Here is a 102,361-nt window from a genome sequence, read left to right as displayed (position 1 = left end):
TTTATATCTCATATTTCTGAGGGGAAAAAAGAATTGCAAGTTGTAAACTCACAATTGCGAAAAAAAAACTTTTTTAAAAATTTTTTATTCATTTGCGGAAACCGCTTTCATACAAAAAACGTGTTTACAGTAATATACAATACAGTAATACGTGTTACTACAATTATATATCTTATTTAAAATGTTATTTATTCCTGTGATGGCAACGCTTATTTTTCAGCATCATTACTCCAGTCTTCAGTGTCGCATGAGCCTTTAGTAATCAGTCTAAAATACTGATTTCTGCTCAAGTAACATCTTATGTCGAAAAACAGTTGCGCAGCTTAAACAATGGAAACTGTAATACGTTTATTCAGGATTCTAAAATGGATAAACAGGTCATAAGAATATTATTTATTTGAGATAAAAATCTTAAAAACATTAAAAATGTCTTTATTGACAATATTTATGAAATTAATGAATAAAAGTATTAATTTCTTTAAAAAAAAAAAAAAAAAAAAACTTACAGACCTGTGTCTTTTGTAAGGTAGTGTATTAAAGTACCGCCGTATCTCACAATAAAGCTACTAGACGTCTTTATATAGACTCAAGTCGCTGACGCATGCGCGGTTGCGGTATTGTTCATACCGGTAGTCTGTGTGGAACACATTGGAAAATAGTAAGTGCGTGCATCTCGCGCCCAACGTGGTTACAATAAAAGAGGCTTTAATAGATGCACGACGCGCCTTTATAGTAAAACAGACGGATATCACAGCAGGTAACTGGTGTTTATAGCATTTTACAATACTGTTTTCGCAGTGGCAAGACTTTGTTCGAGTACGGAATGTTTAAAGATGCTGTATTAGAAAAATTGACTATGTAGTTACAGATTTTAGGTAATGAAATCAAATAAACGTCGTAGCATGTGTATTGGTAGATGCATGTTGTGATTTACAGCTTGCATTTGTGGGAGTGGCGATGTACTCGCCCAATACTGTCCATGTCGTTATTTTCTTGGAGGGTGTGGATCAGTCAGGAAGTTAACGTGGGCTTGTGTGTTCACTAAGATGAATATTGATCCCGTAAGCTTTCAAATAGTCCTAAATGATGTTCTCTGTCTGCTTTTGGCTATAGACAGGGAGAAATCAGTGATCTGGGAATACTAAACAGTAGTGGAATATTGGAATATCTGGCATCTCTATTGTTTCCATTGTCATTGGCAGGCATTTGGTGGACCCTGATAAAATCAGTTAATTACTTTTACTTGTATGACTACTCATGCAAGAGTAAACAAGTCAATTATAGATGTTTCTAGTGTTTTGTCATGTATTATATTATGATTTATATAATTTATTTGGAATTCATTTTGATAGATCCATTCCTAACATTTTTTGAACGTTTTATTAATACAAAAGGAATGTTGAATTTAAACTTAAACATTAAAGTTACCTAGAAATAAGAGGCTTAGCTAAGTAGGCTATTAATAATTAAGTTAAGTCTGTTGTTCCGAGTGTGTTCAGTGGCATGATGCCATGACCTGGATTCTTTGCATCTACACCGTATAGTTAAATGCTGTAGATCAGTGATGTTTACTGGGAAAGATTTTGCTATTGCTTTGGTAGACCAAAACAATTACAATATTTAAATTATAGAGGGTTTGCGCTTACATCACGATTTGGGTAGTTACCCGGATGCACGACCTCATTGGAGATACTCGGATGTAAACAACAGCATGGATTGCACGGTTAATGTACTACTGAATACATTGTTCTGCTCATTTATGCTGTCTAAACCATGGAAAAAACGTGTGGAAGCTGCTAAATCATATAGAGAAGGACTTCGTAAGCAGGAAAGGGTGCAATATTTTAATAAACTAAAGTTATTAGGTTGTAAAGATACGTATGAGCAGTATTAAGAGATAAGCCTAATATTTCATCTACCTGACTGGAAATGATAAGAACAAACACAAATGTTGTCAAGATCCTTGCCCTGGAAATCCTGGTTAAGTTTGGCAAATGCCACAAATGCCTTTTGTTCCACAGACAGTTTTTGCACTCACCTCCTTGATTTGTTATCACTCCAAATCCAAATGTACTCCAAATGTTTTTCCCGATTAGTACAGCCCAAAACATGATGATAATTGAGCAATAATCAGCAAAATATGCGAGTTTTCGTTTGGTTCAGTGGCAATGTTTTCGTTTAGTGCCACCAATATGGCCGACTGATGACGTGCCGTGAAAACGTTCTATTATTGATGTCAAAAGTCAAAAGAAATGTTGCGATTTTTGCTGTAATAACTGTTTATAGTTTTTCACCGGAATTATTAAAATTATTATTATTTAATTAATTAATAAATTTAAACTATTTTAATAACAATAGTTGTAATATAGACTTGCAACATGTAAAATAAAATTTTTGGGGTTTACTGTGAATCTCAAGCTGAATCTGACATGAATTTTTTCAAGACAAAGCTCCATTTAAAAGATAATTAATTAACCCTCATCAGTAACTTGGATGTTATATATTCCTTTTTTACTCTTACAAAGTTTTTTTTTTAATCCACTGTTTATAAAATGATTTGAAATTATCTATGATTTACTGAATGGTATCTATTGTGTGAATAATATAGTAAAATGTTGACCATTAAAGGAATACTTCTGAAAATTTGGCCATCCAAAATGTAGTTCAGAGTTTGTTTCCTCAGGGGTACACATTTGGAGAAATAACCATTACATTACTTGCTCACCAATGGATCCTCTGTAGTGAATGGGTGCCGTCAGAATAAGAGTTCAATCAGCTGATAAAAACATCACAATAATCCACACAAAATTCAGTCCATTAGTTAAAGTCAGTGTGTTTGTGAGAAACAACTCCATCCATAAAGGTGATTTTATCTTTAAACCATTTCTTCCAACTGAAATACGTGTTCTCGATCAATAATATTGCTTTTTCCAGTGAGAAGGTTTGATGGAGAAATAAAATCTACATCTTGGAGGGCCAACAGAAAGATTTTTAGGTGACACTTTATAGTAAGGTTCATTAGTTAACGTTAGTTAACTACATTAGTTAACATGAAATAAGAACTTGTTGTGTTTGTTAACATTAGTTAATGCACAGTACTTTTATTAACTAACATTAACAAAGACTAATAAATAGTGTAATAAATGTATTATTAATTGTTTGTTCATGTTAGTTAACACATTAACTAATGTTAACAAATGGCACCTTATTGTAAAGTGTAACCTATTTTTATTACTGGTTATGTACTTGGTAAATTAGTACATTTGTGTCAGTAACCAGTGACCTTGATGTGTCATTTTAACAAGATGTGACAATGATTGTTTTCCTTCCAAAACTGTTGCTGTGATACAGTTCAGTGTCAGGTACTGTTATTAGCAGTTAGCTACTTTCTTTCATGTTATCTTTTAAATGATCTACTTGTAAAAACAGCAGTGAGACTGATCTAATGTAATGATTACTGGGAACTAAAATGTGTGTTTTTCATAATAGGTAGTTGCTGACATTATGAGCAAAACGCCTCCTAACAGACGAGGAATTAAGTTTGAGGTGGGCGCTGCTGTTGAAGCACGGGACACTCTGAAGAACTGGTTAGTGGCATTCTTTTAAAAGCTCTTTTTTTTTCGCGTAGTATTTCCTTCACTTTTTTATAGCAAGCTCTCCGCTTGTGATTTCACTGCCAGGTATACTGCCAACATTGAGAAGATTGACTATGAGAATGAGAAGGTCTTAATCCACTATCGCCAGTGGAGCCATCGCTACGATGAGTGGTTTGACTGGACCAGTCCGTATCTGAGACCAATGGAGAGGGTTCAGCTGAGGAGAGAGGCACGGCAGGAAGACAGCATTATCCCTGTGAGTCACAGATTGTGCTCCTTAAAAATCCCAGTATATGAAAGCTAATCTAGGATCAGCTTCATGTATAAATCTGTTTACTGAGATGTGAAAGTGATGCTGCATCAGTCCTGTTGTCATTTTAAATGATTGTGACTGTGTGGATCACACAAGCAAATATCTATCTATCTACAGTTGAAGTCAAGTGTTAATTATTTTATCAAAATAAGACGGATCATACACAATGCATGTTATTTTTGTATGTAGTACTGACCTGAAAAAGATATTTCATGTAAAAGATGCATACATATAGTCCTCAAGAAAAAAATAATAGTTGAACTTATAAAAATGACCCGTTCAAAAGTTTACATACACTTGATTCTTAATACTGTTTTTACTTGAATGATCCACAGCTGTGTGTTTTTTTTGTTTTTTTTTTGTTTAGTGATAGTTTTTCATGTTGCCTTGTTTGTCTTTAACAGTTAAACCGCCTGCTGTTCTTCAGAAAAATCATTCAGGTCCCACAAATTCTTTGGTTTTTCAGCATTTTTGTGTATTTGAACCCTTTACAACATTGACTGTATGATTTTGGGATTTATCTTTTCACACTCAGGTCAACTGAGAGACTCATATGCAGCTATTACAGAAGGTGCAAATGCTCACTGATGCTTCAGAAGGAAACCCAAAGCATTAAGAGTGGGGGGGTGAAAACTTTTGGAATTTAAGTTTAGGTTCAGGGTTGCCAGGTTTTTCACAACTAAACCCACACAACTGCTGGTTAAAGCTTAATACCCAAAAGTAGTTTGGGCAACTTAATACCCAAAAGTAGCCTGAACACGTTTTGAGGGGGGGTCCCCTGGTAAAAATTTCCAGGGGATAAATATTACGTTATTGGGGTCACTTCAGCCCGCAGACATAAAAACAACCTGCGGCAACACAACGCAGGAAAACCGCAGACTTGGCAACACTGAAAAGGGTAAATATAACTTCTTTTGTCTTTTGGGAAACATGTAAGTATCCTAGCTTCTGAAGGGCAGTACTAAATGAAAAAATATGATATTTAGGCAAAATAAGAAAAATGTCTTATTTCTTTTCAAAAGTTTTCACCCCCCGGCTCATGAGTGCAATTACTTCACATCATCGGAATAATGCTGCCACCCATAGTCCAAAATATGCATAAAACGATGTGGATTTTTTAAAAATAAAGTAAATCTGTCATGGGTTTTCTATGACATTTCATTAAAAGACATAATTTATGTTATATTAAGTCCCGGGGTTTCCTTCAAAGCCACTGAAAAAGCAAATCAGTTATTTCTGTTTTCATTCATACTTTTTTGCAGGGATTTCATGTGAATGACAAAGTTCTTGCCAGCTGGTCCGATTGTCGATTTTATCCTGCAAAAGTCTTGGCTGTCAATAAAGACGGTAAGTTGTTGATGTATTCATTTCATGAAACAGGTGTGTCACGTGAACATATTCATATTCAAATTGTTACATTTCATATTTGATTCTAATTATCCTGCAGGATCCTACACTGTTAAGTTCTATGATGGTGTCGTCCAAACAGTCAAAGGAATCCATGTGAAGCCCTTCACCAAAGAGGTTAATTTTGCATTTGTACCCCATTCATATTGCACCTGATTTTCACTACTCATTTTGGCCTTCCCTCCCTTTACTCATTCTCTCATTCTGACAAATAGAAAAGAAAGAAACTACCTGCCAGAAATGGAGAGAAGCCTATGTTAAAAAAGACAGAAAAGGACAAGAAAATGCATGAGGAGAATGATAAAGAAGTTCTTGTGGAAGAGGAGGATGAAATCTCAGACTTGGATGGAGAAGAAGGTGAACACAATAAAAGCAATGGGAATGGGACATGCCTTGAAGTGGAAGATATAAGTGTAAAGGAGGAAAATGAGGAGGGAGTCTTGGAGCAAGTAGGGCAGCACAACTACAGCAAGTCATTTCTGAAGAAGGTCTCAGGACCTGAGGAAAGAGAAGAGGAGGCTGCAATGAAGACTGAGGACTCTGTGGTGTTTGACTCGGGTATGAGCTTTAATGAGGGGATGGTAAAGAGAAATGAGACAGAAAAAGCAGAAGTCCAGCTGGAACAAAAACAAGAGGAAACCGAAGGACAAGCTCTTCCTCATGACAGAAAATCACGGAGGCAGCGCATAAGAAGTATGTAAAATGAAACGATTTAAAAGAGATTTTTTTGACTGTATGCATGTGATTTGTAAATTGATTTCCCTGACAAATATAAACACTGCAGTTCTGTGGAGCTTTGAAAATGTTCTGTTTGTTTGGTAAGCCCTACCTGGCAACAGTGGCTCAACCAATAATGTGAGTTTGTGGGTGGTGCTACAGGTTTGTCTGACCAATGGCAGGGAGAGTGTTTGGAAAACCTGTCTGAAAACCATCATTAGGCGCATTTCCATTACAGATTTGCACAAAACTGGCAATATTTTATACATGTCGATAAAAAAGTATTGCGAAATGACAACGTTTCCATTAACCGATGTTATGCGACTAAAACCTAATTTGTTCCTCTCACGATAAGTCATGGCAATGGATTTTGGGGGAAATGGACGGATTTTGGCTTTATTTAATCGAAAGAGGTGTATGTGTATCTTTAAAAAAGCAGTGCGGAGAGCCGCTTCAGAAGTGTGTGCAACGCTGCTGGTATATACATAACATCAGCTCCGGTGACCGTGTCGGAGCCGTTACGCGCCGCAGATGTGCGCAGCGTACATAGTCTAAGCATTAATATTAGGGAAAGCCCCTTATACTTGAGAGCGGCTATGAATGAAGTGTTTCTTGGAGTTTATAGTACATTGAAGAATGATCATATGACTTTTTACATATGGCATGTGACCTGTAAATGTGGAAAAGCCGTTTCCATTGCAGTTTTGCGAAATATTCCTTTTTCGAATTGCCTGAAAAACCACCTCATGCGAGCGTAAACATTTTTTTTGCGATATATGAGAGTTTTTGTGAAATTGACACATTTCCATTAGGCGTATTTTAAATTCGCAATTTAAATCTGCGCATCTTGAAGGGTAATGGAAACGCAGCTACTGTTAACTCCATTTGTTGGACTGCACAAATAATCAAAATCCAAAAAATCTAAATAATCAAAATCCAATTTTTTAAAAAAATTTTATTAGAAAAATTGAACATGCAAATTAATTACAAATTAAGTTAATAGTTTTTTTTAACTTGACATTTTGTTTGATTAAAGCTGTAAAATTGCATTTTAATTGTATTTTTTCTAGGGAAGAGGAGACTTTCAGTGGCACGAAGGAGCTCCAAAAAAAGCAAGGCTGATTCAGGTTTGACTATTTGACTGTTACGTCAAATGTAAAAATGTGTTATGTGAAAAATGAGTTTACGTTCCTCATCACTCATCTCTTTACTCCAGAAAAAAGTTTTCATAATGATTGCAAGTCCACATGTGCATCCACCAATCAAGGAAAAGGACCGGACCCCCTACATCTAACCCAATCATCCAGTGGAACAGCAGTACCTAAGGCTCAAAGCCAATCAGAATCCTTTAAGCCTACAGGTGAGATCCCACCCTCCACATCTGTATAACATGCTCAGATAACATCTGGTTCATTATGATCAGTGTTTTTTTTTCCCGTAGCAGTTAGAAAACAAGCTTTTCACAACCCCAACCGTTTCAGCAGAGAGCCATGTGAGTAGTGATCTATACTAATCAAATTCACAGAATCATGATTCATCACAAAGATGAATTATTGACAATAAATGTACTATCTAATTATTTCAGTATACAGAGTCATCAGAAACCAGCCTCCACCGGTGCTCTCCATCAACTTGGACCATAATTTATATAAATGTGGCGCTCCTGGCTGCGCAAAGTCTTTTCGCAAAGCGAAACTCCTGCACTATCATATGAAGTACTACCATGGAGATGATCGTCTGATGGAACCAGACCAAACCAGAGCAATGGACAAACACACCACACTTAATAATCAGGATAGCTCTAAGAAGAGGTGCATTACATCACATGAGTGTGCGCAGGCGACCGTGAAGAGACGCTCTCTGTTGCACAGTGCACAGAATTACCAACGGTGGCCTTCACTGAAGGACAAGACCAGGGAGAATCAGCTAGACAGCAACATGCATTCCTTAAACAAGGACAGAGAAAGGAGGTTTATGGAAATGGGTATGGCTGATGGAACTTGTATAGTAATTCACATAAGCATTTCATACATGGTATGATCGCACTGAGCTTAGGTTTCTTTCCTTTGTAGAAGGTGCGAAGGAACGTGACAGGATAAAAGAGAAACAGACTAGAGACTTCCTGCGAATTAAGTTCAAGGAAAAGAAAAAAATGAGAAAAACCACATCAGGTGAAAAAAATCAGCATGTTTTCTGACTGACTGATGATGTTTTATTTTATTTTTATTTTAATAAAAATAATAGAGTTTATATACTTTTTAATGCCAAATGTTCGTCTTGTCTTACTCTGCCTGGACTGTTTTTGTTCCTGTTCATGACAGTTAGGGTATGTCGAAAAACTTGAAATGATTTTTGAAGTTGAGGGAGAAAATACGTTTTTTCGACATACCCTAACTGTCTTGAGCCAGAGTACACAGAGTACACAGAGTTCAAGGACTGCAAGGCAAGACGAGCGTTTGAGAATAAGAAGTATTTATAAAGCAAGTCCCCCTTATAACACAAGTCACGTTTTGTCATATGTTTCCAGATGAGGATAGCGTTTCTGATTGGTCCTCTGACAGCTGTGGATGGAGTGAAGATGAAATGGGCGTGGATTTGGACGTCATTGCCTCACCTCTCAGCTGTAGCTCTGTTGCCTCAACTACAGGAAGTCAGGAAACTGTCCGTTGTGTATGTGAAGTGGAAGAGGAAAATGACTTCATGCTACAGGTGACTTTTAAAAGTTTATTTATCAAAGTATTATGAAGAAAATGTATCATGGTTTCAACAAAACATTATAAGCAGCACAATTATATGTAAAACAAAATAAAATGGAAAACATTTAAATTGTAATAAGATTTAATAATATTACTGTTTGTACTGTTTTTTCATCATTGGCGAGCTAAAGAGACAAATCTTACCCACCCAAAACTTTGGAACAGTAGTTTATATATCAGCAGAAGATTTACAGTACCAGTCAAAAGTATTTGCACAGTTTTTTTTTTTTTTTAAGAAGTCTCTTTTGCTCACGAAGCCCGCATTTATTTGATCCAAAGTACAGCAAAACCAGTAAAATATTATTATTATTATTATTTTTTTTAAGAAGTCTCTTTTGCTCACGAAGCCTGCATTTATTTGATCCAAAGTACAGCAAAACCAGTAACATTTTGAAATATTTGTACTATTTAAAATAACTGCTTTCTATTTGAATATATATTAAAATGTAATTTATTCTTGTGATTTCAAAGCTGAATTTTTTGCATCACTACTACGGTCTCATGATCGTTCCGAAATCATTCTAATATTTTGATTTACTGCTCAAAAACATTTATTATTAATATGCTTATTATTATTATTATGTTGGAAACAGATAAATCGATTTTTTTCAGGTTTATTTAATGAATAGAAAGTTCATTTATCTGAAATAGAAATCAATTTAAAGCATCCTTGTTAAATAAAAAATCCTCAAATTATACTGCCTCCAAGTTTTTGAGTGGTATAGTGTATAATGTTACAAAAACTTTTTATTTCAGAAGAATTCTGATCTTTGGATCCTGAAAAAATTTATAAATAAATTAATAAATATCAAAAAAAAAAAAATATATATATATATATATATATATTACAGCTTTACTGTATTTTGGACCAAATAAATGCAGGCTTGGTGAGCAGAAGATAAACATAAAACATAAAAGAACATACTGTCTCAAATACGTTTGACTGGTAGTGTAGCTGTAAAACTTTCACTATTAATTAACAACCATCATGTCTTTTTCTTCCATACCTCAGTGTGAAGAGTGTCTGTACTGGCAACATGGAACCTGTATGGGTCTCCTGGAAGAGAATGTTCCAGAACGATACGCTTGTTTCATTTGCCGGGATTCTCCAGGTTTGGAAGTGTTGCACATTTTAGTGTTGATTTCTAGAGGAAACCTTAAAGGAATAGTTTATCCAAAAATGAAAATTCTATCACTGATTACTTACCCTCATGTCGTTCCAAACCCATAAGACTTTCGTTCCTGTTCGGAACACAAATTAAGATGTTTTTGATGAAATCCTAGAGCTTTCTCACCCTGCATAAACAGCAACACAACTGACACCTTCAAGGCACAAAAAGGTAGTAAGGACATTGTGTAATGTTCTGTAGCTATGAGAATACTTTTTGTGTGCAAAGAGGAAAAAATAACAACTTTATTCAACAATTTTTTCCCTTCTGTTATTTTTGTTTTTATTTGCACACAAAAAGTATTCATAACATTACGGCTGAACTACTGATGTCACATGGACTATTTTATAAATGTCCTTACTACCTTTCTGGGCCTAGAACGCGTCAGATGTGAGTCAGAAAGCTCTCGGATTTGGAATGACAGGAGGGTAATTAATAACAGAATTTAAATTTTTACCAATGTATTTGTGCATATACAGGGCAGATCCGAGGTCAGAGACAGAGTCTGCGGTACTGGTATGACAGGGACTGGCTAAGCACCGGTCATATGTACGGTCTGTCTTTCCTGGAGAACTACTCCCATCAGAACGGCAAGAAGATCGCAGCCACTCATCAACTGTTAGGGGACGTTCAGCATGTGGTGGAAGTCCTCAATGGCCTGCAGCTCAAAATCAGCGTGCTACAGTGAGTGATCCAGCTTTATCTCTGTTTGAAGCCAAAAGACAAATGTTATTTGAAAAGCCTCATGAACAGGGTGTTGTACCAATTTACTGCAGGAGCCAAAGTCATCCAGACCTCAAGTTGTGGCGGCAGCCGTGGAAGCTGACGGAGAAATCCAGGATGAAAAGCGTGGCTCTTCCAGAGACAAAAACAGTTTCTGCATCAGCATCCTTAGAAGCCATTCAGCACAAAGAGCCCTTTTCTTCATCCTTCCAGGACTACATTAGCAGTGAGCACTGCTACCAAAAGCCACAAACACTGTACCAGGTATTGGAGCCAAGACTGGTGCTGAAGACAAGGGTTGAGTCGGTGCTGGAAGACAGATTGCATAATGACACAATGCTGAAGAATGAACAACACTATAATGGAGAGATCCAACCAGCACTGAAGACATCTAGTACTCAGCTGTTCAACCACAGCATGGTGAGGGTCAAATGAGGTTACAAGCATAGTCAAGCAAAAATCGTACCTTTTTGAACAGTGAATGTGACGTTATTGCATTGTAGGATGTAGGAGAGAAGTGTGAGGCGGGTGCTGATGGAGGCGGGGTTAAGGGCGGAGCTCAGCAGCAGCAGTGGAGGATCAACCTGCTGGAGCATATCGAGACTGTGCAAGAGGACGTTATTCACAGGATGGACTTCATCGAAAGAGAGCTTGATGGTGTGCCAGAGAGTTTTTTTAGAGAGCTAGATTTTTTTTATGATTTGGTTTGTATTATGAGAATGCTTCATGTATACTATCTAAACACTGTGTGTTTTTCAGTGCTTGAAAACTGGCTGGACTGCACGGGTGAGTTGGAGCCTCCAGAGCCACTGGACCGTCTGCCTGAACTCAAGCACAACATCAAACAGCTGCTGAATGAAATGGGAAAGGTGCAGCAGATCGCTCTGACTTGTGCCACATGAGGGCGCCAGGGTAAATTTCACCATCATCACAGGACTACCTCAGATTGATACATTCCTAAACTGGGCTACACCAAAGAGCCTAAAGAAAAGACTGAGAACATGTGAAACTGAACAAGCCGTTTGTTACAGAGTCTGTGATTCTGATTGTAAATGTGGAATTAAGACTGAATGTTAAAAAACTTTATCCACCTCACTTATCTTTTCATCTTTTCTGTTTCACCAAAAGGAAACATACAAGAAAATATGTATAAGTATGTTTGCTAAAAGGTTTACAAGACATTTCGGTCATTTAACAATGCACAGCATGCACCAGTTTCTAATATTTTTAAACTAAATCATTAGGCAATTTAATTCAACGCACGTACATACCAGAAATCTTTTTTTTTTTTGCAAAGAAATTTAGTTACAGTTAAAGTCAAAAGTTTACATACACCTAGCAGAATCTGCAAAATGCTTATTATTTTACCAAAATAAGAGGGATCATACAAAATGCATGTTATTTTTTTATTTAGCACTGACCTGAATAAGATATTTCACATAATACAATCCACAAAAGAAAGTAATAGTTGAATTTATAAAAATAAAAATGATAAAATTCTTAATACTGTGTTTTTATAGGAATGATCCACAGCTGTTTTTTTTTTTTTTGTTTAGTGATGGTTTAGTCTCTTGTTTGTCCTGAAACAGTTAAACTGCCTGCTGCTTTTCAGAAAAATCCTTCAGGTCCTACAAATTCTTTGTTTTTTCAGCATTTTTGTGTATTTGAACCCTTTCCAACAATGACTGTATGATTTTGACATCCATCTTTTCACACTGAGGATAACTGAGGGACTCATATGCAACTATTACAGAAGGTTCAAATGCTCACTGATGCTTCAGGAGGAAACACGATGCGAGCCGGGGGCTGAAAACTTTTTGAATTTGAAGATCAGAGTAAATAAAACTTTTTTTATCTTCTGGAACACATCTAAGTATCTTCTGCAGCTTCAGAAAGGCAGTACTAAATTTAAAAAAATATTATATTTAGGCAAAATAAGAAAAATGTACACATCTTCATTCTTCATTTTTCATTCTTAAATCATCAGTCAGTGAGCTTTTGAACTTTCTGTAATAGATGCATATGAGTCCCTCAGTTGTCCTCAGTGAGAAAAGATGGATCTCAGAATCATACAATCATTGTTGGAAAGAGTTCAAATTCACAAAAATGCAGAAAAACCAAAGAATTTGTGAGACTTTTCTGAAGACTGAACTGTTCAGGACAAATAAGGGACTTATGAACAGCTATTGCTAAACAAAAAAACAGCTGTTGATCATTCAGATAACAACACGGTATTAAGAATCAAGTGTATGCAAACTTTTAAACAGAGTAATTTGTTATAAATTTAACTATTCTTTTTTTCTTATATTTAACATTTTGCAGATTCTGCAAGGTGTATGTAAACTTTCGACTTCAACTGTATGTTAAGGCTAAAAGCCTATGTGAATAGTAGAGAAAGAATCCTCTTTAAAAAGCTAGTAACCTTTAACCTCAATTTAACAGGTTGGGTGTGAAGTAAAATGTACACAATGAAACAACTGTTTCTGTTCTACATTGTATTAAAGGATCTCATGTTTAGAATGCTCAAATGTTTTTTGCATACTACATATTTATTTCTAAAACAACTGTGAATATAATTACTGTAATCCCCTGTAGTTTACTATTCCTTTAACCTTGCAAATGTGATCAATGTCAACACGTCCTTATGGATTAGCTGTAAATCTTTAGTATATTAACAAAGACTTAACCACATGACTGTTCGACTAAAACTTTATTCCAAAATCTTGGAAATACAGAATGCATTTCAGTATTGCAATTCTGATTATAAATATTAAATATTATCTTGATGCGCATTTAATTAATATATATTAAAATTCTGTCCTGTGTTCACACCTTAATGTCTTTCTAAACTGTATGACTGGAAAACAGTATCCCCCCTGCATACTGCAATATGATGAAGACTGGCTTTTTGTCCGACTATTCAAAATAGAATAAAAGCACGTTGTATATATACAGTATGTGTATACCTGGTCTGCTGTGTGTTTTATCTATAACAAGAGCTTTATTGCCAAGTACGTTTACACACACAAAGGATTTGTTTTGCTGACAGGAGCTTCAACTGGAGAGAAAAAAATATATATTTAGAGGAAAAAACATTGCGTAACCAAAGAAAAAGACGTAACTGTCAGTAAAGACGTGACTTGATATCATAGATAACCTCATGAGGGCGATAAATCGCGTATGAGGGGGTCTTCCAAACGCATTGAGTGTAATGTGGGTAGCCCAGAAGACCCCGCCCACCGAGTGACATCAAAACACGGCTGGCAGAGGCTGCGAGAGGAGAAACGTGCGGACGACGAGCCCTTCCACAGCCTCTGTTCACTTCAACATCTTTGTGGAGGATTTTCCTCGCTCATATCCAAATATTATACCTCAAAACCGCTTGGTGAGTTGAATATCTCATTTTAGAACTAAACTAGTACGATTTGTTCTGGGAATATGAATGAAAGCGACGGGAATTATGTGACATAATTTAGAGTGATAGTGTTGGCTATTTTCTCTACAGCGGCCAACGGTAATTCCTTTTAAAATGGCTCCATGTTTCACAATAACGTCGATTTCCAGCTGCTGAATAAGACAAGAAAGGCAAAAACACGCACATTTTGATTTATTATAGATCGATTTTTCCCCCCCTTGTCTAACACCTATATATCCGACACTGAAGATGTTGGATCTTGTCTCCAAAAATAGAAACTTTGTACCTCATTGGATGAGATGTGTTTTTAGGTTTTTAATTCAGTGCATTCATAATCCATTCGTCGCTGCAGATGTTTCATAGTTTTCACAGATGCTTCTTCTCACAGATAAAGAGGGCCAGCTGCATCCTAACGTAACGTTACATTCAGTCTTTTGAATATGATTTATCTTTGTCTACAATATATGTATAACATTAGCAGTATTTAAAAAATATGTTGATGTTGCTTTTGTAGTGTATCTGGATTTATGTGTATTGCTAAATTATTTATGTCGGTCTAACTTTGATTTGTGATAGCATTAAGTCCTGTTGCTTAATTTTAACCCTTGTATATATATGTATAAAATTCCCACAAGATTAACGCTTCTCATATGACGCCTGTATATCAAAGACGTAGTGTAAATTGATGGATTTTGGGGTAGTTTCGACAACTTCCGGCATGACACAAATGACATTGTCCTCGGTCACCTGCTCATGGGAAGGTCGCAGTGCTGAGGATGTGAACTCCATGTGCTCGCAGGTGTGCGGTTTAGTACACTCAGACAGTGTGCAAGTGCACTACACACTGTTGACACAACAAACAAACAACACTAACCTGTTGTTATCATCAACACAGGGCTAAAAAGAGACCCATCATGGTCTTTTCGTTAAAATCTGTTTGTCCTACATACATTGGAAGAGTGTTTGTTATTGTAATACACAGCATGTTTTAACCGGTTGTTATTAAGTCAAAGCGTTAACAGATCTGTATACCACTATATGAGATCAACATGTCATTTTCAATTGAAATCCAATGAAACTTTCTTCCTCATATCACCCTGGTACACAAACAGGCATTTCTCATGGGAAATTGTATATTTTGGTTACTATAATTAATGATGGGACACTGCTCATAAACATCTATAACTGCATATGGAAAGCTAGTTAACCCTGTTTGCTTGTCTGTTGTTGCCTATGGAAAGTTAATGACTGAGTTAACACATTTTCAGTTCATTATCACCAGTGAATCACACAGGAAACGTGGCTTATGTGAATCAAAATACTTCTTATTTTGATTTCTGACTGTGTTAGCTCATTTTACTTTCTTTTAATTACAACTTTAAATTCTCTGTTTTTAATTTCCTTATATATGAAAATATTTAATCTGTGTGTTTCCTATTGCTAAAACATTACGTTAACATTCATTTATATATTTATATAGAGCTAGAGAGAGAGAGATGGTCTGTTCCTGCAGATTGGCATGTGGAGATAGATAGATGTCAGGGAATCCTGGGTCTCTTGGGAGCAGCAGGCTTTAATTAAGCAATGCTTCAGTTCAATTGAGTGCGCTCACAATCTCAATAACCCTGCTTATCAGAACTGTGGACTGGCATGAGGGCAAATGAGTGTCGCCCATAGTGCTATACAGAGATATGGGAAGACACTTCATCTCAAACTCGCCATTGTAAATGTGTCATAGATCTTGCTTAAAGAATTTTGAAGAAACTTTGCCATACAAGGCTCATCCAGCTTTAGTATACTTGCCATATAATGCATGAGACTACTATTTTGCTCCATTAATAGTCTGTTATGTCCTTTTTGGGCTACGCTAAAAACTAAAGCTAAGGTTTTTAAAAAATATATATTTTTGTGTGTGACTCCACAGAAAAAAACAAACATTTCGAGTAAATTATCCCTTAAAATAAGCAGTACATTTCGAATGTCCCTCTGCAGTCCTCACAGCACCTTCTGCTGCAGGTGGAGCAATATCACAGGTGTCAGGCTGTTGGTTGTGTGATGTGGACAGATTCCAATCTGTTCCTCCAGACTGTCCCTCAGTGCATGTGCAAGACCAAAAGGACAGTCTGTAGTCCTTAATGAGCTATTTGAATTCAGATTATGATACCAGACATCATAAAAATGGCTTTAAAGGAGAAGTCCCTTCCAAAACAAAGATTCACATATAATGTACTCACCCCATTGTCATCCAAGATGTTCATGTTTTTCTTTCATCAGTTGTAAAGAAATTGTTTTTTAAGGAAAATATTTCAGCATTTTTCTTCATATAATGGACTGATATGGTGCTCCGATTTTGAACATCCAAATTGCAGTTTAAATGCAGCTTTAATCGATCCCAGCGTGGTTGTAAACGATCCCAGCCGAGGACGAAGGGTCTTATCTAGTTAAATCGGTTATTTTCATAAGCAAAATACAATTTAAATACTTTTCGGAACAAAAACAGTTTAGGCAGAGTGAGATGAGATGAGCGTTTGACAATTAAAAATATATAAATTGTATTATTGTTATGAAAATAATCGATCATTATGCTAGATAAGACCCTTCTTTCTCGGCTGGGAACAGCATTTGGGATTGTTTGAAGCTGCATTTAAACTGCATTTTGGAAGTTCAAAATCTGGGGACCATAGCAGTCCATTGTATGAAGAAAAATGCTAAAATTTTTCCTCAAGAAACATAATTTCTTTACGACTGAAGAAAGAAAGACATAAACATCTTGGATGACAAGGGGGTGAGTACATTATATGTCAGTCTTTGTTTTGGAAGTGGACTTCTCCTTTAATATATATCTTTGTGTAATATGAGTTTATCTGATATCTAAGATATTTAGTGAAGTATATTCAGTGTTGGGGAAAACTGTGTTGAGAACAGTGTTGCATCTAGTTACATGCAATGGCATTTCGTAATTTCATTACAAAATAAACGTATCTAATCCGTTACAGTTACTGAGAAAACAATAGGTAATTAAATTACAGGTACTTATGAAAATGTTAATGATTACAAAGGGGGGGTTACATCTGAATTACCTCCTGCAATTTAAAGGCTGTTTAGTAAAAGTTTAATAGTAAGTTTAGTATTCTTTTAATTGGTTCTCTTTGAAATTGCAGCACACCAATTCACAATGATGCAGTCGATCAGTGTCGAGTACCACTGCAAGGTTAACCCTGCCTAGTTTAAATGTTTGAAAATGATTAACAGTTGAAGTCAGAAGTCAGGAAGAGCTTTATTACCAAGTTTGTTTACACATACACAAGGAATTTGACTTGGCGACAGGAGCTTCCAGTGCGGAAGAAAGTACGGACATAGTGCAAACATACATGATAGTGCAGACATACATATGAATAACCCAGTAGAGATGGAATATAACACTAATATAAGAAAAACAGAAAACTAAATAATGTACTATATACAGAAGAGAAATGTAGGTATGTGTAATTTTGTAATTTTTGGCTGCTAGAGGGCACATATTCAAAACAAACAAAGAACCAAAGGCGTAGTTTGATGATGCTGTGATTGAGTGTGGAATCATGGGAGTTGTTGTCTTCATCCCCACAGCTGATGCAGTACATTGGGACCTGGGCAGAAATCATGTTCATAGATGAGCTAATGTACTTGTTAAGACTTATTAGAGTCACTTTAGTGTGAAGCAGGGTAGGCCTAAAAGTTTCGGAGGCGAAACGAGGACGTTGGAGCGATTGCTAACTGGGGATGTGTGTGATACACAGCTCGAAAGCAGCGGAGATTTTATTATGCCGCATTCGACCGCTTTTGCTCCTTCCGGTCGTGCGTATTAGGGCTACACAATTAATCGAATTTCTAATCGTGATTGCAATTACAGATGCCACAATGTTATCGTTCAAAGGCACAATTATAAAAAAAAATCCACTTACATTATTCTGCTTGCTTAAGATGTGTGTGTATGTGTTTTCTCACAGGTTATCTTACGGCTTTTTTACTTTTTTTGTATTTAAAGAAGAAACTATAAAAATGTGGCATGCAGTAAGTTGTGATAATCGTAATTAATAATCGCAATTTCAAGGTAATAATCGACAATTATGATTTTTGTCATAATCGTGCAACCCTGCTGCAGGAAAAAGCAGTGCTGTTTTATCATACTAGATACATTTGAGTGTGTTGAAAGTTCTGTTCTAACGCTAACACTGTGTGTTCGTCACCTGTCTAATAAAATGCATAACATATTAAAGTGTCTTTGGGGTTTCCATGTTTTCTACAAAAAAAAGCCGGAAAATCGAGGGTGTATAATGTCATTGGCAGGTGACGTAATGATACCGCGTGCATTACACTAGGTAAAATTGCTTATTTCTCTAGGTTTAAACATTCTTGGAAACATTTGGGATAATATAAGTAAATTTTGGGATATTTTTATCAAAAAATCTTACATATTGTGCCTTTAAATGAATGTACAGAACTGTTTCAGCAGCTCCTGTGGCAGGTTGAATTTCCTTGAAAACGATAGAAATTTAGAAAAGTAATCAAAATGTAATCAAATGTAATTGTTACATTACTTTAATAAAGTAATTAAAATAGTTACACTACTTATTACATTTTAAATAGGGTAACTTGTAATTTGTAACCTATTACATTTCCAAAGAAACCTTCCCAACATGGAAGTGACCTTTTTAGCCAAAAAAAAGGTCAAAGTTTGGGATATATAATGATGCAGAATGATGACTATTTCTGTACCATATACCATGGTATACTGTTAAAAAGTTTTAAGATAAGTGTAAGGTTGTTTGTAAGGAAATTAATACTTTTATTTAGCAAAGATGTATTAAATTGATCAAACGTGACAGAAAAGACATCTGTAATGTTACAAAAAAGATTCTATTTCAAATAAATGCTGTTCTTTTTAACCTTATATTCATCAGTGAATCCTGGAGAAAAAAAAAAGGAAACCCGCAATTTTGAGCTTTTTTTCTAAGAACTGTAAGATAAACTCGCAATTGTGAATTACAAAGTCAGAAACAATTCTGACTTTTTTCCTCAGATTTGTGTGATATAAACTCACAATTGTGAGAATTAAACTCAGAATTGCAAGATATAAACTCAAAATTCTGACTTTTTTCTCAGAATATAAACTCAGTGATTTAAAAACTCACAGGTGCGAGTTACTTAATAAAGTAAGAATTGTGAGATTAAAAGTTTATACCTCACAATTCTGACTTTTTTTCTTGCAAGTCTGACTTTTTTTCTCATATTGTGAGATATGAACTCGCAACTGCGAATTATGAAGTCCAATTTTGAGGGGAAAAAAAGACTTAACTTGCATTTGTGTTATAAAGTCAGAATTGTGAGATATAAACTCGCAATTTTGAGAAAACAGTCTGAATTGTAAGTTTATATCTCACAATTCTGACTGTGAGTTTATGCCACAGTGTATAGCTTGTAATTCTGACTTTTATATCACATTTGCGAGATTCACAATTGTGTGAAAAAAGTCAGAATTGTACAATTGAAAAGTCGCAGTTACCTTTTTTATTTTTTAAAATTGTAATAATAATTTATACTTCTAATTAGTGTGAAATATCTGTAGTTACTATGTTTTTAGTGTATTTTCAAAAGTCTTTTTCTTTCAAAAACATTAAAAAAATCATACCGACCCCAAACATTCGAATGGTGGTGTGCATAGTATTCCAAGGTCTTCCAAACAAAAACATAGTAAACTTTGGTACTGTTTGCATTAAATTACACTGTTTTTATTTTGTATGATTGAAGGTAGTCATTTAACCTTACAGACTGGAGTGTTTACTGAAAAACATAGTGTTTGCATAGTGTAATTGCTGCATAGTGAATGTCAAATCGGATGCTCTGGAGCCTTTGTTCCCATGAGTGTCCTTTCTTAAGTGCAGTCTAGAGAGAAAGAGCGGTTGATTGCAAACATCAGACGTCTGATTTGTTTAATGATTCAGTAATCAGTTGCTGGATTTTAAGGACCTTCAGTAGATCTACTCTATTGCACTGCTCTCTCCCTGCTTTAACCTTTAAGTTTAGTCCAAAATGCTATGAAACTGATTTTGGCATAGTGTGGCTGTTGTTAGCATGACTGTCTGAAGATTTGTGAGTTTCTTGTGACCTTAATTTGTAGATTCTGCTTGGTGCACTTGCGATTTCATTTTCATACGTGCACCTTGTTAATCAGCTCACACCCGTCTAATATCTGACCTACCAAAGCGAATCAACCCTGTGCTGGATCTCTGAGCTCTTCTAATCAATTTCACCAGTTCGATCTTTGTCTTATTAGCATTAAAGGTCATTCGTTGCGGCTTGTCGCACGAGGCGTGTGGCTTTCATGTGGTTGTCCTGGACTGTGGCCAGCCCACTAAAACTTGTGTCTTTGGTTATCTGCCATGTTTTTTCTATCGCCTACTGTTTTCTCCTCCCATTTTCACCTTGACAGCTGTGCTTCTGCCTGATGGCTCAATATCAGGCTGGCCTGCTGAGATGTCTCAGTCAATTTCATCAAAATGATCATCAGATTTCACACTGACCTAGCACTTTTTCAGATCACAGTAGAGGCTCTTATTTGAAGAGTGCTCAGTGTATCTTCATGCAGCTCTTGAATTTTAATCCTGAGCAGTAGTTTGCACTGGATCCCTAAGGAGTCAAGGCTCTTAAAAGCAAAACATATAACAATCCTTTTGTAAGCACAACAGTACTAGTTCTGCTTTTATAACATTTTTATTCATGAGCCTGAATGAGAAGGTTTAGTGTCTCTTTAGCTTTTTTACCCTGAAATCCCTATTGTGTTATTATTAATAAACAGGGCCCTATGATTTCCGCAATGCGGAAAACACGGAGGGAATCGCAGAATCCTGTCATAAAAACGGAGTTTACAGTTTAACGCGGAATGTCACAGAATTTGTCAAAGTTTGGATGAATTAATCAAATGTAGGTCATTACACTTTGTATTGCGATATTGTAAATATTAATCCGCAAAACTACTATTTTTATATGAATTCTACGTGTCTCTGTTAATGAATAATGCAGATGGTTTTGTTTACTACTCGTATGGAAGTGCATGTGACACTTGTGGTTATATTAGCGTCTACTGTCTCACTAAATGGGGACAACTCCAGAGCTCAGGGTTGCCAGGTTTTTACAACAAAACCCGCCCAATTTCTACTTAAAACTAGCCAAAAACTAGCCCAATCACATTTCGAGGGGGGGTCCCCCATTAAAAGTAAAGTACACTTTTTTGTTGGGTTTTCCCTGGTAAATTCGAATTTCAGGGGCTAAATATTACGTTATTTGGGTTGCGGACATCAAAAAAAAACCAGCGGAAAACCGCAGACCTGGCAACACTGCCAGAATTGCTCTGAGAGTCACTTCGTGAGCATTTATGGTTTCATTTAAGTAAAACTATTGTCATATCATGTACACACAGAAATTGGAAGAGATTCACGGCAACCCGTCAAAATAAAAGTTCAAAACGTGAAGACATTGTGGCAGGAATACATTACTATTGTCCAGCAGAATGTACATAATACTACTACTACTAAAATTATTAAAACCTTATTTTTAAGGAATAATCATATATTTCTTTAATGTTTTAATTGTAATAGTAAATTTACTATTTACTATTATAAATTTACCTTTATTTGCCAAATAAAATTTGTTTAATTTTTTATTAATTAAAAGATAAATGAAATCAGTGCTTTATGCCTTCATTTATAACCATAAAAATACAAATGCACAACACAGAATTTCTGAGAAAAATAAATATTTCACAAGGCTATTGTAGGAATAAATGAAACTTGTTTTATTTATGCCCACCTTCTGTTTTATTATTACCAAATTCTGTGTTCTAGCATGTCTAATTATTTGAATGCATAAAAACATTTCATAAGGCCCTAAATATGTACTTTTTGTTAAACTTTTAATGAACTGATGTTAAATTGTTTAAGTTTTATGATGTGCTTTTTAAGGAATAAAATTTACTTTAACCATTAAAAAAATGAGTCCAGAAAAATTCAAATGGAAAAAAACTGAATTCAGAAAAATTCAAATGAAAAAACGGAATTTGAGAAAAAATAAAGCAGATTTCATAGGGCCCTATATAAACAGTATAAGCAGTACAACTGTTCAAAAGTGAAGGGTCAGTAAGATTTATTTAAAAAATATATAATCTTAGTATGTTTTTTTTCCATCATTTAGCCTTCTGACTTCTGAATGCTTTGTTAGAAGGGGTGTGTCTGCTGTTGACGCCCACTGCTATGATTGGTTAACATATTTGGATATGAAACTAATGAAATTAGCATTACATGTGGAACTGCTTAGAAAACTTTAAAGGGATAGTTCACCCAAAAATTTAAATTCTGTCATAAATTACTCACCCTCATGTCGTTCCAAACTCATAAGACCTTTGTTCATATTCAGAACACAAATGAAGATATTTTTGATGAAATCCGAGAGCTTTCTGATCCTGCATAGACAGCAAAGCAACTGACACGTTCAAGGCCCAGAAAGGAAGTAAGGAAATAAATTCACATTTAGGATCTAAACTAGACATTTAAATCATTTTCAAGCTAGACAGTGGCATATAAGATGACCACTCAGAAATACACTACCGTTCAAACGTTTGGGGTCAGTAAGACTTGTAATAGTCTTTAAAGAAGTCTCTTATGCTCATCAAGGCTGCATTTATTTGATTAAAAATATAGAAAAAAAACAGTAATATTGCAAAATGTTTTTACAATATAAAGTCTTAAGTGTCACATGATCCTTCAGAAATCATTCTAATATGCAGATTTATTATTAGAATGATCAATGTTGGATAATATCAACAGTTGTGCTGCCAAATATTTTTTGGAACCTGTGATTTTTTTTTTTTTTTTTTTTTTTTTTTTTTTTTTCAGGATTCTTTCATGAATAACACGTTTAAAAAGTACAGTGTTTATTCAAAATATAAATATTTTATAACAATGTAAATTATTTATTATTGACTTTTAATAAACTTTTAATTATTAACTTAATACATCCTTGGTGAATAAAAGTATTAATTTCTTAAAAAAAAAAAAAAAAAAAAAAAAAAAACCATAAAAATGTACTGACCCCAAACTTTTGAACGGTAGTGTATATCCAATTATCGAAGTAAAATACTGTGCTAACGCAGGTTCTCTTAAATACATTTAGCCCAGGCTCCTCATGCCACACGTTTAGGTTTTATTTATAGCTCTGTGAGCTGTTGCAGAAAGTCATTTACCCAGCTCACATCTTGTCCGGACAGGTGGGAAATTTATTTCCTGTCATTTATCAAATGAGATTAATTTGTTGACATCCGTCTAACGCAGCCCATGCTTTGCTTCGTGCACCTTTGGGGAATCTGGCACCCTTACGAGGATGACTGTGTCAATTATCCTTTATGAAATTTCCTTTATGAAAGAAGGTAAATAAAATGCATACAATGTAAAAAATATATATTTGCTAAATATATATTTTTAATCATCCATCTGCTGGTTTGAAGGCTTTAGTCTCACAAAATTTAACCTATTTTAAATCCTTGGTCATTTTAGTACACCCAGGCCACAGTTTCCAAGAATTCAATCAGATCTCTTCAAAGCCTCTGTAAATATCTGCAGCATCATACCAGCCCTGTTATGTGACATATTTGTGACTGCCTGCAGAGACAGATGCGGTTTGTGATAGGATTGTTTTGATGTCGCATATGAGGCCTCCTAACAAACGTAACTAAAAAAAATCTTCTGCACGAGGACGTCCAGTATGAATAAAACCCATTCTATTTTGCGTAAAAATCAGAAAAATAATACCACTCTCAAAAGAAATATTAAGCAGACATATAATAATCCAGTGTGCAGAGGTTTACAGGAGTATTTTGTTGTTAATTAGATAAAAAAAAAAAAAAAAAACACTGATGTGGCAAGCTATCAGAACCGAACCGAAAAACGTGGTTAAAAACCGAGGTACGTATTGAACCGTGGACTAACTGTATTGTTGCATCCCTAGTATCTTACAATGTTCTGAAGCCTAAATTTACTTTTAGCATTTAGTTTTAGTGGTTTATTTAGTTATTTAGTTTTAGTTAATTTAGTTTTACAGAATAGTCTAATGTTATTGGTTGTTTGTCATAATTTAAAAATTATTATTGCACTGTAAAAAATGCTGGGTTGAATACATTCCAGCGCTGGGGGAAATATGGACGAACTCAGCGATTAGGTTGTTTTGACCCAGCGGTTGGGGTAAATGTTTAACCCAAACTTCTGGGTAGTTTTATTAAACTCAACTATTGAGTGATTAAGCAATTAAAAAATGTTTATTATTTAATTATTATTTCTTCAGCTTTTTAATAAATATTCATTTATTGAATGTGTTAATAAATGTTAATTTACAGCTTATTTTAGGTTCATTTTGTGCAAGAAATGTAGTCAGATAAATAAAACTACCCAGAAGGCTGGGTTAAACATTTAACTAATCGCTGGGTTTGTCCAAATTTCACCCAGCACTGGGTTGTTTTTAAAGGAGTAGTTCACTTCCAAAACAAAAATAGGTAATGTACTCCCCTTATTATCCAAGATGTTCATGTCTTTCTTTCTTCATTCATAAAGAAATTGTGTTTTTTGAGGAGAACATTTCAGGAATTATCTCCATAAAGTGGACTTCAATGGTGCCCCCGAGTTTGAATGTCCAAAATGCAGTTTCAAAGGGCTCTAAACGGGTCTTATCTAGCGAAACAATTGGTTATTTTCTAAAAAAAATTACAGTTTGTATACTTTTGAACCTCAAACGCTTGTCTTGTCTAGGTCTGCATGAACTGTTATTTCCAGTTCAGTACAGTTAGGGAAAAATGTCGAAAAACTCCCATCTCATTTTCTCCTCCAACTTAAAAATTGTCCTGCATGGCTGCGGAAATATTGACCCAGTGTTTACAAAGTGAACATGCAAAGAAGGTCAAACGGCCTTTACAAAAAAAAAGGTAAAACAGCGATGTAGGACGATTTTGGGCAGGGGCACCATAGAAGTCCATTATATGGAGAGGAATCCTAAAATGTTTTCCTCAAAAAACATAATTTCTTTACGACTGAAGAAAGAAAGACGTGAACATCTTGGATGACAAGGGGTGAGTACATTATCTGTACATTTTTGTCCTGGAAGTGAACTGCTCCTTTAACCCGGAGTGTAGTTTCGGTGCATCCCTAATTATAATGTACATTACAAATAGCAGTTCATTTCTGTGTGTTATTAAGATGGATTGTTTTTAGTTGTGAACTTTATGCTGAAGTTCACTAAAAGCTCCGGCATGAAATTGCTTTTAAATTGTAAGTGTGCGCATGGAAGGCATAAGATGCTTTTACTGATGATGCCAACAAATGGTAAGCTTTAAATCAATACAGTAAGTGGCTGTCTGTTCTAATAAGGCTAAATACTGTGGCTCTTCAGCAATAATGCACACCTTTCAAAGCATTCTGGGAACTCTGAGAAGGATTTTGCCACAGACTGCACTGTATATGAAAAGAAAGACAGTTTGATTGTGCATGTGTAAGAGATTTCTGAGGACACTTAGAAAAGGCAGACAAGTATCCTCATATACCCTTGTGTGTATGCAAGTCCTTGCTTCTCCAGAAATGATGGCAAAGAAGTGGCTAAATGTATAAGGCAGTAAGGCATAAGTATGATGGATGCGATGCCGGGAGTGTGTGACAGTGTGCGTCAGCATGCAGGGTGTCCCTCAGCCCTTAGTGTATGAAAAGAGAGGGAGAGATGGAAGTCCTTTTTTGGCAGGGAGTCTAGTGAATTGGCTGCACTCTGCCACCACAAGAGCTTTAATAATGGAGTGTACGTGTTTCCCTATCACGTACGCAACTGCTTAGATGAGGGGTTTCCCTTAATTGAGTGAGTGATAGAAAAAGTTGACAGTGGGAACATGCAGCTTGTCTTCAGATTATTTTTTAGCAGTGACTTTTCTGAAACATTAGTGCACTAGAATTCCATTCTGACCCAGAATAAAATTTTTGAGAAAAACTTTCCAGGTTTTTTCTTCATGAAGTGGACCTTAATGGGTCCCTAAATAGATAAGACCCTTATTCCTCAGCTGGGATCGTGTAGAGCCCTTTGAAGCTGCACTGAAACTGCAATTTGGACCTTCAACCCGTTGGGCACCATTGAAGTCCACTATATCGAGAAAAATCCTGGAATGGTTTCCTCAAAAACCTTAATTTCTCTTCGACTGAAGAAAGAAAAACATGAGCATCATAGATGACATGGGGGTGAGTAAATCATCAGGAAATGTTTATTCCGGAAATTAACTTCTCCTTTTCCTTTATGATCATTGTTGATTCTTACTCATAAGGATGCTGTATCTGCCTCTCTTACTTGGTCTGAATCTCCTTGTAATTCTCCTTCCAAATCAGCAGGGTTCCAGCGTAAGGAATAATCTGGCTTAAACAGAATTACGCTGCTGTGGTGAAGATTAAAGCTAGCGAGAGCTAAACACAGCGGTGCACTCATGAGCTGGAATAATGTGGGAATTTTGTGGTCATAATTGGGTTATTTAATTTTGGGATTTTGCCATGAAAAACAATTACAAATCATTCACACAGAAATGTTTGATCTTTAGAAAACTAGCAAACTGTACCATGAACACATACTCAGATTTTGTTTAGATGCCAAGTACTGGTGCACTGCAAAAAATATATTCAGTATTAGTATTTTAGTCTTTTTTTTATAGTAAAAATGTCTTTTAAAGCATAATTGTGTAACAGATTTCAGAGAATATGTGTTAAGTTATTTAGTACTTTTTTGGAGAAATAAAAGAAGAAAACAATACTTTTGTCTTATTTTAAGCATAAAGTGTACAAAAATTCCAGTGTACTCAAAAATTAATTTAGCTTTTTTTTGTCTTTTTAAGTATTTATTTTTATTTATTTATTTTTTTTTTTTTCCAGTGATACTTTGGTTCATTTTTACAGAAGGCAGAAACGAATCAGATTGTTTTGTGTGTGTGAATACTTTGGCTCCCCAGAATGTTGGATATTCCTGTTGATAAATGATTCACCAAAGTTTGAATGAAGATGTTTATTAAATTGGTCATGAACTGCCTTTGTTTTTTATTTTGTACTGCTCTCTGAGGTCCACTTTATAATGTTATTAAGACTAGAGGTCGACCATTGTATCGGTTTTGCCGATTAATCGGCACCGATAGTTGACTGGCGGAACTGTCGGTTATCGGCAAAAATCCATGCCGATAGATTTTCCGGGTTGGGTCGGTTGCTGGAGCGGCTGAGAAGGTCCTCATTATACAGCAAAGTCCCTATAGTCTTTGTTATACAGCACAAGAGCGGCCTCTAGTGGCGGAAATCACTGACAGCACATGCAGTTTGTTTAGACACGTGACACTTGCAGACACTTCAAAGGCGGATTTAAAACATGGACAACGTAACGGTGTGTACAGTACACTGTAGTGCATGTTTTCATGTCATTACTAAGCGATGCATTTGTTGACTAGATGCTGCATTAGTGGAGAAAGGACAGCAGTATATTTTTGCCCGTTTGGTGATCAAATAAAGTCTTGTAGACCGGCGCTTGAATTGAACGTGACGCGTCCAGTGTGTGTGATACCAGATAGCTCCCAGTTCTTCTAGATGCGGCGCTGCACTTTTGCCAATTGTGTGACTAACATATTTTTATATTTTGATTAGATAACCACAAATGTTCTAGAATAGAAGCAGTTAAATTGTGAAAGTACACAATATCTATATGTATGCAGTTTCAATACTGTGGCCTATAGATACTTAAAGATGGCCATCTTTAGCTTGATTGTTGATGTAATGGTAACACTTTACAATATGAGTCCATTTGTAACATTGAGACCGATAAAAGCTGTAGAATAGAAGTATTGTTCCTTGTTAGAGTGTGTTAATTTCAGCATTTACTGATATATTTAAAAACTTTTAGTTGCTTTTGTTAACTTTAATGAACAATGAACTAACTGTAATGATCAGTATACAATTAAGATTAATACATTTATTCATTTACAAAGTAAATGGCTATGTTTTTTTTTTTTAAATAAATAAATGGTAGAGCACTATTTATTTTCCATTCAGTATCCATTTTAAAAACTATCGGTCGATTAATCAGTATCGGCCAGCGTGGTCCAACCTAGTTATCGGTATCGGTAAAATCCAATATCGGTCGACCTCTAATCAAGACATCATAATTTAGAAGTAATAGGGCATTTTCTGTCCTGCTTTTAACACCCCTCAGCAGAATGTTCTGTTTGAATAGGTGTGGCAGATTGTAGACTCGAAAGTAAACGCCCACTGCTATGATTGGCTAAAAGCATACATTCATTCCTCATAGATAGACGCCCCTGTGATTTAGGTTTAAAACACATAACTCAGTACATATCAAACGAGCTGTAATAATAGACAAAGCAATAGTGACCACGTAATGACAACAGTTACTTACACTTTTGTTGCGACATCACTGTTTCATTCAATATAGGCGGCACAGCATCATCTTTTAGTTTCAATCTTTTTGAAAATCCCACTTCGAATTGTGTTGTTCCAGTTAATGACGGTTTCCTGAGATAAAGGAATGAGCGTTGTGTCAGTGATGTTATGGGTAATTGTAAACGAATTTGTGGTAAAATTAAGTAAACAAAGGACCGGGTTCTTACTGACACGGCCTGGAACTTCATTAAAAAAGTTCATCCACTCTTTCCCAACGTTGGGATCAGAAGGAAGGCAAAGCAAAGACATTCAGAGCCATCTTTATCGGTTGGTTTCGGTTTTGTACGTTCGCCTCTCTGTGCGTGAATTGGTGGGTGGGGCTAAACAGGCAGTGATGTTGATCTTCTTCTGCAGAGGCGGTGCTTAATCTACCTGTTACATCATACATAGGAACATTCCAAAAGCTGCCGATTTGGCAGACTGCCTTCAGTATAAGCTGTTTTTAGAGTAACGACAGTGTTTTGAGTTCTGAAACTTACAGGATGTTTTTATAGTACAGTGACCTCATGTATGTCAAAAGATCAAGGGAATTTTGGTTTCTCAGTTCATCACCCCTTTAAAATCCGTTGTGTGTCACGAACTGGACAGAACTTGACTTATGCAGAAGAGACATCCACATCTGTGGATGGTCCTTACTGACCTCACTTCTTACTGTTGACTCATGGGCTGTTTATAGCTTCAAGGTGAAAAAGAGAGAGAGAGAGTGAGAGATGGATGGACAGACAAGAGTAGGAGTGCTTTTTGATGACCATCGATCTTTCAGCAGTGTTTGCCGACAGCATTCGTGCCAGCTCTTCTTTTTATTTCACTTAGTAGGTGTTTGCCGGTGTGCGTAAGAGATTATCAAATGTGTGGGGGAAAATTTCTAGACATCTTCCCAGGAATAGACCCGATTAAATCGCCACATGAAGACATTTGTACAAGGAAGAAAATTATGAATATAATGTGTAACTCAGTACATAAAAATGCTTAAAAGTATTGTAATGTTTTATATAGTTCACACAAAAATGAAAATTACCCCATGATTTACTCACCATCAAGACACCCTAGGTGTATATGACTTTCTTCTTTCAGGCGAATACAGTTTTTTGTAGGTATTGGTTTGTTACATGTGTCTACTGAATTTCGTACATGTATTATGAAACATAGCACGAGGGGCACTTTGTTGAAATTTTATAGGTGGTGCTATCAAGCCATTTTTCCACACCCACTTCTGAAACCCATATCAGATGTAAATTTTCACCACTTTTGGCGTGTGCAGTTTCATGAGTTTTCGAGCTTGTTTAGGCCCTCAAAAAAGCGATTTTGGAGAAGAAGGAGAAACTGAGCAATTCCAATAGGGTCTTTGCACCACCGGTGCTTGAGCCCTAAATATCATTAAATGGCACAGTTGGCGCAGTATCTTTTGGAAACGCATTGTGACCATTGTTCATGTTGACTTGTGGTGCACTGTTGGCTATCTAAAATAATCCAGATAGACTTCTCCATAAACTTCCATAAAGTATTAACAAAGATGAATAGGAAAGCCCCTCATGGGTGTACAAGGTTGTGTGTGTGGGCTGAAATATCTTAGCAGGCCTCCTTATCCATATGTGACTGATTAACAGGGTATGTGGAGCGTGACTAGTGTTTCCAGCAGTATTATAGTGAAACAGTTCAATGAAAATTTAAATATAGATGATTATGCTTAGCTTGTCAGGGCTAAAAGTTGATTTTTTTTAAAAGTTGAGTTTATCTGATTCAGCAATGCTCTATCTGACTCCTAGCTCTCTTCACTGTATCTGTTGGTGTTTTTTCCACAGCTTTGTAGATACACATTTGCACGGACAAATCTCAGTGAAATTGGAGACAGGAACCCTGAGAGGTGTTTTTTCATGAGTCACATTTCTTCGGACGGCATAGTTATGCAATACACATGGGAAGATGGTGAATCTGGATTTTTGCTGTGGGTTTTACCTACAGTAGATTTTACATTTATACTCAGAAGCTCTGATGAGATGTGAGGAATAAAATATATGTAGAAATGTGGTATGTGTAAGTCTCAGCTAATGCCTCAGTATGCTGTTCTGAGTCTTCATTACTCCTTGCCGTCCCTTTGGGAGCCCTCTCTGAAAATAAACATCAGCCCTTTTGTCTCTATGGCAACAGTTTTACACTTCACTGAATGCTCAACTAGAGTGGGTGAAAACTGAAGATGACATTGATTGCAGTTGATAGTTTGGTGAGGAAGTTAATTTGGGTTAGTGAAGCAAGTCATATCTTGTTGATATTAAATCTTGACATTAATCTTGGCGTAAGTGTATGAATCTGTTTGGAAATTCAAGCCAAGTCTTTCAGCTCCGTGTTGGGATTACAATCAGATGCCATGATTGCAGTTTGGCCTTTGCCCTCGGCCTAAATTCGTGGATCGTGAGCAGAAGTGGAGGGCAATATGGCTGAACATTTGTTGAGGGTTTTTGTGTGTGTGAGTGTGTATCACTACTTGTCTAAATATTATTTAATGCCCTTCATCCGGATTTGCTGCTGAGATTGCGGAGGAGATTTCCACCCCTAAGCTTTCACTTCTTAATATGTGCTAGTAGTTTTCCCGCTTTTTACGTAATGGAAGTTTGTTTTCATGTTGCTCTGGTATTTCATTGATGAAATGCACTGACCTTTTGGAATAAGGGAATCTGTTTTATGACTTTAAAACTGGACTTTGCTCATTAATGTACAGATTTTTATAAGCATGCTTTATTTGAAGACATGGGTATTTGTACTTTTAAAAACTCATTTGTCACAGCAAAGGTCAAATTAAAACCAAGTACTTAAAAGCAACAGCAACATAAGGAAAAAACGTTAACAGAATGGAAAATGTATACTTAGATACACTTCCCTTCCAAAGTTTGAAGAGGAAGTTTTAAAGAGGAAAGGGGAAATTGTTTGCAAAATTCACTTTTACATGGTGTTTGCATATAAATGTGTCTTAGCAGTGTGTGTTTTGTATTTGGATGTAAATATGAACATAAGGGTCTTCATTTTCTCCCGACATCAGGGCTACTGAGGACGCAGTGGATTGGTTTTGTTTTTAATGGTAACACGACACCAAATACACAAAAAAAACTACGGAAATGAGGGGCAGGGTGAGCAGTAGCTCATTATCATTTAAAGAGACATTCACCAAAACTGGTCGCTGTTTTTGACAAGGTAAAAAGGGTGTTGTTTTCCACAAACATTGAGAAATTTTAACCAAAGTATGTTGCAGACATTTCATGGACACCTTAAAGAATCATACCAACTTGTGGAAAATGGCATCCGATCTTTCTTTTAAATGATCACCGGTGACAGTAAAGACATTTAGAAGATTTCTATTTGAAATGCTGTTATTTTCGGTTTCTGTTCATCAAATGGTCCTAATAAAAATATTAAACTGTTTTCAACATTGATAGTAATGTTTCTTGAGCACCAAATCAGCATGTTAGAATGATTTATGTAGGACTATGTGACACTGAAGAAATTAATAAATAAAGTGTGTAGCAGCTGCTCCATCGTTACCAAACGCCACTGAGAGGCTAGAACAGGAACTCGATGCATTTGCAACCCAACAACAATAAAATATCAACGAGGCATTGATATTTTTTGATGGTATAAAGTTTTGTTTTATGACAAAGAATATATCATCCCTGCTTAGCATCTCTAATTAAACAGGTGATTGATATTCCATTCTCGCATGACCCTGTGACCCTCCACGACGAACGTGACATAAGCAAAACACATGTCATATCTGCTACAAAGAGTTGTTACTATTTTTGCTGTATTTTTATTATATAAATGCAGATTTGGTGAGCATAAGAGACTTTCAAAAACAAAAAATCTACTGACTGAATCTTACGCTATGTCTACATTAATCCAGAATACATTTGAAAATGGTGTTTTCATTTTAAAATGTCTGTCGGCACATTGTCAGTGCCCTCTTTGCTCGGCCATGTATTTTACACTGCGTTAGAACATGATGTGTGCCGTGACAGCGGATGGCTTGTCGGACATAACAACAGTAACGAAAGGGAGCAGGTCTTTGCGAAGGGTCAACTATGAGTACGTTTTCAGTCGTCTTTGCAGGCCTGTAATATGAAGAGTGTACAAAGTAACATATCTTTAGCAACAGTGTAAAAGTGAATAGCACATAACAAGCACAATACCAGTATAAACAAAGATATCTGTTGGTACCATATGTGTCACGTGACTAAACACGTGTCATTGTTTTGAAAGCCTCTGTTTTCACAGTCCACACTACAACGTGAAAACAGTGTTTTCAAATGTATGCACTTTGGAAAGCTGTTTCAAAAGGCTCCAAAGCTTGACAAAACTGTCTCAAGTGTGGACATTTCAAACAAAACAGTATTGGTGTGGACAAGGCCTTAAACAGATACTTCACCCAAAAATGAAAATTAGCATTTTTACTCACACTCCAGGCGTCCTAAGTGTATATGACTTCCTTCTTTCAGTTGAATCCAATCGGAGCTTTGTTAAAAATTATCCTGCCACTTCCAAGCTTTAGAATGGCATGGGCAGGTTATTCATCAATCCAAAACAAGTCCAATAAAGTGCATCCATCCATAATAAAAAGTGTCTCACACGGCTCCGGGGTGGGTGAATAAAGGCCTCCTGTAGCGAATTCTGTGCATTTTTGTAAGTATCCATATTTAAAACATAATAATTACTTTAATCTAGCTTGTGCCAACTGGTCGTACACTGAAGCCTTTCCGGGCGGATGACGTAGGACATTGCACATGTGACATTTAGAAGTGACGATCACGAATGCACTATGGAGAGAGGTGAACACAGCACCGGACACGAATTAGAAGTTCAAAACGAGGATTTGTAAAGAAAAATGTCTGAAGATTTCGATACAAACCAAGAGGAGACTGGTTGCTAAAGTAAGGAAACTTTGCTTCCTTTGCTTCTGTAAACAAACATTGGTTTGTGTTAGAGTCACCGGTGCATGCGTGACACCAACATCCTACGTCATCCTCCCGGAGCTGCTTCCGTGTACAACCAGTTGGCGCTAGCTAGATTAAAGTGATTCTTACATTTTAAATATGGATGTTTTTCTTACAAAATGTGTTGATTTGCCATAGGAGGCCTTTATTCAGCCCCTGGAGCTGTGTGAGGCACTTTTTATTATGGATGGATGCACTTTATTGGACTTGTTTTGGACTGATGAAGAGAAACAGCCCGCCCATTATTTCTAAAGCTTGGAAGTGCCAGGATAATTTTTTAGTATAGCTCTGACTAATTGGTCTGAAAGTAGGAAGCCATATACACCTAGGATGCATGGAGGGTGAGTAAATAATGGGCTAATTTTCATTTTTAGGTGAAATATCCCTTTACTAAATGTTTTAAAACCCATAAGCTGCATGTCATATCACATCTGACTTGTTCGATGGAGGTCTCTAGGTGTCACTCTGCTGAACGTATTACAGTTGCAACAGCCTGTTTGGTGCCGTCTCAATGTCAGGAAGGTCAGAATGACTGTGACAGTAGACAGATGAGGCTAGTGGAAGTGGGTTAAGCCACGTCAGCATATCACTCCACTTTACAACATATCTCTATAGGCACCTCATTCGTACCACATTTTTGTAGCATCTAGGTCAGTTTTTGAAAATTTGATCATACATCATATTTCTGTTGATTTCTGGATAGACGTTGAAAAAGATCATAAAGTGGGGCTTCATTTGCTTAGTCACTTATTAGCTGTCTGTGCAAACAACTTGCACAATCATTCCTCTCTCAGTCCTTGTAAGCGATGTTTTAAATACATTGTGTACGTTTGCTTACAGCTCGGCCTTCAGAATATTAATCACAGACCAGAATCATGCAACATTTATACATTTGCTAGCTAGCAAACTGTACCCTTTCATCCAAACATCCCTGTTCCCAAGGCAACTAAAAAGAGCAGATTTAATTGTAGAGACATTTCCTTTGGCGCTCAGCTTTTATTACTGTTTACTGAGTGTGTGTGTGCAACTAAAGGCTGTTGTGGGCTGATACCCAATCTGAGGTCTTCCAGGTTAATTAAAAATATAACGGTGGCTAAACTTACGGTTGATTACAAGTGAGGAAATTATTAGAACTCTGCAGGGCACGTTGCAAAGCGTGTTTTATTAACAGATATTCAATACAACGCCTCTGTATTGACTTGGTGAGATTTGTCTGACAATGATAGACTTTATTAGAGTAGATTACATTCATCTAAAACGGTGTACATATTGATTTTAATTTACAATAAATAAGTGTTGGTTATGACGTGAGTGTTTTTTCTTTTTGTAGTGCGGACAGACACAGAGATGGATGAGCTACAAGACGTTCAGCTGACTGAGATCAAGCCTCTGCTGACCTACAAGGTGAGATAAACCTTCAGAAACATCCCACAAACTAGCATGCCTGCGTACATAAACACAATCTATAGCTACACCTCACTACAGCCTAACTATAGCCATTGCTTTTTAGTGATATTTTGGTTTGGCAAACACCTATTTTGTCTTGTAAATCCCCTGTTTTTATATACCAAGTCAAAAGTTTGATACACATGAGATATTTAGTTTAATTCAGCAAAATTTGCAGTCAGACCTTGAGCCGTTGATTTATATGCATATAAATGTATAAGTAGCAGGATCTAACACAATAAAAAGCCTATAGACACCGCAGAGCTCATTGCCAGTTACACAGCGTAAACCATAGTGATCACAAGTCTCACGACTCATGTATTCATGTATGCCATGTGAAAACACTCTCACACACGTCACCTTGTGTTTGAGATCTCTGTGTTTTCCTCTGAAGCAAAGTTCCTCTCTACCCTGTGTCTCTTTACTTCGTCAAACTGAATAATTTATGTGGGAGTTACTGTAGCAAGAGAAAACGAATGGAGATGGATGGGGAGGAATATAAGTGAAATGGTTTTAAGAGAAAGAAAAGGTGGAAGAGCCAAATTGAAAGGACAGGAAGAGAAAACGAAAGGACGGGTGGGGTTGAGATGCAAATAAGAATTCTGCGCAATTAAAAATAAATTTCTGTCTTCTCCAGAATAATTATTATTCTTCCCGTAGCCCCTGTTGGCAGGAATTTGCATCACAGCATCCGCAGGGTTTGTCAGTTTAAATTTTGCCATCCGTCGTTGCCACACAACATCCGTTATCAGAAACACTAAAAATAGAAATGTAAATGTCATACACCCATTACCACTGAGCAATGCTGCCAGTATAATTCACAAGGCGAGGGGCAAACGTTTTATGGGTGTCTTCATCTCCCTTGGAACTGAATGGGATGAACCGTAGAGCAGGGCTTTTCAGACTGGGTTTCCAGTGAGTTTTTTTAAAAAAGCAGTAATGATGATAATAATATAGCTTAAATTGTACAAAATTGTATTTTTTTTCCTTCTGGTTTAAAGGCTCCATCTAACAAAACAAACAGTGGGTAGAAAAACATAGTGTCAACTTAAAGGAGAAGTCCACTTCCAGAACAACAATTCACAAATAATTTACTCACCCCCTTGTCATCCAAGATGTTCATGTCTTTCTGTCTTCAGTCGTAAAGAAACCAGTGTTTAATATTGTGTGATATTGCAGTTTAAGATTAAGGTTTTCTTTTTTTAATATATTTTATGAATTTTCAGCATCTTTACGTCAGCTTTAGTGTCAGGTGATCTTTCAGAGATCATTTTAATGTTGATTTATTATCAATGTAGGAAACTGTTGTGTTGATATATGTATATATATATATTACTGTGACACTTTTTTTTTAGGATTTTTATAATCCAATAGAAATGTTTTGTAACAATAAATACTCCCATTCAAAATGTTGGTCAGTAAATTTTTTTCTCTCTTTTTTTTTAGTAATTTATTTATGATTAGTGTTAAATTGATCAAAAGTAATAGTAAAGACATTTTAACATTGTTATTCTATTTTGAATAAATGCGGTTATTTTTTAATTTTAATTCATCATAGAATCCCCAAAAAGGTATCACAGTTTCCAAAAAAATATTAAGCAGCGCAACAGTTTCCAACATTAATAATAAATCAGCATAATAAAATGATTTCTGAAGCATCATGTGACTCTGACGACTGAAGTAATGATGCTGAAAATTCAGCATTGCATCATAATAAATTACGTTTTAAAGTATGTTAAAATAGAAAACAGTTATTTAATGTTGTAATAATATTTCACAATATTACACCTTTTTCTGTATTTTCCTCACATAAACAGCCTTGGTGAGCATGAGCATGATATAAAAATCTTACTTATCCCAAACTTTTAAACAGCAGTGTATATGCTATTTCAAAAACTTTGTTTTGTTTATTTTCTTAAAATAGCACAACAATTCGTAATGACCGATTGTCAAGCTCCATAAAACACCAAAAATGCACCATAAAAGTGTTATACAAATTGTCTATGCTCCTAATGCAAGAACTCCAAATCTTCCCTTTCTGCTTTAAGCTAAAAAACTGACATGACAACAAATTAATTATGACAGTATTTTAATTTTTTGGGTGAAACTGGAGAGACTTAACTCACTGACCTCTGACTCCACCTAGTGGCGTCAATCTAAAGAGCAGCAGAAGCTGGACAGAGAATAATTGATATGATCAAAATTTAATATTGTTAGACATTTTATGTAAGTCAGTTGGTATAGAATAATCAAATGTTATCTCTTTCTCCTACAGAACTCTCAAAACTTCCAAGACTTTGACTGTCAGGTAAGATAAGACTTCATTTACAAATTTCTTCGATGGATGAGATAAAAATGAGTTATTCTTAGATGCTCATTAAAGGTTTGTGTGTGCTAAAACAGTATTTTAGGTTGCTGACCCTTCATAATTTAATACCAAAGGTATTATTTTGGGAAAAATGTAATATTTTGATGTTATATTAATCCTCAAAATGAGAATCTGTGATTTGATGGTACTATGTGTTCTGCCTTTATCTCTCCAGGACTGTAAATCCGTTCAAACAGCAATAAACTGATTTGGTTTAGTTGAAATAAATCCATTCTAAAAATAAAAAGATGATCACAATGTTGTTCTAATTTTAGAACGTACTTTAGACTTAATGCATCTTCCTGTAAAACATATCAGGTTATCCACATTGATCATTATTCACTGTTGAGTAATGGAAAATATGATAGTGGTTGACTTATTGAAATAATACAGATACATACATCATTTGTGAGATTTGATGTGTCTCTTTAGCATTGAGAAAAGCATTCTTGGTGAATCACATCCTCTTTCAGTGCGGGGGTCTCAGATGAGCTAAATATAGCGCCTGCAGCTGATGACGTGAGCACGCTGAGACTCGGCATGACCTGCTCTACATTATATAGTGACTTTAGTATTCCTTACTCAGCAAGCCTCTCTATAGAGGAGCTCACACACTTTAAGTGTTAGTCCAACGATGGGCTGACACCAGGCCAGCCAATCCAATCTCACACAAGCACTGAGTGCTACAGAATACATACAAGTGGGTGAGGTGGCTCAGATTTAAGGTGTGACTGCTCTCTGCTGGGGAAGAGAGGTAATGCAGTCTATCTCTCTCATCATCCATCCAAAATGTAATGCAAAAAGCCAGTTGATAAAAATGAAAAGGTCTTTTGTCATTTTAATGTCATAAATGGTTTGCAAGTACTTAGTTTTAAAGGGATAGTTCACCCAAAAATGCAAATTACCCCATGATTTACTCACCCTCAAGCCGTCCTAGGTGTATATGACTTTCTTCTTTCAGACGAATGCAGTCTGAGTTTTATGAAAGGGGTCATTGGATCACAAAACCAGTCACAAGCGTCAATTTTTCAAAATTGAGCTTTATACATCATCTGAAAGCTGAATAAATAAGCTTTCCATCAATGAATGGTTTGTTAGGATAGAACAATATTTGGCCGAGATGCAGCTATTTCAGTATATGGAATCTGAGGGTGCAAAAAATCAAAATATTGAGAAAATCGCCTTTAAAGTTTTCCAAATTAAGTTCTTTGCAAAGCATATTACTAATCAAAAATTAAGTTTTGATATATTTACAGTAGGAAAATTACAAAATGTCTTCAAGGAACATGATCTTTACTTAATTTCCTAATGATTTTTGGCATAAAAGAAAAATCTATAATTTTGACCCATACGATGTATTTTTGGCTATTGCTACAAATATACCCCAGCAACTTAAGACTGGTTTTGTGGTCCAGGGTCACATATGTTGTGGCTCTTCCAAGCTTTATAATAGTAGTGAAGGGGTGCTGAGATTTTAAAGCCAAAAAATGCATCCATCAATTATAAAAAGTGCTCCACATGGCTCCAGGGTTTAAAAGAAAATGATGAAATTATAAGTCACATTGAATGCCTGTTATGGAAAATTATTCTGTCTGATATGGTTTTGTCTGAAGCAGTTCATTGAACAAATTAGGAAGGAGACAAGTTTTTCTTTAGGATTTTTTTGAAAATAGAAAGATCCAAAGATCAGAATTTATCTGAAATAAAAAGCTTTTGTAACATCATACACTATACCATATACAAGCTTGGAGTCAGTATAATTTTTGTGGGGGAAAGAAATGATTGAAATCAGTACTTTTATTTAGCAAGGATGCTTAAAATTGATTAAAAGTGATGATAAAGACATTTATAATGTTACAAAAGATTCTATTTTAGATAAATGCTGTTTATCTGAACTTTCTATTCATCAAAGAAACCTGAAAAAATTCTACTCGGCTATTTTCAAAATAATATTAATAATACATGTTTTTGAGCAGCAAATCAGAATATTATAATGATTTCTGAAGGATTGTGTGAGTAATGATGCTAATGATGAAAAAATAGAAAACAATTATTTTAAATAGTAAAAGTATTTCAAAATTGTACTGATTTGTTGTACTTTGGGTCAAATAAATGCTCTTTAAAAAGTTTAAAAATCTTACTGTTCAAAAACTTTTGACTAGTAGTGTACTTTTTATGTCCCAAATTTTGTTATAAGTTTTGACATTTCAGCTTTTGTCTATGATAGTGGTTTTTTTTTTGTTTGTTTGTTTTTTTTTAAAACTGCATTGCTTTCATTGTTTGGTTACTGGTACTTCTTAAATGACTGTTTTTGTATAGATTTTATAGTTCTTATATTTTTATACTTATAGTTTTATACTTAACAAACTTTTATACTTAAACTTTCAGTCTAAGTCTAAATCTAAATCTGTAGAAAATTAATTAAAATTAATTAAAAAAGAAAATTAATGAATCAAATAAAATATTATATAACTATGGTAATCCAAGCAATGCTGGTTTTAAAGAATTTTAAACGATGTTTAAGAAATCATTTCTATATATAGAAATTCAATAAATCAGATTTAGAAAATTAATAAATCAAAAAATTCTTATATGTAGAAAATTAATAAATCAAAAAAAATTATATGTTACAACTATGGTAATCCAAGCAATGTTGGTTTTTAGAAGAATTTTAAACAATTTTTAAGAAATCATTTCTATATATAGAAATGTAATAAATCTGATTTAGAAAATTAATATGTCAGAAAATTCTTATGTAGAAAATTAATAAATCTAAAAAAATTATATGTTACAACTATGGTAATCCAAGCAATGTTGGTTTTTACAAGAATTTTAAACAATTTTTTAAAAATCATTTCTATATATAGAAATGTAATAAATCTGATTTAGAAAATTAATATGTCAAAAAATTCTTATGTAGAAAATTAATAAATTTAAAAAAATTATATGTTACAACTATGGTAATCCAAGCAATGTTGGTTTTTACAAGAATTTTACACAATTTTTTAAAAATCATTTCTATATATAGAAATGTAATAAATCAGATTTAGAAAATTAATAAATCCAAAAATTCTTATATGTAGAAAATTAATAAATAAAAAAAAAATATTATATGTTACAACTATGGTAATCCAAGTAATGCTGGTGTTTTAAAAGAATTTTAAACCATTTTTAAGAAATCATTTTTACATATAGAACATCCTGTTCTTCCTTTAGCCAGTCGTTAAAGCTAAACAGCTAAAGCATCTGTGTGAATACTGCAAGTCATCAGACAGGTTCATCATTATTCAGAGACTATTTCATCCCATAGAGGGCATCAGAAGCTCAGAGTAAGCAAAGTCATATCCTTGACTCCAATACAGTGTAAGTAACTTATTAGATAATATTCAAAATAATCTCAAATAGCGACAGACCACTTCCTAGGAGAAGAGATTTATTCAGAACATGATTTGATCTCTGATCCCAGTTATTACTGACCTTAGTCACTCTCAGCCATCAAATAGTGAATTACAAATGTAACCCAAATGTCTACACTCATATTGTGTCCATTTTATAAACTATATGTTATTGATTCTCAAGTTTCTTGGTAGTCAGTCTTGAGAGGTTGTGTTTGTCCATTTTGTCCTCTGATGTGCGCGTTCTTGCCTGAAGGTCACTCGGGTACAGCACGCTCCACAAGACTGCTCACTGAGGTGGAGAGAGTGACTAACACAATCTGATTTATTACTGAAGCTGCAGGTACATCAATAAGTAATAAAACTCTGCTACTTCTTAACCTTCTTTTGTATATTTGCTGTACAACGACTTGTATGAAATAGACAGCAAGAGCAGTCCAAGTTATCTAAATAATGCATTTTAGTTATTCGCCTGATACACAAGTACAAAACACTCTGCATACCTTTATAAATGCAGTGTTGTATTCCAATCCACAAATGCTGAGTTCTTTTTCCAGCTCCAGTTGTTTCCATTCCCTGACTACTGCTTCTCAGATTGTGTTTGTCTATATGGTGGCCCCTGAGGAACAACAAAGAGGCTTATTGAATGAAAAACAACGTTTCAGCCTCATCTACTGATAAATGGAAGCAAGGCAGATCAATAACCTATCAGAGACCAAGATCCATGAAGTGAATGATACCACAATGCACCTCTGCTGGGTCACAGACGTGCTGTATGTCATAATTCCTTCAGTGAGGACAAACTGTTCTGCAGCCGTAGTTATTTATCGCAGTGGTGGAAAACGAAGACATAAACATTATTGTAAATCCAAAGAAACTGATATTAGGTTTAGTTCCTGCTGTTACACTGATTTGATAGCTCATTTGGTGATTCACAGTCTATAAATGGCTCACAGGAGTAAATGCATTGCATTTATCTGATATGTGTATACACATTTCAGTACATAGCGTACATGCTTGTGTGTGTCCACGTAACACGTTTGCTTAGCTATCTAAACAGAGACATTCCTTAGATATTGTTTTTATATACAGCTAGTTATAAATACTATAACCTAACCCTAACAGAAACGTACTTATTTTTATACAATTGAAGACATCGCATACAGAGGTTTTGAAAGGTTTAAACAGATTTAGCTCACTTCTGGTGCTGACTTAAGAAGATTTATTTTGAATATTCACATATTTATTTATACATTTACATGCACTCTAAAAAAATAAACTGCTGCCTTAAATTTTTTAAGTACACTGCCAGTCAAAAGTTGTTTTTTTTTTTTTTTTAACATTTGAAGATTGTAATGTTTTTTTTAAAGAAGTCTCTTCTGCTTACCAAGCCTGAATTTATTTGATCCAAAGTACAGCAAAAACAGTAAATTTTTTTAAATATTTTTACTATTTAAAAAAACTGTTTCCTATTTGAATATATTTAAAAATGTAATTTATTCCTGTGATTTGATACTGAATTTTTAGCATCATTATTCCATATGATCCTTCAGAAATCATTCTAATATTCTGATTTGCTGCTTAAAAAACATTATTGTTGTTGTTATTATTATTATTATTATTATTATTATTATGTTGAAAACAGCTGAATATAATTTTTTCAGGTTTCTTTAGATGAAGTTCAGAAGAACAACATTTATCTGAAATAGTAATCTTTTCTAACATTATAAATGTCTTTATCATCACTTTTGATCCATTTAAAGAATCCTTGCTAAATAAAAGTATCAGTTTCTATTATTTCTTTCCAAAAAAAAAAATGTATACTGACTCTAAGCTTTTGAATGGTGTAGTGTATAATGTTACAACAGCTTTTTATTTCAGATAAATGCTGATCTTTGGGTCTTTCCATTCATCAAAGAATCCTAAAAAAACTATACTCAACTTTTTTAAATATTGATGTTTCTTGAACAGCAAATCCGCATATTAGAATGATTTCTGAAGAATCATGTGACACTGGATGCTGAAAATTTAGCTTTGATCACAGGAATAAAGTACATTTTAAAATATATTCAAATAGAAAGCAGTTATTGTGAATAATAAAAATATTTTACAATATTATAAATAAATACAGGCATAGTGAGTTCTTTAAAATTTTAAAAATCTTACTGTTCAAAAACTTTTGACTGGTAGTGTACAATCAATTATTTCAAATTAAATTACATTAAACTGACTTTAAAAAAATGAGTTGAACCTTTGTATAACTTTTTAAATAAAACTGAAATATTTTACAGTGACGTATATCATTATTATATAATATTATTTTTATAAATATACAATTTTGAATATATAATGTAATTATATTATATATATATATATATATATATATATATATATATATTTGCCACCATTCATCTGTCATTTTATAGAAGTTCTCAATCAATAGTAGTCCAACATTGACATTCTGGAAAATTTTGAAAATGACCATATGCAAGAGTAAAAGAAATATAAAAAATTTGTAAGGACATTATGTGTAGTTGTGTATGATAATCAGTTGTTGTTTTGTTTGCCCCCGTTTGATAAAATCAAATCTGTCCTGAGGCAAAACCAGTTGAGAACCACTACCATGAACGAATACAATCAGTATAATCAATACGTTTAGCCAAAATCAATTGATTTGCAAGGTCAGATCTCTTTGCATCTCTTCTCTTGTCGAATCCGAGAAATGAACCGGCTGACCCCACCCAAAAACAAATAATAAAGTGCAGTGGAGAGCATCATTCCATCCTCGCCCTCTCTGTGTCTACCCCACCCCTCTCTCATCCCTGCTCCTGCCACCTCCCGCCCACCTGACTAGCCCTCGTCCAATCAGAGCGTGGCTCTTTCAGCGCTGCCGTATGCATGAGCAAGCACTGCCTCCCCAGCGCAAACCGCAGTCACTTCTTTCTCCTCCTCACTCTATCTGCATCTCAACCACCTCTCGCTCTCTTGCTCTCTCTCTCTCTCTCTCTCTCAAAACATACCTCCTCTCTTCATTTATCTCACTCTCCCTCTCTCTCCTCCTGTGTCTCCCCTCCCTCTTGGATCTCTGCCTAGCTACTGCTCTCCCTGTCCGTTCTCCTCCATCCCTCCTTCAGCCACTCTGTGTTCCTCTTGTGGATCCTCCCATCTCTTCCTGTCTCCTCTCTGAAGCTGTCACTGTCTCGTGTGTGGAAACATGTCAACCGTTCTGGATGTGGAGCAGAATGCATGCACTGGAGATGCAGTGGTGAGTGTGTGTGTGTAAGAGAAAGCGTTACAACTGACAGACTGATTTCTGAATCCTGATGTTCTTGTAGAAATGTTTCACGTGAATGCATGTCGTGTCAGTATGTGTGATTCTTTCCAGTGAGGGATGTGTGTTTTCTTCCATTAGTCATGCGAGTCATGTGCCTCTCCGCTTGTTTACCTACCACAAATTAAACCAGTCTGAGACTAAACTGTTAGTTACAGTCTAGTTCAAAAGCTTCAAATGTACATGTACATGTACATATTGGCGCGGTCGAGGAATTGCCAGGTAAATGAGGCGTATGGCACATGTCCCGATGATCACCAAGCGGTCTAATAGGTCAAGCAAATCAAGGACATTTGCAGCACTTAAAAGCACAAGCATTACTGACAGGGTGTGGTAGTGAGTATACACTGTCTGTGTTTCTAGTATGGATGCTGTGTGTGTGCGTGTGTATGTCTAATAGTGATCTGCCATCAAGTTTGTGCTGTGTAATGGCTCCCAGGCTTGTGGTGTGTGATTGATGCTATTAGCTAGGAAGCGGGAGCGGGGGTGGGGGGGGCAAAGGCTGAGACTGTTGGCTTGTATTCATTCATTCACCTTGGCTTAGCCTCTGTTTCCCAAGAGAAAGCTGCTTTGATTGTCCTTTGCCTTATTTTTGAATGTCTGCACACGAGGATGTAACCACATATTCAGAATCAACTATTTAATAAAAACCCATATTAGTGTGATAATAATTTGTATGTTGGTGAAATATGTTCTGTTACGTTCAATGTCAGTGGTTGGGTATAAGAAACATCTTTACCCAGTTGAAAAGATCAGGAATTTCACCAGACAAGCAACGTTTTTGGTTTTCACCCGGAAGACTGTGTTTGGTCAGCATTTTTAATTGTGACAAGCAGGCTGTAGATGTTGCAGTGCTCCACAGTTTGAAAAGCAGAGAGGAGGATAATGCAAGCATTTGAAATCAGATCATATTTTAGGGCATTTATGGTACGTTTTAGAGTTTAGATCACCTTCTACACCCGGATGTTGACCTAGTCGTGATGACCCATCACTAGTGAATGAGTCTTTTTTCAGGCTCATTTCTATTCTGCTCCTCTTTCCAGACTCTCCCACACTTTTCAGACCCACATGCAGAGTGTAAATTTGTGTGTGTATGTGTCTAGAAGATTGAGAGTGTGTTTGGCAGATCGTACAGGAGATACTTTTTTTTTTTAAATGTTAGGTTTCAGACTCTCCCACTCTCTGGCCTTGATCGTTCATGTCCTTAAGAGCTGAAAATGTTCGGATTTGTTCTAATGCAGCCAATTTTGAAAGCATGCACCAGTCATATGTTCAATCACCATGGATGCACGCCTCAGTTATGGAAATTTTTTTTTATCTTGTATCCCTGTACAGAGATGCAAATATTATATTAACCCCTTAACATTCCTGTAAAATGTAAGCACGCAGTGTACCACGGGCGGTACAAGACCCCATTAAGTAATTTGTTTTCCATTTTTGAAATTATTTTGGGTGTTTTGTGACTTTTTTATAATTGGACAGTGTAGAGGAGAGAGGGGCAAGATCAGGAAAGGTTCTTGAGCTGGGATTCGAACTCGGGACGCCCATAGTGCAACGGCACTGTCAGTGCACTGCCCACAAGGCTATTGGTGCCAACTGTTTTTCCATATGTGACCCCGGACCACAAAACCAGTCTTAAGTAGCACAGGTATATTTGTAGCAATAGCCAAAAATACATTGTATGGGTCAAAATTATAGAATTTTTTTTTTTCAAAAAAACCCATTAGGATATTAAGTAAAGATCATGTTCCATGAAGATATTTTGTACATTTCCTACCATATTTCAAAACTTAATTTTTGATTAGTAATATGCATTGCTAAGAACTTCATTTGGACAATTTTAAAGGCGATTTTCTCAGTATTTTGATTTTTTTTTTTTTCAAATAGTTGTATATCGGCCAAATGTTGTCCTATCCTAACAAACCATAAATCAATGGAAAGCTTATTTGTTCAGTTTCAGATAATGTATAAATCTCAATTTAAAAAAAAAAATTACCCTTATGACTGGTTTTGTGGTCCGGGGTCATACATTGTTGTATTTACTATTGAGAAATGAAGTTTGAATGGGACATATTTAAAGAATGCTAAGTTTAGTTGTTTCAGAAACAGATTTAATTTGCTATTTGTTTGTCAGTTGCAGGTGATAATAAGAGGAGGGACAGTCTCCAGAGAGCATTTGATTGGACAAAATCTATGTAGTGCAGGATGAGTCATCAGTATTTTGATTTTGTGTTCCAGTAAGAAAAGGACTGTATATCTGCAAAATTTAAATGTTTAAAGTTGCAAAAAACGGAAGTAGCGACATGATTTTCTCCAATATAGTGAATGATATATCAGTGAAACAGATATACATTCTATATTCTGTATGTTGATTATTGATCTGAATGCAAGCTTGGACTTAAAGTGCGGACTAAATGATTGGAGAAGTCCAGTATTCATCACCATTTTCACCGGAAGACATCTTAATTAAAAATTGAGATATACATTTTTAAAAAATGAAATGTATGCTTGAATTATTTGTTGACAGTATGATCTATGACATGCATTTCATGCTAACTTTAACATATGAGATGCCAACAAAGCTAGTGAGGTATTATAATAAACCCAATTATATTATCAAAGAATAGCCAGTCCCAATAATGTGACCCTCATTCACACAGAGCTTCAGAATAGAAGCTAATTTCTCTAATCTCAAGACTCCTTACGTGTCCCGCTGCTGTGACTCATTCTATTATTGATGCAGAAGCTGTGATGCACACAATTTTCTCTCTCACACACTTATAGAGTCCAACCTTGTGACGTCAGTATACATCACTGAACATTTCATCCGGGAACATCAGGACGGTAGTTGGTTACCTTTAACACAAGGCCCAGGACAGCATTCCCAGTCTTTCCTTTAAACAACCCTGTATCCCTCTGTTAATATATACAGTGAATAAAACATTAAAACAATTATCATTTTATGTCAGCAGATATTGGTCTGAGACTTTCTGTCCCTGTGCCTTTTATGCGTATTATTAATCTCTAAATTAGTTCTTCTTAGAGGAATCTCTCTGCTTTCTCAAGCATATGATGGCTCCATCTTGATTTAGGCCATTTGCGTTTAAAAGATCTTATGGTTATGGTTAAGACACAGTCTCGCATAGCCAGACTTTTGATTTTTGTCAGTTTCCACCTTTTCTGGATAGACGACGGGAAGAGATTTTACATTTTATTTAGAGGTGGCTTATTTGAAATATATTATTTAAAACAATAGTCTGATTTACACTGTAAAAATGGCAGAAAATGTAGACTTTAATGAGAATTTACATACATATACATAATACACAGCTTTTAGTTAATTTGCTACTTGCCTCTAAATAAATTAATAAATAAACTTCCAGTAATCTCTCAGGAGTTTCATGAAGCTAGCCAACTGATTTCTTTGTGCAATATGAGTCAGACTGTGTTTAAAAAAGCATTCTCTGTATCTCTCGTGAGGGCTGCAGTCTGTTACAGTTCTGCAAAGTCATACGGTCATGATGATGGTATTGTACCTCTCCACAGTTCTGCAGCCACTCCCTGTGATGACTCCGGAAGAATCCGGCTGTTATCCACATCAGTAGCTTTTTTGATTATATCAGAGGATGTGTTTCTGGTTACCTTGTCACAAACATTACCAGTCTTTTTGGTAAGATTGTTTTTAAAAGAAGACTCTTATGCTAACCAAGGGTGCATTTATTTGTTAATCAAAATTGTTAAATATTATTACAATTTGAAATAACTGCTATTTATATATTTCAAGTAATGTGATGTCAAAGCTGATCCCTCAGAAATCATTCTAATATGCTGATTTGCTGCTCAGGTTGCATTTCTTCTTATCATTAATGTTTAAAAAAAGGTTGAGCTGCTTAATATTTTTGTTGAACCATGATTAGGATTTTTTTAGAATTCTTTGAACAAGAACGTTAAACATACAGCATTTATTTAAAATCTTTTGTAGCATTATAAATGCCATAATTGCTCATTAATTGTCAATTTAAAGTGGTCATTGGATGCCCATTTTCAACAAGTTGATATGATTCTTTAGGGTCTTAATGAAAAGTCTATGATATACTTTGGTTAAAAATTCTCAATGGTTGTGTAAAACAACACCCTTTTTACCTTGCCAAAATCAGCTCTGCAAAAATCATCCCGTTCTGGTCGAGGCTGATTTTAATGTAAATGAGCTCAGCTTGCCCCGCCCCTTTCTTCTCTCTGTGGAGTGACGAGCCTGTTTACTTTAGCCGAGTTTAGCCGCTAAACATGCTAACTAGAACGTTATTAGGAAAGGCGATCGCAGAGATTCATAAAAAAAAACCTTATACTCACTTCTGCTGTAAGTGAAGCTGGATGACGAATGATTCGCGCGAACATAGACGGATATATGTAGATCGGGAGGCGCATTCCCTTCACAAACAAATGTTATCCACTGCATCTTCAGCAGCTCAGATGTCGGGAGTAAATGACAACCGCTACGTTTATTATTACATCCAACAACACAACACCTCAATCGCTCAAATCTTGTCTAACTTACATCCCTGCTCCGGCATCAAAACAGGTTGGACTGTTACAACTGATCTGAGGTAAGACGCTCATGTCAATCAACTATCGTGGGAGTGGCCTCTGTCGGTGTGACGCCACAGCAACAGGCATCTGAGAACGGCTCGATTTGAAAAAGGAAATATTATTTTTACAGATTAATTAAAAGCCACTGCATGGATTTTTATCATTATAGGGTAGATTTGTACACACACTGCCAACACATATTAATGTTCAAAGCATCCGATGACCCCTTTAATACATTCTTGCTGAATGAAAGTAGTATTTCTTTTTTAAAACCCCATCTTTTTTGATTAGTGTTGTAGTGAGTGTGTTTGCCTTTATATTTAGTGGCAGGATAAATAATTATAATATTACTGCACTGATTTGGCTCTTGGAAGGATGTTTTATGGATTTTGGATTACTTCCTAAACAGATTTGGATGGTGATGAGTCTAAAATTAAATTGGTTGTAAAACCAAAGGAGTCCAGGGTTCATGCTTTCAACATTTATGTATATTGATATTAGAGCATTACAGCTTTGGATTTAGATCACGTACATCAAGCCACTGGATTTAATTTAGACAAAGAACATGAATCACTGGATAAATTCATATGATCATTTCACTAATCTTCAATTGTTAATTGAATGCCCAGGGATTCTTTATATTAACCATCAGCCTAAATCAGTGTATTTCTAAGGCACATACCAGTAATGCAACAGTACTGATGTGTGGTGGAGCTGAATCGTGACTCGGTGCAGCTGCTTGGCCTTCCCTCTTTGTCTTTCTATTGATCCCACAGCCATCTGCGTGAGTCGCCTCATGGGAGATATCACTTACTTCACAAATACATGCTTCCTGAAAGCAGCAGCAGCACCAACACTTCACTCACTTAGTCGGATAGTAAATTCCTGGCAGCTTGAAGAAGTTTCAGGACGAGATTTCATTGTCTGTATTTGTGTATTTAAACGTTCCAGGAGCATGATGTTGAGACGCCCCACGGTGTGCTCCATGTGACCATGAGAGGAAGCCCTAAGGGCAACCGTCCTGTCATTCTGACCTACCATGACATCGGCCTCAACCGTATGTGAAAATTGAAATGACAGACACATTTTATACTTGAAACATCATAAATCTGAGTTGGATGATCGTGATGGTGTTTGGTTGGTTTTCAGACAAGTCCTGCTTCAACACGCTGTTTAACTTTGAGGACATGATGGAGATCACTCAGCACTTTGCCGTCGTGCATGTAGACGCCCCTGGCCAGCAAGAGGGATCTCCCCCCTTTCCCACAGGGTGAGTGGCGATTTCAGATGCAGCCATTGTCTAAATGCTGTGATATTTATTAGTGATATTCTCTTTTTCTGTCTGTTGATCTTCAGGTACCAGTACCCCACCATGGATGAGCTGGCAGAGATGTTACCCTCAGTCCTGACTCAGCTAAAGTGAGTAACAAAGTCAGGCAGGTCCATTAGTAATAAATTACACACTACATCAATCAGCAAGGCCTGTCTGTGAACCCACAGTGTGCAGGATAGAACAGGACATTGCTGCATTGTGGTAGAACTGCACACGATGGCAGTTTGTCATGGATTGAGTGAATTACATTATTTCTCTGATGAAATACTGCAGTTGTTGAAAGTGACGTATGATGTGTGTGTGTGCGTGTCTGTTTGCAGGGTGAACAGCGTGATTGGAATTGGTGTGGGAGCAGGAGCATATATCTTAACCCGCTTTGCTGTGAGTTCTGACATTTTACAGCTTTTCATTTCACTCATTTTATTGTTTTAAAACATTGTGCGTCTTTCTGTCTCTGTCTCACTCATTCTTTCTTTCTTTATTACGTTACTGAATCACCTAAATTAGTATTCTGTGTGTGTACGGTATACTGAATTCCCTCTCACACCCGTCGGCACAGCCATAGCAACTTTTTGGCGTCTCTGTTGTAAACAAGCAACATGGATGCCAACAGTTTAACCCATTTGCCGTTAGCTAAGAAGAAACAATAACTACTGGAGATGAATTATTAGTAAACTCCATCAACAGATGCATTTTAAACTATCTAGATTGTAATGTGACTGTAATGTGACTTTTACTTTTCCTGCTAAGCCATTACAAATATTTTTGAATAACATTTTTGTTTAAAGGGATAGTTCACTCAGATGACATTTCTGTCATTAAATACTCACTCTTATTTAATCCAAACCCATAAGACCTTTGTTCATCTTCAGAACACAAATTAAGATATTTTTGATGAAATCCGAGAGCTTTCTGACCCTGCATAGACAACAACGCAACTGACACGATCAAGGCTCAGAAAGGTAGCAAGGACATTGCTAAAATAGTGAAAATCATGTGAAATCATGGATTCAACCGTAATTTTATAAAGCTACGAGAATACTTTTTATGCACAAAGAAAACACAAATAGCAACATTATTTAACAATTTCTTCTCTTCCGTTTCAGTCTTCGACATACGTTCATGAGAGTACCACAATACATGTGTGTGATGCTGCTGACACAGGATTTATAACAAACAATTAATTTGTTTTAATATAATAATAATAATAATTGAATTATCAATTACAAAAAGTTACAGTTGAGGTCAAAAGTTTATGTCCCCCTTTCAGAATCAATTATTTTACCTAAATAAGAGGAATCATACAAAATGCATGTTATTGTTTATTTAGTACTGACCTGAATAAGATATTTCACATAAAAGATGTTTACATATAGACCACAAGAAAAAATAATAGTTGAATTTATAATAATGACCCCGTTCAAAAGTTTACTACATCTTTTCACGCTGAGGACAACTAAGGGGCTCATATGCAACTATTACAGAAGGTTCAAACGCTCACTGAGGCTTCAGAAAAAAACACAATGTATTAAGACCCAGGGGGTGAAAACTTTTGAACAGAATGGAGATGTGTACATTTTTCTTATTTTGCCTAAATATCATTTAGTCCTGCATTTCAGAGGCTACAGAAGATAGTTACATGTTTCCCAGAAGACAAAATAAGTTAAATGTACCCTGGTATTCAAATTCAAAAAGTTTTCACCCCCTGACGACTCAGTGTAAAAAGATGGATCTCAAAATCATACAGTCATTGTTGGAAAGGGTTCAAATACACAAAGATGCTGGAAAACCAAAGAATTTGTGGGACTTGAAGGATTTTTCTGAAGAACAGCAGGCAGTTTAACTGTTTAGGACAAACAAGGGACTCATGAACAACTATCACTGAACAAAAAACACAGTTGTGGATCATTCAGGCAAGAACACAGTATTAAGAATCAAGGGGATGTCGGCACCCATAGCCTTGTGGTTAGTGCATCAACATATAACGCAACTGCACTCACTGCAACCAGAGTTCGAATCCCGCCTTGAGGTCCTTTGCCGATCCTGCTCCCCTCTCTCCTCTTAGTACTGTCCTCTCACAATAAAGGTGTGAAAAGCCCATAAATATAACTTTAAAAAAAGAATCAAGTGTACTTTTAAACAGGCTCATTTTTGTAAATTCAACTATTATTTTCTCTTTTGGACTATATGTAAACCTCTTTTATGGAAAATATCTTATTCAGGTCAGTAATAAATAAACAATAACATGCATTTTGTATGATCCCTCTTGTTTTGGTAAAATAATTACCATTCTGAATGGGGGTGTAAACTTTTGACCTCAGCTGTAACAGTTTGTCTACAAATCTTACATCTATAATGCAACTACCTAAAATCTAATTGAACACTGCATCATTTTGCCTGCACAAGGCCTATATCAAACAGCTACACCACGTATTTTTATAGCATCCCCACCTGCCCTTTTCGAGCTGAGTCAAAATAATGCCGCAAAACTGCATTGCCTCCAGAGGACTGTTATTATACTTCGCGCACTGCAGCCTCAAGCATCTGAGGCTATTGATCAAAGTCTAAATATCTCTGACACACAAACCTAATATATTCAGCACTTCTTTTATGCAGGACATAACATAATACATCCCTTCTCTTTTCTCGTTTACTCATTGCTAAGTGCCCTCCCATCCTCTGTGCATATGTGTGTGTATAAACTGAAAGATTAATGTCAGTGACCGGCAACATCAGCAGTGGGTGGCTGAAGGGAGATGCTTTGAGTCCAGCTGCTAAAAGCTCCTCTTCTGCCATGACTACATGCATTTTTAAACCACTCTCCACATGTCATCCTCATTAAAGACTAAACCCTTTGCTCTGTCTGCAGCTGAATCAGCCGGCCCTGGTGGAGGGGCTGGTTTTGATCAATGTGGACCCCTGCGCTGAGGGATGGATGGACTGGGCTGCTTCTAAGGTGAGTAAACAAACTGAACTAACAGATTCTATATTTCTATAGCTGAATATTAGGGCTATATATATGACCCTGGACCACAAAACCAGCCGTAAGTAGCATGGGTATATAACAATACATTGTATGGATCAAAATGATAGATTTTCCTTTTATGCCAAAAATCTTTAGGATATTAGGTAAAGATCATGTTCCATGAAGATATTTTTTACATTTCTTGCTATAAATGTTTCAAAACGTAATTTTTGATTAGTAATATGGATTGCTAAGAACATAATTTGGACAACATTAAAGGCAATTTTCTGTATTTTTTTATTTATATATATATATATATATATACACATATACATACACACACAAAAAAATTCTGGTATTAACCAGTATTATTCTGATTTCCTTCTAGCTCACTGGGTGGACTAGTAATCTAGTGGACATTGTGATGGCTCATCACTTCAGCACTGTGAGTAAATCCCTTTGACTTTATATCAATCAATCCCATAATGCTTTGTGAGCACCGTAGGAGCCATCTGGCTTTAATTTCTCATTAAACACAATGTTTTTCGTTTGTTATTCTGATCAATTAGGAGGAGCTGACTGACAACCAAGAACTGATTCAGACGTACCGCCTGCACATTGCACAGGACATCAACCAGGATAACCTGGCCCTCTTCTGTGGCTCATACAATGCGTGAGTGACATTTCATTAAAACCTGTCTATATTGGTTATTACCTATGCTGACAAACCTTCTAAATTAGCTGTTTGTTTTTAACAGCCGTCAAGACCTTGGTATCGAGAGGCCAATTGCTGGAGTCAATGAGAATACAGTGAAGACACTGACGTAAGATTTATTATTTAATTTAATTGTATTATTTTTTATTTGGTTTGGCTTTGTTCATTTTGTTTTATCTTATTTAGAGTGTGTTCACACTTGTAGTTCAGTTTGTTTGGTCCATTTGGTCCAGACCAAAAAGGAAAATAATACATTTGGTCCTGGTCCACTTAGCATTCACACTGGCATTTTTGACAGCGAATCTAAAGATACCAAACCTAAAGGCATAGCAATATGTTCACAACCTTAGTGGTCGGGCTGAATGACGTATATTTTGTAATGGAACTCACCGAACATTCCAAACAAAAGGAAAAGGTGCGTTCAGCTTTACGCCGTCTGCTAGACTAAGCATGCTCATTGTTGCTTGTAGTTGCTTCACGTTTGCTCTCTGCTCATTTTGTTTTGGATACGCCGCTTGTTTTGGTTCGTTTAGAAGTATTTGGTCCTTGTTGCATTTATATTTCAATCGAACCACACCAGAGTTTGTTTGGTGCGCATCAGGGTTCGGATGGCAGCGTTCACACTTACTTAAATGAACTGCACCAACAGAACAGTCGTACCAGAGTTCATTTTATTTGAACCAAACATGACAGGTGTGAACATATCCTTAGAGGGTTTTTTTTTATTATTTTATTTAGTTTAGTTTTATTTTATTTTGAATTTTATTTAGTTTTGTGGTGTTGTTGTTGTTTTTTATTTTACTTTATTTATATGTATTGTTTTTTTTTTTTTTTTTTTTTTTTGTATTGTTTTTTTTTTTTATTTTGTTTTGCGTTGTTTCTCAATTTTTTTTATTTTGTTTTATTTTAATCTATTTTATTTTATATATTGGTGTATTGTTTTTCACCACTGCCTATCTGTGTACAGATGCCCTGCTCTTCTGGTGGTTGGAGACACTTCCCCTGCAGTGGAGGCTGTGGTAAGTTTCCAAGTACAAGGTCTTTTTTTTTTTTCTTTGTTGCTCTGCCCTTCACTATTTTAAGTCTGTTGAATATTTTATATTACAGGTTGAATGCAACTCTAGGTTAAATCCAACAAAGACCACTTTGCTGAAGGTAAGGTGACACGGGTAATTTGCAAAACCCTAGATCTTCAGCTTCAGCATTTAACATCTTAAAGGGGACATGGATGCCTATTTTCCACAAGTTGGTATGATTCTTTAGGGCCTTCATGAAATGTCTGCTACATACTTTGGTTAAAATTCATCAATGGTGCTTTTTACGTTGTCAAAAACAGCGACCCATTTCGTTGCATGTCTTTTTAAATGATAATGAGCTACTGCTCACCCCACCCCCTCTTTATTTTTTTGTGTATTTGGTGGCTCATTACCATCAAAAACAAAATGAATCCACTGTGTCCTCAGTGACTCTGATGTTGGGAGAAAATGAAATGACTCTCTATGTTCACTTTCACATCCAACTAAAAAACACCTGCATTGCTTAAGAGATATTGTAACTGAGAGAAAATAGCGGACATCGTACAACTGGCTGAGGGTGGAAATATACTAATACGGAACAGTTAGTCAGTGGTTGTGGGCGGGGCCTGAGCAGTATGACATCATATTGCTCAGAAAATCAAAACAGCTTGATATTTGAGACTATGTTAACAAATGGATTTTTATCATTGTAGGGTGGTTGCATCCACACTACTACTAAAACACATTTATATGCAAACACCACATAAAAGTGAATTTTGCATCCGATGTCCCCTTTAAACTTTTTGCTCTCTTGAAATGTTACATTGTGAACTGCATGTTCTTTACGGTGTTATTTATATCTTGTTTCACCCTATAAATGATTTTAATTCTCTCTCTCTCTGTGTCAGATGGCGGACTGTGGCGGTCTGCCTCAGGTTGTTCAGGTTAGTCTGGTTCCTTCTTTATTTCTTAATATTAAACTTCATATTAAAGGAGAAGTTTACTTCCAGAACAAAAATTTACTTATAATTTATTCACCCCCTTGTCATCCAAGATGTTCATGTCTTTCTTTCTACAGTCGTAAAAAAATTGTTTCTTGAGGAAAACATTCCAGAAGTGGACTTAAGTGGTGCCTGCGAGTTTAAACTTCCAAAATGCATTTTCAAATGGCTCTAAATAATCCCATCCGAGGAAAAATGTCTTATCTAGCAAAACGATCGATTATTTTCTAAACAAATGTACAATTTATATTCCTTTTAACCTCTGTGTAATCCGGGTCAATAAAATTAGGGTAGGTCGAAAAACCCATCTCATTTTCTCCTCCAGCTTCAAAATTGTCCTATATTTTAGTTTTTTTGTACATTTGTTTTGGAAGTGAACTTCTCCTTTAAACACCTGTGCCCCTGTTATCTTCACCAACATGTGCGTGATATGAATGTGTAAAACAGTGTAATTGATCTCTAATCTCCCAACAGCCTGGAAAGCTGGCCGAAGCCTTCAAATACTTTGTACAGGGAATGGGATACAGTGAGTATTTTTATCCGTTTACCTCAGCGTTTGACACGTCTAACCTGTGAATCTGTCTTTGGATGTTTGTTTAATCTGCAGCGCAATCTGGGTCAGCTTGCTCCATAAACATGCATCTGTTTATCTGCGTTTCTCAAACGCTAATTAGCAATTCAGCACAACACTATGACTAATGGGCGCCTTTTATTAAGACCAATCCGGCTCAGAGAGTCTGTCTTTGGTTCTGTCCTTCTTTCTTTTTCTACCGCACACAACTCAGCACGGCTTCCCACACACTGTGTTTTGATTAGTTTTCCTTCCAAACTACAGACATGCGCGACATCGCAATGAGCCCTCCTCACATATTTGTTGACAGGTTTTGGCGCTCCAGTAAAGCGCTCGATGTGCTGCCAACGCTCTGTGTGAAAAGATGTCACCCTCGCTCTGACCCTGTACCTCCCTCTTCCAAAGATACTTGCTGTTTCATTTCTGCACTGTTGTATACTCCTTGTTCCAATCAGACAGGAATTTACGTCACGTCAGGGGTCGGACCAAAATGTTGGCTCTTCAAGAGCATAATGCTTGTAACATTCATCCCAGGCTTTTAAATTAAGCCATCAAAGCTCCAGAGAGTTCTTAAAGGGGTCACGCCATGAGGAATCCAATTTGGTTCAATCTTATTTTGAGATTAGAGAAATCATTGTACTACAACATACACTGAATTTCCAAAGATTTTTTTTTTAAATGAACAAATCCAAAGTTCATTATGACACCCACAAGGGGGCGACAGTCACGTCTGGAGGTCACAGACAAGGAAAAGACTATTAGAAGTTAGAGGGAAGCTTGATAAAGGTTATGAAGAACCTAATTAGGACTTAATCGTGAATCTCAGGGGAGAAAATAAATAGAAATTTATGAGCTTTTTAATTAGCCTAGGTGCCGAAAGTATTCATAATCATCTGAGGATATATAAAAGCATGTTTTTGCTTCTTGACGCCCTCTGTAGGTGAAGAGCCGTAAATGCAGCACGAGGCTCATGTGGTTAAATGTCAAGGCGGAAAAAAGTTTTGCGATTTTTAGACCCCGCCATTACACAAACACAGCTATAAACACTTGCAGAATTTACAGTGTCAAATGCTAGGGCTGAGGTTGTACGGTTACATTTTTAAAAACAGACATCGCTGATCATAGTCAGTATCTGAATAGTATTTTCCATTAGGTATTTAACTTTTGTTGCAGCAGAATCTGTGTTGTATAGATATCTTATTTTTCTCTCTTCTCCCTTCAACCATTGCAAACAGTTCCTCATGTTTTGCTCAGCCATCTGAGCACTGAATCAGGTACCCAGGATGTGATCGGAGAGTTATTTTGACTGATATATACATGCTTGCATGGTTCACTTCTGTGATTGTGTTTAGGAATATTTGCATGTAGGTGTTCAACATGGAAGTATTTAGTGATTGACCGGTTTTTCAATGGCCTAGTGGTGAATAGTTGAAATGTTTAGTTTTATCAAAAATTATTATTATTTCGTGCTTTAACACAAATTCAGTAATTAACTATATGGGCTATTCTACAGAAGCATCTTGGGGGAAAAAAATCATTTTTAACACATTTTGTATGTATGCAAATTGTTATTTTCCAAGGTACACATTTCTAGTAATTGTGCAGTTAATTCTCATATTGTATTTTTAGAAAGTTTTGGAATATTTGTGCTCTCCACAAATTTGTCACTACCAAAACAGTAATGATAATTTAATTAGAAGGGGTTATATTGACCTGTCTCGATTTTGCTTACGTCTACATTGTGAATTTTTTGCTATTTCATTAAAAGTTTTGAGAGGTAAATCAATAACAATTACAATTTTAACAATACTTCAAGTGTGATTTATAAGATTTGTTTGTATCCAATTTTTCTTTGTAAAAGGCAAAATACTGATAATGATTTCAAAGTTACAGATTTATTAGTTTGAATATACATTAAACCACACACCACCATAACATCTTAGCTGTTAATTCAGTGTAGTTTATTTTTGACAAAATATACTGAACATTTTCAATAGTGGCTACACCACATTACAGAATTTTAACCCACACACTAAAACACTACTAAAATAAATTACTAAAATTAGGATTATGTGTTCCAATGATGATATTTCGATCGTGACAGTTATACTTTTGAGCCTAGCTCAAGGATGTTAATCAGCACATGGTTAGCTAGCACAGTTGTACACATATAAAAACTACATTTTATGGAACAACACCCAAAAAAAAACTATGATGTCACAGCTGGAACTTCACCAAATGTTTCTGTAGTGATAATTTTACATTCTTTTGAAGCTAGCTCAAAGATGCTAATCAGCACATGGTTAGCAGAGTTCTGAACAGTTGTACACATATAAAAACTAAATGTTATGGAAAAACACCCAAAAAACTGCTTTAAAAAAAAAAAAAAGTTCGAAAAGTGTTCGGTAGGGACGTTCCTTAACGTCACACATAGATTTTAAGACTTTTGAACACATTTACCTCAAAATGTTGGGGTCTATTTACTCACCATGCAGCTATGAGGGAGAGGGACACGTGTATATTTCCTGATCATAAATATAGGGGTGTAGTTAAAATCAGTCTTAGTTAATAAAACTAAAACATACACTGTTTTGGTAGTGACATTAAAATGTGGGACACTTTTTGCTTCTTTCAACAAACTTTCATAATTTACAAAGAAAATATAAAATAAATATATATATTTTTTAACTTTTTATAAAATCAAAAATATTTTTTTAAAAACAACAAAGGAATAAAACCCAAAAATTATTTCAATATAATTTTCATAAATCGAAACTTAGGGTTTAAGGTTCAGGATAGCCAGCTTTGAATTACAAGTATCCACTAAATGATGATTTTATATATATTAAGCTTACTGATATTTTAAATATTATTGTAGGTTTCAATAGATAATAAAAGGATCTTAAACATGTAAGATTTGAATACTTAAATGCTTTTTAAATGTGTTTTTTTGGTTGTGGGACAGCAGTTTGCACCAATTCTGTAGAATGGCTCATTTAGTGATATTATACCACTGTTACAGATGCCAGAAATTACATGGCCTGGTCAACATATCGGTCTGTCACTACAGAACATTTTAAAATGTTCTATTTTTTAAATACATCTATACTTTTTTTTTTTTTTTTTTTTTTTTTTTTACTTATTATATGTGACCCTGGACCACAAAACCAGTCATAAGTGTCAATTTTTCAAAATTGAGATTTAGACATCATCTAAAAGCTTTAAATAAAAGACTTTCCACTGATGTATGGTTTGTTAGAACAGGACAATATTTGGCTGAGATACAACTATTTGAATATCTGGAATCTGAGGGTGCAAAGAAAATCTAAATATTTAGAAAATCACCTTTAAAGTTGTCCATGTGAAGTTCTTAGCAATGTATATTACTAATCAAAAATTATATATATAGGTACGGTAGGAAATGTACAAAATATATAATTTTGACCCATACAGTGTATTTTTGCATATTGCTACGAATATATGTGTGCTACTTATGACTGGTTTTGTGGTCCAGGGTCACGTGTTTATATACTTTTGTATTTTTCCACTATAGTATATTTTTAATGTTGCTTGTATGTGGCTTTACTTTTTATATTTTATTTTTACTTACTTAATTTTTTATATAATTTAGATTTGATTTTTTATTATTGTACTCTGTTTTTAATATTTTTAAAAAGCTCATTTTCCAAAAGGCATGCTGTTTTTTAGTTTAGCATGATGTGTCTTTGTGCTAAGTAGGTCTTCATTTTGTCAAAAACGTTTTTGCGTGCACATTTATACTCTGTGTAGGCAGAGACGAGAAAAACTTGTGATTATCTATTATTACATTCTCGGTTTCCTCTTGCATGATGTTTGTTCTTTCGCTTGTTCTCATACCGAAGACTGAAATAATCACGTTCTCGTATCTTTCTTCAATCTCACAGTACCAGCGGCTGGCATGACCCGTCTGTCTCGATCCCGATCCTCCTCGTCCAGCATCACATCCTCAGACGGCTCACGCAACCGCAACCTGAACAGCCCTCTGGACGGGCCCACCTCTGGAGTCCTGGACAACCAGGGCAGGCCACAAACTATGGAAGTCTCCTGCTAAAGCCCCGCTGCTGTTGTTTCACCCCTCACCTCCTGTTATTTGTGTCCTAGATTCCCACACGTTTCTAAAGCCGGTAATAGTGAGGCAGGGGAGGCTTGAATGAAATGTATGAAATACTGAAGGTATGCATATTGAATATATACATGTTAATAAACGCTAGCCAAATTTTAAGTCATAAATGCAGAGTAAATAAAAGACTAATATATATTTACACATGAAGGGTCTTCCACCAAGCTTTTTTAATTTTAGTTTAAATCTTTTATTTATTAGCATTACATTCCACCTCTTTTTTAAAACACTCTCACTTAAAAACACATGCATTAAAAATGTCATTTTTGTTTTATGGTGACCTGTGACCTTTCATGTGTTCTTATCTTGCTACAATGTGTGATATTGTTTCATTTGTCGTCCTGTTTAACCGTTACAACTGCTTATCGTGTTCTGTCACTGAATTCACGTTCCTGTTCATCCTATGAATGTAATGAATGTTTAAAAACTGACTTTTGTCATATTTATAGTAAAAACTCAGATAGGTTATACTAAACGCGTCAGCTATTAGGAGATGAAAGAAGTGGATTATTAATATTTCTTTTTTTTAATAGTTACATAAGGCTTTCACTCTTTTAAATATGCAAAATGAAAGTAGCACGGACTTAAATCATGTTTTTCTTTTGTACATTTACTCCCTAACCATTTTTAACAAAATTATTAATCAAAATGTAAACTGATGTACACATGGAATGACAGCTTTCACAGACATGATTATGAGTATGAAATAGTGTCTGACAAAGTCACTGTCCACTGATTGTCAATTACTAAATAAAGTTAGACCATGGAAAATAAGACCATAAGTTTTTTTTATTAAATAGTGAATGTTAATAACTGCTTTACTTTTGCTTTCAAATCAGTAATATTTTCAGAATCACTCAAGAAACAATTTCTCAACGGCACAGGAGATGGAAGATGATTGAGTCGTCAAGTTTCCGACCACAAATGTACTTTTTTGACACTCACATCGAGCAACCCTTATCCTCAGGTTGTGGTTAGACTATTTTTAAAAACCTCATAAAATAATAAAAGGTGCATACTGCAGTGCCAAGAAAATGTTTGAAGCTCAAATTCATCACATACACTCAAGTGTCTTTACGAATGATATGGCATGTGAATAACTTTCACATATGTACAATCTTTACATTTATATCGATTCAGTTAAATTTATCTGACTGAAGGAACTGCATCTTGCACACTTGGTCCCTTTACAGTGGTTTATTTCTGACTGCAGTACTATGGATTTTAAAACGCCTAATAGAACAGGAAATTTCATTTGCATATTGGTTTGAACGCATTGGTTTGTTCACCACAACTCCTACTCAAGAGAACACATACTTCTATTCACATGCACAACAGGATAAAGGTCGCATCAACAGTGCTGTGCGTTCATCTAGAGATGGCACCTCTATAGTGGACGCTCTTTTATATGGCCTACTGGGTATTGTTGGCAAAGGATATCAAGTTATAATTTCAGCATACTTGGAGTTGAAACCGAGTACAGTAAGTATTTTTGATGTAGCTGTGGTCTGGTTGAATGTTTAGGAGATATCTATAAGATCCAACAAACATTTAGTAAGATATGAAGACCTTGTATTTTATTAATTTGTAAACATTTGTTTTTATTTGACTTTTTATTGTAGTTTTCATTCTTCATCTTTTATGTATTTATTTATCCTGCTATGGTGTGTGTTGTTTTAGTATTGCTTGGATATGTGGCCTTGTTTTGTTTTTTAATGTATTGTATTCATTATGATGATTATTCTTTGTTTTTAGTAGTTTATTTTTTATAAGGTATGTGTTACTTTTAGTTTAGCTTGTAAAAGGTCAAGATGCTTTCACACACATACTAGCTTCTTGACTGTACAGTGTTGCTTCTTCAGTTGTGTTTTCAGGTGGGCTTCTGTGAGTAAGTCAGACATGGTCATAAAATAAGCATGGGTTGTCTAACAAGTAGAATCTGGAATCGATCTCCTGTTCACAGACTGGAGGAATCGGTCTTGTTGTCTGATGAAGGTATTGGACTTGATTTATGCAGTTAAACTTCCATATGTGAACACCTTTACTCAGTTAGCTTTTACTCTGTATTTTATAATTTATCATTAATGTTGTCGTAGGAGATGAATAAATAGCACTTTGTGTATAATTATCTCTCACCTGTGTCTGTTTTACTTTAGCATCAGGAAATCACATGCATATGGCGGTGGCCTTGTGTAACTTTCCACCTCACAGATCTGATGAACACACTATATTTTTAGGAGACAAGCTGAACATTTTATCAGAGTAAGTAAGATTATTTCTAGACATGAAAGTGTGTAAGTATTTGCAGGGTTTGTAATGGGTTTGTTTCACTTACAGAGACGATGATATGTTGACGGTTCGTTCTACATCAACGGGCGCAGAGTTTTTCATTCCTCACACCTACGTTTCAAAAGTGCATAATCGGTCAGTCTTTTTAATTTTTTTAAGTTAAAAAAGGAAATAAGTGAATGCTAAAGACATTTCAGACTTTTTATGCTCATTTTTTACCTGGGTTTTAATAGACCTGCATTCTCTCTGCCCTTAATTTTTCTCTATTATCCACAAGTTTCCTATGCCCCATGAGACCTTGCGTCAAAAGTGGGAGCGTCTTCCGGTTCGAAGTAAACAAGCGGGACGTGACTCTCATTTATTGAACAGCTGACAGTAGTGATGGGCAAATGAAGCCTCCTATGCACTGACATTTCATCTGACTGTTTCGGGAAAAGATTTAAAGCTTCTAGTGTGTCGAAAACAGCGCAAACTGGTGGTTAGTAAAATAAAGCAGCCAGAAGCATGTAGAAGAAATGTCGTCGGACAAAACATTCACCACACGTTCCACAGATCGACTCATGTTACGTGCACAAATATAAGCCGTGGTTGTTTGTTGAATTTCTGTCTCAGATAAATTCATTTACCCGTTAAACTGTGGCATTAAATGCTAGTACGAATATGATGTAATAGAAGAATAATGTACACATGAAGTGCATATGGCAAATATTTACTTTTCCTGAAACAATTTGTATTTTTCATATTACTTGTATGACTGGGTATTAAAAAATATAAATAACTAAGATCTGGGGGGTCGAACCGACACAGTGAATCTTGCACGGGACTGGAGAGAAAGTGATGCTTTGTTTGTCAATGGTTTCGTGACTTCTACGTTAACAACACAAGCCTCGAATCGAGGCTTCATCTGGCACACCCCTTAACACAAGCTCCGATGCCTAGGTTCAAATGTCACATCACTAGTTAACAGTCACTGAAGATTTAATGATCCAAACTTGCTAACGATATGGAAGCACAGCTTCGAACAACACGTTGCCCCTGAGCACCGTAACGTCATCTCTCATAAAAGTTTGCAACTTTACAAAGTAAACAATGATCCGAAAAACACTTAGCCTCTCGCTAATTAGCACACAAAATACCACTGGTATACTACTACTGCCACCTCACCGGAAGGTGTACCCACATTCTTTCTCTCGGAAACAGGTGGATAGACCTTTTCCTGAGTAAACGATGAGCGCTGCTATTACGAATTCTAGCTTCCGATTAGATACTTTTCTGTTCCGGTGTTGTGCCCATTTTCGACCCCCGCCAAATTATTACCCCCTCTCGTTGAAATCACTACCTGATTGCCTAATCCTAACCCCATCCCTAATCCTAACCCCTCCCCCATACCTAACCCTAAACCTACCAATACTGGGGGGGGTAGTAATCTGGCGGGGGTCAGAACTGGGCACAGCACCTGTCAAAATGGGAACCCAGTCAAATAGCACCCATCTGTTTTTAATGTAGCTAACATCGGCAGCTTTGTGTCATCTACACACTCATTAAACTTTGAGGAGTGAGGCAATGACAAATGACGGTCATTGCGATATTGCAATGTGATGGCGCTATGGAGCCATGTGTTTTTTAAAAACATTTTAATAGGTTTAACACAGGGGTGTACAACCCTGTTCCTGGGAATCTACCTTCTTGCAGAGTTCAGCTCCAACCATGATCAAACACATGCAACAAATAGAGAAAAATTAAGAAAAACGTAGGCAGGGAGAGTGTGTTATGTGATGTCACCAGACGATAATTAAGGAGTAAATTGCTGATTGAGAGATTTAGGAAATTGTGAAATTATATCCTTTAATAACTTGCCAAGTCTTGTCTATTTGAATAAAGGTGGCTGTTTGAAGGGATCACAAGGAGAAATGCAGAGCAACTTCTTATGCTGCCTCCAAACTACTCTGGATGTTTTCTAATTCGGGAAAGCCAGTCATCCCCTGGTTAGTCAACGCTTCAAAAGTATCTAATTTATTGACTGCCCTCTTTTAAAAATAAAAAGCAACTGTATGTAAGTCTTTTACCTTGAAATATGAGTTGCAAAATCATTCTGATGGTACCCTGACTTATAACAGATCTTAGTCAGGTTAGATGTCGTGTTGAATTTAACAGGCATGAAAACGAGGCTGTGTTACGGCCTTCACTATGGCACATACTGTATATAGATCATGTAATTTTCACCAACTTTGTCTACTGAACTTTTTTTCCTCTGAACGTTTCACCAGATGAACGTTAGTTACGAATGTAACTGGTTCTGTGAATTCCAGATGACCGCCAAAGTCACGTAGTGATGTATGCAGAGCTCTGGGGTGTTATAAGCCACAGTAACTCAGCACTCCGCCTCTGTATGCGTTTCTCGCGCATTCTAAGTACTTTGGCGGTCATCTGGAATTCACAGAACCACAGTTACATGCGTAACTAGTGTTCTGTTTCATTTCCACTGACCGCCTGAGGCAGTATGAATACTTTGGATGACACATGACGAGCAGCAACGTTGACCTTATAAAACCTGGCAAACATGCACAGAGAAACCCAGGTAGCGGCAGTGCAGATGTCCACCAAGGATACTCCTCTAAAAGCAGCCCAAGACGATGAGATGGCTCTAGTGGAATGGCATGTTAAACCCGAGCGCAATGGTTTCCCTGCTGCCTTGTAAGCCAGTATAATAGTCTCCACTATCCAGTTTGACAATCTCTGTTTCGACACAGGAGAACCTTTCTTCACACCACCATAGCACACAAATAACTGGTCTGAACGTCTAAACTGAGCAGTAGTGTCTACATAACACTTCAAAGCACAAACGGGACACAAAAGGTAAGTGCTTGAATCGGACCCTGAAGAAGTTTGAAAAGAGGCCAGTTCAATGTTCTGATTTATGAACTGAGGAAGGAGGAAAAGAAAAGAAAAGAAAAGAAAAAATAAAAGAAAAGAAGGATTGGGTCGTAGGACCACCCCAGAGTTGTCTGGCAACCAACACAAGCATAACTCACTAACAGTGCATGCAACACACCAACTCGTTTCACAGAAGCAACTGCCAACAAAAAAAGCTGTTTTCAAGGATATCATCTGATGTCATTGCTTTGCAAGGGCTCAAATTGGGATGAGCAAAGGAACGAAAGCATGAGAGGCAGATCCCATACCGGAAAATGAGGATTCCGAGCAGGCTTTAGGCGGCATGCACCCTTTAGAAAACTGCAGACAAGCCTGTGAGATGCAAGAGAAGATTCCTCAACTGGAATATGATGCGCAGAAATTGCAGCAACATACACCTTCGATGTGGAAGCTGCTTTGCCTTCTTCCAGTAAACGTTGAAAAATCTCTAGACACTCGGGATGTTACATGTTGCAGGATTGAGCGTATGCTCCTCACAACATGCAGAGAAAAGCTTCCAATGTGAAGCTTAAATCTGCCGTGTGGAAGAAAATAACTGCAGGATCACAATGCTCCAGAGAAAGATTTATCCAAACGCCCGTACCCAGAGCTGCAGACGAGCAGGGTCCAAGTGCCAGATACTGGCCTCCAGCTAGGAGAGGAGGTCCTTTCTGGGGGGAAGCTGCCACGGATTGCCTGTCACAAGTCTCAGTAATAAAGCAAACCATGATCTGGCTAGCCACCATGGTGCCACAAGTAGCACTCTCTGTGCTTTCACAGGGAGATTCTGTGTAACGTCTCCCATAACTGAGGAATTGGGGGAAACACATATAGTATATAGCCATTCGTGAGACAGTGCATCTTGGCCCAAGACACTGGACACTTCTGTCTTTGCGAACAATAAGTAACAGTGAGTGGTCTTCTCTGAAGCAAAAAGATCCACCTCTGCTCTTCTAAACCATAGCCAGATCTCCTGCACTACATTCGGATGAAGCCTCCATTCCCCTGGATGTAATCAATTCCTGGAAAGAGCATCGGCTGTCTGGTTGCATGGTCCCGAAATATGAGCTGCCCTCAGTGAAGCAAGTCGTGGTGAAGCGAGTTGGCTGACACCATGTCATGATCTCATGGGTAAGCTGTAGAGACCTGCGTGACTTTGTGCTACCCTGGTGGTTCATATGGAATACTGTTGAAGTACTGTTGGACCGAACAAGAACATGGTGGCCTGCCAGGACTGGCAAGAAATACCTTAGAGCCATGAACACTGCACCCAGTTCCAGCAGACTGATATGTTGTTTGGCCTGTGTAGGTGTCCATCGCCCAAAAATACCCCTCCAATTCCATGTTGCCCCCAGCCTGTGAGGGAAGCATCGGTTGTGACTAACTCCCGTCAAGAGGGAACAACACCCAGGGGCACACCTGCCTTCAGAAGCTCCACCTATCTCCACCGCCTCATCGCACATATGCAACTGTAAGAAATTACAACCAGTCGATGGAGATGTAAACTGAGGGGAATCACCACTGTAGCAGCCATTAACATCCCTGTTAGTCGTTGGACCATCCGGTATTGCAACAAGAATGCACACCTGGCCCAAAGTGAGCCAAGAGTTGCAGAATGTTTGTCACATGTTCCTGAGACAGGGAGATGGACATTGGGTGGGAATTCAGAGTAATTCCTATGAACATAGTGGTCTGTGCTGGAATCAGACAACTCTCTTTCTCGTTCATAGAAAAACCCAACTTCTGCATGTGCCTTAAAAGCAGTTTGGAGTCTTGCATGGCCTGCTGTGTTGTGGGGGCACAAAGCAGCCAGTCGTCCAGATAAGGCAGAATAAGCATGCCTCTCATCCAAAAAGGAGACAGAGCTGCACTCACACACTTTGTGAAGACGTGGGGAGCAAGAGAAAGGCCGAAAGGTAGAACTTTGAACTGGTAGGCCTGATTCTGGAAACTGAAATGCAAAAACTTTTTGTGATAAACAGCACTTGGGATGTGAAAGTATGCACCTTTCAGGTTGACACTCACAAACCAATCATCTGCTGCCACAGACCAAAGAAACCACTGTCCTTTTTCGGAACAAGAAAATATTTTGAACAGAACCTCTGTTAGAGAGGTTTTCTGGCTCCCTTCTCTAACAGTGAACAAATTTCCAGAGAGAGAGGTATTGAATGAACTGCGTCTCTGACAACCGTCTGAACAATTCTTGAAAATCTGGGAGGCTGGTGTCGAAACTTTAGAGTATACCCCCTGCTTAGAGTTGACAAGACCCAGGGGTCTGCTGTGTTGGTCTTCCAGTACTCTAGCTGTTCTATCGAAAAACAATCGACCACCTGCCTGAATGTCTCAGGATTTATGTGTGTGACTTTTCACTGAGGTGGCCGAGAAACTCTTTAGTAACATGAGTCCTTTGAATGGGCTGTGGCTGAGGTGCAACATAATGGTGGAAACAGTGGTCCATTGTGGAATAGCGCGTGACGAATCTGAACTGTTGGCATCTTAAAAGTATGGTTGTGCTGTACCTGCGTCAGTTGGCGAGTGGTTTCAGACAGCTTTACCCTTCTTTTTTTTTTTTTACAGTCCTCAGGTAGTCGTGCTTGGGCAAGCCACACTTGGAGGCGAGCTGCCAAAAGCGTGGCTGTAAAGTTTAACCAGCTCACGTGTCATATCGCCAAAAGAGCCATTTGCAGGAACTGTGAAATGGAAGGATCAACTTTTGCTGGTTCCAGAGTACTGGTGGCAGCAAGAAGTAACTGACAGATTGTGTTTTCGGTATGAGTTATGTAGGCGACAGACTCATATGCCTTTTTCTGTGTGACCACATCGTGCACTGGGACATTGCACATTCCCCCGTAGGGCCTCGTCAGGAGACACCACCAAGGCTGCAACAGGCTAGTCTATTCTGGAGCACGACCCATCCGGATAAAATCGGCTACAGCCATATATGCTAGAGTCTGAGCAATCTTTGAGCACCGCTTAGGCGGACCAGAACCTGTAAGAGTATTTGAAAATTCAGCCACAAAATCTTTACATGGTGGCATGGCAAAAGAAGAAAATGGAAAAAAATGTTGGTTTGAGCAGACTGGGCAGGTGACTCATCAAGTCCTAGACGAGCAATTGCCATTCGGAGTAAGAGGAAGACTGGACCTGTCCACAGCAACATCCACAGTGTCCCCATGATCATTAAAAAAGGAATCAGAAGCACTTGTAGAAAACACATCCAAGTCAGAAAACAAGGAGAATTTTTCAAAGAGATTCTTCCCAAGCTCCTTGATTCTGAACATTATCATTCTTCTGTGTCGTCTTCACAGGAGTAGTACATGTGACAGGTTGAAGTGAATGAACAAACGTTTCAGTTCCGCCATCTCTGAAGAAAACACAGAAACCATCTTAGAAAGTAAATTTTCCTCCACATGCGAATGTTCATTGCTGCCGTGACTAACATACCCAACTTATTTTTCTTGTACGAGCGAGCGTGTCCATTTGTAAATGTAATGGGTCTAGCTTCCATATTATTGTAATATATTGTATTAATTATGAGCACACTGGTTTGTAGTGCAAACAGTTTAACAGTTACGGCACTTCTTATCATTATTTCCCTACAGCGGCTAATGACCCGTAAGTGTCGCACATTCACAGAAAGCGGCTTACTTCCACATTGAAAAATGAGGTAGATATAAGGCGAACGTCTGTTCTAGAATCATTTAAGTTTGTTGGGAGACTGCAAAAAAAAAAAATCGCAGATTACCGCAGCAACAAATGCTTGTGTTCAGCCATCCACTGTATTTACCACAGTAAATTCCACTCACTTAACTGTAGGGGGCTCCAAAATATACAGAACTACATGTTGCTTTAACCTTAACAAATGCGTTGCCTTTGGTTGTAGGTTCTTACTCACTTTCCATGCGACAAGATAGAGGACACATGCCCAATGTAAAGCACTACAGAATCCATCAGCTCCACAACGGCTGGTTCTACATCCACCACAGCCACTACTTCTCCACTCTCGCCCAGCTGGTAGACCATTACACACGTAAGCTCAAATTATGTTGTTCTAAACTCAATATTAGTCCTATTCATAGGTGTAATTTGCGGTCGGGACGGGTGGGACTTATCCCCACCACTTTTTGAAAGCTGTTGAAAAAATATTCCATGCAGAAGGCTTATATAAGGCAAAGTAAAAGCATCTCCATGCTGTCTCCAGTTGTTCTTCATAACTTAGTTTATTTATGTAGTAACACAAAATACACAAAATTTACAAACCATATCAGGCGCATATCAGGATTTATAAACAGTAAACGGCGTAATTATGTGCGCATCTCCACACACTTTTTTAATTACCGTGTGATAGCGATGAAGTAAACAATGCTTTATATTTACCCAGATAGCACATGTACGTCTACAAGATGTCTGTTAAAAATCTTTTGATCTGGAAAGCATCTGCTGTGTACAAACATCTGACAGACGTCTTTCAGATGTCAGTTTTACTAATTCTAAACCATAAACATCTTAAAGACATCTAACATACATCTATTAGCAAACATTCTAAAAAAATACGTCTTGCAGATGTAAATGCAGACGTCAAATAGACGTCTCTGTGATGTAAATGTGTTAGTTTTAAAGTTATTGTTTAAAAAAAAAAAAAAAAAAAAAAAAACCTGCAAAAGACTTGCCTAATCTGGATACTGTTGCCAGGACACATATCATATACTACAAATATGTGTTACAGCATGAGGCTCATTAAATAATTATTTTTTGCACTACTTACCACTACATTACTGAAAAAATGTACTCAACTGTTTTAAGTATTGGTAATAATAATATGTTTCTTGAACAGCAGTCAGCATATTAGAATGATTTATATATATATATATATATATATATTTATTTTAAAAATACAATTTAAACACTTTTTAATCTCAAACACTCGTCTTGTCTTGCTCTCCCTGAACTCTGTGTGTTCTGGCTCAAGACAGTTAGGGTATGTCAAAAAACCCTTCTTCCTCGGCTGGGATCGTTTACAACCGCATTTGGGATCATTTGAAGTCTCATTTAATCTGCATTTTGGAAGTTAAAACTTGGGGCACCATATCAGTCCATTATATGGAGAAAAATCCTGAAATGTTTTCCTCAAAAAACATAATTTCTTTACAACTGAAGAAAGAAAGATATGAACATCTTGGATGACAAGGGAGTTAGTACATTATCTGTAAATTGTTTTGTTCTAGAAGTGGACTTCTCCTTTAAGTCTCTTTTGAGCTGCATGTACACATTATAACCCTCATCATTAAAGTAAACAAAATTATTACAATTATTAAAAATTAATCAGTGAAATGCCTGGTTTAGTAAAGTGATCAGCCCCTTAGAGCACACCATTATAAACTTGCTCAGGTGCAAGTAATCAGCTTCCAGATTAAACACGACTAACTGCCCCATCTGACAACATACATGTAATAAAATTCCAATTATAGCAAATGACTCATACTAAACATTAAGTTGGGTTAAATGATGGTCAGAGGCGTAAAAGTAAAATAAATAATAGCAGTTGAATGTTTTAAATTAAAAAAAATGTATAGTACAATACTATCAAACGGGTGGTCATATAATTTTTTTTTAGTTATTTAGTTTTATTTAGTTTACTGAAAACAGCGGCATGGCACGCATATTCATCCTCACAGCTTGGATATAAATCTCCGCTGTCCAATTGACTCCGCTTCAGTTTGATTTTCAGTTGACAAAACGTTGCACATTTGCTCGTCATCAACAGCTCGCATAAGCAGAAAATGTTTTTTAATCTGAAAGGAAAATTGGGGAAAAAAAATCCTTCAGTTGCATTTTTTCACACATTGCTGTGTGATGACTTCACTATAAAACTTTACTGTACCATATTTCATTTTATTCACCAATCTCTTAAAAATAAAGGTGCTTTAAAAGCTTTTTCACAGTGATGCCACAGAAGAACCATTTTTGGTTCCACAAAAAAACATCTCTTTCTTACCCTTATAATCTGAAGAACCTTCTTTTTGCCTTGTCTGAATGGCTCCATAAAGAACCTTTAACATCAGATGTTAAAGGTTCTTTTATGGAACCATTCAGACAAAAAAGGTTCTTCTATGGCATCGTGCAGCACCTTTATTCTTAAGAGTGTATAAACAACAAATACTACTTTACTTAAGGTTTCCAGAAGTATTTTTCATTATTTACCAGTTCCAGCTGCCTATAGGGGTCCTTAATATTCACTGAGACTCTCCAGTAGGGTGCGATTAGTTCATAAATTGAATGAATCCTAGCCTTTATTTGAGCACACTGGAGCGCCTCTCTTTCTGTTGCAGAACGCAATTCGTCCCGTTTAATTTCCTACAGAACACATGAACAGTGTAAATTCTACAGAAGACAGAGGTGCCACAATGACATCTGTGTTTCTATTTATGTTTCCACATTTACCTTCTGTAAGCTTCTAAATCAGGAATTCCAAACTCAGTCCTGCAGAGTGTAGCTCCAACCCAAATTAAACATACCTGAGCCAGCTAATCAAAGTCTTACTAAGCATGCTAGAAACTTCCAGGCAGGTGTGTTGAGGCAAGCTGGAGGTAAACTCTGCAGGACACCAGCCCTCCAGAACTGAGTTTAGAGACCCCTGCTCTAAATGTATGTTCATGTATGCTTTTACCCATTCACGTGTTTCAGAGCATAAGTTCTCGAGCTCTCTCTGTTGCTGCTGCAGTTTGTTGGTATAGTGCAGGAGAAGAATCCGGAGTTCATTTATGTCCTTCAGCACTTCCAGCTTTTTGCTTTCTGCCTCTTTCTCTTCATTATCCCATTTTTCCAGAATTTCCTCTCTGATGGACTGCATGCCACCACAGTCACTGTCTCGACCAGTGTCCTCAATCTCAAATGTCATTAAAAAGGGAGAAACAAGAGAAAATCCATAACATACATTATATTTTAGATATTAAAACAGGTGGAACCGGTACAATATTGCAATTGTAATTGTAATCTAAGGCAATTGGGTCTTTTCCAATTTCCCTCATTCACATCTGTACAAACGGACCATATCTGCACTATCCGCTCTCTAGTTCAGATAACTCTGCCCACTTTCTAAGTGTGGAAAGTCTCACTCTTCATCCAAATGAGGCAAGTGAGTCCAGGGAAACAGTCTGACAGTTTCTCTAAGTAGTTTCAGTCTCTCCCCTTTCCAGACACAGCAATATTAGACTACCAATACATACTATTAGTCATATACTAATAGTATATGACTACCTTTCCAGGCATCTTTGCCGTGCTCTCCTGGTGTTGTTTGACCTGTAGCTCCAGCAGCTCTTTTCGTGCCAGCAGGGCTTCATACCGTTCCTTTAGCTTCTTAATATCCTCTTCCGTCACTTTGATTTTAGCTTTATTTTCCTTTATTCGTTCTATGGCACATAACCGTCTGGCCTCATTTTTCTTAAAGGAGAAATAGACAAAAAATGGTTTAACGATGATATTACAGTCTGTTTACACATTATCCATTCATATCCATGTAGTTGTTTCAGAATGTTGCCTTACTTTCAATGTCTCTTCGTTTTCTAATTTGAACTGCCTGAGTTTTTCTTGGTCTTTTTTAACATTTTCTGCTCTTTTGTTTAAGTGCTCCCGCCTCATCTGCAACTCCTGACAACAGCACATGTAAGACAGGGATCAAAAACACTATACTCATTTAAACTGGAACAGCTGAAATGTAGTTAAAAGGATTTTTTTTAATACAGCCACCTTTTCTTGAGCTTTCAATTTTCTGGTCACACTTTGGTTCTCCTCACGCGCCGCCGCAAGTTGCATTGCGCTTGTCCTCATACTCTGCGATTCCTTCTCCAAATCTTTAATACATCTGAAAGATTCAACAATCTCTGAGTAGCCCACATTGTTTGTTTAGTTGTTTTTTCTTCTTCTTCTTTTTTGTTGTACACTACCATTTACAAGTTTTTGGACAGTGAGATTTTTAATGTTTTTTTTAAAGAAGTCTTTTGATTTTGAAATCTTTTTAAGTCATTGATTTGGTGGAGTTGTTTGATTTTCAGGTGCTAAAAAAAAATACATCATATTACATCTGATATATCTCACCCTCCTTATGATTCATTTCAGACCCTCCCCTTGGGATCTTTGTATAGGGTCCCTTTACAAACAAATTTAAATTTTCGTTTGTCCCACGTGTATTAACCCTTCAATTGTCACCGTCCACTCTGTGGGACGCCTAAGTTTACTTCACCATATTACAAATAAATCCAACTATATTGTTGAGAAGGTCTAAGACTCCTAAATAGATATTTTACCACTTTTTTGTTTTATAAAAATAATAGATTCATTTATGACAAGAGTGCACCTCAAAATCTACATCATAACAGGAGTTCTGACCTTTGCCACAAAAAGACTTTCTTCGTTGCCTTTTCCCTAATAGAAATCATAAGAATCAACTAAAATTCTCAAAATTCATCCTTTGAAAACCATTTTAAAATCAGACATTGCATTACCATGGAAATTGCACATCAAAGTCATATTACAAAATGTTTTCATTAATGAATTATACATATTTAGCTTTGGACAGCACATTTTCATGTCTATGTTCAACATAGGGAGTGACAGTTAAAGGGTTAATGTGCTTAATTAAAATAGGAAGAGGTAGGTTTTTAATTTTGTTTCTCTTACGTGTTACTAATGTTGTGTATTGTCTGTCTTGTGTGGTGTAAACACAAAATCTTTAATGCTGCAGAACAGATCGCCCATAAGGGGGACAATAAAGTTTTACAATACAATACAAAACAATACAGTTTTCTGCCTATCAAGCCTGCATTTATTTGATTGTTTATTTGATTCAAAGTACAGCAAAAAACTATTTTTACTATTTAAAATAACTGGTTTCTATTTTAATATATTTTAAGATGTAATTTCTTCCTGTGATTTCAAGGCTGAATTTTTAGCATCACTACTCCAGTCACATGATCCTTCAGAAATAATTCTAATATTCTGATTTGCTGCTCAAAAAACATTATTGTTATTATGTTGAAAGCAGCTGAGTAGAATTTTCAGAACAGCATTTATCTGAAATAGAAATCTTTTGTGATATTATAAATGTTTTTATCATCATTTTTGATTAATATGTATATGATGGTATGAATGGTGTAGTGTATAAAATTACAAAAGCTTTTTATTTCAGATAAATGCTGATCTTTGGATCATTCTGTTCACCAAAGAATCCTTTTTTTTAATAATAATAATAATAATAATATAATATTAATGTTTCTTTTAAATCAGCATATTAGAATGATTTCTGAAGGATCATGTGACACTGAAGACTGGATTAATGATGCTGAAAATTTAGCTTTGATCACACAAATAAATTGCATTTTAAAGTATATTAAAATAGATTGGAGCTATTTTAAATAGTAAAAAAAAAAATTGCTGTAGCAATTTTTGATCAAATAAACGCATACATGGTGAGCAGAAGAAGCTTCTTTAAAAACTACTGGGTGGTTACTTTAAAAACTAAAAAGGTGGTTACTGTCCACCACCTTTGACTGGTAGTGTAGTTCACTCTGAACCATCTCCATCCGCCCAAATAAAGAGGCTACACTTTAACGACTTCTCTGAAACTCTGAAACCAGTGGCCATAAACGACGGCGCATTAATGTTTCTATAAAACATCGTGTGAGGTATAATATAGGCTATATGTAGGCTACTTACGACGAGAGCTCTTCTTTAAAAACGGACCGATAATATTCCTTCCAGTTGCATTTCATGTTTTAAGCTCCGCCAAAAAGCTCCGCACACCGTAGACAAACTTTCTGCTCCTGTTTTAAAACATTTAAAAAATGCCCGAAATCACCGTTTCGTTTCTGTTCAAATGTACTGGTGTTGACATAGCCTAATAATGCTGCTGAATGAATAGCTGTATTAATAACAGTTATACAGTTAATAAGGTGTAGCATTATTATTTCAACCAGTGTAATACTGTACAACTGAGAAAGCCAACCTACTGATCTGCTACTTAAGCTTTTTCTTCTTCTTCTTCTTAGCTTCTCCTCCTAAAGTTTTCAAGCTAGAACCACCAAACTCAGCCCAGATCTTCAGACTGATCTGACTCGGGTTGCTATATCTTTTCTAACTGATCCGACTTGTAGTTTTCATAAAATTAAATATTAAAAATCATAAAAAATCCCATAGATTTACGTTGACGGAATGTTCAAATGAGCAACACTATTCAAACTCCAACTGTCAAAATTCAAACTTAAACTCCCAGAATCCATTGAGACTAAATCAAGACTTCCCTTCTATGTACTATTTCTAATCAATTCAAACTTCCATTCTATCTAATATTTCTAATCTATTTATCTATCTAGCCAAGGCTAGCTTGGCTAGATTAGAATCATGCTAGTAACTTGCTAATCATGCTAGAAACATGCTAGCAACCTGCTACCATGCATGCTACTAATCATGGTAAAACATGTTAATCATGCTAGAATCATGCTAATAACCTCATGCTAAATCATGCTTGAAACATGCTAATAACATGTTAATCATGCTAGAATCATGCTAATAACTTGCTAATCATGCTAGAATCATGCTAGAAACATGCTAGCAACCTGGTAATCATGGTAAAAACATGCTAGCAACCTACTAATCATGCTTGAAACATGCTAGTAACTTGTTAATCATGCTAACAACATGCTATTAACATGTTAATCATGCTAGAATCATGCTAATAACTTGCTAATCATGCTAGAAACATGTTAGGGAACAAGCTAATCATACTAGAATCATGCTAGAAGCACACTAACACCTGTTAATTATGTTAGAAACATGCTAGCAACATGCTAATCATACTAGAATCATGCTAGAAGCACACTAACACCTGTTAATTATGTTAGAAACACGCTAGCAACATGCTATTCATACTAGAATCATGCTAGAAACATGCTATCAACCTACTAATCACACTAGAAACATGCTAGCAACTTGCTAATCATGCTAGAAACATGCTAGCAACTTGTTAATCATGGTAGAAACATGCTATCAACCTGCTAATCATGCTAGAATCATGCTAGCAACTTGTTAATCATGCTAGAAACATGCTATCAACCTACTAATCACACTAGAAACATGCTAGCAACTTGCTAATCATGCTAGAAACATGCTAGCAACTTGTTAATCATGGTAGGAACATGCTATCAACCTGCTAATCATGCTAGAAACATGCTAACAACTTGTTAATCATGCTAGAATCATGCTAGCAACCTGGTAATCATGGTAAAAACATGCTAGCAACCTACTAATCATGGGTGAAACATGCATAGTAACTTGTTAATCATGCTAACAACATGCTATTAACATGTTAATCATGCTAGAATCATGCTAATAACTTGCTAATCATGCTAGAAACATGTTAAGGGAACATGCTAATCATACTAGAATCATGCTAGAAGCACACTAGCACCTGCTAATTGTGTTAGAAACATGCTAGCAACATGCTATTCATACTAGAATCATGCTAGCAACATACTAGCAACTTGTTAATCATGCTAGAAACATGCTATCAACCTGTTAATCACGCTAGAAACATGCTAGCAACTTGCTAATCATACTATAATCATGCTAGAAACGTGCTAGCAACTTGCTAATCATGCTAGCATCATTCTAAAAACTTGCTAATCATGGTAGGAACATGCTAGCAACCTGCTAATCATGCTAGAAACATGTTAGCAACTTGCTAATTATGCTAATCTATCTATCTGAGACTGTATTGCTTTCAAAACATGCACACTTTAACCTTTTAAAACTATTTTAAACTTCAACCTATTTCAGACTGAAAATCATTGAACTTAAAACAGTTTTTTTCTTCAAACTTTTTTAATTTTTTAAACTTTTTAACTTTTTTAAACTTTTTAACTTTTTCAAACTTTCTGGTCCAGCTTTCTCAAGCCAACTTAAAGTTTGTCTTGCCAAACTTTATATCTAGTTATTTTTATTATTCATATTCTAATATATATATATATATATATATAGCACAGTCATCTATAAACAGATAAACACGCATTTTCCATTTTCCAAAAGCAGTCCATTGCAATGTAATATGGATAAAAACAGCATTTGAATGTTAAAATAAATAGCCTAGCCTACAATTTCATCCATTTACAGGGTCTTCTAATGGTACGTACTGTCAGCTAACTGAACCTTGCTTACTTCAAGACTCCAACAGAGCTATAGAGCATAGACCCTCATCAGTAACAATCCAGAGGTCCAATCTTAACTGGAGAGATTTGTCCAGGTAGGTTCAGTTTTCATTTGTATCACACTTTACAGTCTTTTACTATAATTTAGTAAGATGCTTGTTTTAGCTGTGTTACCTCAGAAGTAATCTTCATGTTTATCATCAGGTCCATGATTCAAAGGCAGCTAAAGGGAACCGACCAGGAGTGTCTGGTCAGTGAAGGACTGCGAGAGACAATGAAAGCATATTTTTATGTCACAGAGGAGTCAAACTATGAGGACTGAGTAAAAACCAACACAGAACAAAGTTGTGAGACTCTGATGAAGTTAACTTAGAGATGTTTTGGGTGTTCGGTGGGCATTTTGACCACAGTACTCTGAACTAGAACACTGATAGTGTTAAATAGTGTAAAAATGTAGTTAATATTTAATATTTTTTATTTTTGTATTTTTATTCAATGTTTTTTTTGTGTTATAGTTGTTTGTTTTGTGTCTCTCTTAGTTACCCTGGGAAACTACAGCGTAAATTGCTCAGTTAAATAGGACCCAAAAGAAAACAAATTAACAAACATTTAAAATAATTATTCAACATAACATGTAAAAACATTGTGGGGAAAAGGTGAATGAATGAATTGAAGAAAAAGTTTTTTTTTAATGCTTTTTATTTTACTTTTTCATTTAATGCAACAATACTTTGAAATCTACCAATTTTATAACATGTCATTTACTATCTGCCTTTTACATATGTGACAACTGACATAGTTATTATGTCAGTATATGTGACACTGGGTAATTTGAATAATTTATTATAATTATATAATCCCTTTAAATATGTAGCAAATAAGGTAGCTGTCTCTGTATTATGACATAGTCTGCACTTTCATTTACAACATATAGTAAATACATAATAAATACATATTGTATTTAGTTTACAGTGACATACATCATCTGTTTTTAGTCCCTTCGAACAGAAAAAATATTTTTGCCACAAATGCTAGTCCACTGGCCTTTCTTTTTTTTTTTTTTTTTTTTTTTTTCAAAAAAGGCAACATTTAACGTTAGGTTTTAACATTAAGTTTGAAAATGTGCTTTATTGTTGAAATACCGAATGATTATTTAGAAGGCAGGTCAGGTCAATACATGTTGATTTTGATTAAATGATTTCCTGTATGACTTTTTTTTTAGCTACCTGCAATAGATATATTTTAAAGCTGGTTGTATAAAAACAGTCTTTAAATATGAATATATTTCGTTTAAACAATACAGATTTAGTATCGTCAGTAAATGAATTTGAGCTCACAGTGCGTAGCGCCCTCTAATGGCCAGTTTAAATATCGTCCACACGAGGGCGCTCAACACACACCAGTGAGCGTCGAAAGGCAGAGCGATTTTAACTTCCTGTTTGGAGCAGTTCAGGAAGACGAAGTAATGGCGACGCTACTGGGGCCCGAGTCCCCTTGGATGGGAGGAAAGAAACGGACTCGAAACAGGAATATTCTCACCAGAATACGGCAGAGTCAAGTCGTGGGCCGAGGCTTCAGCAGGGGGACTCAGGTAAACGGGAAAGTTTGTGCGGCGGATACACAAAAGCCGCTGTCAGGGATCCGCGTTTATGTTTGGAACCGTCGATCAACCCGTTTTAAGTTAACAAACACAATAAATCGGACGGGTGTGACGCTTAAGTTTGAGTAGGAGTAGTTTAAGTCATCTCTCAATAGATGTGAAGTCAACTGATAAATGTAGTTTAAAAATAAACCACGTAAACGGAGAATGACAACTGGCCGTTAACTAATTAGGTTGTTCTTGGCTTTGACTGTCCAATAATAATTTGGGTTAAACGAGGCTTTAAATACAGTCCAAATACAATCCAATTAAAGGCTCCGAAACATGAAGTAGCATTGTTATGAATGAGTAATATAATCACTTATAATCTCACTCAATCAATCCCGTAATCATCTAATGTTTATAATCGATTAGCTGTTTCAAGTAAACACAGGTTGTGTCTCACAACCCTAATAAGCTGCCTAGCTACCTAAACAACATTTTTTGACCATTATGGCCGCTTTTGAACATCGTGAAGCTGAACAAGTTCTTTGATAGCCACCGAGATTGTCATTTTGAGCCCATTTGATACCATTAACTTAGACGCCAGATCGTTTTTATATATTTTCGTATCCACTTTTAGTCTATCACCAGCCTAAACGGCAAATAGCACTCATTAGTTTGGGCTATTGAGCCAGGCAGTGATATTTTGCTGGCTCAGGCCTCGAGTTTAAAGAGCTTAAATTATGTAAGATGTCCTGTTGAGTTGGACATGATCTGAGCCTGGGAACTTTACTCAGTTTAAACCACACAGGTTTCACTTTCTCTTCCTACACAGAATTTGACAGTTTTTGCATAAGAAGTTAGGACCCATAAGAGTAGTCTTTGCCTTCTAATGCTTCTAGACAGGTGACAGGTTAGTAAATGTTTCCAAATAGCCAGAAAGTGTGTATCCTAAACCAACTTGCATATGTTGTTGTACATTCATTTTTAAGTTAGCCTGTTACTAGTTCCTCTAAGTACCTTTTCATGTGTTTTGAATAAATGAAAAGGTACATGACTGCATGACAGTTATCTTACTTTTATGAATACTTAGACTACGACACTTTCTAAGTATTATGTGTAGGGCTGTCAACGATTAATCGCGATTAATTGCATACAAAATAAAAGTTTAAGTTTGCCTAATATATGTGTGTGTACTGTGTGTTATTTTCATGTATATATAAATACACACAAATTAATGTGTATATATATGAGAAATATGTTATTAATATACAAAATGATTTTATTTATATATAAAATAAATTATATAAAAAATATAATAAATACATATGCTTGTAAATATTTCTTAAATATATACATGAATGTGTTTGTATTTATATATACATAATAATTATACACAGTACACACATATATTAGGCAAACTTAAACTTTTATTTTGTATGCAGTTAATCGCGATTAATCGTTGACAGCCCTAATTATGTGTAATATAATGCAAAAATCTAATGGCAGGTACCACGGGAGGAAGCTGAGGATAGAAGGTTTGCACATACATTGTGGTTTGGTCAGTTACCCAGATGCGTGGCCATATTGGAGATACTCAGATGTAAACAACAGCATGGATTGCATGGTTAATGTACTACTGAATACATTTTAATGCTCATTTATGCTGTCTAAAACAGGGATAAAATGTGTGGACGCTGCTAAATCTTATAGAGGACGACTTTGTAAGCGGGAAAGGGAGATATTTTGACACACTGAAGTTGATAGGTGGTAAAGATACTTACGAGCAATATTAATTAAGATATTAGCCTAATTATTTCACCTATCTGACAGTAAATAGAAACAAAGGCGAATGTTGTTAAGATTCTTGGTTCAGTTTGTCTTTTGTTCCTCAGACAGTTTTTTTTTTTTTGCGCTCTTCTCCTTGATTTGTTACAACTTTTGGCAGTCCATAGTACTTAGATGTATTTCCCGATTAATACAGCTGCAATAATCAGCAAAATATGCAAGTTTCATTCGGTTTAGTGGCATTGTTTACATCCAGTGCCTCCAATGTGGCCCTTGTGAAAACACTCTATAGGCAGCCTGTAATAGATATAATAAACATTCAATTCTTAATAGTCAGGATGTAGAGTACTTCATAGTCACGTGAACTTATAAAGCCTTCACAAAATGAAGTGCAAAGATGTTGCTTGTATTTACATGTCTTTTGCATTTGATTGAAATTGCTGATGCCTCCAAAGTAATGCGCATGTAAATTCATTGCAATAGCATTGCATTATTGACATTAGTTGTCAAACATGCAAATGTTTTTTTATTACTAGGTTTGCAAGGCAGCATATTCAACAAAATTGATGCTATTAATTATTTAACAGCAAATGCATGTCACTTTTGATTATGCATGTATGTGTATGTGTGAGTGGTATGTTGAGTATCATGACAGTGGCAAAGCAGCTGTGATGCAGCATAAGATTTCAGAACCAAAGCCTAAAGTCTAGTATTGTTCTTTTGCTGACTTGCAAGAACTGGTATTTCTTTGAGGGAAATGCAAATCTTGTTATTGTTTTTTATTTCCAGCTCCCAGAAGCTCTTCTTCAGGAGAGAGATAAGAGAGCAAAATGGCATGGGATTCCAGTCTTACTCCAAGAGCTGTACGAGAGTAGCCATCTAAACAGTGACTTCACCCGCACGCACATTGTCTTGAAGGTGAGAACTCTTCCTCTGTTCTCTTCTCTCAGTCTGGTAATTTCCTAATATCTTACAAATTGGTTTATAGCCACTTGATAACCGTACTTCATTATATGGTGCTCGGAAACAGGAACTGTCATCCCTGCTGTCTATGGAGGCAATGTCTTTTGTGACAGAGGACAGAAAGACGGCACAGGAGTCCACCTTTCCCAACACGTACACCTTTGACCTGTTTGGAGGTGTAGATGTGAGTGTATAGTGTAATTCCTAAATGTACTTAAAAGGAGATGTTCACTTCCAGAACTAAAAATTTGATGATAATTTACTCACCCCTTTGTCATCCAAGATGTTTATGTGTTTCTTTCTTCACTCGTAAAGAAGACTTCTATGGTGCCTGTGAGTTTAAACTTCCAAAATACAGTTTCAGTGCAGCTTCAAAGGGCTCTAAACATTCCCAGCCAAGGAAGCAGGGTCTTATCTAGTGAAATGGTTGGATAGTTTCCAAAAAAATGTACTATTTATATACTTTTTAACCTCAAACGCTTGTCTTGTCTGTTCTGAAACATGCATGCGAACTCTGTTTTCATCCAAGTTATAGGGCAGGTTGAAAAACTCCTATCTCATTTTCTCTTCCAACTTCAAAATCATCCTACATCACTGTTTTACATTTTTTGTAAAGGGCATTTGATTTTCTTTGCATGTTCACTTTGTTAATACTGGGCCGGTACGTCTGCAGCGAAGTTGGAGTTTTTTGACATACCTTAACTGTATCAGGGTTGCCAGGTTTTCACAACAAAAAAAGCCCAGTGGTGCCCAAAAACAAAACTAGCCCAATTGCATTTCAAGGGGGTCCCCTGTTAAAAAAAGTGCTCTGCGGGGTAAAATACCAGTTTCTGGCTGGGTTCCCCTTGTAAAATTTGCATTCCAGGGGATAAATATCACGTTATCGGGTTCGCTTCAACACACGGACATGCAAAACAACCCGTAGCAACAGTGTTAAAGTAGCACAATTCTGTGGAAAACCACAAACTTGGCAACACTGAACTGTATGACGTGGGTTACACAGAGTTCGCATGCACATTGCAGAGAATAGACGAGCGTTTGAGGTTGAAAAGTATATAAATTGTCTGTCCAGCCGTTTCCCTAGATAAAACCCTTCTTCCTTGGCTGGGATCGTTTAGAGCCCTTTGAAGCTGCATTTAAACTACATTTTGGAAGTTCAAACTCGCAGGCACCATAGAAGTCCACTATATGGAGAAAAATTCTGGAAGGGGATGAGAACATTATCCATAAATTTTTGTCCTGGAAGTGAGCTACTCCTTAAAAAAAAAAAAAAAAAAAAAAAACAGTTGTTCAACTTCTATTTACACATTGTTGAAGGAGAGCATTGCAGGCTCACAGATTCCAAAGAAAGCTACATTGAATTAGAACAGCTTTTTTTCCCCTCTGTTTTGTCGACATTATAATTTGATTGTGGGTTATCTATCAATATTAGGGTAGTGTGTATTTGACAGCCTTCTGCAGATGTTTCACCCTAATTAGCCAAGAATGACTCCAAAGAGTCTGTCTTGGCTTGAGTGTGTGTGTGTGTGTGTTTGTGTAATAAGGGGAAAATATTTTTTCAGCAAAATACAGTAAATAAAATTAACTTTTGTTTATCCAGTGAATAAATAACTGGTAGAATCATTTTTTTTTTTTTTATATAGATGTTATTTGCAGCCATAGATGAGTTTATAATAATGACTGATTGTTTGTCTTGTTAGCTGCTGGTGGAGCTTCTGATGAGACCCACTTTGACTACACTACAAAAACCCAAGAGTAAGTTGACTAGAAGATTTTATGACGATTCATGAGTAATTATTGTTTAAATGTTTTTAAAAAAAAAATCAGAATTAATCATAATATTTTTAAGTACACTTATTTTGTTGACCATTGTTATGTCTGTCATGAACAAATGTAAAAATCAATCTTTTTTAATATAATTTTTAAACTACTTGTAGTGAATGATGACTTGGTGAAGGACTGCCTTAGTGTACTGTACAATTGCTGCATATGTGTATGTATTCAATCTTCTTTCTCATTTATGAATAAGAACAAGAGTGACTAGTATCCACATGATGAGGGTATGAGTTCAATAAGTGCATTTGTTTTCCTGCAGACGGAAGGGGTCACAAAAAGCTTGGCATCGAGGGAGGATTTTGTGTTATTTCTCTTCACATTGATGACAAATAAGAAGACTTTTTTGCAAACAGCTACGTTAATTGAGGATATTCTTGGAGTCAAAAAAGTCAGTACTAATATTATACAGCTGTAACCTCAACCTTAATTTTCTTAATGGCATTGTGTTTTTAACCTGTTAATACAAATCAGTGCCTCTGGATTTGTCTTGCTGACACTATGGGCAGGCTTAAAATCCATTGAGAAGATTATGAATATTTGTTTTCTGTACAAAAAACACGCAATATTTAATTGTGTTAATCATGTTGGATATGTAAACACTAATATTTGACAGGAAATGATTCAGCTGGAGTGGATCCCGAACCTGTCAGGACTCGTTCAGAGCTTTGACCAGCAGCAGCTTGCCAACTTTTGTCGTATCCTCTCCGTCACCATCTCTGAGCCTGATGTGGGGAATGATGACAAACACACACTCCTGGCTAAAAATGCACAGCAGAAACGCAATACCAGCCCATCACGTGCCGAGGTCAACCAGGGTAGGGGGACTACAAACTGACTTATTCTGCTAAGAATGATAAAGGGGTGATGGAGGATTTGTAGAGAATAAGGTCATTGCTAAAGGGGAATTGCTTTTTCCAGCATGTATATGTTTGTAGTGTATTTCTGGCAGGGATTTATTCATGGGGTGAGGGTTAATAGGGCACGAATAATGAAAACATAATGTTATATTTTCCAGTCACACTCCTGAACATCCCCGGCTTCATTGAGCGTCTCTGTAAGTTGGCCACACGGAAGGTGTCCGAGGCAACTGGAACATCAAACTTTCTGCAGGAACTGGAGGAATGGTACACTTGGCTCGACAACACTCTAGTGCTGGATGCACTCATGCAGATAGCAACTGATGAAGCCGAGCACAGTAGCACAGGTGAGAATGGCTGCATCACTCTGGAAATAAATGTGACACAAAGTGCCTAGTGTTCTAGCATTACCAACAGAAATGGAAAATTAAAGAATTAGTTCACTTTCAGAATTAAAGTTTCCTGATAATTTACTCACCCCTTTGTCATCTAAGATGTTCATGTCTGTGTTTCTTCAGCCGGAAAGAAATTAAAGGAGAAGTTCACTTCCAGAACAAAAATGTACAGATAATTTACTCACCCCTTTGTCATCCAAGATGTTCATGTCTTTCTTTCTTCAGTCCATAGGAAATGGTTTCTTGAGGAGAACATTTCAGGAATGTTCTCCGTATAGTGGACTTCAGTGGTGCCCCCAAGTGTTAACTTACAAAATGCAGTTTAAATGCAGCTTCAAATGGCTATTAACGATCCCACCCGAGGAATAAGGGTCTTATCTAGTGAAACGATCAGTCATTTTCGAAACGAATTGACAATTAATATACTTTTTAACCTCAAAGTCTGTGTAATCTGGCTCAATACAGTGAGAGTAGATCAAAAAACTCTCGTGTCATTTTCTTCTTCAAAGTCAATATTGTCCTACATCGCTTTTTTACCTTTTGTGGTTAAGGGCGTTTGATCTTCTTGGCATGTTCACTGTAAACACTAGATTGGTACTTCTGCAATGATGTAGGACGATGTAAGGAAGTAGGGAAGAAATGTAGAGAAGAAAATGAGATGGGAGTTTTTTGACATACCCTAACTGTATTGACCATTTTGAACCGAAAAAAAGTATATAAATTGTCAATTTGTTTAAAAAAAGACAGATCATTTTGCTAGATAAGACCCTTCTTCCTCAACTAGGATCATTCAGAGCCATTTGAACCTGGATTTAAACTGCATTTTGGAAGTTCAAACTTGAGGGCACTATTGAAGTCCACTATATGGAGATAATTCCTGATTTTTTTTTTTTTTTTCCTCAAGAAACGTGATTTTTTTTTTTGTTTTTTTGACTGAAGAAAGAAAGAAATGAACATCTTGGATGACATGGGGGGGTGAGTAATTTATCTCTAAATTTTTGTTCTGGAGGTGAACAACTCCTTTAAGGTTTCCATTTCATTTTCCCTGGTAAAACATTCCAAGATTTTTCTCCATGGAATCCAGTGGTGGCCAATGGGTTGAAGGTCCAAATTGCAGTTTCATTGCAGTTTCATTGCAGCTTCAAAGGGCTCCAAATGATCCCAGCCAAGGAATAAGTGTCTTACCTAGTAAAACAATTGGTTATTTTCTACAAAAAGATTGATATATATAGTCAGTTATTATTATCTTTTGCTGTAGTGTGTCAGAAGGAAATATCGGTTTACATTTCCAAATTTTGCTATTAATTGTAATAATCCAGTGAGTCTGACAACAGCCAGTTCTCCACACTGAGGTCTGGGCCCCTATTCACAAAACATCTTAAGGTTAAAAGAAGCTCAGAACTTGCCTATTTAGGAAAAAATCTTAAAAATAATGGGTGTCAATCCTAAATTTAGGACTTTTTTGCTCTAAGCGTATCTCGCAAAGCGTTTTAATGCTAAACCTTGCTCCTAAATCTGTGAAACGTTTGAAGTAGTGAAGAGCACTCCTAAGTCACTAAGACCAAATCACAAAATGTCAGAAGATTGGCAGTCTGCCTTGGAACATAAACATTTTAGAAACGCGCTGGATTTATTTGCACATGTTTTCCCACGCATGTTTTTTTGGTTTTGGAGGTTATCCCAACTCCAGTTTTTCCTTTGATTATATCCTTGTTTTCATTAACAAGTTGGCCAAGTTGCATCCAGTTTGGTTTTCTTTCACATTTGCATGTATTACTATCAGCCATGATTATTCTACTCTGTTAATTAAAAGGCTGTTTATATGCATATCTGCTGACTGTTTACGAGAAGCACACATGTAAGACACTGACAATAAGCTGAACATGTATTTAATTAGTGACGCATAGCCTGCATTTTATTTGAATGTGGCAACATGAATGACATAAAGAAACAGAATAAACTGAGATAGACTAAATCCAGAAGAACTGTGGAAACATCTCCAAGATGCCTTAAGAGACCTACCTGCAAAGCTACCTGGAAAAACTATGCGCAAGCGCACCTAGAGCAAATGCTGTTTTAAACGCAAAGGATGGTCACACCAAATGTTGATTTTAATTTAGTTAAAGGGGTCATCGGATGCCCATTTTCCACAAGTTGATATTATTATTCGTTAGGGTCTTAATGAGAAGTGTATAACATACTTTGGTTCAAATTTCTCAGTGGTAGTGTAAAAACACCCCTTTTCCCTTGTCAAAATCAGCTCTGCAGACATCAGCCAGTTTTGTTGCATGTTCCTTTAAATGCTAATGAGCTCTGCTCACCCCACCCCTCACTTCTGTGGGCTGATGAACCATTCTGTTTACTTTAGCGAAGTTTAGCTGGGAAACTTGCTAACTAGTACATTATTAAGAGAGCATTTGCAGAGATGTATAAAATACCCTTATACTCACGTCTGCTGTAGGTGAAGCTGGATCACGAATGATTCGCGCAAACATAGACACATTTATGTAGATCGCCCAGTGCATTTTTTTTCAAAATCGAAAGTAATGTTAATCCTCTGCATCTTCAAAGGCTCAGATGTCGGGAGTAAATGACGACGGCTGTGATAGTTATTACATCTGACAACAGAACACCTTAAATGCTCAATCGGAGACATTCTTGTCTTCCACTGCACCTGAGTTGAAACAATGGCGATCGGACTATTACAGCTCAGCTTCTTAACCACAAATGTTTGTCTTAAACTAGCTTGACTTCACACATTAAGCAGTCACATTGGAAAGGTCACACGTGATGTAGGCGGAAGTGTTTACAAAGCGAACGTGCAAACAAAGTCAAAGGCTCTTTACAAAAAGGGGTTTTGGTCTCCTTAATGTACACAGATGCAGAACTAACCATGCGTCAGTGCAAGATGAGCATTTGTGGTTTAAAAGTATCCAATTTTTTTTAAAGAAAATGACTGTTCGTTTCGCTCGATTAAGACCCTTGTTCCTCAGCTGGGAGCGTATAGAGCCCTTTGAAGCTACATTGAAACTGCAATTTGGCTACCAGTGAAGTCCACTATATGGAGAAAACTCCTGGAATGTTTTTCAGAAACATTAATTTCTTTTCAACTGAAGAAAGAAAGAAATGAACATCTTGGATGACATGGGAGTGGGTAAATTATCAGGAAATTTTTATTCTGAATGTGAACTAATCCTTTAAATGTTAATCGAGAAGTTTCACAGTGGGTTTTAGTTATACAGTATGTAACGTTCATTTCTTTTAATGTTAAAATTCTAAATATTTAAAAAAAAATGTATTATTATATTCACTTCACAGAATCTTCTGATGAGAGTACATTGGCCACCATCCCTCTGAGGCATCGTTTGCCACAGTCCATGAAGATCGTCCATGAGATCATGTATAAGGTGGAAGTGCTTTACGTTCTGTGTGTCCTTCTCATGGGCCGTCAGCGGAACCAGGTAAAAGTCGTTCATGTCAGTAAAGGATCTACTTACAGCTGATTGATGTTGTAATTCTCATCCTTGTTTATCATAATCTCTTAGGTGCATAAAATGTTGGCAGAGTTTCGTTTGATTCCTGGACTCAATAACCTTTTCGACAAGCTCATCTGGAGGAAATACACCACCTCTAATCACGTGGTTCATGGACAGAATGAAAACTGTGATTGCAGCCCGGTGAGCTTTGAGATGCATTCACTCATTCACTGTAGTCTATTTCCCATAATTCTCATTGATCGTGCTATCCTATTATTTATTGCACAGGAAATCTCATTTAAAATCCAGTTCTTGAGGCTTCTGCAGAGCTTTAGTGACCACCATGAGTAAGTTAGATTGTGAGCTTCCTGTACCTGAGGATTGAAAGAATGCGTTTGTTCATTTATTTATTTATTTTTTTGTTCTCAGGAATAAATACCTACTTTTGAACGCCCAGGAGCTGAATGAGTTGAGTGCCATCTCTCTAAAGGCAAATATCCCTGAGGTGGAAGCTCTAGTAAACACCGACAGGTATTATTCAGAATTAAATGATAGTTTACAAGCTAATATACAGCATTTATTTACGGCAGACAAATAGTATAATCTATCCTGTTGATGTGTCTTTTAGGAGTTTAGTGTGTGATGGTAAAAAAGGGCTTCTCACACGGCTCCTCACTGTCATGAAAAGAGAGCCGCCAGACTCTTCCTTCAGGTTAGGCGCTGGATTCTTTATGATTTGGTTGAATGTGTTTGGAAACGCCACATAAGTCATGGTGACATATGTTCCCTCTAAAGGTTCTGGCAGGCCAGAGCTGTTGAGAGCTTCCTCAGAGGGGCCACCTCATATGCAGACCAGATGTTTCTGCTGAAGAGAGGCTTGCTGGAGGTAAAAACGTTAACGTTGTGCGTCTTACTAGTCAAACTCAAGTAGTGGAATCCTCCATCCCTATAGAATGCATGGTCTAATTCTGTCTTTGATTTGTAGCACATCCTCTTCTGCATCATCGACAGCGGCTGCAAGTCCAGAGATGTCCTGCAAAGCTACTTCGACTTGCTCGGGGAGCTTATGAAGTTTAACATTGACGCCTTCAAGAGATTTAACAAATATGTCAACACAGAGGAAAAGGTACCGGCAACAACAAAAAGATTTATTAGATTCTGGTTTATTGTAGAGGTTGTAATAAAAACTGTATTTGACTTTAGTTAAACAATGTGTCTCCTTCAGTTCCAGGTGTTCCTCACCCAGATCAACAGCTCTCTGGTGGACTCCAACATGCTTGTGCGATGTATTGTCCTCTCTCTAGATCGCTTTGAGAGCCAGACAGAGGATGTGAAAGGTAAATTCAGCTGTTGTACTCTTGGAATTGTAGTGATATTGCTCAAATTAATAACAAATGGTTTTATTTAGCAAGGAAACATTACATTGATAAAAGGCAACAGTTAGGGCTGGGCGACAAATAGATAACGATAATTATCGCGTAATGTAAATTTCCTCTGTAAACGGTAACGAGCTTGATGAATGTTTGATATAATGTTTGTGGCGAAGGTGGAACGAAAGAGCGCTAGTTGTTGGAAGCGTGCCACATGGACCGTTTATCCACTCAGATCAAAGTTCAAACAGTAGCGTGGCGATAGTTCACTAAAGCAGATGCGTTGAGATCCAGTCTGAAGCTCTTGAATTCAGCGAAGAACACAAATAACTTGGTTTACAGCCAGATGATACAGCGCTGACAAACAGGAGAAACACTATGCGCAATGATACAGTCAGAAGATTTTTTTAATCTACAAATCGCCATCATTTATCATGGATTAACTGTAGTAGCACTAATTGCATCATGGTATTGTGTCAGAAATATGGGTATTTGTGTCAAATTTTATTATATTATTAACATAGACATGTATCGAATGTATTAATGGAGGAGTAATGGAATATAATTACAGTATTTTTTTGTGACTATTCTGTAGCATTTATATTAAATGTATTTGTTTTTTTTCATACAAACCCCTAGAAACCATATTACATTTTTACCATGGTATTGAGGTGCTATATTTGTGGTTTTAACTTATTATTGTGATCTAAATGTATGCTACTATGGAAGACTATTTAAACACTCAGACAGTCAGAATAATAAAATTTCACCATATAAAAATGAGGTTGCTACAATTTTTACAGATATTACTAATTTTGATAATGAACATAAATCTGCATCCTAACTCAAGCTACTATCAGGTGTGCACTTCTAAGAGACAAAAAGAATGTTATATTATTTATATTATCAGGCAACACAAACTTGTTTCTTGATTTGAAACAATAGTGCTCATTAGAACATGCAAAACAAGAAATATATTTTTTTTTTTATTAAGAAAAATGACTGGGAAAGTATAAAGAATTTAAAAACGTTAAGTGTTTGTCATGTTCTGACCATAAAGAATAGTTTAAAACCGTTTGATTTTTACAACTTTCTCACTGTCTTTAAACTTAAAAAATAAGTGTAATAAATAAATAAATAAATAAATAAATAAATAAATAAATATATATATATATATATATATATATATATATATATAATAATATTATTATTATTATTATTATTATTATTATTTTTATTATTTATTTATTTATTTATTTATTTATTTTTTGCCATATCACCCAGCCTTAAAAATACATTTTCTGTTCATCAAAGAATCCTGAATAAAAAAAATCCCAAATAGATGTTTTCCACAAATATTAAGCAGCAAAATACAGATTGATAAATAAGTAGTAAACCAATACAGTATATTAGAATGATTCCAAAAGGATCATGTGACACTGGATTAATGTCTGCTTAAAATTCAGCTTTATAAATAAATTACATTTACATACAATTACATAAAATGTATATTAAAAAAAATAAATTCACAGTATACAAAACTTAACTGACACCAAATAAGATTGATTTTGTTTTTGTACTGATATAACAAGACCGTAATTAAAGGCAGTATTCATCTCCATACTGGTTTACTAGAACATTATTTTACGTAAAACTCCAAATTTTGAGCACATTCATTGAAGTACTTCAGTTCAGTTCACATCAGTTTAAGTGAATCTGATTTACAAAAGCAAATTGAACTTGCCATATCAAATACAGTTTTTGCAAAATAAGGTTGATCAGAGATCAAACAGCTGTCTTCACATTCTTATTCTCACTAGTCTAATTTAGGCTAATGACACAGCCTTTAGGTAGTCAGATTAAAAGTGCATTCATCACAATATTTCGCTCTGACTTCATTGTTAGTGTAGAAGATGTTGATGTCTCTAAGGGTGTACTCACACTAGGTGTTTTGAACTGTGTCCGAGCACATTTGAACCCCAAAGCCCAATTCGTTTTACTAGTGTGAGTGCTCTGTGCCGTGCTCGGGCACAGTTTGTTTAGCTGTCCCTGGCCAGGTCGGAAGAGGTGGGCCAGGGCACGGTTCGGTTGGGCTCGGGCACGGTACGCATGTAAGATACACGCTAACCGCACGGAGCATGGAACAGGTACTGTTTTGTGTGCGCTACTGTCATTATGACCGCAAACATATTCTATTACTACTACACTACACTTTTCAATTAATTTAATTCAATCAAGTATATTTAGGTTTATAAAGGGTCTGGTTCTCAACTTATTGATGAACAGGAATTGTTGCTTGCGAGTAAAGCTGCAAATTCTTTCATTAACATCAGTTGCCTTTGTAATAATTCTCTGATACATACAAGTGAAAATCAATGCACCGGATTAAATTATACATTTATTAGGCAGAATATTAGTGAAAGTGGTTTTAAAAAATATTTTTATACACTCAGACAACATCTGATGGAAAGCTGAAAATATTTTCCCTTTCACAGACCTTATAAAATGCTTAATCAGATGGGAAGTTTGTTCAGAGCATTAGACACAATTTCAGAAAAACATTTAGTCCCGTCGCTGTTTTGAAAAATTGCCGTGTCTATTTTAGCCTGTGTTTGTGCCTTTGCAGTGGTTGAAGTGCTCTCTGAGTGCTGTCTGCTGTCCTACATGGCTCGAGTGGAGAACAGACTGTCCTTCCTTTTTAGGCTGGTTAACATCATCAACGTGCAGACCCTCACACAGGCAAGTCCACAGTGCAGATCTCCTCGCCGTTTGTCTCATTTCAATCCTCCATGATAATTATTCCTATGTTTTTCTCCTTTGTTTTTCTGGTTGCTCTCCCAGGAGAATGTGAGTTGTCTTAACACCAGCCTCGTGATTCTGATGCTGGCCCGGAGGAGAGGCAAGCTCCCGTTTTACCTGAATGCCCTGCGGGAGAAGGAATACGCAGAGAAATATCCCGGCTGCCTGCTCAACAACTTCCACAACTTGCTGCGCTTTTGGCAGCACCACTACCTCAACAAGGACAAGGACAGCACCTGCCTGGAGAATGTGAGCATGCCAAAAGTTCTAATTAGGCTTTCCACAAATGAAGGCCTTAAAAGGTCTTAAAGAGATGAAAAAAATGAAAATTCTGTCATTAGAGGGGTCCTATTATGCTTTTTCACTTTTTGAATTTTAGTTAGTGTGCAGTGTGTATGTTTGTGTGTGAGCATAAAAAAGACCTACAAAGTTACAAATCTCAAAGTCCACTCCAAAGGGATATTTCATTTAAAAAAAATCCCTTTTCAAGAATTACAATGAACGGCCCCTTTGCACTACACCATTGTTTTCCTGATGTTATGATGTCAACGCAGCCCATCAGAATATCATTAAAATAAATCCCGCCTACAGAAATTCAAATGGTTGGGGTGTGGGTAGGGACGAGGTGGGGGATTAGCCTAACTTAAACAATGCGGCAAGTAGAGCAGCTTCTGAGATGCTTCAACGAGCTGCAAGTCCAATAAAGTGCATCCATCCATAATAATAAGTGCCTCACACGTAGGGTTGGGTAAGGGTAAGGGTCGAAAATCAATTCAGATTCCAGAATCAGAAATCGGATACTTCTTGTAAAATTAAAATTTCGATTCCACCTATCGATTTCTGTTTGTGGATCTTTTCTTTTTTTCATCTGTGAGGACCCGACCTAGCGATCTGCCAGGACCTTGCTCGCTAATCTAAGCGCTCCAAAGTTTGGCTACACTTGTTATCAGAAGTCAAAAATGCAAAGTGTAATATTTGTGATAAGCTAAACATGTTGCAAGAGAGGTGTCACCACCATGACAAAGCACTTTAAACTAACAGATCGTTAAAGATCACAAACACGATTTAAACACCAACGTGATTCTATATTCCTGAATTACAATGATTCATTTGTTTTATTTACAACACTGTGATCACTCGTGGTTTGTCCGTGCAGCATACGATCACAGAAGTGTGCTTTGAACATTCAAATCTGCATTCGTGCTGCCGCGGACCTAAATAGCGTCACTGTCATGTATATAAAAGAAACAGCTTCATAGTCTTTTCAACCACATAGTTAATTATTTCCATGTTACAAACATTCAGCTTATCACAGAAATACTAAAAAGTTGGAATTGGAATTGATAAAATTCAAACGATATCCAACCCTACTCACACAGCGCCGGGGGGTCAGTAAAGGCCTCCTGTAGCGAATTGATGCATTTTTGTAAGAAAAATATCCATATTTAAAACTTAAGAATCCCTTTAATCCAGCTTGCGCTAACAGTTTTACATGGAACTTGCTACTTTGACAAGGGCGTGGCAGTACTGAAACACTGTCTAAGCTGTTCGCCAAATCGCAACGCAGTGGGACAGCTAACCAATCACAACACATTTTGTTTTTCGGAAGGCAGGCCTTCATCAAACCCAGAACTAATCGAGCCATTTGTGCCAGGCTGGTAGAAAGGTATTGTAATAATGTAAATGATGTGAAAAATAATGCGTTTTTCGAACCACAAAGCATAAAAGCATGTTTTTGTACACCCCCAAAACTAAATCAAGACTTTGTGAAAGAGCATAGTAGGACGCCTTTAATTACTCATCCTCATGTCGTTCCAAACCCGTAAGACCTTCGATCATCTTCGGATCACAAATTAAGATATTTCTGATGAAATCTGAGAGCGTTCTTCCATAGATAGCAGTGGAAGTACCACTTTCAAGGCCCAGAAAGATAGTAAGGACATCGTTAAAATAGTCCATGTGACATCAGTGGTTTTGTGAAGCTACGAGAAAACTAAAATAACGACTTCAACAATTTCTTCTCTTTAACATCTGTGTTCTCTTTCCTTTCAGAGCTCCTGTATTCCGTTCAGTTTTTGGAAGGAGACTGTTTCAGTGCTGCTCGGAGAGGACAGGACTTCTCCCTGTGCTATTATCGGCTACATAGATGAGCCTTACATGGAGCTAGACCGAGACCTTCTAGAGGATTGACTCGTGCGGGTGGGCTTAGGGAGGGACTCGCATGTTCAGCTTCGATTCGGTCCAGAGAGCGTGTAGAACAGCCTCCCGGCTCATCCGACTGCATGCTACAGCTCAGTGAGCTTATCATTCTCTACTTGGTGCCCATGTTCCACTTTTTCATCTCCAGGTCAGCGGGTGAAAAAGGCGTCCCGTGAAGGATCGCCCATCCCATCAATCACTGAGAGGGAATGCGGTATCCGGACAGCTCGATCCAGAGCCGAACCTCTGACCTGAAACTGTCTCGTTGTGTTTCGGTGGCGTTCTTTCGGTGAAATCATTTGGGGCCTTTTATAGAGAAATATAGGAGATGAAAATATTTAGGCTAAATGTCCGACTTGGATTGGAAAGATGCATCCTCGAATGAGGACGATCAATGATCTGGTGATCTAAGAACTGCACAGTCGGCCTTGTAATTTAGGTTGAAAAAGGCAAAACGGAAAGTGTCTTGAACAGAGGCTTGGATGAAACTTTGTCAAGCTGTCAGGTGGTGAGCGACTGATGTCAAAATCTTTGTACAGTGTAGATGACAGAGAACTGAAATTTGAATTTGGACAAGTCTTATTTATTTTCTCATATTTCTCTTGTAATTATGCTCTCTTACGACATCATACACCTGTTTTCTTTTCATATTCTCCATCGCTTCGCTCCTTTTGTTAGGTTTTATCAAGCACATACGAAACGAGAGATTTGGAGTTCATGTATTTTTATTTTTTTGTATGAATTAGTTTTTAATAATAGTATTGTCCTTTTTATTTTTCACAATGAAACACATCATATCTTGTGGGCACTGAAGGTGTTAAACTATGCAGGTTCACTCAAACCAAGGTCATGAATATCCAGCGAGCCTTGACCTCCATGCTGCCATCTGTCGTCCATTCCGTAGCAAACCACTAAATCACCATCTTCTAACTTCAGGCCGTTGACAATCTGTGTTGCGCTGAAAACACAAGGCTCTGGCTTGGCGGCCGGGAACTTGCGAAGGTGCTGCTCTGCTGCGGTTGCTTTGTGCTGGATGTGGTAGCTGAGCTAGTCTAGAAGCGCTAAACTAGAAACTTCCAATCAACTACCTCGTTTCATTGGTGTTGTTTTCTAACCCACTCCTATAGTTTAAGCATGCTGCGGCTTTTATTCGGTTGCACCTGAGTTCACTGTGTATGCAAAAGTTCTTCTGTATAAATGACTAAATGTGTTTCACGAGAGTTGCTTGGCTTTTACCTGTGGATGTTCAAGTTCTTTCATGTTCTTTCTTTGTAATGGTTCCTTATACTGTGTCACAGTGCTTTGCATTGGCAAAACAATTTCATACAATTCATATAAAGAGGTATAATAAATGCTGCAAGAGTTTTTTTTTTTTTTTTGGGTCAACCAGGAATGTGTACATTTGTAATATTAGCAGTAGTGTGAATGTGTGCTTTTTATGATTTGAATGATTGCTGCATCAACACACAGGATCTGAATGTCTCTTCTTTATCCACAGGCCTTGGTTCATGTCTCGCATGGATTGGGTTTGGTTTTAAATACCTACATTTTCTTAGTTTTCTCTGGATGGATTTAGTCACAAGTGATAACCATGTCAAGCCCAGTAAACTTAATGCTTTAAATAAACCTGAATTCAATATCTTGCCTCTGACAGTTAAAGTTTGATGGCGTTTACTTTGTTTTTCAAAATCAATTCAGTAGTCTTGTGGAAATCTATTACAGTTTGATTATAAATCATATGTTGCCTTTCTCTCTCTCTCTCTCTCTTTAATATAACTGCAATTCAAAAACAAGTTTCAGTTTGAGTACAAGTATGAATGTGAAAGAAAATGGTACAAGAATGAAAACAATTAAAAAGGGCTTTTGAGTTATACTGACTATTTTTGTCATTTTAGTCGTTCTTTTGCACATATTAATTTGTATCCACCTTTTTTTTTTTTCTTTTTTTTTTTTCTCAACGTGGAAGTAAGCCTATTGTGAGACTTCCGGCTCATTATCTACTATTGGGAAATAATGAGAATAACAGCGTGCATTACACTGGTTTATAGTGCAAACAGTTTTACAGTGTGCTCATAATAAAGAATACATTAAAACAGCATGGTAAGCAGAGTTGTCAGGTTTTCATGACAAAACCCACCCAACTGCTACTCAAAACTAGCCAATTGTGTTTCGTAGGGGGGTCCCCCAGTTAAAAATGCGTTTGGGCGTAAAATACATGTTTTATGGATGTGTTCCCCTTGTAAAATTAACATTCCATGGACTAATTATCAGACTTTTGGGGTCGCTTCAACCCGCGGAAACGAAAAACAACCCACATTAACAGTGTTAAATTAGCACAATTTAATGGGAAAATAGCAGACTTGGCAAAACTGATGGTAAGACACCAATTTGGAACATCAAGCAGTAAAATGCGTCTGGCTTTCCGGTGTCATTCTCTTCCAGCTATTTTTAGCTTTGCAAAACGGCTCGTTTTGCGGCTTGATACTGCAGATTAGTGTGATTTGCCATATTATTAGAATCAGGCCTCTCAAGTTTTGGAAAAAGTTTGGAGTGAGATTATATCTGTTAGGGGAGGAGCCACTCAAATATTTGCAGCAGCGGCCCCTTGGCCAACGCAATTCTCTCCAGTTTTTGCTAGAAGTTCAACTATCTATTGTTCATAATTGACCAGCACAAAATAAAAAAAATATAACAACTGGTAGATCTGATAAAAGTAAAATTCATCAAAATAAAATGTTTTAAATATTTCAAAAATGCAAATGTATCAAAAGTAAAAAGAAATTTGGCCCCAAACAAGCAAACTAAACAGCAGTGCTCAATGCACATACTGCAAACATACAGGAGGATTGCAGAACTTGAGCATGTATGTCAATCTGTGTTTGTGAAAGAGAGAGGGTACATATTTCAGCTTACGAATGTCATTTTGTATTTCAAGTGTTTGTTGCACATTTTGATGCCTTGATGACAGTGGTAGGGGCTCGAACTTTGCTAGAGTAACTAGTTACATGGAATTATGTAATTTAATTAAAAACAAAATTTAACTAATCTGTTACAGTTACTGAGAAATAACGAATATAGTTATACCGTTACTTATGAAAACGTTTACAATTACAAAGTGGGTTACATGTGAATATTTTGATTGATTTATTTCCCAAATTGCATTGACTGCGTTAAAATATGAGACACCAATGTTTCAGGAGTTTGGGACACAAAATAGGACACATGCTTATTCAATAACTGAATTATTTCATATTTTGGTGTATGTATATGCTTTATTTTTTAAGATTAAGATTTAAGATTATTTAGATGCCATTCATAGCTAAGCAATTTGTTTTTAAAAATGGTATCATAGCTATTAAACTATATCTTATGATTTTAAATCTGTATTTAACCTCATGATCTCAAATCATGATCTTTGGCTGTGCTTTAAAATTAAATTATTATAATCTTAATTCAAGCGATGAAGGATTTTGTAAATCTGACAGTAATTAGTGTTGAGTGCTACTGTAAGGTTAAACCTGCCTGCTTTAAAAGTTTCAAAAGGTTTAACAATTGAAAACATTCGTCAGAAATTTAGAAAAGTAATCAAAAGTAATGTTACATTACCTCTAAAGCAACTGAAATAGTTACACTACTTATTACATTTTAAATAGGGTAATTTTATGGGGTTCCATTTGTGCCAAAAAAGAGGCGACTGCTTTGTACTACACATTTGTCTTTGTCTACAGTTATTGCCTAATTATTCAGGTAAATCAGTATATGTTGACGTGCATGTTGTCTGTTGACGTCGTCTTAATCTGTCGTCCTGTCGTCTTTTTTTTCTGTTTTTTTTTTTTTTTTTTTACTGTTGTCCTAACTGTCATTTTGTTCTGTCGACCTGTTCTGTCATCCTTACTGTCGTCTTGTTCTGTCGTCTTGTTCTGTCGTCCTAGCTGTCGTCTTGTTCTGTCGTCCTAGCTGTCGTCTTGTTCTGTCGTCCTGTTCTGTCATCCTAACTGTCGTCCTGTTCACCGCGGTCAAGTGAGCCGCCATCTGGATTTGCTGCACGTCTATTAGTGGAATTACGGTACGGAGACAAGAAGCGGCCAAAAAGCTGACGAGCATCTATATTTCAGAGGTTAAAATTTAAATGTGCTAGAAAACAGGGAAAAAGTATTTACAAAACGTATATATATATATATATATTGTTCATTATAGAAGATACAATTATATTACTTTAGAATACATTATACTGTAAAGTTTTCTGAAAAAATAAAGTTTGTTAAAATACATTCTAACACTGAATGTTTGCTCCTTTTTTTCTACATGCATTATTAAAATTTCTTATTAAAAGTTTCTTATTACTGTCTTAGAAAACTTTACAGTATAACAGTTAGGAGGACAGAACAGGACGACAGTTAGGACGACAGAACAAGACGACAGGATGACAGAATAAGACGACAGTTAGGACGACAGAACAAGACGACAGTTAGGACGACAGAACAGGACGACAGTTAGGATGACAGAATAAGACGACAGTTAGGACGACAAAACAGGACGACAGTTAGGACGACAGAACAAGACGACAGTTAGGACGACAAAACAGGACGACAGTTAGGACGACAGAACAGGACGACAGTTAGGATGACAGAGTAAGACGACAGTTAGGACGACAGAACAGGACGACAGTTAGGACGACAGAACAAGACGACAGTTAGGACGACAAAACAGGACGACAGTTAGGACGACAGAACAGGACGACAGTTAGGATGACAGAATAAGACGACAGTTAGGACGACAGAACAGGACGACAAAACAGGACGACAGTTAGGACGACAGAACAGGACGACAGAACAAGACGACAGTTAGGACGACAAAACAGGACGACAGTTAGGACGACAGAACAGGACGACAGAATAAGACGACAGTAAGGATGACAGAACAGGTCGACAGAACAGGACGACAGTTAGGATGACAGAATAAGACGACAGTTAGGACAACAGAACAGGACGACAGTTAGGACGACAAAACAGGACGACAGTTAGGACGACAGAACAGGACGACAGAACAAGACGACAGTTAGGACGACAAAACAGGACGACAGTTAGGACGACAGAACAGGACGACAGAATAAGACGACAGTAAGGATGACAGAACAGGTCGACAGAACAAAATGACAGTTAGGACAACAGTAAAAAAAACAGAGAAAAAGACGACAGGATATGGGGTTCCATTTGTGCCAAAAAAGAGGCGACTGCTTTGTGCTTTGTACTACACATTTGTCTTTGTCTACAGTTATTGCCTAATTATTCAGGTAAATCAGTATATGTTGACGTGCATGTTGTCTGTTGACATCGTCTTAATCTGTCGTCCTGTCGTCTTTTTCTCTTTTTTTTTTTACTGTTGTCCTAACTGTCATTTTGTTCTGTCGACCTGTTCTGTCATCCTAACTGACGTCTTGTTCTGTCGTCCTAACTGTCGTCTTGTTCTGTCGTCCTGTTCTGTCATCCTAACTGTCGTCTTGTTCTGTCATCCTAACTGTCGTCTTGTTCTGTCATCCTAACTGTCGTCTTGTTCTGTCGTCTTGTTCTGTCGTCCTTACTGTCTTATTCTGTCATTCTTACTGTCGTCTTGTTCTGTCATCCTAACTGTCGTCTTGTTCTGTCGTCCTGTTCTGTCATCCTAACTGTCGTCTTGTTCTGTCGTCCTGTTCTGTCATCCTAACTGTCGTCTTGTTCTGTCATCCTAACTGTCGTCTTGTTCTGTCATCCTTACTGTCGTCTTGTTCTGTCATCCTAACTGTCGTCTTGTTCTGTCATCCTTACTGTCGTCTTGTTCTGTCATCCTAACTGTCGTCTTGTTCTGTCGTCTTATTCTGTCATTCTTACTGTCGTCCTGTTCACCGCGGTCGAGTGAGCCGCCATCTGGATTTGCTGCACGTCTATTAGTGGAATTACGGTACGGAGACAAGAAGCGGCCAAAAAGCTGAGGAACATCTATATTTCAGCGGTTAAAATTTAAATGTGCTAGAAAACAGGGAAAAAGCATTTACAAAATGTATATATATATTGTTCATTATAGAAGATACAATATTTCGAATACTTTCGAGATATACTTTCGAATACATTATACTGTAAAGTTTTCTGAAAAAATAAAGTTTGTTAAAATACATTCTAACACTGAATGTTTGCTCCTTTTTTTCTACATGCATTATTAAAATCTCTTATTAAAAGTTTCTTATTACTGTCTTAGAAAACTTTACAGAATAATGTATTCAAAAGTAATATAATTGTATCTTCTATAATGAACAATATATATATATATATATACCTTTTGTAAATACTTTTTCCCTGTTTTCTAGCACATTTAAATTTTAACCGCTGAAATATAGATGTTCGTCAGCTTTTTGGCCGCATCTTGTCTCCTTACCGTAATTCCACTAATAGACGTGCAGCAAATCCAGATGGCGGCTCACTTGACCGCCGTGAACAGGACGACAGTAAGAATGACAGAATAAGACGACAGTAAGAATGACAGAATAAGACAGTAAGGACGACAGAACAAGACGACAGAACAAGACGACAGTTAGGACGACAGAACAGGACGACAGTTAGGATGACAGAACAGGTCGACAGAACAAAATGACAGTTAGGACAACAGTAAAAAAACAGAAAAAAAGACGACAGGACGACAGATTAAGACGACGTCAACAGACAACATGCACGTCAACATATACTGATTTACCTGAATAATTAGGCAATAACTGTAGACAAAGACAAATGTGTAGTACAAAGCACAAAGCAGTCGCCTCTTTTTTGGCACAAATGGAACCCCATAACAGGACGACAGATTAAGATGACGTCAACAGACAACATGCACGTCAACATATACTGATTTACCTGAATAATTAGGCAATAACTGTAGACAAAGACAAATGTGTAGTACAAAGCACAAAGCAGTCGCCTCTTTTTTGGCACAAATGGAACCCCATAAAATTTAATCTATAGCCTATTATAGCCTATTTCCAAACCTTCCCAACAGTGTTGATACATTTGTGTTTTGAAATATATAAAACAACTTATTTTATGTGGATGAATTTGTTTGTCTATTTTAGCAGATTTACCAATTATCTAGTCCTTTCCTTAATTTCAGGTAGCCCACAATTAGTTAACCTAATAATTGAACTAATAATTTAGCACGAATTTGGCTATATTTC

At 36.4% G+C, this 102,361-nt stretch overlaps 5 protein-coding genes across 12 annotated transcripts; 4 read left to right on the top strand and 1 right to left on the bottom strand.

Moving 5' to 3' along the window:
• Nucleotides 1–619: 619 nt before the first annotated feature.
• phf20a (PHD finger protein 20, a) lies at nt 620–13,630 on the top strand. 3 transcript variants are annotated; one of them, XM_051123173.1, is made up of 18 exons: nt 620–757; nt 3,490–3,587; nt 3,681–3,852; nt 4,314–4,349; nt 5,172–5,256; nt 5,357–5,433; nt 5,532–6,009; nt 7,104–7,160; nt 7,250–7,393; nt 7,478–7,525; nt 7,619–8,017; nt 8,106–8,204; nt 8,561–8,742; nt 9,802–9,901; nt 10,438–10,642; nt 10,735–11,101; nt 11,185–11,338; nt 11,441–13,630. In XM_051123173.1, exons 2-18 carry the CDS (start codon nt 3,505–3,507, stop codon nt 11,581–11,583), a joined length of 2,829 nt encoding a protein of 942 aa, XP_050979130.1. In that variant the 5' UTR covers nt 620–757; nt 3,490–3,504; the 3' UTR covers nt 11,584–13,630. The 3 variants fall into 3 exon arrangements, with proteins under 3 accessions (XP_050979130.1, XP_050979129.1, XP_050979131.1); XM_051123172.1 differs by having other exon boundaries at nt 7,475–7,525; XM_051123174.1 differs by lacking the exon at nt 4,314–4,349 and having other exon boundaries at nt 7,475–7,525.
• A 281-nt stretch (nt 13,631–13,911) lies between these two features.
• On the top strand, nt 13,912–61,276 carry ndrg3a (ndrg family member 3a). 3 transcript variants are annotated; one of them, XM_051122402.1, is made up of 17 exons: nt 13,912–14,066; nt 34,946–35,019; nt 37,337–37,369; nt 49,694–49,799; nt 49,892–50,012; nt 50,099–50,161; nt 50,396–50,456; nt 52,945–53,031; nt 53,429–53,485; nt 53,610–53,713; nt 53,799–53,864; nt 54,723–54,774; nt 54,863–54,910; nt 55,680–55,715; nt 56,247–56,298; nt 57,579–57,617; nt 60,267–61,276. In XM_051122402.1, the coding sequence occupies exons 2-17, from the start codon at nt 34,963–34,965 to the stop codon at nt 60,431–60,433; spliced, it is 1,149 nt and encodes a 382-aa protein (XP_050978359.1). In that variant the 5' UTR covers nt 13,912–14,066; nt 34,946–34,962; the 3' UTR covers nt 60,434–61,276. The 3 variants fall into 3 exon arrangements, with proteins under 3 accessions (XP_050978359.1, XP_050978360.1, XP_050978361.1); XM_051122403.1 differs by lacking the exon at nt 57,579–57,617; XM_051122404.1 differs by lacking the exons at nt 13,912–14,066; nt 34,946–35,019; nt 37,337–37,369 and adding an exon at nt 43,755–44,089.
• Nucleotides 61,277–61,377: 101 nt separating this feature from the next.
• On the top strand, nt 61,378–78,930 carry sla2a (Src like adaptor 2a). Its single transcript, XM_051122409.1, has 8 exons — nt 61,378–61,984; nt 62,365–62,497; nt 62,659–62,764; nt 62,840–62,926; nt 64,673–64,776; nt 69,588–69,734; nt 77,867–77,996; nt 78,106–78,930. The coding sequence occupies exons 2-8, from the start codon at nt 62,419–62,421 to the stop codon at nt 78,221–78,223; spliced, it is 771 nt and encodes a 256-aa protein (XP_050978366.1). The 5' UTR covers nt 61,378–61,984; nt 62,365–62,418; the 3' UTR covers nt 78,224–78,930.
• On the bottom strand, nt 71,262–78,164 carry LOC127172900 (TATA element modulatory factor). 4 transcript variants are annotated; one of them, XM_051122406.1, is made up of 8 exons: nt 78,076–78,164; nt 75,416–75,522; nt 73,451–73,565; nt 73,247–73,351; nt 72,962–73,144; nt 72,372–72,590; nt 71,906–72,058; nt 71,262–71,496 (listed from the first exon to the last, which is right to left on the bottom strand). In XM_051122406.1, exons 2-8 carry the CDS (start codon nt 75,469–75,471, stop codon nt 71,374–71,376), a joined length of 954 nt encoding a protein of 317 aa, XP_050978363.1. In that variant the 5' UTR covers nt 75,472–75,522; nt 78,076–78,164; the 3' UTR covers nt 71,262–71,373. The 4 variants fall into 4 exon arrangements, with proteins under 4 accessions (XP_050978363.1, XP_050978365.1, XP_050978362.1 ...); XM_051122408.1 differs by lacking the exon at nt 75,416–75,522 and having other exon boundaries at nt 78,076–78,161; XM_051122405.1 differs by lacking the exon at nt 78,076–78,164 and having other exon boundaries at nt 75,416–76,020.
• A 394-nt stretch (nt 78,931–79,324) lies between the features above and the next one.
• Nucleotides 79,325–97,044, top strand: trpc4apa (transient receptor potential cation channel, subfamily C, member 4 associated protein a). The gene is made up of 19 exons (XM_051122809.1): nt 79,325–79,492; nt 82,061–82,189; nt 82,302–82,418; nt 83,935–83,989; nt 84,172–84,227; nt 84,330–84,458; nt 84,684–84,885; nt 85,086–85,274; nt 88,641–88,783; nt 88,868–88,999; nt 89,087–89,145; nt 89,228–89,329; nt 89,427–89,510; nt 89,594–89,684; nt 89,784–89,924; nt 90,024–90,135; nt 92,795–92,907; nt 93,010–93,216; nt 95,020–97,044. The coding sequence occupies exons 1-19, from the start codon at nt 79,367–79,369 to the stop codon at nt 95,155–95,157; spliced, it is 2,325 nt and encodes a 774-aa protein (XP_050978766.1). The 5' UTR covers nt 79,325–79,366; the 3' UTR covers nt 95,158–97,044.
• The last annotated feature ends 5,317 nt before the right edge of the window (nt 97,045–102,361 follow it).

This window comes from Labeo rohita, chromosome 11 (assembly GCF_022985175.1).
Source record: "Labeo rohita strain BAU-BD-2019 chromosome 11, IGBB_LRoh.1.0, whole genome shotgun sequence".
NCBI classification, from domain to species: Eukaryota; Metazoa; Chordata; class Actinopteri; order Cypriniformes; family Cyprinidae; genus Labeo; species Labeo rohita.
This window is presented reverse-complemented; position numbering and strand designations above follow the sequence as displayed.

Coding starts and splice junctions, on each gene's coding strand:
- sla2a (XM_051122409.1), top strand. CDS start 62,419: ATGGGTTGTCTAACAAGTAGAATCTGGAATCGATCTCCTGTTCACAGA. Junction 62,498..62,658: donor GGTCTTGTTGTCTGATGAAG/GTATTGGACTTG, acceptor GTTTTACTTTAG/CATCAGGAAATCACATGCAT. Junction 62,927..64,672: donor GTTTCAAAAGTGCATAATCG/GTCAGTCTTTTT, acceptor ATTTGAATAAAG/GTGGCTGTTTGAAGGGATCA.
- trpc4apa (XM_051122809.1), top strand. CDS start 79,367: ATGGCGACGCTACTGGGGCCCGAGTCCCCTTGGATGGGAGGAAAGAAA. Junction 90,136..92,794: donor CCAGACAGAGGATGTGAAAG/GTAAATTCAGCT, acceptor GTGCCTTTGCAG/TGGTTGAAGTGCTCTCTGAG. Junction 93,217..95,019: donor ACAGCACCTGCCTGGAGAAT/GTGAGCATGCCA, acceptor CTTTCCTTTCAG/AGCTCCTGTATTCCGTTCAG.
- ndrg3a (XM_051122402.1), top strand. CDS start 34,963: ATGGATGAGCTACAAGACGTTCAGCTGACTGAGATCAAGCCTCTGCTG. Junction 49,800..49,891: donor CCATGACATCGGCCTCAACC/GTATGTGAAAAT, acceptor GTTGGTTTTCAG/ACAAGTCCTGCTTCAACACG. Junction 53,486..53,609: donor TGGCTCATCACTTCAGCACT/GTGAGTAAATCC, acceptor CTGATCAATTAG/GAGGAGCTGACTGACAACCA.
- LOC127172900 (XM_051122406.1), bottom strand. CDS start 75,471: ATGAAATGCAACTGGAAGGAATATTATCGGTCCGTTTTTAAAGAAGAG. Junction 73,566..75,415: donor TTTAAAGAAGAGCTCTCGTC/GTAAGTAGCCTA, acceptor TGAATCTTTCAG/ATGTATTAAAGATTTGGAGA. Junction 72,591..72,961: donor CGGCAAAGATGCCTGGAAAG/GTAGTCATATAC, acceptor ATGACATTTGAG/ATTGAGGACACTGGTCGAGA.
- phf20a (XM_051123172.1), top strand. CDS start 3,505: ATGAGCAAAACGCCTCCTAACAGACGAGGAATTAAGTTTGAGGTGGGC. Junction 8,018..8,105: donor AAGGAGGTTTATGGAAATGG/GTATGGCTGATG, acceptor TTTCCTTTGTAG/AAGGTGCGAAGGAACGTGAC. Junction 10,643..10,734: donor CTCAAAATCAGCGTGCTACA/GTGAGTGATCCA, acceptor AATTTACTGCAG/GAGCCAAAGTCATCCAGACC.